The 116,371-nt window shown below is 38.9% G+C and overlaps 1 protein-coding gene across 1 annotated transcript; it reads right to left on the reverse strand.

Annotated features, from left to right (window-relative positions):
* Positions 1–20,636: 20,636 nt before the first annotated feature.
* On the reverse strand, positions 20,637–108,172 carry CTDP1 (CTD phosphatase subunit 1). The gene is made up of 13 exons (XM_082752888.1): positions 107,698–108,172; positions 95,131–95,214; positions 90,613–90,706; positions 89,073–89,201; positions 87,654–87,804; positions 81,314–81,404; positions 80,028–80,194; positions 77,703–78,788; positions 71,334–71,475; positions 68,798–69,028; positions 62,177–62,342; positions 42,763–42,950; positions 20,637–21,710 (listed from the first exon to the last, which is right to left on the reverse strand). The coding sequence occupies exons 1-13, from the start codon at positions 108,063–108,065 to the stop codon at positions 21,569–21,571; spliced, it is 3,039 nt and encodes a 1,012-aa protein (XP_082609014.1). The 5' UTR covers positions 108,066–108,172; the 3' UTR covers positions 20,637–21,568.
* Between the last annotated feature and the right edge of the window lie 8,199 nt (positions 108,173–116,371).

Here is a 116,371-nt window from a genome sequence, read left to right on the forward strand (position 1 = left end):
AAACCCTCCTGGATTCCCTAGTTTAGTTTTCACCCTCACAATTATCCCTCTGCCAGGGCAACCAATACAGTACATTGACTAACTTCTAGAGCTGCTCACTGCCACTCTCACAGAGTTACCAGCAGAGCTCTGGGAGGCATATGCTGGTGGCTGCTTCTGAGCAGCTCCCAGCATTGACCAGAGGAATGAGTGATGGACCAACCAAGAATTTCTGTGCAGAGGAAGACAGTACAATTCTGAGTTATCTACTGCCTTAAAAAAATTTCCCTTTCTGTGGTCATTTGTCTTCTATCTCTGTTTCCAGGTCAGCAGAGCACTTGCACGTACATTGTATGTTGAAGTACACATTGAGGGCCTTTGCACGGTTCTGACTTGGTGTGTGCAGGCTCTGTCATGCAGCTCATTCGGAAAATACCATCCAATTGAATATTAGCCAGCAGTTACACCCTGAATCCAGAAGTGGATTCACAGTTATGATAGAAAAGATGAAGCTGCTGCTTGCTACCAGAGAGCTACTGCAGTAAAGGTAAACAGAGAAATGTCATCCTCCCATGTACAAGACAAAGCATGCCAGCCCCTGGAGCTTTAGTATATACGTCTCCATTTATTTTCTTTCTGACAGCTTAAAATTTGTATTATTTTCAAAAAGGAGAGTATGTGGACAATAAAAATTGTTTGCAAAGGATAACATTTGTGCTCTGGAGGCAGTGTCTGGATGGCTGAGATGGCACCTCAGCGGCAGGTGGGTACAAATTTCCAATCAAATCAGTCATCTGTGCAGAGTGGGAAGTGAAGCTCAGCACATGTTTTTGGCAGGTCTGGGTGCAGTGTGGCTGTTTTTTAAACTAGTGTCAACTCGCTCTGTTGTTTTGTTTCCCAAGCAATGTTTGAGTGGTGTCAGGCTTTGAAGGGGCTCTGCCATCACAATTGGGATTGGAGTTGGATTTGGGAGCCGTGAGGGGCTTGTAGGAAGTACAGATCAAGTGGGAGCTGAAGGCAAGGCTCACCTGCAAGCCAGAGCAGGTGAGGGCTTGGAGAAAAGTCAGACCAGCATTAGCACTGGACTTGCAGCCAGAAGCTCAGCAGTGGGAACAGCCTGCTCCAGCCAGAGCAGAAGCTGGTCAGATTTGGGTGCCCTGGAGGGTGCAGAACTCTCCTCAGGCTGCTCCTCTTCTGGGGCATTGCCATAGTCCTTGGGATAGACTCAAGTCTACAAGGCTGCGAAGAAGCAGAGGACAGACCAAACCACCTGCAATCCCACCTGCATTATATGCTAATGTGCTTTAGTCAAAGTGACATGCAGGGATTAGTTATTTTTTAACCTAGCGAGAACAGCAGTATTCTCTGCCATTCCTTCTATAATGCAATTAAAATTTTGCTTCTGTTTTATGGTAAGGGAAACAGAATAAACAGAAAAAAATGAATAAACCCCAGAAACTCTCCCTAGACAAAAAACATAGATATAGGCTCTTGTGTTTTTGTTATGTATTTTTTCCTGTTACAATGTGGAAACAATTTTAAGGGTTATATGTATTAAAATACAACGTATATAATTTAAAACTATTTTCCAGGCTGAGATGAAGCTTTATTTTATGTTTTGCACTCATACAATATAATCTTATTTATTACTACTACAGTAGACTTATTTGATGCAGTAGTGTTTTTTTTTTTTTTTTTTTCCCAGTTATGCATTATCATTTAGTAATCTCTCTTTGGGAGTAAATACTCACTAAAATGAATTATTATTATTATTATTATTATTTTCAGCCCAGTCCATTTAACCTAAGCTAAAATAAATATGGGTACACTGGCAACAACTCACTGCCCATGGACCACTTTAGTCATATACTGTCAATCACATGTCACTGCAACAATTTTTCAGTGTCATTGTTTATTTTAGATTAAGTTGACATGCTTCTGGCAGTGCATTTTTGCTGTGCCTTTGATTTTGCAGAAACAAATCAATTCTGCTTTGAAAACACTTGATTCTGTTTTAGGGCCTTCAGAGTAACAGATTGTGCAACTGTCTGTACAGGTGAAGATTCTCAGCTTAGACTTTAGGTACTTTAGGTACTTTAATCCATCTTTTGGTTATTGGCTGAGATACTGAATACCAATGTAGGAAAATATTCCATCACAAAGAAAAGCAGGCAAAGGAAATGAGTGGTATACATACACTGCTTACACAAAATGCAGGCATTTTTTCTGAATAAGCAAGCTATGATAATGTGAGAAGTATGGGCTAAGTGGGCAGGGAGGAAAACATGAAAAGGAATATTGATAAGAAATTGATTTGCAAAGACCTAGAGATTTTGAAGAAGTCATCCGGTATCAAGGGTTATATTTTGGGGGTCTGAGAGCGTCCTCCCACTAAACAGCAAGTCAGTGAAACCCCAATACTCTCTATCATTATTAGCCAATAAACTCCCTATATTACTTATGTAAATCTTATAGATTTGGCATAGTGCAAGGCTTTGTGGAAGGTTAGAGATCAGTAAAAGCCATACAGGATTTTCAGAAGAGGTCTGCTTTCTGGTTCTGGCTAAGTTATGGTATGAACAACAATGGAGAAACAGCTGGTGTGCATCCATGAAGGTCCTGAAAGCCTTGGAGAGCAATTCTGATAGCGTGAAAGTTGGGAAAATGAAGGCAGGAAGAAGCACAAAAACACGAGGAGAGAGATTAGAGGTATATAGGATCAACCACTTATCGACCAGTAAGGAAAATATGAAGCTAAATGGGGAAACTTTGGGATAATTTTATCCTTTTGAAGCACTTGGGTTTAAAGACCCTTTTCACAGTTTTGGGACAGTGTACTTGAAGTGCATTGCAACATTTTTTTATTCTTGTATATAGGGTTTGAAACAAAGAAAAACATAGAGAGAACTAATACTTTTCCAAGAAGTTGGTGTAAAAACTGAATTACACTGAAAAAAGAAAGCCCACCAGGATTTTACCTTTCATGAGTGAGATTTCTAGTCATAGTCAGCATTGAGACAGAGTTTTGACTGATTTCACTGGAAATAGATTATTAATGAAAAAGCTTTGCTGAGCTTCTGAAGTCAGAAAAAGTCACTTAAAGTTTCTATGAGTTTGATGTCATTTTGTCACAGAAGAAAGATAATCTATTTTTCCTTTGAAAGTTAAAGTCCTTTCAGAGCCACAGAACTTAAATAAAAATAAAAAGAGTCAGTAATGCAAAGAACAGAAATCTCATGTCTTTTGAGCATCGTTTTTTTTTTTCAATGTTACAAACCAAATTTGCAAAACAATCAGAAACAGTAATACAACTTATGTAATACGGAGACATATGTAATATGAAGACAAAAGAGATGGTCAGATAAATGGTCTTATTCAACCTCCTCCTGTAATATTTGGAAATATTTATAGTTTTTTTTGTTTAGGAGACTCTCATTGATCTCCTTCTCAACATCATTTATAAGGGTTAAGATAAAACTTTTAAAGATAAAAACTTTTAAAGATAAAAGTTAGCATTCTAAACAAATGGTTGAAGTAATATCTTCAAGGGTGGCAGGAACACTATAGAGACCTTTGTTAAATAACTTACAACTTTTTTTTTTTTTTTATACTTTTACAAATGATCTAAAGTAAAGAGTAAAGAACATATTAATGAAAGTTCCAGATATATTAAATTGAAGGAAACTGTGAATATGAAAAAAAAATACAAAAACAAAAACAAAAAAGACATGAAAAATAGGAAAGCACTCAACCGGATAAATATAAGGAGAAAGTGAGAAAATGTGATACCATTTATGGAATAAAACTAAAAACCTAAAAACCTATTCTTATTCACAAGGGGAAAGAACAATCTAAGACACGCACAATCAAATAATCAGATAAACCTGCGAATAAATTATATGGAAAAAATGTTAGGGGATTTTATTTGCAATGTGGAATAGCAACATAAAATAGCCAGAGCAACATATAATGAGACTGGAAGATACAAATAGAATCCTTTCACAGTCACACCTTCAATAATCTGTTCATTTCTGCGTCAGATGAAAAAGATCTGATATTAGGAGACAATTCAGATAAGAGCAGCAAACATACTTATCAAAGTCCAAAGTAAGTCTGATTTATAAGGATGAATGAAAAGACTTCAAAACCTATAATTAGATTAAGAGACAAATACAGCTTGGAAACAAAAGAAGAGTCTTGAAATATACAAAAACTATAAATAGTGTAGATAAAGGGACATAGCTAGCAAACTGAAAGCAAAGTTAAAATAAGAATTAATAGGTGAAATTAAGACAGGAGGAGTTCGGAGTGGGTGTCAACAGTCCCTTCCCTAGCAGAAAATTCTGTGTTTTTGCAGTGATCTTGCAGGAGACATAATGAAAGAAACGTCACTAGGCCCATTTAAAACCCAAGAACAAAATATGCTAGAGAAAATAACACGGAGTGAGCAGATTTGGCTGCTGGGCTAGCAGTGACTGATACCCCACCCTCCCTCAGCACAGTCTCTGTGTTAAACCCAGATATTTTCTTTGCCCCTTTTTGACAGAGATAAGTTAAATTCTAGCACAGACACTGCTTTGGACTATGTACTATGTTTGTTTTGCAGATTTAACTGTGCCCAGGTAAGACAGTCCAGCATACTCTAATGGCATTTCTAAGCGTGGCAAGTACAAGACTTAGTGGAAACTGTGTTAGCTGGGAACAAGAGGCTGTTTCTGGCAACTGCAGGAGTGGTCTTCTTTGGGAAGAGGTACAACATTTTGTCCTCTTTCACAAAGCAGAGGAGACCAGCAGGTAGGATTAGAATTACAAATCTGGGGAGCTAAGAGCAATGTCATGGCTCAGTAACCTGGTAATTCTGAAACTGGAAAATGCTTGTTAAATTTCTTGGCATTGATGTTCTGATGAGCAGTTAAGCTGCACAGCATCAAAAGTGAGTTGCTGGGAGGTAATGTCTTCTCTGCCCACCTCTGTGATCCAAGTGGATATTTCCCTCAAACCCTGTTTTCTCTCTGGGCCAGCATTTCACACCAGCACTGTGATAAAGGAGTCTCATTAGCACAGACAACCCTGCTTCACGTACAATGTGCCCCAGCTCACAGTTTCTGTTTTCCTAAAACAAATTCTCTGTTGCTATTGGAAAGGATATCGTGTTATTCATTAAATCTTTTATTAGCACGCTGCTGGGTTTCATTGTCTAACAGCACCCACTGTGTTAATGATCATACAGTGTAACATTGAATACGTACTGTGGGAAATAATACGCATAATACAGGCAGGAGGGCAATTGATTGGATGGTTTAATCTACTAGTTTATTCCCCCACTGCCATTAAAAAGACAATATCATTGAGTGAAAATGCCAAGACATCATCTTGTGAGGAATCTTGCCTTTGATGAGATTTAAAGAAGCAATGTAAAGTAAAGAGAGCATTAAAAGTAAAGCAATACTTACATAAAACTCTTCCAGACCCAAATTAGTCACACTGTTTGCAGGTAGATATATGTTTCAGGAGATACATTTATACAGTAGCTCTGAATGTCTTTCAGCTTCATTTACTGGATGAAATAAAATGCAGTGACCTTTCAATTTTTATTTTATTTATTTTTTTGTAAGTCTGAATCAGAATCCCAAACCCAAACACCCCCAAATGCTGGGACAATTTGGATTGGATAGACAGATTAGCTAAGTAGTTAGGGATAAGTTTAGATATTTGTGGAGGAGGGAAAATAAGTCTTCCAGCGTGTTCCACTGTATATAATCATAATATCTGCATGGAAAGAGCCTGCATTTGAATAGGGGAGAATGACTAATCAAGGAAGAGAACAATGAAGAGGGAATACATGGAAGAACACTAAAGTTCTCCAGTTACTGGAAAAGGCACAAGCCACCTCACCTACTGCTAGATCCTTACATTCAGCTGAGGTGATACCATAGGAGGAAACCACCATGTAAGCCACAGCCTGACTGAATGGCAGCAGGGCCCACCCAGGGGGCAGCTGCTTGAGCAGGTTTGCAGTGCAGTAAGAAGTTAAAAAGCAACAGCCAAGGCTAGGCCAGGTGCTTGAAAGATCAGCCTACTCATTAAGGGAAAGATGAGAGTCATTTCACCTCACCCTTCACAGTTCTGCCTTTGCAAATTGGCACCATGAGTGTGGCTGTACAAACAGCCACGTTACTTACTTGGAGGAGGAGTTATTGTAGGGGAATTACAAGAGTCCAGTTGTATAGATTTGGGAGTCCCCCTTTCTCTTCTTTTCTTCAGGACCATCTTGTTCCAACCCCCTGCCATGGGCAGGGACACCTCCCACCAGACCAGGTTGCCCAAAGCCCCATCTAGCCTGGCCTTGAGCACCTCCAGGGATGGGGCATCCACAGCTTCTCTGGGCAGCCTGTGCCAGGGCCTCATCACCCTCATATTTTTATGAATGTCTCTACAGCTATCTTCCCCTTTGTGTGCTGTTGGACACAATTTCAAAGTGTAAATGCCCACATGCATTTTGGTAAGGAAAGACACTAGGGCAGTCTTCTTCCTGTCTGGTGGCATTTGCAGGCACCAGGGCAGGAAGGGTGCACTTCTGCCATCCCTACTGTCTGTAATGTGTTTGGAAATATTATGACAAGTAGTTTTTGTGGGGAATTCAGACATCCCATCCACTGTGTAGAAGTCACGACAGGTACTATACACAAGACTGGGTAGCTCACGCTAGAATCCTACCTAGCACTGGGAAAATCTACCTTTGAGGTAGGCATTGCTGTAATGCCCCAGACAAGCACCTTCACCTAGCAGGAACTGCAAATGCCAAATGCCTCTGTGAGTGCAGCTCTGAAAGGAGCTGACGAGGCACTGGGAACTCAGAGCTACACAGGAGGATGGGCTGCAGCCACACTGCTTGGCTGATATTTTTGTAATTATTCTGTTTTATAATTGAAAACCCAAAGCTTTTCATTCTCTCTAGCAGTCCCATGAAGATGAGTCACCAAAATGAAGAGCAGATGCTGCACAAAGGAAGCACTGAGAGTGAACCAGGCAGTGTGTTTGGGGATTCCCATGGAGCACACCCTGCCTCAGGACCCTGGTGAGGCACCTGTAGAGCAGTGGTGATGGTGATGGGGTGGCAGCAGTGGGACGGTCCCTGTGGGAGGTACCTCTGAGCCCTTGGGACCCGCAGAGGGCTGTATGAGCCTTGGTGAGACACCTCCTCATTCCAAGACACTTGGTGGTATTTATCAGCAGATGAAAAAACATCATTTCTAGTGCCTGGCGTTCCTCCCATTGTGAGCTCTACTGCTTGCATTTCTGGTGCCCCTTGTCCCCTGGGCCTTTGTAAGGCCCTTACCATCCAGGTTGGAGAAGTGATGTGCATTACACAGATGCAGGCAGAAAAAAAACAGTGCTGTGAGGGGCAATGCTCCAGCACAGGAGACTTTGAACGGCTCCTGCTGGTCCTTTTTATGCCTGGGATGGGTGCCTGCCTTATGGACTCTGAGCTGACTCATGGCCTTCTCCACAAAGAGGCAGCCACTGTCACAGGGCCATGCCCAACATGGCCATGAGCCTTGCTTTCTCTGCACTTCAGTTTCTCCCCCGTGAGCAGCAGTGACTTCCTCCTCAGCAATGTGGAAGAAGCAAGCCTGTTCAAGACCCCTTCCCAGAGCTGGGGTGCACAGAGCATTGGTGGAGGTACCCCTTGGCAAGGGAGTGCCCCACGGCCAGCGATTTGCCAGGGGAAGGCTTGAGCCCACGCCTGGGCTCATAGGCTTTGCCAAGCTGTGATTTTTTAGTGAAATAAGTGGCTAGAGGAAATGGAATAAAATTCAAATCAATTATGCTGTTCAAAGTCAGTCTCTAAATTAATCCAATTATGCTGCAGCAATCTTTGCTTAATGCCTAGGAGCTAGGAAAAGATTGTTAAAGCGGTGGTTTGGAAAATTAGTTGATAATGGCAATAACCAACAATGGAAGATGCTATACTGAAAGTGAAGTGGCAGAGTGGGGGATAAGAGAGGGGAAGAAAACACTCTATTATTCATACTTCAAGTGAAGTATATTGCTTAGCTATTAAAAGATAATGCACCAAAGCTAACCAAACACAGTGCTGCCCCAGATCTCAGCGAGGAAGAGGATGAAGCTTGCTTATCACTCTTTACTAAGGGAACTTCTCAGCACTGTTATTATTGAAGTACAACTCGTTACAACTGTTCCACAGTGGTCATCTTGCCAACATAATCTCTCTGCCTCTGTCAGGCAGGCTACTAAAAGCCAATTTTTATGTTTTCAAAATTTGGGCTTTGAATCAACTCGGTAACACAGCTCAACTTCAGGACATTGATATTTGTAACATAATCGGCCACTTTGGACTTTCAGTTTGGGTCCTGAACAGACTAAGGGGTTGCAGGTGCAAACAAGAATATACTGCTGCTTGAATTAGTCAGTTTGTGTGCACAACAGCTAAATAGCTGAACTTGGACCTTTTGAAAGAACCAGTGAAGAACTGCATATTAAATCAAACAAGATGGGACATGAAAAATATTTTAAAATATTTGGTCCAAAATGCCTATGTAATGTATAGCAAACAGGCAGTGAGAATTTGGCTAATTGCACAAGTTTTGATCAGAGCCTTTATCTCAGGTAGTCTTTACAGTGGAAAAAAATGACCTAAATCATGAAGAATGCTTATGAATTTTGTAAAAGACCTATATCCATGCCTCTATATCAAAGTCATTAGTATCTGGGGTGGTTTGCATGCCTTTAAACCCAAATGTCTCTGAATCTTGGTCTATTTTTTTGTTATTTTGTAGGATAATACACAGCTAGACTTTATTTCTGAGCCCTAGCTCTACTCTTCAAACTATATTGTTCAGATCCTCTCTGCTGGAAAACAGATGCATCCACCAGTGCCTGATCTCACATATCAGAACATAAAGAATATATTTATAAGACCCTCTGCTAAGAAAATGCTTGAATGTAATTTCCGAGGCAAGATGCTTACTTGTTAACACTTGAAGAACCTGTTTCCAACACTGCATCCCACATGCTGCACATATATATGTTTTTTATTGAGCTGTGCTGAGATTTCACAAAAGACTTGAAGGAGTCTCAGTTCAGCCCAGCTGGGAAATTTGTTTATACCTTTACAACCCCTTGCCTCAAGACTACAATTCATAGCCCCTCACATTCAAAATTGCAAGTAAAACCTCACAAAGGCATTAACTTAGCTTTCAGAATGACCAGGTATATATGTTGCTGCTATGCAGACAAGTCATACTTTCAAACTTTGCTTCACAACCTGAAGGAGACAGAAGAAAAAATGTATTTTCTTAAAGTGCAAATTGAAATTCTTAAAGTTAGTGGACTCCAGAAACCACAGATCTAGCTAGAAAAAGAGTTGGTAACCTGAGGTTTTGTAGCAAAAGCATGTCTTGCAAGAGTTACAGAGCCGCATTTATAGATACAAATATGCTAAATTAGATTGATTAGCTAAGTACCTTCAAGCAAAGCCAAGCAAATATAAAAACACAAGAACTAAAAGCATCGAGCCTTTAATGTCACAACAGGAAAATCTGAGCAATGAAGGTATTTTCTCTGTTGTGCTCTCAAGGTCTCAAGATGCTGTATTCTTCCACAGTGACCCAGCAATCTTTCTTGAGTTGACTTCTGAGTTTCTTCCACTTGTCCAGGCAGCAGTGTGCAACAGCTTCCAGAAATGCCAGAGAGCACCTTCTCAGCCAGCACAACCCTGCTGGAGGGCTTCAGGGCTCATGTCAAGGGAGCCAGGGCAGTTTTCACAGGGCAGGATCTGCCCCTTCGGAAATCTGTAACATCCTGCAGCACTAGAGGTAATCACAAAGACAACAAGCAATAGGAGGAACCTGCAAAAACAAGACATTTTTATAGACCTAATAACAAGGCCTGAGTTTCATATGTGGCCACTGGGAAACTGGATCCAAATCCAAATCCATTGCAAAGACATAAGGATAGGGAGCTTGTAGGTCCTCGGTGAGCACTCTGCACCAGGTTAGGTGCACCAGAGGTGAACAAGCTGTAGCTCAGTAAACCATTCCTTGCCCATATGAGCAGCATTTTTAGTGTTTGCTTACTGAAGGATGCACGAAAACATCAATCGTTTCTGTGCTGCTATTAGTGCCACAGCACATGAAGTGTCACGGCAATGAAACATGGCTAGGTAATGTTCCTTGAACATCTTAAATGTTCATTGTGCAGATGCTGCGCCACGGTTATAGAGTTCTTGGGTTGGCTTTGCACACCACCAGCATCACTGCAGCCTGGACACAGGGGCAAGTTCCTTGTGCCTAAGGTAAGATCTGGCTTGGCTGAGAAGGATGTGGCACCTATTGGATGTGAAACCTGTTAGCTCAGAGTGAGCAAAAAGCAGCTGAAGGCACCAAGCAATGCTGTAGTGACATACATGATACAAGATGGGAAGAACACAAGAATTACTCACAGACTACTCAGCACTGATGCTGTGTCCGCTAGTGCCTTAGCCTCACAGTTGTCAAAGGCAGGCAGTTACAATAAAAGTAATGAAAGGTCACAGCAGACATTAACCCATGCTGTGCACTGGTTTGTACCCATTTTCGGGCAGAGTGTGCACAGATGAGCTGAGCTGCTTTCCAGTGATAAACCAAATCAGGAGGCTCTGCTGGAGGGCCTAATCACAGACTTTGGCTCAAGTGACAATGACAGTAATAGGTGCTGGGCCAATACAGGCTTGCTGAACTGCAGTCATGAGCACATGCTACAGAGGGCAATTTTTAGTCCAATGAACTGCTGTTTTGCCATTCTGCTTTCTCTCATGGATCAACAACCCTCTTGTGTAATGAAACAGTGTGCAGCCTTTGTTCACTGCTTCAGATTTCTCCTCCTCCTGTCCTTAAAAGCATCCCAGGTTTCTGACATGCAGACATTTATCACACCTAGCCTGTTTGTGTGGACAGGCTACTTTAAATCACAATCTTACAATCTTACAGAATAAAACCATTAAACGAAATCCCAATTCTAAATCCAATGCACAGCTCATAGTTATCAGAAATAGTTGTAGATTGTACCTCAAGCTGGAAAAATGACTGACTGATATCTTCCCTTGCCTGGTTTGTACATTCAGATTAAATGCATGCCAAGCACAGCCTCTGTTGCAATAGACAAGTTCTTTTAGACAACGCGTAACTTTCGGACTGTTGAGTTGCTTTTCTCTTCAAGTCATACAGTCCACCTGGGGCCTCTGCTTTCACCTCTTATCTGACTTCTGAAGTGTAAAATGCAAGAGAAATTTTTAAGTGTAATGTAAAAAAAGGAGTGCTGGAAAGTGGTTTGAATTACTGACAGAAGGAGCCAGTGGAGAGGAAAAGGGGGGGGAAGCTCACCGTGTCACACAAACCAGCTGAAATGATATTTCCACCACTGAGAAAAAGACAATGGTCAGTGAAGCAGACAGCAATTGTCTTGGGCAGTGCTTGAAGACACGCAGCCACTGCTCTCAGATGTGCTTGGAGGTGCCACTGTTTTCCTGAGCAGTCCCTCGAGTGAGAGCCAGGGAGGATGCCTCTGGAGCCAGCAGGGAGCTGCTGTGCATGGGGTCCTGTCCCTGCACTGGGGTTTCTGTGTGGTCTGAGGGGCTGGCTAAGGATTTGTATTCAAGGCCAGAAAGGAAGAAATGGGGAAATAAAATGGGACATTTTTCATTTGGTATTCTGTGTCAGGGAAAAGAAAGCTTTTGCTGTAGGTTGCAGCTATAAGATTAGGCGAGACAAAGATGAGTTACTAAAACATTTATTCACCCAAGTGCATGCTGAGTTCTCCAAGGACCAAACATATCCTCTTAATTAAAACAGAGAACTTACCAAGGACCATTTATATAGGCACTAAGTGGCACATCTAATACTTTTGTCCTGAAAGGGTCATACACATCCATAGCAGTAGATCTGAAAATATAAAAAGCTTTTATGGCTTCTTTCTATACTCCCTGCCAAAAAGTACCGGCACTTGGTCTGAAGGCAGCACGATGAGGAGGAGGCTGTTGCCTCCAGGCTTTGCTGCTGACAGTTGATCAATAGCAACAGTGGGCGGTGCTTTGGTGAGAACAGCTTGGCTGTTGTGAAAGAGTGACAACATCCAAAATCTGAGAGACGAGGCAGGCAAACACTCTTGGGGGTGCTGGTCTCTTGTAATGAAGGGACGTGGAAGGGAACTCAGCTCTCTGGGGTGTTCTGGGAATAAGTAGGGCATTTTCTTATTGTTCCTGTGAGGAGCAGAGAGGAGATGCCTGCATTGCTGAAGTCCTGCAGCAAATTCAGAAAAAGATTAATGTTTTGTCACCCCGTGTTAAACCAATGTGACTTTGCAACACACTTGCTGTCTACCAGCTATGGTGAGAGTTTGGCTCTGGAAGATACCAGCGGGAAGGTGGGTAACTAAACAGGGAAGCAGAAAGGATGCACGAGGAGGAAAGCCTCATCCCATTTCCTCTTCCCAGTCCCCCCCTCGTGAGACACACTGACTCACAGCTGGCAGCTCAGTGGAACAGGGCAGCACATAACGAGCCCCAGACATAGATGTCCATCCCATGTATGTGGCCACAAAATGCACTGTCGTGTTAAAGGTTAATATTTAAAGCACCTCCAAACCTATCCGATTGCTAAATCATTCCATCTTCTTCTTGGGGCGGAGATACTTAGAAATGCCATATATGCTTATGTCTACTGGATGAGGTTCCGTGTCTTGTTAGGAAACAGAATTAGGAAAGAGAATGAGAATTCGTCACACAGGAACCATCCTCTGACAAGGGAGCTCTTTCCTGTGGAAATCAGTCACAACTCATTACTGTGACAGCACAGGCACTTTGGGCATGAAAACTACAAGGTAAGAGAACTCCAGTGGGTTTAAACAGTGCCAGAGCATCTCAGCAACGCAGAGTAATGCAAACACATCAAACCTGTCTCCTGCTGCATGAACAAACATGATCTGTGTCAACATCAGCTCCCACCTTGCCAAGTAAATTGTCTTAATATTCTGGGCTTGGGGTATACGAACAAAGCCATTGTGCCCTGAGATCAGGCCACAGGTTCTCTCTGTTCCTCTAGTGAAAAGAGAAAGTGCCACAATACCGTGAAATAGATAATTGGCTGTACCAGAAACAGCGCTTATGCAAAAACACAAGCTTTTAGCTCATTTCTGCTTCTCCACCGTTCTAGCAATTCTGCCCTCCAACCAAATGCTTGGCAACCTTCTCAAAACTTGTTTTCCCATATGGAAATTTCAAGTGGCTCAAAAAATGCCACCACAATTATACTAAAATCTACTTAATAATTCCTCTTTGGAAGAAATACTGGAATGTGTTAAGAGATGCATGTGATATATGCAATAACAATCTTGCTCATTCTTTTTCCCTTGCACATCCCCTCATTAATCACGAAAAAAGAAAATCTTTCTTATTGTGACGGGGGTCTGAGCACTGGAACAGGCTGCACACAAACTGCAGAGTGTCCGTCCTTGGAGTTACTCAAAACCTGCCTGGTTTTGAGTCCTTGGCAACCTACTCCAGCTGATCCTGCTTGAGCAGGGGGCGTGGACTAGATGAACTCCAGAAGTCCTTTCCTAATTCAGCCACGACTACGGTTCAGTGATTTTCTCTGTGTATATGCACATATTGATGACAATAGACAGTTTTTGTCCTTTGAGGAGAAAGATCACAGCAGTACATGTGTTCCCCTTGGAGCTCCAGGAAAGCAGCTGTCCTAGCTTTTGGTGAAAATGACCATGCAGCTGCTGGGAATCAGCCAGATGAAGGATGGGCACGTAGACCAGAAGCAAGGTGAGTTTTTTCATTTGTCATAATGATGTGTATGACACTGAGGAATAAAGACGTTCCTCCCTCCACATGAAAGCATTCACAGAGGGTATTGTCCAAGTGCCTCTTGAACACTGACAGGCACGGGACATCAGCCACCTTTCTAGGAAGCTTGTTCCTGTGTTTGACCACCCTCACAAAAGAGAAATTTTTCCTAATGCCCAGTCTGAACTTCCACTGGCATAGCTTTGTGCCGTTCCTAGTGTGTCCTGTCATTGGTCACCAAGGAGGAGAGACCAGCAGCTCCTTTTCCACTTCCCCTGCTCAGGAATTTGTAGAGAGGCAGTGGTTCCACTAATCTGTAACATTTGGACTGCTGTCGCTGTTGTTCATACATATAAAATAAAGATAGTCTAAGACTCTTCATTAAAAACAACTGTGGGAGGTACTTGCCCACCTGGAAGAAACTGAGACTTACCTAGACCAGCTTTGTGAAGTGACCACGTGTGCAACAGGTGGAGCACTGAGGACTTCATCCTCCTGCTGCTCCCAAGCAGGAGTACCTTACCTGCATGGTCACGAATGAGAATTGCCTTGGTATCTGCTGGGTTCACTGCTGGGGATCACAATGCTGGACCAGGAGCTGGGAGAGCAGCAGTACACCAGGATGAGGAGGATCTTGCTGATGGGGCTGTGCTGAGGGAGGAAACCTTTATGTATAGGCCTGTTTCTGATGTTTCTATGGGGAGAACAGGTAGGTGATGTGATGACAAGAAGAGGCACTACGTGAGCTGTATGTTCTTATACAATGCTTCAGGTGGGGAGCCAGTTTCTAACCCAATGAAGCGTATGCCAGTCCAAGCCACGAGCAGACAGTTTCTTGAGGAGAATGCTGTGGGAAACTGTGTCAAAAGCCTTGCTGAAGTCAAGATAGACCACATTCACAGCCTTTCCCTCATCCACCAGGTGCGTCACTTTGTCATAGAAGGAGATCAGGTTCGTCAAACAGGACCTGACTTTCATAAACCCATGCTGACTGGGCCTGATCACCTGGTGGCCCTGTAAGTGCCGCATGATGACACTCAAGATAATCTGCTCCACGAGCTTCCCTGGCACTGAGGTCTGCCCTCCGTCCCTTCTTGTAGATGGGCGTCACGTTTGCTAGCCGCCAGTCGACTGGGACCTCCCCCGATAGCCAGGACTGTTGATAAATGATGGTAAGTGGCTTGGCCACTCCTCCGCCAGTTCTCTCAGTATCCTCGGGTGGATCCCATCTGGCCCCATCAACTTGAATACATCCAAGTGCCGTAGCAGGTCGCCAACCATTTCCTCATGGATAGTGAGGGCCACATTCTGCTCCCCGTCCCCTTCCACCAGTTCAGGGTACTGGGTATCCAGAGAGCAACTGGTTTTGCCACTAAAGACTGAGGCAAAGAAGACATTAAGCACCTCTGCCTTTTCCTCATCTTTTGTAATTAAGTTCCCTCTCGCATCCAGTAAAGGATGGAGATTCTCCTCAGTCCTCTGTTTTGCGTTGATGTATTTGTAAAAACATTTTTTGTTGTCTTTGATGGCAGTAGCCAGATTGAGCTCCAGATGAGCTTTGGCCTTTCTAATTTTGTCCCTGCACTGCCTCGCAGCATCCTTATAGTCCTCCCAAGTGGCTTGCCCTCTTTTCCAAAGATTGTAAACCCTCTTTTTTTCTCCTAAGCACAAGCCACAATTCTCTGTTCAGCCAGGCCAGTCCTCTTCCCCGCCAGCTCGTCTCTGGGCACGTGGCGACAGACCGCTCCTGCACCATTAAGATTTCCTTCTTGAAGAGCGCCCAGCCTTCCTGGACTCCTCTGCCCTTCAGAACCACCTCCCAAGGGACTCTGCCAACCAGTGTCCTGAACAGTTCAAAGTCGGCCCCCCGCAAGTCCAAGACAGCGGTTTTACTGGTCCCCTTCCTGGCTTCTCCAAGAATGGAGAACTCCACCATTTCATGGTCACTCTGCCCAAGACAGTTTCCAACCACCGCATCTCCCACCAGTCCTTCTCTGTTTGTGAAGAGAAGGTCTAGCGGGGCACCTCCCCTGGTAGGCTCACTAACCAGCTGTGTCAGGAAGCTATCTTCCACACTCTCCAGAAACCTCCTAGACTGCTTTCTCTGGGCTGTGTTGTGCTTCCAGGATATATCTGGGAAGTTGAAGTCCCCCACAAGAACAAGTGCTGACAATTTCGCAACTTTTGTCAGCTGCCTGTAGAACTCCTCATCCGTCTCCTCATCCTGGTTCAGTGGTCCATAACAGACCCTCCTCCAGGATGCTTGCCTTGTTGGCCTTCCCACTGATCCTAACCCAGAAGGACTCAACCTTATCATTCCCAGCCTCAAGTTCCATGACATCAAAACTCTCTTTGATACAGAGAGCCACACCACCACCCCTTCCGTGCTGCCTGTCCCTTCTGAAGAGCCTATAGCCAGACACTGCAGCACTCCAGTCCTGAGAGTGGTCCCACCACGTTTCCATGATGGCAACCAAGTTGTAGCCTGCCTGCCACACGATGGCTTCCAGCTCCTCCTGTTTGTTACCCATGCTGCGTGCATTAGTGTAGATGCACTTCAGTTGGGCCATTGCCTTCTCTCCCAGCCTTGCCATTGTTCCCCCTGGCACAGCTTCAACAAGCCTTGTTTCAGCCCCGTCCCCCTTCTTACCTAGTTTAAAGCCCTCTCAACGAGCCCCTCCAGCTCCTGGCCCAGGATCTGTTTTCCCCTTAGAGATAGGGACCCATCTGCGGCCATCAGGCCGGGTACCAAGTAAAGCGCCCCATGGTCAAAAAAACACAAAATTTCTGTGTTGGCACCAGCCTCTGAGCCACGTGTTTATCAGGTGGGCTTTCCGTGCCCTCTCTGTACCCCTCCCTGCCACTGTAGGGATGGATGAAACCACCACCTGTACTCCCGCTCCATCCACTAACCGTCCCAGTCCCCTAAAGTCCCGTTTGATAGCCTTCAGGCTTCTCTCTTCAATGTCATCGCTGCCAGCCTGGACTATTGAAAGAGGATAACAGTCAGAGGGGTGAATCAGGTCGAGAAGCTTTCTGGCAATGTCCCTGACCCTGGCCCCAGGGAGGCAGCAGACTTCCCTACAGGTAGAGTTGGGTTGACAAATAGGGCCCTCTGTTCCCCTGAGAAGGGAGTCGCCCACAGCAATCACCCTTCTTTCTGTCCTGGTGGAGGCAGTCCTGAGGCGTGGAGTCGACTTCCTTGCCCTAGGCATCCTCCTGGGTAGACTTTCTACCTCTTCCTCACCCACCAGTCTCTCAAGCTCCAGGGCCTCAAACCTGTTGTGTAAGGGCACCTGGGAAGGTGGGGCCGGTAGGGGAGGGCATCCCCTGCGATGTCAAGCAGGGACCTGTCTCCATTCCTCCTCAACTCCCAGGTCCCCTCCCTTTGCCCAACAGCAGCAGGGCAAGGGGTCCACCCCCATTTGGGGTGTCTCACCCCAGTACCTGTCCTTCAGGCCCCGCAGGGAGTTGCTCCACCAGTCTATCTCCCGCTCACACTCCCTGATATCCCCCAACCTCTGGACCTCCTCCTTGAGTTCTGCCACGAGGCGGACCAGGTTGTCCACCTGCTCGCACCTCACGCACACAGTCTCTCTGCCCCCCGCAGGTGGTAGCAGCAGGCTCAGGCACTCCCTGCACCCGGAGACCTGAACTGCCGCAGTTTGGAGCGGGCAGTCGGTCTGGGTGTGTACAGACTTCCTAGAGAGCACTGTGCCTGGTGTACACCACCGTTAGAGGAGGTGTTCGTATGGGCAGGGGGGAGCGCTCTGCCCTGCCTGCTCACCCTGCCGCGCTTCTCCCTCCTGATGTGCCATGCCCATAACCATACCTTTTCATGGCATCAGCTTGACTAGCAGTCTTAGCTACTAGGGAAAATTTCTCCTAAAAAAAAACTGTTTTGAATTTGTGCTTTTGCTTTTTAATTAAAAGTGGTTCACGAATGTTTACATTTTGGATAAGCTTGATTTAATAATTTATGGGAGACTTCTCATGCTGAATTTTCAACTCCATGAAATTATCCACTTCCTTAATAGGACTACTATATATTCATTCTCTGACTTGTCATCTACTGCAGCGTTCGCTGTAGTAAAAATAGGCAGAACTGAGAAATCTTTAGGTACAGCTCCGAGTTTGAGTGTGTGGATTTTCACACTTGTAAGACAGTCACCTATTTTACAAGCAGTAGTGCCAAGAAAGAAACTTGAGACTTTGCACCCTCTGCAGAGGATGTTACTACCTAACACCGAGAAGACTCCAAGGCCCGCTCCACATATGCACAAAACCTGACAGGGGAAGTATTTGCGTACTTGGTTTTTCACATCTCAGTGTCAAGTGACAAGTTCCCTCACCTTCCCCTCCTCCAGCACCTAAGCACAAAGAAAAAAAGCTTAGGCCACTACCCAATGCTTTTTGCTTTCATCACAGGTCCTCAACACATCCCTACACAGAGCTGGGATGCCTTCCCATTCTCTTAAGAACTGCTTAGGGCAAATCTAGAAGGAAAAAGCAAAACTGTCAGCCTTTAAATTGAACTGACTGCTTTTACCTGTTCTTAAACAGCTGTCAGACATCAGAAGCCATCCTTCCTAGTCAGCAGTGCTAGTATGTCTACAGAAAGCTTAATGAAGCATTGTCTGCCTCTTCTATACTCACTTCCATGCCTGGTACCCCTTTAGAAAACAGCAGTGCTCAGTAAATCCAACAGGAGCCCAGGCTTCAGGTCTGCTCTGAGAGAGCCCTTTCTGGCAGCAGGTCCTTGATAGCTAGCTAACACGCAGATACAATGATATGTATGATAGATATATGCAAGTACAATGATCAAGAATGTAAGATAAAACAACTAGTGAGGAGATGTGGGTCATTTAATAAAGAATTAAAAGGTTTTCCACAAGCGCATTTATTGCCTTTCCTAGGATACTCCTGCTTCTCAAGATGTTAGTGGGAGTGGCCACTTCATACATTGAAAGGCTTCTTCTGGGGACTTTGGCCATGGCATTCAGCTTTGTATCTACTCAATTTTCAGTTTCCATTTCTCTCCCCTGTCTGTACAGAGTCTGGTGACCAGTTTACTCAAAGCAGGTACCAAAAGGAGCACAATTCTACTTTTAAACAGCAAGCAAGCTGAATTGCTGGATTAATCTGACAGTGAACAGTGCTAATGCCTCTCAAAAAAAAACCATATTTGGTCCCCCCCCAACACCCTGAGGATTAAAGAGCTGGGGTTATTAGAGCTACCTGAATAATTAATGTCAAAACAAGCATTGTCTGTGATGCAAGAGTCATTAGGGAACTGCTAGGCTGTAATCCTGGCAGTGTGCTGCCTGCTCCCTGTGGCCTCTGGGTATGGTACTCATTGTAGTCTTTTGTAAAATCCATAGAGACAGAAGAGTCTTTGCTGGTACCAGAGCCCTAGATAGATGGGGTCTATCACAGTCTGGAAGAGAGTTCTTGCTTGGTGTTTACACAAGGGTCCCAGACAATACTGGGTCTAGCAGAGGGCTGATCGTTTTTAGGATTCTTGCCCAGACAGACGCAAATAGTAGTTAAAGCAAAAGTGGCAGCCATAAAGTAAAACTGGGAACAGGATACAGCCTTTCACACCAAAAAGCTTTTCAAATTGTGCGTATGGAATTGCTCCACTTAGCACTGAGACAGCTGGCTGCGCAGGAACGTGGTACCCAACGAGCAGCTTAAACCAAGATAAGAACATCATCGAAGTCATAGCAATCTACCGATTTTGTTCCCTAGCTGTGTTTATGTTCATAGCTGTGTCACTGGCAGAGACCATCAGCCAAAATGGTTCCCTGCTGAAATTCATGTTGTGAAATCATTTGCAGCATCACAGTGACCCCCAAAGTTGGTATTACTTCACATTATTTCAGCTAGAAATTTAAGAAAACACAGAAAATACCCACCAGCCCTGACATTTAGTTTAATGGAAGGGAATCATCCTCCGCTATCTGGGGAGGCTGCATTAAAGTTGCTGAAAAAAATGTTTTGACTTCTGTTAGATTTTTTTTTTTTGTGCAGTATTTTTGTTTGTTTTCTGTTATACAGTTTAGCTCACTTGGAAAAGTCCTGCTTGTTTTCATGAAAAGCTTAGGAAACAGGTCAGTGTAGGCTTCAGTTATGTGGTACCTATGTAAATGTCCAGGAAGTTTAATATTTTATTACTGAGAACATTTTTATCTCATGGATGCTGACCTTGCATTCTGAAGTGGAAAAGCAGTATTAACCTGAGAAGATTCTCCTGTTTTCTCTCTCATCCTTTTATCATCATTATGAAGCTTTAGGAACTAGCCTGTTCTTTGTAAACCAGCAGAGTCTACTGAAATGTTCTCTCAGTTGTACCGTTAAAGTGGCAAAACTAAGCATTTCTGCACCAGAAAGTACTTTTAACCATAACATGTGAATTAATGAGCATTCTTTTGCTAACAACTTTTAAAAGAATGTCTCTCCAGTTGCTAACCATTGAGAATACACCACAGTTCTAGCCTCAAAAACCCCACGCCACAGTAGTGACTCTTACAGTATCTTCACAGGTCAACCAAAGAGAGAGGAGAAAGTGTCATAATATAACAGTTCATGTACCAAAGAAAAGGTAATTTTCCGAGGTAGTGTTTCTCTTCTCTGGCTCAGTTAACTCCCTGAATCTACAACTTCACACTCACTTTCAGTGTTTTTCATCATTTTCATGCACAGTACAGGAAAAATGATGTGCAAAGGGGCATTGTAGTTGGCAGAAGCAAATGAACTCTTGTTACTCACTTCTGTGATGCAGGAAAGGGAAACGATCTACAAAATGAATTTTTATTAAATGAAAGAAAATCTGTTTTGTGGGTCAAATATGAAATAGAATATACAAAAACTTTACATCAAATCTCTTTTCAAAGAAATTAAATCCTATCTAGACTGAAGCAGCACTCGTTCTTTCCAAGAACACAAATGGGTGAATATGCTTCTTACGGCAGTACAGGATCACACAGTATGCTGTGCTAAATTTCTGGTTACAGAGAAGACAAGTTAAAAAACTAAAGTGTTTCCCTAATGAACCCAACTATTTCACAAAGTAACTTAAAAACATGACTTCTGATCATTATGTACTCTTTTAGAAGCGAATGACAGGTGGGTCAAGTGCAGAGTTCACAAAGCTTGCATATCACATTCTCTGTTTCTATACAAATATAAATTGTTTTTTCTTTTTTTTTTTCTTTTAAAAATCCTCTTATATTTGATAGCATTTATTCATGGAAAATGACGATCAGTTCATCAGGTTCCTGCTGTATTACTCAGACAATTCCATCTACTTTATCTCCCTCCCCCCCCTTTTTTTTTTTTTTTTGAAGATTGTAACCAATAAACCACAAACTGCAATATTTTGAAAAGTTGTTGCGTTGTTGCATGTTAAATCACAAATTTTTGTATTACTTTTTTGTAACTGTACTGTACATGAAGGTTCTGCAGAGCTCATAACATGTCTTTGGCATAGCACACCAAGTCCCATTTAATACTTTTTTTTTTTTGTCTAAAAAAAGGATATTTTCCTTTAGTAAAACACCTTAAAAACATCTATTTCTGATTTTGTAAAATAATGTGTCAACTCTTGTGTTGCTTTGCAAAATATACACACATATTTTGGAAAAACATTGAGTACTGACATAAGGGACTCATCTGAAGTCTGATCTGCTTATGATAAGTAAAATATAAATACAAACTCCGTCTTCTGCATGAATGTCACATGAAGTCATTCAATTCAGCTTCAAGTGCTGCTGCCATTTCATCTGCTTCAGAACTGCTTCCTTCCTCATCTTCATTGCTAGACTCTTTACTGGATTCACTGGCAGCATCATCTTCATCCAGTTTGCGCTTGTGACCCCTGGAAGGGTAGACGGAGAGAAAGTCTGTGAATTGAGGTATCTGATTGCTCTTTCAGACCATTATTATATGACAGGAGGAAAAAACAAAAAAAAACAGGACGAAAGGACTCCACTTTTTTTTTTTCCAGGGCTAGACAAAAAGGTAAAGCAATTACTTTTAAGAGGTCTAATTACTACCTCCACAATTGATTTTCTAATTGCTGCTAGTTACTGTCTGATGTGGGTGCAAACAAAGTTTTGCTAATTTTATTTCTCCCACTTCTCCAAACAAAGAATGAAAACAAAGTATAATGCTTCAAAAAAAAAAAAACAAAAAAAAACAACAAAAGACCACCCAACACAGTTGATTTACTTTCCTCTCACATACCAAAAGAAAGAAAAATATACCATATGAATGAGAGAATACCAAAATATATATTTCAAAAACATATGACAAAATAACATTTTCCTTTTAAAAAACAAAACAAAACAAAAACAAACCACCAACAACAAAAAAACCTTAACTGATCAACCATTCTCACTGCATTAGCATCTAAACTTGCACGCTTGCAAACCTGGGATCTGATTCTTCTCTTTTATGTCTCTTTGAATTAGCACTGCTGGTCTGAACAACACATTTCTTCGCATCTCCAGAGAACTAACCAGATTAAACAGGAACCTTATGTGCACCACACTCTGCTGAAAGAATCATATTCCTGGTTGTGAAAGATCTCAGAGGAAGATCTAATGCTTCAACTGGGACATAGCCATAAGCAAAAGAATTTGGATTTGTGGAATCCTAAAATCTCTTTTCTTTGCCAAAAGGTAATTTTATATCAGACATATACTTCTGAGGCAAAAATAAAAGTTAAGACTTTCTACAGAATTCATAATGAGATGTAGAAATACCTTCAAAAATCCTTTCTTGGTCATTTGATCAAATTTCAAGCAGAAATATGTGCAAAGCGGGTCTCTCCTAAATAACTGTCCTTTTCAGCAGCAGGTGGGGTTTCATTAAAAACAATGCATTCACTTTCAGTAACAAAGAATTAATAAAGTATCTTTTTGGAAAAAACAACAATTTAGCCATTGTTCCTCTACTTCTAAGAGCATAGAAATGTATCATTACAGCAAGAAAGACCTTTGATAAATACCAAGTTGAACCTCATATACCCAAAGGAAACAAATACAAATATTGTAAGTCAAGTAAGAGTTTCTAAGCAAAACTGAAATACAAAACAATTTCTATTTATACGAAGACATTCTTACTGCCATTTTTCCAGAAATATTAGTTCTCAGAAGCCTGGACTACTTGTCTTGTTGGCTGGCTCAGCCTGACCTTCCCTTTCTTAGCTCTTCAAGGAAACTGACACAATGGGTTGTGAGGCCAGGAGGAAAGTCTGAATCAAAATGGTAAGAGAACAGTACTGTAGCACCCTGATGCTGCACCAGTGGGACCAAAAGATACACAGCTGCTGCTTTACTGATTACCTCATCACAGTGATGTTAGGTTTATTTTTCCTTCGGTACAGGGTGGTAAGAGCAAGTCTGCAGATTACATGAAGCTGGAGGAGTGGCTGAGGCACCAGAGGGCCACGCTGCTATCCAGAGGGATCTGGCCAGGCTGGCCAGCGTGACAAGAACCTCACGCAATTCAACAATGAGAGGTGCAAAGCCCTGCAACCTAGGCACCAACCTGTGCTGGGGGCTGCCCAGATGGAAAGCAGTTTTACATAAATTGACTTGGGGGCCTTGATGGACACCAAGCTGAACATAAGCCAGCAGTGTGCACTTGCCACAAGTAAGACTGCAAGGGTATCCTGGGCAGAAGTAGGCAAAGTATTGCCTGCCAGTCAAGAGAGGTCTGTTTGGCCCTGGTGAGGCCACACCGGGGATACTGTATCCAGCCCTGGGCTCCCAATGGCCCTAATACAACAAAGGGCCATAAAGATGGTAAAGGGACTAGAGGATCTTTCCCATGAGGAAAGGCCGGGAGAGCCTGGATTATTCAGCCCAGAGAAGGGAAGGCTGAGGGGGGTCAATGTATATATCAATGTACGTAAATTCCCGAAGGGAGGATGCAATGAGATGGAGCCAGTGGAGTCCACTGACAGAACAAGGGGCAGTGGGCACAAACTGAAACACGTGAGGTTCCTTCTGAATATGAGGAAGCACTGGCACAGGTATCCCAGAGAGGTTGTGGAGTCTCCATCCTTGGAGATCTCCAAAAAGCCATCCAGGTCCTGGGTAGCTTGCTGTATGTGCCTCTGCTTGACCAGGGGGTTGGACCATTTGACTTCTGGAAAGCCCTTCCACACTCAACTGTTCTGTGATTCAGTTATTTTGTGAGTAATGACCCAGCAAGTTATGGATTCAATCTGGGGTGCAAATTCTTAACAAGGAAAAATGGGGTGAGGTAAAAGCATTTCCCGCAGGTTTTGCTATCTCAACTCAAATGCAACCTGATGAGGGAATCAGAGTGCACAAAAGTCAAGCACAATACAGAATAAAAATCAGCTTCTCAAGCATATTGGTGGCTTTTATGCAGGCTGCATTAGCATACAGTTCAGATGAAGAAGTGCCTAGGCTAAAAATGCCCAGTCAGAAGGAATCTTAGCACATTTCCATTAAAAGTTATATAAACGTATGGAGCTTGAATTTCACTTGCTCACTTCTCAATGATTTCAACCTTCAGAGATATAGCACTATTTTAGTCATCAATGATACTATTAGCTGGAAAAAAGCCGATTGCATATTAAAGAAGAAAAAGAAGGAAAAAGTTGTTTAACAGGTAGTGGATCAGATGCATACATGTAGTGCTAACTAAACAGTAAGATAAATAAAGACATGGGGGGAAACTATAGCACAACATTCACAGTTCAAAATATTCACCTGTTACAATATTATAGCTATGGAAACTGATGGTGTTCTGTCAACCGAAAACCAAAAGGTAGTCTGACAGCATATACTGCAAATGCTGTGAGTTTGTTCATACCTAACTCAATAGCAAAGATTCCATAGAAAAATATCTATGAAGAAACCAGTATTTCATTGCCAGTTGATTATTTCCTAAAAATGTTAGGAACTGTTTACTGAAAAATTAAGGGAAAAGCATTTGAAGTTACTAGTCTTTGCAGCAAACCCTCCTTTTTATTTAAATCCATGCCATAGCAACTACATTTTGTTGAGGACAATCAACAAAATACAGGGACCTGAAATACTCAATTAACTACTTAATTTTAAGAATGATGTACAAGTCTACAGGAAGACTTTCCAGAAAACTTTAAGGGAACGTCCTGACATAGTTCCATCCCTCATTCAGCTGTACTAAACATCACCTTTGGAAATGCAAAAGATGAATGCTATTTTGTCAGTCCTTGTTCTTTTGAAAACATAGAATGACAACTCTATTCAGTCTAGATATGAAAACTTCTTCACTGTCTGGGAGGAGAAAAAAAACAAAAAAAAAGAACAAAAAATAACAGAAAAACAAACAAACAAACACATCTGAGTTAATCCTCTGCTGTAAGAAAGGAAAAATCTCTCCAGAATGATTGCTCTTATTAAGATATACAAACCTTTCACTACTTGTGTACTGTAAACCACAGCTGTACAGTTATTCCAAAAGTATCTAAATACATATTTTGAAATAAAATGCAAAGCTAACTCTGATAAAAAAAATATGGAGTAATAACATCAATAATATAATGCTGCTTTTTTTTTTTTTTGAATTTGGTAAAGAGCAATAACATCATATCAATGATTACTGTCTTCAGAGTAAAGCAGTATATCCCCATGGCAGCATATTTATTAAGAGAACAAACAATATAAAATGTATGTTTTCCTCATTATTTTGTGCCCACTCCTTGTTATTTCAAGCTTCCAAGACATAGTGCATAACACTTTTGTGTGGCAAAAGTTATGCACATAAAGAATTCCTTCTTAATATTTAGGAAGTATGATTCATCTCTACGTTATAGGTTTCCATTAGCCTGATTTGTATTTTTAAATGCAATTTTGCTTGACTTCTATTAGACAACAACAACAAAACTAAGTATTATTAACTTCACAAACAATTAGGTTTTCCAAAAGACTAAACTTGGAACTTTAAATACCTGACAGCTCTGTGAAAAACCTGTACAAGTCATATTTCCATTGCCTATGCATTAAATATTTTTCCATTGTATAATCAGTCCTAGGAAGCCCACAGATATACAATTCTAGACTACAGCTTTCCTTCCTATGGCCCAGTTCATCTCAAACTCTCTGAAGCCAGAATTCTCAAGTCTCACCTCCTTTCTTTAAATCATACCAAAAGAGGCATTATTTTTTTTTTTCTTATCTGGGATGGAGAAATCAGTTTAAAAGAGAACTGCATTTTCAGAAAAGAAGTATTTAAATGAATTAGCAACATATTTAAATAAACATCAAGTAGAATCCGTGATGATATTAAAATATAAAACACTTAATTATAAATGCAAAAAAGTTATTTTTAGGAAAATTTAATCTACAGAATGCTACTGAGCCCTAAATACACTTAGTGGTACTCCAAAAGTAGAGAAAGGAATAGAAGAAACTACATGTATGAAGTTGCAATTGAACATTGTGTACGCATGTGAAAAATAAACCATGAAAAAATGCTTAAAATAAAAATGCATTGTTAGAACTGTTAGAATGATCACTACAATATGATTGCAAAGTACTATAGGTCAAATGAAAATTCCATTCTCTTAGTTTTCACTCAAATTTAGTTCTCTGGAAGAGTCATAAGAAACAAAGCAGTGAAAGGAAGTTCAGTATTTGTTGCTTCTGTCATCCTTAGTTTGTAGTTAGTTGAAAATAAATAGTGTTGGACTTTTTTTCTCTCTGTTAATTGAAAAGCAGATTCTGTCAGGTCTGTTCAACATCTTAATGGAACCCTTTTAAGAAATACAATGCTATATTAAAATAGAAACATCTAATAAGCAAAGCAACTAGAAGAGGAACACAGCACGCTTGCCTGTCTAGCATGAATGTATTTTTATGAACATTCAAATTCAGTAACTCAAGGGCTATTTCCTTGTAACCAGCAAATCAAATACTGTCATCTATTAAATTCAATTTCTCAGTGTATATTTCCTGGGATAGCTGAAGGCACACATAAGCCACACTAGCAGTTTAAAAGTGGCAAAATGAGAAAGGGAGACGCTCCTTTCAATGAAGAAAAAATCCTTCTGTACAATGTGGTTGCAATACTCATGAGGCACATAGCAAAAGACACTTCTGTGGAGTGGGGACTTAAATCATCTACATTTTACTTTTCACATGCTTGGCTGATAACAATGCAAGGACGAGTCCCTGCAATCAGCGTATTTCAGAAGTACATTATGTTAAGCTCAAGTTTTCTGCAAAACCTGACTATGTTTTTCCAAATGGAAAAGCCTAGTAGGAGTTCGTATGATTAAGAAGCCACTCACAAGTTGGTGATCTGTCCATTTTAATTTCTGGTTTTTATCCCCTGCATTAAGAAACAGCACTGCCTTTCTTCTCTCAGTGTTTTCAGAACAGGCTTTAAGTAATCATTTTAGTTGTTGATATATACTGCTGTTTAGCAGCCATTACAGTCTGTCAGGGGTCAAGATTAATGTACATTAATTATTATGTGAAATGTAAAGTACTTTTAGAACTCTTTAGGGAAACTAGAGGGTTGTAACATATTAGCTATTTTTCCTGATTGGAACAACATTGCCTTCACAATATTCATGTTAATGTTCCAAGGTCTTAATAGTGTCATGGAATGAACGATTAAAAACCTTTGCTAATAGTTGTTAATGTACTTCTTGGTTTCCTTATTCTCAAGAGATATTTAAATATCCATATATTTTACTAAGGAAAAACCTTAATTGTTTAATAGCTTATAAATTGCAGTGAAGCATTCATCTTCACTAAAGGGAAAAATGCTGGCTAAATTACTTTATGGCCAGGCAATTCTTCAGAGGCTTCGTGTCAACTTTCTCACTGGTATGTAAATTAAAGCAGTATGTCACCAGTTTTCCTCATCGTGAATTTTATGTCCTCCTTTATCTCTCACCACTCCTTTCAAGTCACAGTTGCACACGAATATTAATATTCGCAGATGGCTGAAATGGGGGTGGTGCTAATAATAAGTGCTTAAATATTTGCCCAGTGCTTGGGGAGCTGTTTCACTGATGAGGGGGAACAGGATACCAGAGACTGGTACAGCTGATTGCTCCTGTGGAGAAACAGAAATAACTCCAACTCCAAAACCATCTGATACTTAGAGGTTTTTACCATCAGCCAGAAGAACTGGAACAGAGCACTATTTGTGGCACAAGTGCTCTGAAGTATAAGATAGAGTGAAATGGTTTTCTTATTGTTCCCCTTGTGTGAAAAGGGACCAGACATTAAGAGCTCAGGGTGGGTTATGAGAACTGGTCAGAAATTAATACTTTTTTTTTTTAATAAAAAAAAAAAAAAGGTAACATATTTTGAGGGTATTACAAGAGATCTTCACTTCCCTTGCCCTCCTCCCCAGCATGTCTAATTGGCTGGCTTTAGCTGTTCACCACCAAGCCAGATGTTTCTTTTTTGCTTTGTTTTTTTCCAAATTAACTCAGATTTCCAGTCCTCCCTCTCTTCCTACGGCAATCTGGCAAGCCAAGGTAGAGCTGTGGATAATACTAGATGGCAGAACAGTAACACGATAAAACCTTAAGCAGACAAAGCTAGGAACGCCCAACTCATTTCCTTGTTTCTTGCAGCCTTCATTTCTTCAAACATAAACAGTACTTTTGGCAAATTTTTGATATAGGTAATATATCAGTAGCACCTCTCCCAGATTGGCTACAGAGCCGGTATCACCTAACTGCTCTTTGTGTATTGTTCTGAAAACTCTCCACTTGTACCTGCAAGATTGTTTTGAACAGTCTCACAGACAGGACTCTCAAGGGGTAGTGTTACATATTAAGGATTCCACCTATGTGGGAGCTGCTCAGTGTCAATAGCCAGATTTCCTTAAGTTAGGGTTACACTGGGATCTCATCAGCACTCGTTCTACTCCTCTTTCACCTCATGCACGCCTGCTGCAGGCTTCTAAGTCCTTGTCGTGGGCTCTTCTGACTCCCAGGTAGCTTATGTGTACCCTTTCCTTCAACTCTGACCCCAAAGATGCTCATTTTACAGTTCATTTAACAGTGATATGCTACTTAAAGTAAACAAAAGACTTGCTCTTGATTCTAAGACAAACTCATCGTTACTGCAGAAGCAAAAGAAAAACTGAGCTAGATAAAAATCAGGCATGTTCACCTGATTTTTTTGTCTCATTAGTCTAAAATGCTCCCTAAGCTCTATGCTGGGGTCCTCTAAGGTGGCTGAGACCCTCCTCTCTGTGCACAGACTCTTCTCCAAACTGAAGAAGTGTTGCTTTCAATGCTTTGCACTTTTTCATCTAGCTCCATAGTTAAAAAAGAATCCTCTGCTGAAAAGCACATCTCTTTTCTCTGTCCTTTTTCTCTGATTTTGTGAATGTCTCTCATCACTTTTCAGGCCTCACTGTTTCTATCTAAAAGGACAATAACAAACACTTGATTTCTATAGTCTACTTCTACAAAATTCAGCTGTTGTGGACTGGTGCTTCTTGCAGATGCATTATAAAAAATTATTTTTCCTCAGGCTCTAGCCACTCCATTGTCCCAGGGTAGAAGCTATTAGTTAATGGCTCTGCTGTGATAAAAGGCACTGACTACAGAAAGACTTCTACTTCAAATGCATTGAAGCATTAATGATAAATCAATTTCATTACTTCACCCAGAACTCAAGTTACACAGATTCACCAAATCATTACAAATGGTTAAGAGTTCGAAAAAAAGAAAACATAAGAATAACAGCAATTCCTGTATACACTTTAGCAGTTATTAGAACATTTCAGGAGAAAAGGAGAAGAAGGTAAATACTCTTAAATCTTGACAACCTACATTACAGTTCCAAACTGCTGCTGCTTTATAAACTAGAAAAAAAGAAATACTTTAGATTCAGTTCATTTTCCAAATACTAGCACACTTCTTACGTGATGTCTAAGTGAAGCCTATTTAGTACTGAAGTAATCAAGAAAATAAGGATCTCTTGTAACAGCTCTTCCCTAATTCTAGTAAGAGATAGAAGACTTCAGATCACCTCGTCTTCCCCTAAGGATTAGGGCAGTTAGTACTTGTGTGTCGTGCAGACTCCCAAGGATAGGACATAGTATTGAAGTAGGAAAACCCATAAAGAAAAAATGGCATCGATGTTTTAGTTCATTTTAATGACTTCTCTATATACTAGTTTTAAAATTTGTTACACACTAGTTTTAAAATTTGTTACTGCAAACACTAAGTATAAGAGAGGTTTATGCTATTTTTCACATTTCCAAAGAAACTTCTCTTCCCAATCTCAACTGTTTAATCATTACCTACTAACAGGTGTAACCTCGGTTATATTATCTGCAGACACAGACATTTGCTGGATAATACTGCATTATTGTATAATACATCTAAACAAGTTTGTATCAACAAAGAACAAAATGTATCTACACGACTTCTAGGCATTACAACAGGGAGTAAAATAAGCCAGAGGCAAATGGTCACTCTAACCTGATTATTTCAAAGGATTTCAGACTTTCTACCTGATGTGACCTAATACAAACACAAAGCAATGACTGATAATTGCCTGCACTGCAAGAAAAGCAGTGCTGTATAGTTGACATGCCTTTTAGCAATTTGCAGTGATGTGAACCCTTCATATTGTAGAAAGAAATGTGAAGATAGCACAGAATCATGTTAAAATGCCTTGCACAAGTTGAAAGTACCAGTGTTCAGCTTTTTACTGAATAATGATAAAATATTTAGGGAACTGTAACAGCATACTTTGTTCTTAATGTAATATTAACCATATTTAGGTTATAGTTAAAGTGAAGAATACCTTGCTTATTAAACCACCAGGTTCTACAGAAACTTGGCAAAAGTGGTATCATACCCATATGGAGAGAGAATTGCTTTGGAAAAGAGTATTCCCAGCAAAATGAGAAAAGTTTTTAAAAAAATCCTGCTGCTATTTAAATTTGATAGATTTGAATTGAAAAAAACAAAAACAAAACAAAACAAACAAACAAACAAACAAAAAAAAAAAAAACAAAAAAAAACACACCATGTTTTAAGGATATGAATTCTACCAAGAAGCAACGTATATACAATTGTTTAAGAATACCATCTAACAGAAATAATTCAGACGTTCTCTCAAAAAAGAATCGTCTTGGGAGAAGCCAGCAAAACCCAGTGACATACTGCCAGTTCGCTTGAAATTCAGCTATGGCACCTGTCATGTTCTTTTTTTTTCCCCCCTGAAATCTTACTAGTGATAATACTGAAGTTTGTAAGGATGAGAACATTGTCACAGACCACACTATAATAATCATCAGCATACTCCCATGCTAATTTCATTCTTTGGCTGCAATTATGAGCAGGCTGCTCCTGGAGGCCAAGGAAGCGTTGACATTGCAGGCTAGGGAGCACAGCCAGCCCTCTGAGGACAAGTGCCAGGGATATATGATGTGTGAACTGCAACACTGGGCACATTTGTCACTTACAGTTGCTGGAGTGGCCCATCTACACTTTATAAAACTGTCTTGAGGCTAACCCAGGCAGTGGGGCAGTCTTCAGTATCACAGAATCACAGAATTTCTAGGTTGGAAGAGACCTCAAGATCATCGAGTCCAACCTCTGACCTAACACTAACAGTCCCCACTAAACCATATCCCTAAGCTCTACATCTAAACATCTTTTGAAGACTTCCAGGGATGGTGACTCCACCACTTCCCTGGGCAGTATAATAAAGCTAGTTGCTTCGTGCATTAATTCTGCACCAAGGCTTGCTTGGAAGGGACAGGGAGTTTTAAGATTGTATAATTAGCCTTTCTAAAAGACTCAAGGATAAGGATATCTATTTTAGAGGAGAAAAAAATTGCAATAGAAACTTAGCAGCTTGACACTTTTAGCAAACATGCATAAGCTGTGCACTTCCTCCTTGTAGGAAACAGAGAAGTAGAAGACCCATTTCAGTCTCATGATCTAAATGTGAACCAGCACCTCAGTTAATTTTAGCTCTACTTAATAGTCTAAATGTGTGAAAGTTTACACTCTCGCTGTTCTCTCCTGTAACTTCTTTTTCTTATCCAGTTAACGATCTGATGCTTTCCAAAATGCATGTTTCTCTTTAACTAACAGATACTGTATCAGGCCTTTGAAATACCTCATTGATTAGCAGCTCAAAGTATTTAGAATCCTAGAATGGTTTTGGTTGGAGGGGACCTTAAAGATCATCTGGTTCCAACCCTCCCCCTGTAATGGATAGGGACACCATCCACTAAGAGCAGGCTGCTCAAAGTCCCATCCAACCTGGCCTTGAACGCTTCCAGGGAGGAGGTGTCCACTTCTCTACGCAACTTATTCCAATGCCTCACCACCCTCATAGTAAAGAATTTCTTCCTTATATCCAATCTAAATCTCTTTTAGTTAAAACCCCTTGTCCTACCACTACACTTGCTGGTACAGTCCCTCTCTAGCTTCCCTGTAGGCCTCTTTTAAATACTGGAATGCCACTGAAAGGTGTTCCCAGAGCCTTCTTTTCTCCAGGCTGAACAACCCCAACTCTCTCAGCCTGACCTCGCTGTAGAGATGCTCCAGGCCTCTGATCGTTCAGAATCTATAGGCAGCAGCGACAAAGTAAATGATGTCCTTCTGTGATTTCTCCTGAGGTGAGAGAGTATCTCTTGTGCTACGTATCAGTGATGTGTGCTTGCAGCCTTAAAAAAAAGGACTTTCAGCTTAAACAGACGAATAAACATGCTTTTGTTTTCCTATTGATTTATGCATCTCTCAACATACAACAAGGTATATTTGCATTTCTCAGTAATCTTTCAGGATAATTTTGAGAGTTTGATTTTGTTGTAAGTGGGAACTAATTCGAGTATTGGAACATCCCCCTGCACAATGGATTTCCATCCTGTTCTCTTGGGCATTGATTAAATTTCTACACAGAACAACTATTTTACAAAGGAGAAAAAAATCAGAATACAGTCCTGACAAACATTATATTATGTATATTACATATACATATGTATATATATATGTGTGTGTGTATATATATACAAGTATATATATATATTTAAAACAAAAGGGGATTTGAGAAAAAAAATACTAAATCTAAGAGCTGTATTACTCCGTGAAAACTAGTTTATTCTGAGCTTAAGCCCTTTCCATCACAGCACAGACAGTGGCATTTTAGAGGACTAATCATGCACACGCATCATTTACAGTACTTCTCCGGCACCCTACTTTCTGGTTAAATAAAAATCCACATCTAAAGAGTTGCCTGCTTTAAACAGCCTTTTCCTCATCCACCGGGCAGGTCACCTGGTCACAGAAGGCAATGAGGTTGGTCAGGCAGGTCTTGCCTTTCATGAACCCATGCTGGCTGGGCCTGATCCCCTGGTTGTCTTGCACACGTTGTGTGATTGCACACAAGATGATTTGTTCCATCACCTTTCCTGGCACCAAGGTCAGGCTGACAGGCCTGTGGTTCCCCAGATCCTCCTTATGACCCTTCTTATAGATGAGCGTCACATTAGCAAGTCTCCAGTCATGCAGGACCTCTCTGGTTGACCATGACTGCTGGTAAATGGCAGAAAGTGGCTCGACAATCACATCCGCCAGCTCCCTCAGCACCCTCATGAAATAATTACCGGAAATCTTATGATCAAGTGAAAAGTCTGATGCTGAACAAGTCTTAGATTAGACCTGCAAAGATATGAAATCATGCACAATTTCCCTGTTATGGGATCCAAGTGGTAAGTACCTTGGGACACATCTGAGAGCCAGCAGATTCTGAGGAGGCAGTATTCACCTGTGGTGCTTCCTTGTCCTTACCTCTTCTCCTCTCAAATACATTTCAAATCATTTGGAAAAAAACCAGCTGTGTGCTGGTCCTGTGTTTACAACAGTACTAGAGCACAACGATGGGCAGACAGTTAAATCACTTGCTAAAATATTTACTCTTCCTATCCTTTTCATCATCCATTGCCTTAAATATCACTCAAAATTATTTGGTGCTTTCTGTTGTTTTCCAGATCTTTCTAGTACCCCTTCATTTTCCTGAGCTACCACAGCCTCCTTCTGGAAGAAGGAAACAGCTTTTATGATATATGGCATTTGTAATATGTTGCTAGTCTGATGCTCATATCCTTCCAGTGACAGCAACCACAGAGAGAAGCAAAACTATCTTTTCAACTAGACATGGAAAAGCACAAGGTAAACCAATTACACGCTTCCCAGATGTTGAGACACCAATCATAATCAATCATCACATAGTTTCTAGTGTTTTACAGACTGATGCATCAGCAATCACAGTACAAAAACAAACAAACAAAAAAAACACAGCTAAACAAACATGGGCTATTAAGAAGATGTGACACTAACAGATAGATCTTTGTAAACCTCCTGAAAATTTGAACCGCTTCTCCCTGCACAACTCTCCATACTAGTAGACCATGGAAAAGGCAGAAAGGCTGATTGAAGTTTCAGATCAAAGTCCTACAGAAATCAAGGAACACAAACATCCACTGGCTTTACTTCTAGGTGAAACATTCCTTTTGTTCATCTGGACTTCTCTAGCATCCTTCTAGTTTCAGGCCCATATTTTTGTATGTGGATAAAACTAAATTTCAAAGAACATACAGCATCGAAAACACTGAGATTATTGTAATAACTGAGTCTGACTATGACACTACAGTAAGAGAAGCTAATAAATGAATCACTATACTTCCAGCTTTCTGTTTTTTTTTTTTTTTTTTTCCCCCCAGCGTAGATGCAGCTCACATACCAAAAACTGAAGATGATTATGAACTGCTTTGTTCTTGGTTCTTATGTGAATGTTCTCATAGTATTCCTGCTGTCCATGAAATCATAAGTCACAGTAACAGTTGCCTGAGAAGTAATAAGAGAGCCAGATAAAAGGCACTCAGCTGTAAATTTATTACTAGCAAAGTATCATCCTTCCAAAAACCAAACCTATAATTTCTTGGAACGATCTATATTCTAGCTGATTCAGAGCTAGAAATAAAATGCAGCTTTGCAGTCAGATAGGTTTTTAAGACTACATTATAATCAAACCTAATATATATGAAATATTGAAGTCAACATTTGACTTACCTACATAAAACAATACTGTATGTAAGAAAATATTAGTAGTTTACAGATTAACTCAGCTTTGTTCAAAATTAAAACTGAAAATGAAAGCATGTCTTTATACATCAAAATTCTACTGGGCTGCTTGTTTTCCCAGACAACCATCCTAAACAAGAACTTAGTTTATTGAGAACTGACTTTTGAATGTGGCATTTTTCTGAATAATTGAGAACTCATTGGGTCACCTTTATGTCTTCCTGAAGGCTGCTACAGGTAGCCACGAGAAAGCTTTTTAACAAACGTTATCTGTTCAGTGTAATTGGATGCTTTGAGGTTAATACTGTCATCGCTTTCTAAGAACAACAGAAAAAGTATTATTTTATCTATGTCAAATCCAAACTTTTTTAAAAAAGACAAGTAACGTGCTCACATGCTTGACAAACATGTCCTGTAAAAAACTAATTTTTGCCTCTCCATCAAAATATTTTTGCCAAGAAGTTTCTATTTTTCATTACTTGAAGAGCTGCTAAAGAAAATACAGTAAATATGCTTTTTATTTAAGAACCTCAAAGCACGTAAGGTCAAGTTCAGTCAACTAAAAGGTTAAAAAAAGAAACTATGGCATATTTTCAAGTACAAAGATCTAGGCTGTCTCTACTTTTTGGTATAATAAAATTCTTACAAACAACATATTATAGGAGTAAAGCTAACTGTAGCACTGCTCAGAAAAAAGCCATGAGGCCAACTGCAACCACTTGTAACTCCAACTTACTGATTATTTCAGATTCACTTTCTGAAATATTTCTCTCACTATTTACTTGATACCCACATGCACACTGTATACCAACAAGACTAATCAGCAGCTGGAAACAACTGTAATTTAACCTGGAAATTAACAGAACTTGCAAGTAGATATATTTTTAGTAACAGCTTGAAAATTTAGGCCATTAAATTCATTAACAAGCTTGCAGATATGAATATCTCATCTACTTAATTGAGTACTCATAAAAAACTAACCCATGTGCATATTTCATTATATAGCTGATTTTACCATTCAGTGATGCTCTCATAATTTAAGTAATTTCCCACTATAAATTTTAAAATTAAGCAATGTACTGCAATGTACCAATGTTTAAATTATCAAAAAAGAAAGACAAAAATGTGGTTACTGTATACTTCTGATAGTAACTATCAGAAATAATAAAACTAGGACACAACTCTGAACACATAGCTAAGTTTAAATGGAGTATCTGAGTTGACTTACTGTTGCCTTATTGACATTGTACGTAGGGAAGAAATACATTTGGCATATTGCTACATATGAACCTTACAGCTGATTAAAGACAGAAAATACAGAAATAGTTTTACTTTGGACTATCATTCAATCCACATTCCCATCTTGTGGATTGAATGTGCATTAGCAGCTGGAGCACAGCAGGTAAGATCTTGCAGCTAAATCCCAGTTTACATTCACCTAAAGGAGCTGATTTGTGCACGGGACAGACCCTTTGAGATACACACCAAAGCATGGTAAGCAGTGACAACCACTTGCTTCAAAGGCACGCTGCTCCTGACCTGAGCTAAAATATCAACGTAGATAAGACCTTTAAGTACCAAGGCACACTGTTGCCACTGCTGTTTGCTCCTCCTGAGAGCTGTGTGCCTACCATATACAAAGAGATTGTTACTTCATTTCTTACTACTTCTTTCACGTGTTTGCTATAGTTTCTTCTCTGATTTATTTTTGAAGAAATTTGAATGAAAGAAATACATCCACACAACTCTGGTATCACCGCTTTAATTCACCAGGAATCCCTACTCCCCACCCAGTCACATCATCATCATTAATCCTTCTCTGGATTACACCAACTTGGAAGAGTGACCATAGAAAAATCACTACATCTGAGACTACCTATGCGTGAAATGAAAAACGACCAACAGCTCCACAGAGATAAGGAACCTACATTTTGTAATGTCCCTTACAAAGAGAAGGCTATTATAATTTTCTGAGCAAAGCAAAATTTTGCTATTATACTTGATTATAATGCTGGCTGGTCATGATGTTAGTACATTTGGAATACAGATTATTATATAAATGAAATCACAGTTGAAAATGTGATTTGATGGCACATAAAAGAGCCTAATTCTGCATAGATCAAGTGATAACTCATCAAGCAGCAGTGGTACAAAATTTTCCTTTTTTTGGAGCTGAATGGCATATAGAAATAAACCAGAAGATTCTTCAAAACCAACTGTGGATTGAGTTATAGCCCCATTACTGACAACTTTATTGTATGCTTTGCTATTTTTTTTCTGAACAGCTGAAATATTTTAAACTATGATTTATTAATTTGTAGACTTGCCCACAAAAAATTTTCCATACAAGTTTATAAAACTTAATTCCTTCAAATTAGGAATAGAATGAAAAACTTTACCACAGCAACGGAAGAAAATTAAATACAAAAGCTAAAAAATAAAGATGGGGGGTGGGGGTAGAAGCACACAAACTAGTTCTGAAGGTTTAAGATATTAATAGCAAGATAGCTTATCTTAAAAAAAAAAACAAAAAAAAAAAAACAAAAAAACAACAAAACAACAAGCAAAATATATGTCTTAATCTCATACTTCAAATATCCTCCTGCAGAACAGTTTTCTCAGACAGTACGTAAGAGCAAACAAAGAAGAAAGGTATTTTTCACTTACAATAAAAAATAAAATTCAAAACTCAGACTTAATTTTTATTATAGTTTTCTACTCAGTCTTCCTGAAAATAAATGTTCAGTGCCAAAAACTTATAACAACACTATTTGTGGCAGGTCTCCAAGATAATTTCTTTCAAATTTTGTTAGCTTTTTCTTTCCTTATTTATTTTTAAAGGAATTTAACACTCCTTAAGCAGGAAGTTTAGTCAGGCATGCCTGACTTTTTCTTGATGGGTAGCTTCGATATCAAATAAAACAGCACTACATATTTATGTTCCTTAGATCACATCTACCACTACGTCTACCTACCAATAATTTTCAGCATCTTTTCATCTACCTGTGGGGTTACAAAGGCATAGAAAACCCAATCCTCTACACCCTCACTTAATACTGGTAAAACAGTGATGCAAAAACCTCAAAAAAAGCAGGTTGTACTTATTTCTCAACCCAGCATTTTTGTATGATTTAGTTAGCCCCCTAGATATAACATGCCATAGCTATACCTCATAGTTCTGAAGAAGGAAAAAACTGTCTAGTTTTATAGCAGATTTGTGACCTAATTTAATATTGAGAAAAATTTGAAAAATCAAATATTTGCCACAGAAGGACCTCCAGAGACTATCACCTTTCTGTTAGCAAAAACTTTCTAGGAAGGTTATGTGGAACACAGCACAGCAAATTTGGTATAATCTGTTCACAGAAATCACTTCTGAATTCTTGTGTGAAAAGAAATTTATGAAGCATTACAACTCCTTCTGCGCATCTAACAAAGAAAAGACAAATAAATGAGTTAGCTAAAAGACATTTCAGGCACAGCAAAGTAGAAAGAATATTGTTATTCTTCAGGGTAAAATTCATGTTGGATCTTCCATATGGTTATGGTACTTAAATAGACACAGACTGAAAGATAAACTGTCTTATAAGAGACAAATGACAAGTAAAACCAAGGAAAAGCTTTAAGTGATGTAAATCATTTCATAAGAGGAAATTCTTGATTTGTTAAGAAGGCTGTACGCTTGCTGTTACAATAACTCAAGTCTACTGAGCAATATATTGCAAAATTGAAATTCAAAAGTCTTTCAGGCAGTTAGTATGATTATTTTTCTGTTTTACACAGGTATAATGTAACCCTTCATATCATCAAAATGGGATTTTAACAGCCATATTTTAGGGCAAACATGCATACAAATTTAGACTTATGACACTTGAACAGTCATTTTTTCTGCACTAGAAGTCTTCAAATAGATCTGCAAAAAGCAGCACTGGGTTAGCCAACTGCAACATTGCTTACACTTGCAAATGAAAAAAATCTATTCTGTATTTTTTTCTAAGAATGGAACACAAGAATGATTTTTTTTTTTTTTTAAGTATGTTTGTGGTCAAATGGCATCCTTAAAATGAAAAAGAAATCTAGTTTAAAGATAGTAAAATGGATGATGAACAGAAGCATGCATGCAGGTGGATGCAATTTTAAGAGTAAGACTTCCAGCTTTCTTTTAAATTTTTCTTCTACTTTTTAAGTTCCCCACCTTGTCTAGACATTTGCAATTATATTCTAATATTGTTGAAACTTTCCTGCTACAAAAGTAATTCATTTTTAAAATAAATGAGTAAAGATACCATTAAAATAACTTGTCAGTATATACTGTACCATAAAGATTGTTCTGGGAAGGAAATCACTTAAGAAGTTTGGAGAGCATTTCACTCTGATCAAATCTATTTTTCATAAAACAAGAGACAAAACAGAGCATGGGCTGTAACTACATTCTTCAAGTATAGCTATCCTATGCACAGTTTTCTCGTAAAAATAACTTTTTGCACCTTGAAGCAAAGAAGTATTAAGGAGTGAGATTTACCCTAGTATATGTAGACACTCAAATTAGGTCAGAATCACTAGAATCCTAGTCCATTCTCAATTAGACTACTTATAAGTTTTTCCAGCAGGAAATACTGGGTATGAAATCCTTTACTAATCATATGAAGTGTTAATAAGGATTGCCTAACATGTGCCTAACAAACTTTTTGGAGAAACACATATACTTGGAACTTGACTGTATTTGGTCAACTTCCATCAGCGACTCAAAAAAGTACGGACTTGATCCATAGGTTACCTGTTACCTGAGATCCAACACTCCAAAATAAAGGGTTAACAAGCCACAAGAAGTTCTTTCCAAATAATGAAAAGCTTTTTTTTTTAATTTATTTTTTTATTTAAAGTTTAAATAGAATTTTCTCTCCTCAATTCAAGAGGCTGAACCATTTTTACTAAATTTTTCCAAAAGCAATGAAGTGTGAAATACAGAAAAAATCTAAATGTGTTTTAGCTCTACCAGTTTATGACTGGCAACGATACAAGCCACTGAAGTGGAGTTATGTAAGAAAAAAGTGTTAGGCAACTGAATGCGACTGATCCCACCTATTAAAATGGCTATCTGAAGACAATTTCTGGAAAGACAAATGTCTTCAATCATAATTATTATTTTCCAAAAATTTCCCTCCTTTCCAGTTTGCTTTTTAGATCTTTAAGCTAAATGCATCTAAGACGGACTGGGAATCTAAGTCATGCTTTTAGGCATGACTGCATTGTGTATTTAATTAGTACAACAGCAAAATGTTTGGGTAGATGAGTATTTTAGATCTTTGCCCCACATGATAAAGAGTTTTTTTTTTTTTTAAAGCAGGTTGCAGTTTCATAATTATACAGCAACTTTTTGCTACTTACCTCCTTACACTACTAGACATGGTTACATGACATAACTGCATGTATATCAGGAAATATTTTGGCAGTTTTATAGCCATATGTTTTTTATTACAAGTCTAAATAGGGACAATTAGGACTGTTATTCTGAGAATACTAGTACAAAAGAACGCAAATAGTTGGGGTGAAGATGGGGATAGGGCATAGATCCTTGAATAGAAAGTTTTCTTTATGAGAAAGTGTGTATTAGAAACACATTTCTGAGCTAAGGAAAAAAAAAAAAAAGGATAACGACAGCTTTCAAGTAAATGTTCTTAAATAGAAATATATACTTAATGTTTACATTGGAAATTTATTCAATAACGGTAGTTCCCTGATAGTCAAGTATATAAATAAATTGTTTTGCATGCCCAGAGGCCTCTTCCTTCTCAGAGCCTTCAAATTCACTTCCAAACAGAAGCGACATTAACGTTCTGCAGAACATCCTGCTCATGTGAGAACAGCAAGTTGTGCTGCCAACAGAAGCACTTGTCGTTAGAAGCTGATCCTGGACTTCAGTCTGGAATGTTTCACCATTATTTCTGGGAAAAAAAAACCTAGCTGAAGCCGCAGTAATTTTTTAGTTGCCTATGTACACTACATACAAAGAATATTTACTTTCTGAGTGTTAGAAATGCAAAGAAATTCATCCATTTAAACATACTCTTAGCTTGTCTGAACTATAGTTATATTCAGATTAAGTTGTACCATCAGGGAACACCAAAATTTTCCAGTTTGGAATACACATACTGAAATGCACACATTTGGCAAAAAGGAAGGTGGTAAAAGCTTCAATTCTTGATGATTTTTGAAAATTTATTTTTCTTTTATAGACTTTGGACACATTAATAGCTAAAATAGGAACGTGAGGAAGATTAAAGTAAGTTGTGAAACAATGATTTAAATCCAAGGCTAGATTTACACAAATAATGGTTGGGGCAGGCCTTTGCAATAGGCCTGTTTTTTCAATGTGGCAAGAGGTGATGGCGTTCATGGTAACAAATAAAATGCAACACCAGACTATACATGTATGACAGAACAGAAATAACTGAAAATTACTAAATATAATTTCAGCCTTGTTATGCTCCTAACACCTCAAGGATGCCAAATTTCACAACAGAAACTTCTGATCTTGCTGTATGGTTGTACAGCCCTTAGTTTTTAGAAACGTGGCCCCCGGAAACTGTAACCATTATTTGTGTTGGAATGGACGAAGCTCCGGGTTATTTCAATCCTGCTGTTTAATGACTGTTCTTACATCATCTCTCTGGTACCATTACCACATCTAACACTGATCGACCATGAAAACATCAATCCAAAACTCAAACTTAAAATGGAATTAGGATGACAGACTCCTTTCTATCGAGCAGAATTTCCTGCCTAGAAAGCATACAACATCAACAACTGTATCAGTACTTTGTGAGCTGATCTCATGTTTAGTTACATCTTACTGTTCAGAAGGCAGTAACTTTTAACTTGGACTGCAGTACTTGCTTTAATCTTTAAGCAGGTGGTTCCAATGTATCACATGAATAGGTCAAAAAAGTCAAAATAACGTAAATAAATCGCTTAAATCCTACCACGTACATTACCCACTATTAAAGAAAAACTATTAGTTCATTTAAGCTCCTGAGCTTAAATTCTTACAACAGAAGACAATATGTTATACAATTAAGCAAGCAGAAAAGCTACAGTGCATGTCTTTTTATTTTTAACACTTGGTGGTACAGGATGATGATCCCAGCAATTCTAAATTAAAACTGATATGATCTTCATCTTATATTGTCTTCTATATATTGTCAGGCTTAAAAACTTAGGGAGTTGCAGACTGAGTACCTTTCCTCAATGTATTTAAAATAGGCATTTATTTCATAAAGTTCTAGTTTACCAGCAAATTGGTTTCATAGCCATTGTTCAAACAATCAACGGTGGGACATCAAAATAATTTTTGCAAAAGGGACTAGTAAGTTTATTTAAATGAGTTTCTAACGTCATTTTTATGAATTTCCCACTAAAAAAATAAATCTCAAAAATTCAGAATTAAAAACAAACAAAAATGCCATAGCTTCCCAAAACCGTACTTAATATTTCATTTAAATTAACTCTACAAAGCACATTGTCCCAAATTTGATTCAAGATCAAGACTACTTTAAAATAAGTATGGGTTAGTGATCTTCAGTTCTTTCAAAACAGATGAGATCCTGGTTCTCAATAGATATTTATTACAACCATTTCTTTAAGAACAATCCCCAAATACTGCAGAAATCAGCAGGGCAACTTCAGCTAGCTACCAAGAAAAGTCACCTACACACTGAGGTTAACAACAACAAAGATCATATTGTCAAAAAACACAATAAATAGTGCAGGATCACAGTGAAACATCATTAACGCTTCTTTTTACACTTGAAAAAACTCATACCTGGGTACGCTGCTTGTTAAGCTTTTTTCACTTGATGATGACGATGATGACGACGATGATCCGGGTCTCTGATCTGTTTTCATTCCTACAGTCTCTGTTGCACTAATCTGAGGTTTTTCACCTTCCTTCTCTGGCTTTTTTTTTTCACTATCACTTTCATCACTGCCTTCTCCTAAGATGTCATCAACCTGCCAAAGAGTAAAGAGTCAATGCATCCTCTAACAGACTAGAATTATTCTTCTGTAATTACTAGATAACTCTTAGGTAATCATTAAGGATATGCTTCAAATTTTTTTTGACTTTCTCTTTGAAAATTCGTATTAAACACAAATAGCTTGAAGTTTCTGTAACAGCTCTATTCAAATTAAATATTTTTTGTCTGCTCAACTTGATAGGTATATATATACACACTCACATACATGATACAGCTACATTTGAAGGCATTTGCAGTTAATTATAGTAATACTGAAGCTGTAAACAATAAACTATATTAATTTCTAAATTGACAATATTTGTAACATAAAGGGATCGATATTTTATAAGATAATTTATAACATATATAAACAACCACTCGTGCAAGGCAAATTCAAGTCTCTAGCTAGTAACTATTCTTACATTTTCAGATATTTCTAGATAGATACGTAACTTTAAGTGTATTCCTAAATACTACAGTACTAATGCAATTGAACATAATGAATCCTGCTGTAACCAATTTGTCTGCTTATGCTAATAAATGCAAGTTTATGAATATGGTTATGTATTTCATTAAGCAATTATTTGGCCTTTGTTTCTAAGAAGTTAGCATTGTTTTTGGAAGAGTATGAAATTCATGTTACTTTGCTCCGTCAGGTCCAGAACTCCTGAAACTAACACTAAAAGCAAATCATACTCATGATCCACCCTGCTGGGCTTCAAAGGTTTGTATCCTTTTAGTTAGCATTCAACCTTCAGAAAAATAAGAAATCATGTGAAAATATAGGTGAAGATCCCACAGGAGGATATGGGAAGAAGCTAACTGTGCGCATTCCATTATTCCTAAAAGCAGTTTTTCTTAGCATAAATTGAAATACATCTCATTAGTCTCAATTCTCACTAATGCCACATCTGCTTTTTGAAGACAAAGAAAACCTCTGTGTATGAACACAGACCAAAAGATTTTACACCGTTTGCAATAGATAAATTCCAAAAGGCAAACAAAAGCCATGAAATAAGAAAGGTCACTTTGTATCTAGTGCTTCATAAATGCACCTCAATTTTTTGTTTGTTTGTTTACCTTGATATGCATGGCAGAAAACTCAGAGCTACTCCGTTTCTCAAACTAAGTGCAAAATTCAACGCCTTTCCAGTATTGCATCGCAAATACGGTAGAGGTAAATGAAATACCATTTTTTAACAAAGAAAACTCAAGGGAGAGTTTGCAAGCAAGATGGGAGAGGAAATAGAAAATACAGTTTTGTTATCACCAAAAGACCTATTTTTATGTTTTTAACGATGTCCTATGAGAGAGGCAAGACACATGATTCATGATAATGAAGGTGCTCTACATGGCAACTTCAAACATGTAGGTGATTCCCACCATACTTCTCCCGTTGACTTCAGAAAGATAAAATATGTAGCATTTGTCTTCAGTCCTCTGCTAAACAAACAGATTTGAGGGATTTATTAATATTCTCATAGCCAGTAGTAGTCAGCTACTCCAGTCTGACTGAACATTTTTCTTCCTTGTGCTACTTTCCACTGAGGATTCTAACCATCTATATAGATGCACGTTAGAAAATAAATGATGCAGAATGATGATTTTGAGACTCACCAGCATAAGAGAAAGCAAAGACATTTTGTTATAAAGTATAGTCATCAAAACATTATATTCAAAACATTTATTTTTTTCAGGGATATGCAGCTCAAGCTTTACAAACTGGTTTTAAAAATCAATGCTATACTATCCTGGGTTGGAATGATTGTTAAACAAAATGAAAAGTAACCTACTAGGTTCTTCGAGCTACGGTATAATCCAGTTCTCCATTGGCCCTTATCTTGATACATTTTTATTAACATGAAACATTGCTAATACCCAGCTCTCTCATTGTGAGGACTGTGGAGAAGACATAATAAAAGAGAACCACCTACCAGCTTAGCACATCTGAACACAGATGACATTTTCAGGCAGAAACTGCAAGAATTGCTGTGTCAAATTAACAGATCTCATTATTGATGAGATACAGCTCATCAGTATTCACGTATTAGACGAGATGCAGCTCATTTAATCCAAACTGCTTTTCCCATGACCAGAAGTTGTCACACATATGGAACCATGGAATGCAAATTGATGGTCAAAGAGACTGGAAAGACTGCTAGAGATAAGTGGACAGTGAATCCTGCCGAAGTGTGTGAAGTGGTGTGTATAGAAAATGCAAAATCTGAAGTGCTCTAGTACTACAGTTTCTGAGATGGGATGGCAGGAACACAATGCTTGTATATCTTCATTAGAATGATACTCATCGTAACTAACATGTCCACAAACTGACAGTCAAATGATAGAAGAAATCTACAGCTATACCAACTCCTTTCCAGCAAGTCTTGTGTTTAAAATTGCATACCCTCATTGCGAAAGCAATACTTCTCCAAGAAGTATTTTACAGATGTCTCTCACAAGCAGATATTCTATTTTTTTTCCTGAATAGTGAGTCCCATCTGTGTAAATCTTTTAAAAAACACAGAGTTCTACATTCAGGTTACAGATTAGAGTAGCAGTTGTAAAAAAAAATGCAAAATTATGCACTAAAAAGAAAAAGAAGCCTTCCTTAGTTTATTTCCTACCACTGTTTAACTGGTTTTAGAATTAAAACAACTGTTTCAAAATAAATTTACAAGTTAATTCACAGCAAGAAACATATTAGATACCAAAGACCAAACAGAACTACATACAAAGTGTAAACATCAAATCACAATAGAAAATTGGGAAAATAAGAACAGGTTAATAAGAACATAGGGGAGAAGGATCAAACAACATCTCGTCCAAAATATTCAACATAAGGAAGGGATTGGGAGAAGGAAGAAAAAGACCAGTGAGGCAGGCTCTAGATGCTAAAGCTATGATTAGTCTTCTGGTAGGCAGCATTCTGCTAGAAAACCCAGAAAGCTGGAAGCTATCTAGAAGTATTGCTTCCCTAAAATACTGAAAGAAAAAAAAAAAAAAAAAAAAGGACAGACTTATACACCTGAATTCTCAAAAATAAGCACATAAAGTCTTTATATAAGAGGTTAAAAAACCTCAAAAGTCTTTAAACTTCCAAGTGAAAACCTGTGGCCCACAGTGGCCCACATATGTTAAGTATTGAACCATGTCTAAAACCAAATAAATGCAAAAGAAAAAAAAAACAAAACACAGGAATAGTTACTGAGTATCAGTGTTGATATTCTGGCTTTTTATACAGAATGGTATAAAATTAAGAAATAGAACTGTGGTGTATTTATACTTTTTTCTTCTTGATATTAATAGTGGTTAATTATTCCTGCTCTTGGTTCTTATATTTACATGTAAATACACTTTTTGTTATGCTTTTCAAATATTTGTCGGGTCACCTTTGTATGCTGAGATTCAGATTCTCTACCTTTAAAAAACAAACAAACAAACAAGCCCACACCACCAAACACAACAAAACCAGCCCCAGAATGAATTTCTTCATCAACAATCATGGTACCATTAAAACAATACAACAATATTAACTGAGTAATCAAGTCTCCATCCATCACCATCTTGTTCTTCAGTAGCAGAAGTCCCTGAATAAATGCAATCTTCTTTCTCAAAACGTATTATATTTACAATACCTTTTTTTTTTTTTTCTTCTGAATATCCTATTGTATATATGGACAGGAGTTGGATGCAATGATCCTTGTGGGTCTCTTCCAACTCAGGATATATGATTCTATAATATTTTTGTGTGGCGGTTGTTGCCTTTTTTCCTCTGTGAAGGAGTATTGTAGATACCCCTAGATAGCTCTCTTAGTTTAAGTAGCAGAGAGATTTCTGAGTTACTTTAAGAGTAAGGCCTTCACAATGAGAGCAAAAGAATCTGTAACATGTGCTTCCCATCCATTGTGGTGTGGAATTCCTTTCATCTAAAGTTATTAAATTGCACACATAGAAACCTGCAGCCTTTAGTAAAAGACATATCAGTTTTAGGATGAAAAGCAACTATGTCAGAAAAGAAGCTTTAAGCCTTTGCTCTACACTGAAAGCAGCTACTGCTATGATTAAATTTGAAAAACAACTTAGAAGCACTATGGAAAAGTTACTTAGAGGAGCTCTCATTGGCAGTCACTGGAGATTATACTTGGATCTTGCTAGGGAATGAACAGTGGCAACAGCAGTCCCAACAGATGTAGCTCACAGTACTGATGCACAGCACTGGCTATAAAGCCTGCATACATTTTAATTGCAACCTTGGGCAATAATGTATACTCCTACAAGGCAGATACCGCTAGGAAAAAAAACTAAGGAAACAAACAGGTTGCATATTTTAACCAGACAACTTAATGTTTGCAAATGAAAAGGTAACATAACTGTGACTAGAACTGTACAATTCACTGCATGGTTTTTACTCCACAATTAACACTTAAACTGGAAAGGAAATAAAATATTACCCAGAGGTTACACAACAATACTGTTAGTAAAATGCAAGGCTAGTAACGATTCTCCATCCTAGTTTATGATAAGCCCTTTAAGGAATGCCATTCAGAAGTCCTGAATGGCTTTGAATTTCCCAGCTGGAAAGTGATGTCTACATTTGAATAGAAAGTTTGTAAAAATTTGAGATCTTAAGGGCAAACACTTGAAACCACTGAAAGAAACACGAGCTTGAGTCTTGCCTTGGTAATTAGGGTGCCTCAAGAGCTGATTTAAGCATTCTGTGCAGTTCTTCTAAACACCAACATTATTATTAGCATAATGAAATTGCTTTGAAGCAGCAACACTTCATGATGTTGGAAAGAAAAAAAACCCTTCCTAACTACCAATTTTTGGAACACAAATTCCCATGGACTATGAGTTACTAATAGTAGAAGTCACAATGATCTTTTAATTCAAAGTCTCCAAAGAAAAAATGTCTCCAGAGAGATAGTGTAATAGCTTCTCCAAAGTCTCCTGAGTCAGCAACACATCTGCAGCCTGGAAACTACTGCTTTATCTGATTACAAGGCCATTCATACCTGTAATCTTCCTTTTCTTTACTCTATTTTCATAAGAAATCCTCTGACAAGAGGTTGTTAAATTGCAATAACCTTGTAAACTACATCATTTATTTTTTTTTTAAATGTTGCAGTCTAAGAATAAAAGTGACTGCAATACTTATGGCCAGAATACAGCTGTTCATCTATCCTAGCAGGATATTGTTGTCAGGAATCACTGATGAACAAGACCAGCATTTCAGTTCAGCTCTGACTGCACATTATCTTATGATTGTGATGGAGAGGAAGAATAGATCGAGTCTACAAGAGGCAGAAAGGATAGAGCCCTCTATTTCTTTCGTCACAGCATTTCCAAAACAACAATACCTTAACAGAGATAAGAGATCCCTGGCTTCTAAATGCAATGACTCTTCAATTTAGACTCCTGAAAACATCCAGGCCGAAATTCCAGAAAGTAATCTTCACCGACATGAATTAAAAGACAATAAATAAAGTGATCTACAACTATACTTCAAAGAAAGAATGTGTTTTTAACCTGTTGCTGACCCTTACTCATTTAAAGTTTTGGCTTTCAGTTAAAAAAAAAAAAAAAAAAAAAAAAAAAAGACTGGTATGAAGAGTGCTGTCCTTGTGTCCTTGGAAAGCAACCATTCCTCACATAAAACACAGGAGGAACGCTGCCTCCTCAGGAGGAAACACACTGTCAGTGTAGTAACATTGTTCGACTCTCCTATACTGTCATGCTTAGTTTTGCAACACCACCTTCATTGCTTCCCCACTACTACTTTACTCAGTCATTAAGCAAAATGAAGTAAGAGTCAAGTAAGACACATTCCTCCTGTCCAAGTTCAGTCAAGTGACCACAGAAAGCACGGCAGAAGAGACTGAGACCTCAGGACTAGAATACTTTGACATACTCTGCACCACTTGTATCACTTAGCCACAAGACATTGAAAAATTTTGACATTGGAACTCGCCCCTCCCCCCCCCCCCCCCCCAAATATGGTAGCTACTCTAGTAAGTAACCCTTGATCTTAAATGTTTTATTTATGAAAATTTTTGATTTTGCACTTTGTCTCAATGAACTGATTAGATTTTTTATATATATATTCTTCTGAACTCTTATGCTTAGGAACAATTATTTGAGCAGGACTTTACATGTATTACCCATATCTTCAATAAAAGATAGGAGTTTAAGATGCTTGTAGAGGTGATATTATAACACTGTGTGAATGATAAAACTTTCCTACAATTTAATGAAAATCTGTATTAAGAGATCTAGACTTACGGTATTTTGAAATAAAATATTTATTTCTATGAAGATGTCACTGGAAGGTTAAATTGTTGGAAGTAGATTTGGACTTGATTTATACAATCATGTATATTTATGCATGTGATTCAACATCCCTTTCTTTTTTCATGTGCAGATTTTCCTGTTGTCCAACACAATTACCATTGGCTCATTCAGAAAATTTCATGTAGACATTTTAAGGAATATCACCAAACCTTATGAAATATCTTATAAGATTTTTTCTAGGTAGTTTATTTAAATATTGACTTTCATGTCTTGGATCACTACATGTAACTTCAACGCACTCTGCTGAAATAGTTGGCAAGAATCAAAACAGGTTAGAGAAAAGGCTAATACATGGTCATGAACTGCATCGTCTTCTCTATTAGCTTCCCTACTGAAAATCACAGGATTTGACTGGTAAACAATCTCAAGAGTTTGAAGGAAAAAAGCTGGAAATGGAAACCATTTGAGTGTTCAGAATTTCTGTGAAGCAAAGTATTAATCTTGCTTTTATTTATTTATTTTAATTTCACTTACCCTACTTAAAACCAAGACCTTACAGGACACATTAGAGTTTGTTAGTTTGGAACCAACTAGAATCACAGAATGATTTAGGTTGGAGGAGAACTCTGCAGGTCACTCTGCTGGAAGCCACTCCAGTTAATATCAGGTTTCTCAGGGGAATTCCAGAATAACGTTGAGTATGTCCAGATATGGAGATCTACAATTGCTCTGAGCAACTTTTTCTGAAGTTTGATCACCCTCATTGCTAGAAAAGTTTTCCCTTATATATAGTCAAAATAACCCATATTGCAATTCATGTCAACACCATCTTGTCCCAGTACCAGGTTCCTTTGGGAAAGATCTGCCTCTGTCCTCTCTAAGCTATGATGTACTTGTACACAGCTCATCTGTGTCATCCTCCTCACCCTCATTAGAAGGGAAAAAAAGATGAGGACTCAAAAATATTTGGAAGATTCAGCCAATCCTTTCTCTCCCTTCCTCTCTGAAGGAACAGATCTGTACCCTCATTGAAGATGTTTTCTGAACCATTCCAAATCCAGAAATTAAGATCTTATGACTTTACTAGATAGCATGTTTCTATGCTTAACAATATTTCCTGTATTTACCTCAAAAGAAAGTGGTTTGGCACCCATAATTTAAAAAGTCTTGGTAGTATTAAATTCATATTCCTCTTCCTTTCATGTTAATATGCTTTTTATTTTTTGCTTATCAGTCTACTGTGTAACACACAAATACCATTTTTTTTTGCATTCAGAAGTTTCTAGTATTTGCCTCATGATGCTACAAAACATTTTACAAATCAGACATGTGGTCTGAAAAGTGGAAGAATCACACTGATTATGTGCCCTGGAAGCAAGCAAGGATGAAGACACACCAGGCTACACTAACAGATGTGTAGCTGGCAAATTAAGGGAAGTGATTAATCATCTTGTCCCTATCCCTCTTCAGCGCTTATTAGATAACAGCTAGAGTGCTCCATTCAGTTTTACAAACTCCCCGATACAGGAAGAACAGTGACTGTACCAGAGCAATTTCAGCTGAAGGCCACCAAGACAGTGGGGGAGCGAGCACTTGCTGAGGGACTGGAGCCTGTTAATCCCGGAGAAGTGAAACCTTGGAGGGGAGAAGAGGGACCAACCTTATGGTACCAACCTTACAGTACCAAAGACAACATTTGTTGAAGACTAAGCCTGGCTCTCCTTAGGGAGGGAAGCACATCACAGCAAGAGCCAACAGTCGCCAGCTGAAACAGGGGTGTTGCAGCATGACAGAACGGAAATGTTTTCATCATGAGATCAGTCAGGCATCTGATCAAGCTACGCACAGAGAAGTAGAGTCTGTCTTTCAAGGCTTTCGAGACCCAGCTGGACAAAGAACTAAGCAACCTGCTCTTAATTTAATGCTGTCTGCACTCTGAGCAGAAGGTTGGACTAGACGATTTCTTGAGATCCCTTCCAATCTTAACAGTACTACACTGGAATCAGTGTGCAAGAAGAAAGGAGCTCAGAAGATGAGAAGATACTTTGCCTTTCGATTTAGAGCACGTTCTCAACAGGACAGAAAATGCATGCCTTTTAAATTAATGACTGGAAGCATTTTTGGAAGTATTTACACCATAAACACCATTTCAGTGTTTGATACAGTGTTTGTGAGAGAGCCAAAGAAAAAAGTACTGAATGAAAACTCTGCATCAAAAGGGAGGAGGAATTTAGTTTGCTTTATCCCCCTTTTTTTTTTTCTGCTCCCCTGTGTAACACTACCTATTATCAAGTGAAATAATCACTACACATTCAGCAACTAGATAATCGGTTTAAATTTAAATACAGATTTTCTGATCTTGTAAGATGACCTCCAGAAGCAATCAGAACTGTCACCTTCAGCTTCCTGCTGCTGGACTAGATTATCTCATTGCTTGATAAGCTACGACTCAATGGTATTAACAGCTTTCAGTGGTATTAACAGCTTAATTACCTCTAAGTACTTTTTTTAAGGTGGGTTATTGCCTACACAAGTTCCCTGTTCCGTTTCACAATTATGTTATGTCTACACAAGCATCCATGCCATGATACATGACACCAGGAACAAACAACTGTTTACAGACTTTGGATAAGCATCTATGTTAAATGCATAGCCAGAACTTGAATAGTGGATATCTGCAACAGGAAGCAGACCAGTATCTTGGAAAACCTACATTAAAAGCATTAGAATCAGACTCAATAAGGTTGGAAAAGACCTTCAAGACCATCTGTTCCAACCATGCCCCAACCACCAATATCACTCATTAAATCATGTCCCTAAGCACCACGTCCAACTGGTACTTAAACTCCTGCAGGGACAGTGACTGAACCACCTCCCTAGGCAACCTGTTCCAATGCCTAACTAAGGAGTGCCTCTTGAGAATAAATTTCTCCTAATTTTCAACCTGAACCTCTCTGGTGCAACTTCAGGCCATTCCCTCTTGCCCTATCACTAGCTATCTGCAAGAAGAAGAGGCCACATGCTCTCTCAAACAACTTAGAATTTGATAAACTGGTGGACCAAACCATCTGCTCTTTTTGCAACTTACTGACATTATCAGCTGATTATGTTATGGATAGCAAAATTTTTGCCATTGGGTAATCTTTCAGACTTTCCCATATCTACAGATCTTAAACAAACCCCCCAAAACCTGCAGAGGAACAGAAGCCTTAGCTGCGTGCCCTTAAGAACCATACTTTACCAAGCTTCCTGACTTTACTTTAGACTAATCCACATCTTAGAGGAGTGAGCTGGTGAGGGAATCTACAGGTGAAGTCTTTGTAGAAAATTCCATTGCACTTTTTTTTTTTTAAATACAAAAAACGTATTATCTAAACATGCAGAGACTAGAAAATCTACAGAGATGTCTGCTGATGCTTCCAAACACCTGTTAATAGTTTTTTCTCAAAGCTACCCTTCCTACTTAAACTGTATTTTGCAGACATACAGTATGAAGCTTTGATGAGACAAACTTGCAAAACTTCAAAACAATCTAGTTATTACCTAAGGCATAGCTCTGCCGTAAGTCTTAATATTTTTCTTGTTCATAAACATTTACCAAGAGACATGCAAAACTAGTCTAGGGTTCATGACTTTTTTATTAACATAAATCAATCTAATTTGCTAATGAAAGAACACTTGCAAAAGGAGTTTAAATACAACCAAAACATGACACAAAGTTGGATATCATAACATACTACTAAAAATGACACATTGCAATTTGAGGGGACACAGCTTCTCAGCTCTGAGTGATCTTTTCTGACATATTTCACTACCAAGGGAGCCACTTGTAGTAAGATGCTAATGAAGTGCTGAAGGCAGTACAGTAACAGGACTTTAGTATTAATGGATCATACTTTTTCTGAGCTCCTATTCTGGTTTTATCTTATAAAAAAAGAACAAATCAGTGTAAAAATTATTTATTCTATTTGTCTTTCTTCCAACCATTCCCTCAAAGCATTTCTTCTTTGGATATAAGCCTCATTGTACAACAATTTTTTGATCAACAAAACATGTTCAAGTGCCTTCTGACAGCGTTTATTCTCCTGAAATTCCACCAAGAAACAAAACAAAGATGACAAAATCCATAGACAATGACTACATTTATTATGGTGCTTACGTCCACAAGCATTTTGTAGAGGACAACATATTGATTACCCAAATTAAAAACAAACAAACAATGGGATTCCTAGATAACAAAGACTAGAATTAAGTATAATCGATTGCTGAAAGTCACAACCATTCTAGTCCAATTGATATTATGTTCCTCAACACAGGCAGTTTTGTAGAGGTGTGGGTAGGTTTCTACCATTAATCCATCTTGTTGTCTGTCCAATTGGTTTTAAAAACAGAACAAGACAGTCTTCTACAGTATTCTCCATGCACTCGTTATTTTGTTTTATATAGCAATATCTGCTGAACTTGTGGAAGAAGGTTTAAAAAAAAAATGTGAAAAGTTGTTTTTGCAGCTTGTACTTCTAAACAAATTCTCAGCTGTTGTGAAAAATGCACCAGGACACTAACCTACGTATTCTCTTTCAATTCATCAGCAAAGGTATTAGTTAATACTGTAAATAAAGCTGTGAGTACACTTATTACCTAGCACATTATCCTTGAAAGCTTCTGAGAGAATCATTTGTGATTTACTCAGTTATTTTAAGATATCAAAGGGTGGGAGGTAACTTGATTTGTACTAATTTACTCTAACATGAACTACAGATTATTTAGATTGCATTTAAGGCTCTAATGTGCTTCAGCACAGGAGACAAACACTTCCTGAAATGTTGCAACCAAAGAAACAGTCCATTATTAAACAGTATAATAACCAGAAAACATTGCTTTTATAGAAGAATAGTCAAAACTGTGGACTTTACTCCAATAGGTATGAGAACCCAAATAATCCATACCTTAAAAATATATTCAGGTATAAATGAAAAATTTCTGGTATATACAATATGTATATGAAAACAGTATATTTTTGCTTCTCATATGTTTTACTTGTTTCTTACAACGAATCCTTGTTACAAGAGGTTTTAAAATCTCTACTAAAACCAGTTCTAGATTTTATTATTCTAAGATATGCTTTCAGTATATCTTTCGTTCAGAAGCTGGAGATGTTCATCACTACATACATATTTTGGCGAAAATAAGCATTATTACATTTCAGAGATTACACACCCCATATTCTTGTTCAGCATCATAAAGAGCTATTCAAAAGTCATGGTCTAAGAAGAGAAGTTCAAAATATTAAGATAAGAAAACAAGACAGGCAAAAATCAGCTTACCTGTATCTGCAAGTGCAGATTTTCTGTATCACAGCTCAAATGAACCTAAATTATCACTTTGTAAATCCCCTAGGACATGGTAGGGCTTATGAGCTCCAAAACTTCATGCTCCATAAACGCAGATATGCTGTGTTCAGTGTAAGTTTTTTTCCCACATACTATGAACCAACCAGTACACCCTCCCTGATCCAAGCTATCTATAAGCATAACCAGCTTGGATGTGTCAGGACTTCATTTTACCTGAGGTTAGCATTACCATTACCAGATATCAGCTGGCTTCATGAAGCATTGTCAGTGAACCTCCCTCTTCGGCATACCTTATTAGATTGGTCTCATTATCGTAATAGCCAACAGACATTTATCATAGAATCATAGAATCATAGAATATCCTGAGTTGGAAGGGACCCTTAAGGATCATCAAGTCCAACTCTTGACACCGCACAGGTCTACCCAAAAGTTCAGACCATGTGCCTAAGTTCACAGTCCAATCTCTTCTTAAATTCAGACAGGCTCGTTGCAGTGACCACTTCCCTGGGGAGCCTGTTCCAGTGTGCAACCACCCTCTCTGTGAAGAACCCCCTCCTGACGTCCAGCCTAAATTTCCCCTGCCTCAGCTTAACCCCGTTCCCGCGGGTCCTGTCACTAGTGTTAATGGAGAAAAGGTCTCCTGCCTCTCGACACCCCCTTACGAGGAAGTTGTAGACTGTGGTGAGGTCCCCCCTCAGCCTCCTCTTCTCCAGGCTGAACAGGCCAAGTGACCTCAGCCGTTCCTCGTACGTCTTCCCCTCAAGGCCTTTCACCATCTTCGTAGCCCTCCTCTGGACACTCTCCAACAGTTTCATGTCCTTTTTATACTGTGGTGCCCAGAACTGCACACAGTACTCGAGGTGAGGCCGCACCAGCGCAGAGTAGAGCGGGACAATCACCTCCCTTGACCTACTAGCGATGCCGTGCTTGATGCACCCCAGGGTACGGTTGGCCCTCCTGGCTGCCAGGGCACATTGCTGGCTCATATTCAACTTGCTGTCTACCACGACCCCCAGATCCCTCTCTTCTAGGCTGCTCTCCAGCGTCTCATCGCCCAGTCTGTACATGCAGCCAGGGTTTCCCCGTCCCAGGTGCAGGACCTGGCACTTGCTCTTATTGAACTTCATGCGGTTGGTGATCGCCCAGCTCTCCAACCTGTCCAGATCCCTCTGCGAGGCCTTTACGCCCTCATTTGAGTCCACAACTCCTCCAAGTTTGGTGTCATCAGCAAACTTGCTCAAAATACCCTCTATTCCTACATCCAGATCGTTTATAAAAATATTGAAAAGTACCGGCCCTAAAATGGAGCCTTGAGGGACCCCACTGGTGACCGCCCACCAGCCTGACGCAGCCCCATTTACCATAACCCTTTGGGCCCTGCCCGTTAGCCAATTGCTCACCCAATTTTTATTACAGCATTCAAGCTAATAAAGCCACTGAAATAATGAATATTGAGGAAAACTATTTCTAAATTAGCTTTAATGGAAGCTTAAAGAAGATAGTGAAGCTAAGTTGTTTTTCAAATGGTTCCTGCTGACCTGTATAATCAAAGCATGGGGTTTTTAAACAAAGCAGTAAAGTGATATGGGCACTGCATCTGCAAAAAGTGCCTTGCATAGCTAGACCACTCATTCCATGCTTAGTTCTGGATATTTATAAAAAAACACCAAACACAAAAAAAATAACCCCACCAAACACAGACACAAAAAAAGATAAGTCCAGGCACTAAGCAGTGGTTGGTTTCAAAAGTGGTGGGCTCAATATGAAGGTGATGCATGCTACACGAGTTTTGAGATGATTGATGTGTCGTGGTATGCCAGCTATATCCAGTTCTCAATACCTCTGATGAAAGAAGTTTGATGTCAGAGCACTAAAATATCTGAGATAGGCAGCTGCCTGTGCTCATCTCAAAGAAAGCAATATTAAACTTGCTATGCGGGGTGACAGAGAACATGGTCTACAGTCGACTATAATCCCTGTTATGAAAAGGTGCAAGCTCATATATGAAAAACAGAACAATACCAATTACATTCTCTCAAAATCTAAAATTAATACCACTATGGTAGACCAAAAACTTAGAGCAACATTGTTATTCTGGTAATTATTGATTTTGTCACTGTCTCACATCATGGAATCTTTTCCATCAGTAGGGAGCTATAGTTCTGCATTTTTTTTTTTATAGTCTGTTAAGGTTGTACACAGAGTGCAAACATTCCTGATAATGTTGACAAAGTAGCTAGAACACTTGCAACTGCAAGACTAGCACACAGAGAGAGAACTGAATGGCTATATTCACTTATAGCCATTATAAGCCAATAAGGGAATATAATTGCTGTCTGATGCCAGCAGCTGATATAAGACTCTACAAAAGCAAAGTAAAGCTATTTTACCTCAAATATGCACATTTCTAAAAGTATTCCACAATACCTAGCATATATTATGCTATACTGCCTAATATTTTTTCTTATGTTGAAATACCAATATCAGAAAATCTTTATAAAGTAATAGGCATGAAAAAAATAGTTCATACTTGGACCAAGAATTCAACAGAAGAGTTTAAATCTTATTCAGAGGAAAAACAACTAAAATTTTAGTGTAGAAACATACTCAGATATGTGATGAGGCTCAGTTAGACCCTATACACAGAATGCTCAGAATTATGTTAGTGATCAGCTTCTAAATTGTTTATATTGCTCAGACCACTCATTTCTAACTAAATCCAAGTAGCGCTGACAGCCTAACTGTGTTTGATTTAGAATATGGAGTTAGATGCATATGTTTCAGTGAAGTTATTGAGCTACATTTAGAGAAGTTTAGCCCCATTTTCAGTGAACAAGCAGACAGTTGAAAAACATTTATGGCTTCTCTTTAAGGCAAAACACAGAAGGCTGCATATACATAAAGTCCTATTCAGCACTGCCCAGAAAAATCAAACACAATGTATGGAAATGCTTTCTTCTCTACAGAATATTCAAGCTTCACTTTGACACTCTGTAAATATATTCTGTAAGTAGATGTTAATAGATCCAGTTTCTATTTCAGATAGAGTAACATTAGAATAAAATATTTGCTACACAGCAGGCAAACTTTAAGGGACAATAGAAGTTGTTTAAATCTAAAAAACGTTAAGAGCTTAGATTTGACCTCATTTGCATAAGAATTTCTACTCTATGCTTAGCAGAAGTGCTAGAATGATAGCGATATATAAGAAGCAGCTACTTTTCTCAGTACTTTAAGTAAACCCTCTGAAATGCTAAGACTCCTTACAAAAACGATTTTGAGAACAGCTTTGAAGAATGGCAAAGGATCTGAACAATATTTTGATTGCATCAGAAAAGTATGAAAAACATACAAGATGGCAGGAATATCTTTTATTTTAAGTAAATCCATTCAATCATTGACTGATTGTCAATAGAATAAACAGGGAAATCCAGACAAAACTCAGGCAAAGTCTTATTACTATACATACAGTTTATCAGATTCCTCAAAGGGGTCAGCTTTGAAGCAAGCACAGCTGCCTCTTCAGTTAATGTTTGTTTAGTACAGCCCATTAATAACTGTTGTTGTAGCATAACCATTTGTACTTATCTCCTGATTAAATTACCTGTTAAGATATCTGAGCATAAGACAAGTGAATCAACCTCAATCATACATTATTTATATTTTCTCTTAACAATGGCCTGACCTGCCAAGAATTTGAGTAATCATATTATACAGAATCTTGTGCAAAATGAGTAGCACCTAATTATCAGCTTTTTCATGAGTGCCATCTAACACTTTCTTACATATAGGTAGATCCAATTTTTAGCTACAAAATTAATATATTAATAGTATGCTGTCTGAATGTGCCAAAAGGTTCCAATATATTTTTTTCATTTTTTAATGAATTTTTATTTGCACGGGGGAATAAGACTAAGATGTCCAAGTACACCAGAGACTGGGAAAGCGAGCTTAAATTATGTTTTCTAAGCAACCTTTGGAAACAAAAGCAGTCCAAAATCAATTGTCTACTTGAGTTAATATGAAAGTAGATAATAATCCTTCTTACTTCAGTAATCAGTTATCTCCATGTAAAACATTACAAAAAAAACCCAAAAAACAGAACTATTTACAAACACTTAAAGCTGCTACATTTAGAACAAGTTCAGACCACGACGTCCTTCTAATAAACATAAAAAGTATCAGGCAGCCAGCTCTATGCAATTAGTGGGCAAACCAAGGCTCTGCAGACAAATAGCAGACTGAAAAAAAGACAAGTAAGTGTTTCGCTTGCTGATAATTTAATTCCACTAGCTTTAGCTACACTACATTTTTAGAGTTCTTTCAACTGCCTGAATAAAAGTCAGTCTCAATATTTCTAATCAGGATGGCATACCTACAACTTGACCACTACCGATGAAGATTTAAAATAAATATTACATCTTTTGAAAATTGAAATAAAGAAAAAAATGCAGAGCTACTTTTTAGAATTGTTTCTGTTTTCAATGGAAATTAAGTTCTTTAAAGCAAGATACAAAATAGCAGAAATAACTGATATCCAGTTTCCTTTGAATGTTTGACTTCCCTTCTTTCTTCTCTCTCTTCCACTGTAGCAAACTGCAGACAACACTCAAAGGAAGATAAGCAAGTTGGAAAGAGTGATACATGGACATGTTTCAGGATTTACCCTATTTGAATCAAGGAAATGGAGGTACAATTGTGGCTGCAAAAATTTGCTCAAGATATGCTTGACAAAGAGATGTCTGAGGTAGCCTAACAAACAAACCATGAGGTGGGATGTGAAAGGAAGAGGAGATGTGGGATAGATACTGATTTAGAAACAAGAAAACGCAGTGGCCCTCAGTCTTCCCTACAACGTTGAGAAAACAGAATGCTGACATTATTTTTCATGATCATTTCATCTAGTAAGGTGATGAGGCTTAGGGGCACAGTAGACTTGTGTCTTTTGCTGCAATAACTTGACCTTTTCTCATCAATGCATATAAATATCTGAAGGGAGGGTGTCAAGAGGATGGAATCAGTTGTGCCCAGTGACAGGATGAGAAGCAATGGGCACAAACTGCATATGAGACAGCAGACAGCACTTCTTTACTGAGAGGGTGACAGAACACTGAACATGTTCTTTACAAAACCAAGTAACTTTACTTGTTGCATCTGCCAGCCACTTCACAGAACAAGTGCTCTACGAGCATAAATAGCACCAGCACAGTGATTCCTAGCATGACAGCATCATCATTTCTCTACAGAAAACTAACCTCAGAGTGAAGAAACCCAGCAAGACTAAAGTTTGTCACTTGCTTTAAGCCACTTGAAAATAAATGCTTCACACTGAAAATGAAAAACTGATTAGATTGGAGAATTAAGTCTCTCCAGCTTCCACACTACCTTGTATAAGCTTTTTTTTTAATTTTATTTTTTTTTTACATTTTACAGACTACATTACCACACATATTCCTCCTTTTTCATAAAAGCATATTCCCACATGACACCATTACATCCTATTTTATTACTTAAATTACATTTCTTCTTCATGAACGCATCTTCAGCGGGATGAAGGTAACAGTCACAAAACTAGTCTGGAAAAATTAGTCTCCCCTGGCTGGCTCTCTAGTCAGCTCTCGGGAGAAGCAAAACTACTACTTCCAGCTCAGCCTCCACGTTATACATCCTCAATGCACTTTTCTCCATCTCAGTGTTAACGTTTGCTCCCTGATCAAACCATGCTGGGGAGGTAAAATACCAGAAACACCCCGCCACCCACCAAACAAACCCAAAACATACAGCCCCAACAACAACAACAAAGTTTCTTCTGATTCAGCTGCCTGGGGATCAGAGAAACACAAAGACATTGTTGGTGGGAACAGAGACCATTGGAAGGAAAACCTTTTGGCAGCAACTATAACCTCAAATCACATTCTTGGAACCCATGCTAAGTCAACTATGAAAACAATGCCCTGGAAAGTAAGCTTAATTTGTTCTGTAGTTCATCTAGTTTAGTTTTCCAAATACGCAAGCTAAATAAAATGAGAACTTGAGATAAATCATAGTTTAAAATGTTTATATTTGTAGGATAGGTTGAAAAACTTTAATTCCTTTGGTCTGTAGCAAAATAAAGAGTAATGAGTTACAAAACAAACAGTAGCAGAAGCTCTGGGTTTTATCAAGATTCGTGAATGGTATCTTAAAAAAATTTTTGCAGCAATTATGAAAAACATGCACACTTTCTTTTGGCTAAGTGCATACACTGCAACAGCAATTCATTAATGTTTTCCAAAAGCCACACCATTACAAAACATTAGTACTCAGACACAAAAACTACCCATAATAACAGGGTGCTTTAGGTGCCACTGAAAACACCGAAAGAAGGAACAGTTGGGTTCAGGAACTGGCACCATGATAAGAAGAAATATTTTTTTCTTGTGAAAGTCTTAGATAAAACAGGCAACAAATAAGCAAGAGAAATCAAAAGTTGTCAACTCCAGGAGTTACTAGGTAGAGTTAACAGCTTTAACAGCATTGATGTGAAATTCATGGTAGATTATTGCAGTAGTTAAAAGTTATTGGACCTTCCCCTAAAATATCAGCTTGAAGTTCCTCCAGGATCTCTCCAACAACAGCATGTCTCAAAATTACAGTATGTTATATACATAAATGCTTTCCTAGACAAAGTGTGCAGTCTTCTCCTCATTTTTTTATTATATTTTCTGAAGATAACTCTGAAGGCCTGTTATTGCCGGAACCTCATAAGCAACTTACTGCCAGAAACCAGCAAGTTATCCACTCCTGTCTCCAGCCCTAGTTAACGATCTAGGTTCACAGATGAATTAAAGTTCCAGGGTCACTAGATTTTATAGTAGAGTCACGTACATTGTAATGAATTCATGAAAACATGGCATGCAATGATAGGATTTTTTTCCCCTTCTATGTATCATTTGGTATTACACAGGAAGGCAGTTCATTTGAAGGAAGTGCACACAAAAATAACTAAAAAAAAAAAAAAGCTGGTAGAGGGCCAAAATAATTTTCAAACAGTGCGGTAGTGTTTAAAAAAAAATAAAATTATTTCTGTAACAGAAAGCTCCCGTCATCTGTAGAACTATGACAACTGTAATTTAACAGCACTGCAATTACAGATTAATGGATAATGAGACCCCATTCTCTTCTCTGGCTCTTTGATACTCCCTACAGCCCGTGCCCTTTATATCCTGACCTCTCTTCTCCCATCCTGCCACTGACTTGGTCCAAATTATTTGAAGATTTATTTTGAAGTGACACCTCACAAAACTTAACACACAGCAACTCTGCTGTTTCTTGGTAAAAAGCCATACTAAAATGAAGTTCTGCTTTCAAGGCCTACTTACACATATGAGTACTCCAGTTCCTGAAGTTACGTTTGCTTTGTAGAACATAGTTTTGTTTTAAACCAAACTGTACTTCTTAGTCAGCTACAGCTTTTGTTTCACGTTACTATAGTGGCAAATAAGGTCTGTTGACATATATGCATAATTCAACAGAAGCTAAACTTATGCATAACTAACAATTATTACATTAGAAACTTGTCACAATTAATTAAGCTCACCTCTTTATCCATACTCTCTAAATCCTCTTTACATAGGGTGTACAGGGGCATCGTCTCAGACATACTTGGCTGGCGTTTCCGCTTAGATGGACCAGGCTGCTCTTCATTTCCACTTGCTGGTAGGTCATCTTCTTCGAAAATCTGCTGCTGGTGTGGTTGAACAACTCTGAAAAATTTCAGGGGTCCCACATAAGAAAGATTTACTTGATTTATAGCTTTCCTAGAAATAAAATCCTACACACATTTTATGACTACTGACTATTGGTGACTTTACTTAACAGGCTTCAGGGTTCTTCAACAGAAGAAGTCTTCCAATGACACTGCTTTTATTTTCACTCTTATAGCTTAAGGTCTTATTCTGCCATTGACAAGGTACTCTCCTGTCTTTCTCATTGTTCTTTTAAGCATCAAACCATTCACGAAGCTAAGAGCTTCATTAGCTGAGGAGGTGTTTCCCATAAAATACTTCAAAGTTTGTCTATCTGACACATTTATTATCTATAAAACAATCCCTATATTCTAATAAGGTTTTCCTGATCTATGTTATGCTTGTACTCTTCAGTCTTAAAGTATATCTTTCTAATTCTCAACCTCTCAAACACGAGGTTTGCAAGTAGAAAGCTCTAATATGCAGCCTCGATCTTCATACGTTTCCTAGATGTCTAGATGAGATACAAAACAGACCATATTTCTTTTTGGCTAGTGTATTTAGACATGGTAGCATTTTCTTTTAATTTGAGTTTTATCATCTCATTAGTTACTGTCTTAAACCATACATTTAAGTATTAAAAAACCTCAAAATATTCATAAGAATAGATAAAATAATCATAACTTCATGTGAATTGCTATATAATTGTAATAAAAAATCTTGACAATATCTATAACAACAGAAGACTTCCACCTTTCTTAGGTAATAATGGTGGGGGCAAAAGTTACCTAACTAATAAAGACTTGCAGAAGCTAAAACTGCTATGCTGTACATTTAACTAAGAATATTGGTATTATCATCACACTAGTATTTTCAAACACATTACAGCAGCTCAGCACCATCCAGGATCCTATTCAAAGATCTCAAGGTCATAAAAAGCTTATGGGTCATTAATTCTTTATGTTAGCTACAAGACCTTGTGCGTGGAAAATGATTAGCACAAGCAAGTATAAGAGTAGGTGCGTATCTGAAATCAGGAACTGTTTCAAGTTGTAGCAGCCAGGTGAGACACCATTATCAAGGTGTTTTTGACAGTGGCAGCAATTCAGAAAGGAGAAGGCATAGTGTCTGCTGGCAAGTCTCAGTGGAGCATGACTGCTTTTTATTGAGCTTGCATTGCCAAGCAGCAGCTTTAGAGCACAAGTACAAGCCCCATCCAAAAACCACCACAACCATGTACTAAAGATTCATTAAGGCTAAATCCAGTCACGTGTAATTTTCTACAGCATCATTTCTTCTGTCATGAACTTAACAGCTTCTTGATGAGGCTAAGTATCCTAAGTATCAAGATTTCTTTCAGATCAGTATTTCAGTCCCAGAATGCATGAAATCTGAAAGCCAGCGGAAGCTGTTAATAGAGTTCATTTTGAGGACTCTTATTTCCTAAATATGAGTCTGATTCCTGTCAGATCCCATGGACAGATACTTGAGATGTGAATTAATTTTTAAAGTTACGGGTAGAGGTAAGAAACTCAAGTCATTTGCTGTATTGCCAAGAATTGCACTGCATGTTACAGAAGGTTCACATCAGCTCAACACTACTTAGCAGCACAGCAGAAATCAGATGCCTCATATTCTGTCAATTTTATATATTAGAATTTTTCAGGAAGCAAAAAAAAAAAAAAAAAAAAAAAGACTTGGATGTTGTGGAAATGAACTATCCAAACCTGTTTTATTCTTAAGGGATTTTAATCACAGCTTAACAGTTCCCTCCCCCCCCAAAAAAAAGAATAAAATATTTGTTTTTACAAGACTACACACTTTTCCCTTGGTATTAAACTCCTCTTGGGCAATACTTTTCATTAGAGAGGAAGAAATACAATACCCCACTGTATTTTCCAAAAGGGTCTTTGATAATATGATTTCCATGTCTTTTTAACAGGTACCCTAGCCAAGAAAAGAAAGGTGGTGATGCTATTTACATTCTTAGTAAAACAGCAAATGACAAAACAAAAAGGTATAAGCATCTTACAGAACTGTATAAAAAAGCTTGACTATGCCAACTATTATACACCTTAATTATATGTAGCAGGCAGGCAGCCAAGCAGATTTTCTTATACTAGAAGAAAAATCTAGTCTATTTTTAAGAAACATAGACTGATGACAGAAAGAGCTTCTCTTCCTGCAGTTTCTGCATCATTGTATTCTTATGTATATACTTCGAGTACTTTAGAGAACATTACCTTCACCTCAAATGTTGGCAAGGCAGGAATTATTTTCCATCATTATTAAATGAAAACTATTTTGGACAGTTTAATAAAGGAGCTACTGCATTCCAGAGAGTTGACATAGCTATGAAGCTCTTCATTCTGAAGTAATAATATGCCAAAATATTACAAGTCTCAGGTTAGTCTTGGAAGACTTCACCATTGGTTAAAAATATTAAATCAAGAATACAGGGTGAGGTCATGCTTGATCAGATCATTTTACACACAAATATTAACTGTAAATAACTAGTAACAGCTTCAAGGCTTGTGACAGATTTTTTCCAGTATTTTCCAACAGCTACAAGGTAAGAAACACTAGGTAAGAGAGCACTCCAAAAAGCAATATAAAACAGACTTCTCTGAGGTTTGTGACAAACTTTTTTTTTTATTATTAAAGACATTTTTCAGGCTTTACATTTTCATTTGTTATATAGACTAAAATTTAAGGACATACAAATGCAGGAATTTACATTTATTTCTTATGAGATGAGATTCAAGAGTACTTTTTCAGAAGTGACACAATATTCAACCCAGTATAGGTTGGTTGATACTTATTAAGTCTTACAGGCACAATTACAAAAATATGTTAGCCCTCTGCATGCTGGCTGGGTTCAACATTTGTGGAAGTAACAAACATTTTAATACTTCCTTTGACAGTGCACCAGGGCCAAAAGCTACAATATTATCATAAGTGTTTTTGAAAAGTTCCATTCATCATTTGAATTTTGTACTTTTTGTATTTTTGCTGTAAAAACTGATAAGAAAATATGTAATACTGAGTATGTAAATTAGACAAGAAATTTCAGAATTGAAGTTTGTATGAATCCCCCCAAAATTACTTCAGCCATCAGTATCTACTTGAGCCACCATTTCAAACCAAACATTTGGTGAATCTTTGCATTTTTTGATATCAGAATGATGATTTTAACTTCTCACATATAAGTTACACTTATTTTTTCTAAGCCTTGCCTTACCTGTGAATGTATTATTAGTGTTCACTAGAATAACTTTGACAAGAATAAAGAAAAGATATTACAAGATGTCAATTGCATTTCTTCTCTAGGACAACACTAAATTATTTATCTCACAAGCTGTTACAACTTCAGTATTTCCTATGTTTTTTGTAGAACACTTTCCATTATGGAAGTGCAAGTTGTTGAGATACATAAGCACCATCAAAGCCCTTTGCCTATTTTTTAAAGAGCTATCCTTACTGTTCTCACACAGGAAGAAAAGCATTGCTAGCTTTCAGGAACAATCAACAAGAGTTCCAATCCTTTCCAGTACAGCCACAAATTCTTTTCTATCCTTCTATTTAGATTGCAACAACTACGACAAAAAGCAGGTGTTCTCGAGTCTCACAGAACCAAGCACAATGTCAAGATCTATACCTATCACTGATGACACTGACTAAAAGAACCACATGAAGTTCACTGTAAATTGCTTGTAGATACTTAAACCAATCATGTCCTACTTCAGATTAGTTTCTTTTCAGAATTAAACTTAAAACAAGAATATTAAAATCCAAATAGAAAAAGCGAGAATTGAAAGATTTATGAAATTGCTTTCAGATAACTCATAGCACTTTTCAGTAAGTAGCCTTGTAACAGGTTATCTTTTAAGCATAAGGAGGTCTATTCTTGAAGAATAGGGAATATGATTAAGTATCACTGCTATACTGTACGCGGCTACTAACTCCTCGGTGGTTTTGTTGCACATCAGAGCAGCCTTGTTACCCATTGTCCAGAATTCAGAATCTGATAAGATCTTTAGAAATTAACAAAAAACATCATTGCAGGCTTTAACTACTCCCTCACAACAGTAGCAGCTGCAAGTGAAAACAATTTTATCTGTGCTTAAATTCAATAGCTTAATTACAAATACTCACATATTTCTGTCGGATGTGAACATACTAACACATTAAGTCTGTAAGGACACAAAACACATTGCCCTTTACCAAGAAATTGCTGCACTACAGTAGTATTTTCTGAAGTCAAGTATTAAATTGCATCTGAAGCTTTCTTTTTTTTTTTTTAAATTAGCATTGATGTATTCAAAAAGAAAGGTGATGATACCGTACTTCTGCTTCAGCTTTCACTCAGTTAAAACACAGTATAGCTGTTCATACAGCCTTCTGTTACTTACAGCCTTGGTGTTTGGCCTGTATTGTACATTCTATACATTAAAAGTACTTAAAGTAGCATTTGGTGATTCTCTCCTCTCAGCTTTTATCAAGGTATTCCTTATAGTCATAATCGAAGATAGATGAACTGCGCTGAGCAACACAGACATGCCCTAATTCAGTGATCAGTGTTTACAAGGCAGTAATTTTATCACTAGAACTAAATCACCAGGACATTATGAAAATACTGTGGTGTTTATTTCTTTTTTTTTTTTTTCCCCCCAGCATACATCTTAACACTAATCTTTCTTATAGCTGCTTAGTTTTGTGGTAAAGTTACAGTAGTGACTAACTTGATCCGCTTCCTTTAATTAAGCCATGTCAGCCTCAAGCACTAGCAGTCAAAAATGCTGAAATGAAATTAAATAAGGGCGTGGGAAGGAGATACAATCTCATTCCACCCCCACAACCTATCTGGGTCTTTGAAAAAACTTGGTTAAGATGACAGCTGATCTTTAAGGTCCCTTCCAAACCAAACCATTATATGATTCTACAATTCTGTTTCTCTCCATTTCCATAAAATGATTAAATGAAAAACCTCTGCATTAAAGAATAAAGGTTTAGTCATGGACACAACTACTCATCAAGTTGTTGATGGACAAATGTAGAACAAGCATCAAGAACTATACTTTTTAAAGCATTGAATGATTAAGATCAACATAAACAATCATGCTGAAGCATCTCAGGTTGTGTGTATACAACCGTCGTGATAGTTGTTCTTGGCAGTATTTCTAGACCCCTCTTTCCACAAGATCTGACAAACAAACAAAAAAAAACAAAAGCTTTTGCTTCTCTGGATACATCTTACATCTTGACTATTTAAAATGTTTCACTATGCCATGTTAAATGAATTGGAAAAAAACAGACTTTAAAGACAGTTAAGAAGAACTGAAAACGACGCCATCACAAACAAGAGACTTAAACTCCTGTGTTGACAGAAACAATGAAGCTGAAATAAGTAAAAATCTACAAAAACTTGAAAACTGAAAAAAAACCACAAGTATGCCAAAATAATTTAGCAACAAGAAAGTGGAAATATAACAAGCTATGACAATACACAAAATATTTTCAAGTGAAACACCTCAAAAGCAGGAGATAGGATAGGAAGTTTGCATTTATGATTACAATTTGTATTTTTGTAGCAGATTGACAAACTGTTTGATAGTAACTGTGTTATTCTGATTACATTGTACAAAAGAATTTTAATCAAGGTTTACAAAAACTGCTTGGCCTACAGCTGGATACTTTGGTACCATTGGATTCCACAAGACTTGCTAAGAACACTGAGTATTCCAGAAAATTGGGTGTCTTAGACAGGTATTTACGAATGAATTTTACATATTTTATGCATCCATTGCCTTTGTGGCTTAACCAAATCCATGAGTTTTGACAAAGTCCAGATGCTAGCCTCACACTTCAAAAAGCAGGCCTCCACATGTTTGATTTAGCGGTCTAAGGATTACTAACTAGTACCCAATAATATGGTCTTTTTAAAATACTATTAGCTACACTCCTCTTCCATCACTACTTACATTCCTCAAAACAAAACAGGACTAATGCCACAACTGAAGAAATTATTAGTCAAGAGGAAAATTTTACAAACGCAAGCCAAATGCTATCAGATATATTTTAGACAAAACACAAACAAATCCAGTATACAAAAACTTGTTAAAAATGAGGATGCCTCACTTTAGATTTGAGTTATTCTAATATTCTTTTTGAGCACACAAGTTACACACTACATTTATTTTATTTTATTTTATTTTATTTTTTATTTTAAGTTTCTACTCACACCTATGTGAAGCACAAAAAGCATCTGGAATTCTATGACCCCAATTTCACTGCAGCTTTCACTCATTCAGTTTCACTCATTTCCTTTTGCTAATTATTTAAACAGTCCACTCTTTTTAGAAAACAAAAAACTTAAGCAAAGATGACAATGATCAAAAGCAAAAATAATGACTTAAATTTACTATATCATCTGAAAATGCAGTTGACGTGACTCTTAGCTATGCTTTATGTACCTGAAGGACGAGTGTTCACCATGGACTGGTAAGGTGATGGGAGGAGCTGGAGACTGGATGTACATAGGCTGGCCAGAGGTTTGAGAGCCTTTCCTGATCAGCTTTCCTGTGTTAGGATCATAAAGTCGAACTTCAGGACCAGGTTGAGACTTGGGATGGATGGGTGTTGGGTGAAACAGAGCTGTCTGAAATGTGCTGTGCGTATCAGGAAACGTGGCAGGGCTATTTTCTCTGTTGGATGAAGTTCAGAAAAAAAATCGCTTTAGAAATTGAAATGGACTATCTAAGCAGAACATAAGAAGTGGGTATTTATTTATTTTGGAGAAAAAGAAAATGCTTTGGAAGATTTCTGAGGAAACATTCCCTTTCTCCCCCCATTAAAGTTTCACTGAGATTAAAACAAAGATGCAAAGACAGACAAAGTCATACTTACATTATTAAAAAAAAATAAAATAGTATATGTACCTTAGAAATGTTTTAAAATCACTGAAATTGCCTCCTGGTAGGAACAACTACACAACCAGAATAGCACAATAACCTGCATATATATCACAAAGAGAAGAGCATGCTATTGTATCATATCTTAATATTTACTCTTCAGCTTGGCCCTGAGACAAAATAAACACATACATTAATTTGCCAGTCATCCAAACTCATTTGTTAAAATACCAAATCACATTTGATCACCCTGTTGCATTTTAGAACAATTTTAGAAGCATTAGTAAAAACATTTCTGGAGACTAAAACAACTACTATGGCAAACTATCCAATTATGATTATGTGCCACAAGAAGCAAATTGAAGCATTAAAGAAAAAAAGTAATCAGATGAAGTAGTATGCTATACACTATGAAACCAATACTATAGAAAAAATTACATTACATAGTAACAAATATTAGCAGTGCCACACAGGACCTTTTAACATAGGCTTTCATGTATAACATCTCTGAAGTAATCTGGATGTAGAATCAATATTTAAGGTCAACCAATTGCAAGTTTAAGAATAGGAGAAAGATGAAGTAAACTCATTTATACTCAAATATTTTCTCAGAGTATATCCCTCACTTAGTTTATAGCTCTTGGTCAGTAATTACTATTTCAGACAGCTTCATCCAAAAAAGTTGCACAATTTGGGTTAATGAAGTACTTGCTTCAAGATAGATGTCTAACTCATTAAAGATTTAGGGAAAAAGTAGGATATTAAAATATATTTAATTTGAAACAAAAGTGGAAAAAATTATCATGTTTCAATAAAATAAAAGACTAAATTTAGATAGGTAGGAAGTCCTACATTCACCTAGACGTCAAGAACAATCCTTGCACGTTCCTGTCCACTGCCAGGCACCAAGTTTTCTAGTAGAATCAGGCCTCTGTGACAAGTTACACATCACGTATCAACATTCCAAAGTCTTATTTAAAGAAAAAAAAGACTGACAGCAATTTTTTTTTTTTTTTTTTTTTTTTAAAAAGTGTTCTAATCAAGCCGCAAGTGAGCTATGTCTTTTTACTAAGTTTTAGGGATCCTGGGTTTCCACCTAATCTCCTGTTTGATAAGTGACCTTACTTTCGATGTTTCTACTTCTGCTGTTTTTTTTGGCATTTGACATTACACAGGCATGTTTTGCCCTCAGAAAACAAATCTCTAGCCTGTTCAGTCATTTGATCACACTAATACTGTTTTAATACAGAAAATATAATATACTATGCCCCTTCCTGCTTAAACCTGGAAGGGAAGGTCCTCCAATAGGCTTGGAAGGTGCTATTAATTAATGCAAGTCTATCTGAACTGACCAAGCCAAGACACAGAGGCTGGCACTATGATATGCTGTTGGAAGTTACTTTAGTCATGGCACTTTCCTAAAGAAGACTGCCCTTAACAGCCTTTTGACTTCCCATGTTAATACAGTTTTTGGCTATTCCTTCCTCCTATTTGCTGACATCCTAATTCACTGATTATTTATAACACCTTCTCCTTCAACACATTTTGTCATCCCCAAAACTTATTCTCTCTTTCTCTCTCTCTTTTATACTCCCTTTCTTCAAGTTTTTCCTTCTACCTTTACACTTTCCACCCAGCACTAGATTCTTCTGTTCTAGCTTTCTGTTCCTCCATTCCTCCTGAACAAGCCTTAGAAAAAAATATGCAACACTTCAATGTGTCATGTTGTGAGAGTGTATTGTATATTTTATTTATATATTTTTTTAATTTGCTGGTATTATTACTCCTGCATCTTGGTGGCATTCTCTTCATTAGCATGTAGATGAACTGACAAAGTCAACTGCTCCAACTGAAGATGGCTAAAAAAACAACTGCTGAAGAAACTAGTAGTACCACAGGATTCTTCTAATTCTGTTAATTGCTGCGTATCAGTCCTTTAACAGTCTTCAGCTTAAGCATAGAAATAAACAAAAAACAGTTTTCATTGGACATTATACTGAGCTTATCAGAATCTAATTTTATAGCTGCATTAACAGGTTCAAGTAAGTGTATGAATAATCTATTTTCATGGTCTCTACTTCCTCAGGCTTCCATTTACCTGTGTGTTTTGATGTAATCATCCTTCAAGGGAAAAAGCTGCTCCTCAACCTTGTCCCAGCGCTCCAGGCAGCTCCACAGCCAGTCAGGGTTTACAACATGGAGGTCTTTGCAGTCCTGAGCTTGTCGTACTTTTTCTGTGCCTATTACGAAGTCAAACAGAACAGTGTTCCCAAATACATACACAAGACAGTTTTAAGCACACACTGTTTTAGGAAAAAGCATTTTTGCCACTAAACTTAAAATACAAAAAAAAACCAAAACAATTCCAACTGATTAAAGTAAGACTATATAACACATGATACTGTCCCATTCAAGCTAGACAAGGAACTGGCATCATAGAAGTATTCCACTAAAATTAATCTGTATGGAAACCTCTACATGTCTACTTTAAATAAGTAACACACAAATTTTGTATTTCAACTCCTTCATTTATATTTGTCAGAGTCTAAGCAGCAATGACTCTTCAATGCTGTTATAGCCTAGGACTGATTTGCCATACTATCTTTCTAATGCACAGTCTGTATACTAGAGTACACTATCACTTGACAGCCAGCCACTCACTCAACCTGTTTGACAGATGCACCTTCAAAGTAGACAAATGAATTAATTATTGCCAAATGGGAACAATGAATGTAAAATTAAACACAGCAGGCTACTACACAGTCCATATGAAGCCATCAGCAACACAGCATATAAGTAACAAACTCCACCCTTTAGAAGTAGAATGTCATCTTATTTAAAATACACAGCAATTCCTTCATTTGTACATATTATCTTAGTGCACGGGCATCTATAAATAAATGATTGCGCTACTTTTAGTTTCTATTTCTAAAACAACAACAACGCAGTCCCTTCCCCACTATAAACTAATTGAGGCCTGCCAATTCTGCATCTTGACAAAATAAAACTTCACACATATGATGTTCTTTGAGCAAGACTTGGTAGAACACTAAGTTTAACTGGATAGGAGAAACAGTACTGCAATGCTGAATATCCTTGCCTTCCCCCTCTCACTGGTGCAGCTTGACCATTCAGAAGCACGCTTACTAAGAAGAAACAATTAGACTAGTAAAAAGGATTTTGATCCATTCAGACAACAGTACTTCCAACACAGGTAGGAATATCTGAATCATCCAGCTAAAAAATCACTAGAGATTTTTTTTTTTTCCCCTTTTTCTGGGCTTCCCTCCTTACCTCCCCCCCCCTCCCAATTCTCCTGTAATCACCTTTCTTTACTTAAAATTCCAGTCTAAAATTGTTTCAAAAAGTTAAGGCATACATGCCCTGCCATATGAAACAGCTAAGTATGAATACAACTGGAAACACACAATATTGGCAGAAGATTATTTTGAAGCAAGGGTTTGACCAACTCTACTACTGAACTTACAAACAGAAGGTAGAAAAAAAACCAGAAGCCTCCTACTAACCTTGACAATTTGTTACTTTAAAAGTATATAAAATCAACAATGTAAAAATAAACTTCTACAGATGTTCTTCAGGAGACAGTTTTACTCTAACAGTTTATCTTCTCTTACCTGAAGTATGAAGGCACTTCTGAAGTATGAAGGCACTTAAGCAACAAAGATAAATGAGATTTAGGCTGTACATTTATGAAGACTAGTAAGTGTTATACTGCATACTTGGATACGTTCTCATTACCAAATAGCCTAGCCCAACATAGAGATCTGCAGCGCTGATCAGGTGCTGAAGGACTGATGTCTGCCTCATAACAATTTCAGGGTGTTTTGCTTTAAATTAACCCTGCCTGGTCCTGTGGACTGAATGCTGGCAAGTGCTCTCTGGCTGCACCTTCCAATTCACTTTGATCCAAAAGGAATCCAGCGTGCATGCTCGAGACTGCTTTGGGATGAGCCAGAACACACTGAAGGGAGTGACCAGATCTGCTCTCATGACCCTCCTGCTTCCAACACCATGAAGGCAATGTAGATTTGTTACAGCTTGTAACCAGATTACTGAACATCACTTGGAAAACCTGACTGCTAGAAGTAGAAGTTTCTCTTCAGATTTTTTTTAAAAAAATATAAACCTTCCTGATTCATGATCAAACCAGAGTGTTCATTTGCAATGACATTGACTTAAGATGTGCCAGACAGACATCAGGGTTTTGCCCTATGAGGATTAACTGACCACAAAGTGCTGATAGATACACTGTTAGGAGAACAGGCCTAGATTTACAGACTGAACACTGCACTGTGCTGTGCCAGTGAGAAGAACAGCTCTTTACTGGTTAGTGCCCACATGTGGAGCAGTGCAATGATTTTAGTTTTATATTATTGGCACAGCATTTGAAAGATTCTTCGGGAAAAAAATCTGCAGATACATTACTGTTATGTTGGGTGAGTTCCTGCACCAGTTCATAAGACAGCGTTCCTGAAGTCTTGTTAGCCTAATAGCTGGCAGCTTTCTCTTCTCTCTCAGCATCTCAGAGCTAGACTCTGGCATAAGCATTAAATACAGAAATAAGGGTGAAGAATGGGAGCTGTAGTTCATAGGGCAATGGCATTTTAAGCAACCTGATATTTAATGAAATTGACATATGCTAAGTCACCAAGAGTAAGGCAGTGATACCCATATAGCTTTCAAAGTATGCAAAAAGACACAGAATGAAATACTTTAAAAAATAATAGAAAAATCGATGGTCTTGACTGAAAACTTTACCCTTCTATCCAAGTAGAAAAATTTTTGAACGACCTGAACAACTTTATCTTTGCTCTCCAAGAGCAAAAATGTAGTAAAAACAAACACACGTACACAAAAACACAACCAACTACAGTATCTTTCATTAGTTTGGGAAGGAATCTAACAAGGTTTATGAAATATTGTGGCAACTGTTTGGTCAAGTGTGTATATGGCTAAAATACATCATCATTCAGCGTGGTTTGCTGTTGCTTAAAGCAAAGTACAGATGTTCCAAAAAATGAAATGTCATATGGGTAGAGCAGGAAGGATTACATGGTAGCCTTTTCTCAGTCACTCATCATTTGAACAGCTTTCTTAAATCTAAGTATTCCAGGGAAATAGTATTTCCCCCCTATACAATGAAAATTAAAATTTTACTTTTCTCTAAGAACAAGGATTTCTTTATTTTAGAATTCCATGCATCTGTATCTGCAGAAAAACTAAGTGCCTGTCTGCATAGAAACAGACAAGTTTCTATGCACACCAACACACTAAAAGAAATTTAAATTATTTATTGCTATAGGCTGCAAAGATGCTGCAAACACAATCCCAAATGGTACTAATTAACTGTCCATTCCATACACCAAGCTATGATGTGTTCACTTGGTGGGGGGGGGGGGGGGGGTGGCGGCAGACCTTCTCCCCCATCCCTCCAAGTCTGAGGGGATGCTCTCTTTTCACATTAGCAAAGGAAATGAAAGGAAGTCAAATTTTCTTTGAAATTCAAAAGCTAGCACTGTTCACCCCCCACAGCTGCTGCACATGAGGAACACGTCATTTTGCTACAGCGCAACTAATGAACAGTAATCTTGTAAGTTAACTTACTTGGTCTGAGTCCTAAGTCTGCCAGTCTTAGTGTTGCCATCCAGAAGCACCCTACTGACAGCTAAGCACCATACTGATGGGGTAGGATTGGCCCCACAACTGTTCTGGTTTCAGTACCTCAGAAATTTATTTGTGAATGAAACCCCAAACTTCCACCCTTTCACAAGCAACTTGACATCAAGCAGTGCATCACGTGTTTACCATGGGAGCCAGAAATTTAACATCCGTGTGGCTTACGTGCAATGACAGACTTGCAGAATTTACCTCCTAACACCACAAGAATCGCTGTCATGTTGACAGTTGAATTATCACAAATCCAGCTGTGACAGGACAATTCACATCCTTAAAATCTCTGATTGAACATCAGAGATTCTCTCATGAAATTAGAATGATACAGCAAAATTATTCCAATCTAACCAAATGTCTCAGAGGTCTTCAGTTGAAACAAAACAAACCACTCCCTTGCAAAACCAAAACCACATGCAATCCATGAAAATCTTACAAGGAAAGTGAATCAAAGAACATAGCTTTTTCACTCTAAATATTCCTATTTCACTGCCATTGTTACAGAAACAATTACAGAGTGCCAATGAAAATTGACAATGGTCTTTCTCATTAGGCAGAAAAAACTGCCCAGTTACTTATTTTGTATTTTCTTACAAAAGACACAGACCAGCTTCTAAATACTGACAATAAAGTTTTTTCACACTCACAACTCAAGAATAGCAGTATTCTGATGATTTTTAGTTTTAATTTAAAAGCTTGCAATATTTGAATGGATTTTCCAGTGTTGAGTTTCAGGTGCAAGACCAATGTTACGTTAATATCCCGAACAAGAGTCTGGGTCTTGGTGAAACAGTTGGAAAAAATATGAGCAATGCCACAACTCATTTATTATTCAAAACAGCACTGAAAATAGTTTTCCACATATTAATGAACTAGATTCAAATACTGTAAAACATGAATACAATCATAATCTAAAGTTAAAACAAATTTTATACTAAGATCTATATCAGTGAACAATTCACTACAAACTTTCAAGGCAGTGAGGAATTTGTTTAAAATTACAAGCTAGGATGTGTTTGTACATACACATGGTGCTCCCCAACCCTAACCTGTCCAGCCAGCATGGGTTCATGAAAGGCAAGTGCTGCCTGACCAACCTCATCTTCTATGACTGGGTGACCCTCCTGGTGGATGAGGGAAAAAGGCTGTTGATGTAGCCTACCTAGATGTCAGCAAAGCCTTTGACATGGTCTCCCACAGTATTCTCCTGGAGAAGCTGGCAGCCCATGGCTTGGACAGATACACTCTTTGCTGGGATAAAAACTGGCTGGATGGCCGGACCCAGAGAGTGGTGGTGAATGGAGTGAAATCCAGCTGGCAACCGTCACCGGTGGTGTTCCCCAAGCATCAGTGTTGGTGCCCATCCTCTTTAATATCTTTATTGATGATTTGGATGAGGGAATTGAATGCACCCTCAGCAAGTTTGCAGATGATACCAAGCTGTGGGGAAGTGTCGCTCTGCTGGAGGGTAGGAAGGCCCTGAAGAGGGACCTGGACAGGTTGGGTCGATGGGCAGGGGCCAATGGGATGAGATTCAACATGGCTGAGTGCTGGGTCCTGCACTTTGGTCACACCAACCCCGTGCAATGCTACAGGCTTGGGGGAGAGTGGCTGGAAAGCTGTGCAGAGAAGAGGGATTTGGGGGTGCTGAATGATGCTTGCCTGAACATGAGCTGGCAGTTTGCCCAGGTGGCCAAGAAGGCCAACAGCATCCTGGCTTGTATCAGAAACAGTGTGGACAGCAGGACCAGGGAGGTGATCGTCCCCCTGTACTCTGCTCTAGTGAGGCCGCACCTCGAGTACTGTGTTCGGCTTTGGGCCCCTCACTACAAGAAGGACATCGAGGCCCTGGAGCATGTCCAGAGAAGGACTATGGAGCTCGTAAAGGGGCTGGAACACAAGTCCTGTGAGGAGCGGCTGAGAGAAATGGGGGTGTTTAGTCTGGAGAAGAGGAGGCTCAGGGGAACAGAGCATTTTGCTCTCTACAACTACCTGAAAGGAAGGTGTGGGCAGCTGGGGATCAACCTCTTCTTACAGATAACCAATGATAGGAGTAGAGGGAATGGCCTCAAGTTGTGCCAGAGAAAGTTCAGGTTGGAAACTAGGAGAAATTTCTTCTCAGAAAGAGCAGTCAGGCATTGGAACAGGTTGCTGAGGGAGGTGGTGGAATCACCGTCCCTGGGGATGTTTAAGGAAAGGTTGGATGTGGTGCTTTGGGACATGGTTTAGTGGGTGACATTGGTAGTAGGGGGGTGGTTGGACCAGATGATCTTGAGGGTGTTTTCCAACCCTAGTGATTCTATGATACAGAGAGTGACACGATATAATCAGATCCCTGACTCAAGATAAATTGTATTCCATACAAAACTGAATCATTAGAGGTGAAATCTGAGAAACTAAGAAAGAAATCACCTCTATAACACTATAGCAAGACCACTAATATTTGTGACAGATAAAAGTTTGTAGCTTTATATAGTGTACATAACAGTCAAGATCCTGATATCAACAATTCTTAACCAGGAATAGAAATGCTACAGAGATAATTTAGATGGTCTGCCCTTCAACAATTAATAGTCACACTTGGTCAAAAAGCAGCAAAAAAAAAAAAAAAAAAAAAAGCCTTTCAATAATTTTTAAGCCAACTTAAGATCTATTCTTTAATTTAAAATTTAATCACTTACATTAAAGTCTGTAGCTTACACAAAAAAGAGCATACAGCATGAATGGATTCTCACAGGAAAAAAGCTGATGGAAAACCTGTGTCTCATTTACTTACCTGTCCTTGCTGCAATGAGATGTGTTGCTTTGTCAGGATCATCAGCACTTAGTACTAGATTCTTCACAATTTTAGCTCCAAGTGCTGTAGCATGGTAGTGTTCCCGTGTTTTCTCAATAGGGAAGTTTGTTGGGTATAGTCCACTAAATATTATGGTCACATCTGCCAAAACTTTACTTTTCAGCTCTGGTACTATTTTTCTGATGTCTGGAATTTCCTCAATCTCTTTTTTCAGGTATTTATCATACTTGGTATAATAATCGGTGTGAACCCGCACAAGGATCTCTTCGAGGTATATTAAATGATCATCATCATCGGTATCATCCTCCTCCTCCTCTTCCTCCATACTCTGGTCTAAGGACTCACCCATTGTAATTCCAGACTGTTCACTATTCTGAGACTCTGTTTCTGCTTCTTTCTTGTCTGCACACCCATTTCCTAAATCAGAAATGCTTTCCTGTTCACTTTCTTCTTGTGCTTCAAGATCAGTTTTGTCATGAATATTTTCACTAGGTAGAGATTGTGTGTCCCCAGAGTGGTTCACCTGACCATCCTTTTTCTCACTTGCATCAGGGCAACTTCCTTGCTGTACATTTTCATCCTGCAGAGGTTGTTTGGATTTCTTCCAACTTCTCTTTTCCTCGTTCTCACTATCTGATACAGAAATGGGCGACTTTCTGGTATCCAATCCACCATCACTTTCACTGTCACTAGAAAGTTCAAAGTCTAAATCACTTGTTGTTTTCTCTTGGGTTTGCTGTTTTTCTAACACTGTCCTATCAACTTCTTCAGAAAAATTTGTAGATTCCTTCGTACTTGACAAATTGTTAGTGACCTCACAGTCTGTTTTGTGATCAGTGCTATCATTTAAGGAGTCCCGGGCATTCACTTTATCACAAGAACTCAAATCTAACACAGATGTTTCACTGCTTACAGAAGTATTTCCATTTGCAGTGCAAGTGTCCTTTGTAGCTTTCTTGAGACCATTGCTTTGTTCTTCTATACATGTAACATTCTTCACTTCTTCAGCATCTTTTGCTGATGTCACTGTTGAATCCTGTGCCTCTGGTTTAGTAGAGTGGTTTACTAAGACAAAAAAAGGACATACATATTTTCTCAGTTTTTTTTTTTTAATCTTGACTAAGCTTTTATTTAAATTTTCCTTCTGCCTTAAACATACAGTTGACACACAAAGTTAAGACTTTGCTACGCTCAGTAATAACAACTGACAACTACTCAAAGCTCTTAAGGTATTTCATGTATCAATTATTACTAGAACCAGCAAGCCTAACAAACTTCACCTTTGTAAGGTAGCTATTTAAGCAGATTATTATTATTATTAATCACAGAGGTCATAAATCATTTTTCAACCTTGCAAACATTGAAGACATGTTCTTGTAGCATGACTTTGGACTACATTTCACGGGAAATCAAACTATTGCAGAGGGGATAAAAACAAACAACAAAAAAAGGGCAGAATTCACTTGAGATGGCCCTGGTCTAGAACCTCAGCTACAAGAACTCCATGGCTTTCATCATTTCCTGTTTTCATAACCAAAATAACTGCATTTTTAGAGCTGAAAAGATGTAATATTTTAGCTAGACAAAGATACTGCTTGCTCAAAGTTCATTTGAGGTTCTGATGGAATGCAAGTAAGGTATAATGAACTCAAAACAGAAAAGTAGTTTTACGATGTCTTCATCAGATGTCTGAAGACAGAGATAATTAAAGAAGCTGCAGACATCCAAACAGTTGCACTCATATATTCATCAGGAATGTTGGATGAAGTCATCCCACTTTGTCCCTCTTTTCTGTGTGTCCCTGCCCTTTAAATAATGATACCCATCAAGGACAGAAGTTCCACGCCTTGATTCAGCTGCATTACATTATTATTATTTCCATACTGGATATTTCTAGTTCAACGATGAAAAATGGTATAATATTAAACAAAAACACACAAAAACTTGGCTAAACTGGTCAAAAAGCAGTTATTTCTTAGACTTCACCTTTCAAATACATTTTCCCCCCAGAACAAATGCTAATTCAACTTTGTCTATGATACTATTGCCAACATCCAAAATAGTACTGCCAAAACTCCACTTTAGCTGCAATGCCCCACCAAGAGGAAAGCTATTAACAATAGTCCAGTTCTACTGAGCTGTTTGCATATGTGCTGCACGAGTACTCAGTCTGTCAACAACAATAAGCCTACAGTTATACACCTGAGTGAAACAGTGACACTATGAAGACCACCACAATGACTTACACTAATCATGTTTGGAAAGTGGAAAAAAAAAAATAAAATTTACAAATTGTTTAATTACTTTTCTTCTTCACTTGAATTTCTCTTGATCCAGGAGGTGCATTAATATCTCCTATCCCCTGAAAGTATACGTATTTCTTCACGGTTATCAAATTGGGTGCAAACTTCCAAACGTCCTCTCTGTCATCAATGATACAAACCATGGAATCCCCACATGGGAAGAGATCTCTAAGAGACAAAATAGTTGATAAAATTAATACAGTTTAGAAATAAATACCATTGCTTAAAATAACTACTGCTGAGATTTTGGTTTATTATGTGCATGTCTGCAGGATGTGCAGATATACGAAGCTATCAAAACAAATCACCTATATTAAAATTAAAGACATCAAAATACAATAGTCAAGCTAATTAAAGTTAATAAAAACAGCTGTTTTTAAACCCTTATCCCAAAGGCCAGAAGCAAGAACCAACAAGCTTGAGCAAGAGCGAAATGTTACATTTCAGTCTAGTTTTCACAGTTTACATTGACAAACAGCCCCAAGCCAACTTTCACACAAATAATACACTATCTATATAAGTAGAAAAAAGACGAGAACAGTTTTAAAAGAGTAGAGCCATTCAATCCATGACAAAAGAAGCAAGAAGTTACTAATATTTATATCAACCACAAGGAGTAATGACCAAGATATATAAATGCATATGAAAAAACATAGCAAGAAAAGAAAGAAGCTTCTCATCTGCTACAGTCTGATGAGGAGCACACAACTGTTTTTAATCTAGCTTCATGAAATAAATATTTGTCTTTTAGAAAAAAGTCTTTATCCTATAATAAAGATAATAACGATCTATGATTAGAACCTGAGTTTAGACTAGAGTATGAATTCAAAGGCTCTGGATGACCTAATTTCAAAGGAAGTAACAAACAAGAAAACACCACTGCAGAACAGAATGTACAGCATATTTTAAAGCCAAAAGACTAGATATGCATGTTTGAACTAACATCAAACTGAGAATTTCGAGGTAATTAAAAACATGCAATATACAAGTAATTACACAAGTCTACAAGCAATAAAATGGCAATATAGTTATTACAAGAATAAAAACTAAGTGAAAAATAACATGCAATTGCTTCACATACTTGTTGTTCCAGTGCCAGAGAATACATTAAATAGATGAAATGCTGCAAAGCATAACATCTTGGTTTTACTGAGGCAGTGTTGATATTTAAGAGGCAGATAAGGAAGCACTATAAACGAGCTAAGTACAGAGGGAGTAAATTTAATTAAACTGACAGTATTCTCTCTTTGTTATGTTATGTTTAAAACATAAGACCCATATACGTACCTAAGATTCCCAGTTTTAGAAAATGGATCAATACATTCATCCCTTGACAATATCCGATGGGAAAATAGTTTCTTTTCAGGGTCCAGAAATCCTTTTGGAAGAAGATGGCACAAGGTCAATACTCAAGACACTTGTTCCTTTGTAACTGTTCTATATAATTCACCTATTTTAATCTGTGCAAAGGCAGTTTAACAATCAGACAATTTTAAGGTAAGAGATTATATAGAGAGTAAAAGGTAAATACAGTGCATCATATATTCCCACTAATGCAGTGGGATTCATTTTAAAAATCTCATTTCATTTTCTTTCAATGTAGCAACAAATTTGATGTGAAAAATAACTAATTTGTGACATCCAAACAGATTAGGCTGAAAGATACAGCAGGTGATAGATACACACTCTTTTTGTAACTTACATTTAGACCAAGAGTAGTTTTTTTGCTCGTCTTTAAAACTAAATGCTCTCCCTAGCTCATTATGCCTAGGGACTGCAGAGAAGTCTCACAAGATTTGGCAGTGTGCTGCAATACTTAAGCACAATGGGCAAGTTAAGGGATGGTTTTAGCTGGAGCTCTAGCATTTGTAGGTTTTAAGTTGTACCTCTAATGCTACTTATATTCATTATATGTGAATGTATTAATCTCAGAATTCTTTGAAATATTTAGGCTTGGTTGCAGTTACTTGTCTGACTATACTCTTAAAAAAAAAAAAAAAAGGAAAAAAGAAACAAGAGAAGCTGTGCTAGCAGACTTTAAAGTAAAGTAAAATACCATTATTTAGGAGAATGGTGACTTAGGTGTACAAACACACATGCACATGCTTCTGAACCTATCCTCAAATAATGAAGTTTATCTTCACGAACAGATGTCACAGCTACATAATTGCATGCTAACTGGGATCTGTAATTTCACCAAATTTACTCTGAAGCAAGCATTAACTTCTCACTATTCTTATGAAAAATACAAGGCAGTCAATACTTACTTAGGAACAATTTTTAAGTTTTTATTTTATTTTATTAAATGGTGGCCATCTTATAGCCAGAAGCAGAGTTCAGAATGACTACTGACTCTAGGGACCCACATTTTCTTTCAGGGAGCTTTGAGATTTTCCACACACATCCAACTCCTTTTTAGAAGTCCAGCTCCCAAGGGGTATGTTAAGTTGGGTCTTCAGAAACAGAAGGTATAAATGAAAAATAATAATAAAAAAAAAAAGTAGTCACTTCTGCAAGGTTGATCCTGTATGTATTTAATATTACTGTGGAATTGGAATAACTTAAAACCCATAAAAGCAAGAAAATTCCGAGTTAAGGACAGAGGTTCAACCTTAACTCACCCGACTATGCTTAAGAATTGCTGCAAACTCGTAGAATCATCCCCTGTAGTGAGACCCTTGCAGTACCTAGGCATAATGAATTGAGAGAATTAGCTACAAAGATTTATTGCCGTAAACACAGATATTTTGACAAACTACATTAGCTGTCATACAAGTTGCTGTTCTCCCCAGCCAGATTCTCTTCTGCTAATTATCTGAATACCGAGAGAGTCCCTACAGTAAAGTGGACTGGAAGGTACTGATTAAATGGCAGAACCAAAATGAGGCATTTAACTGCAGTGTTGTTTAGCAAAAACTGTTTAAAAAAATGGAAATTGAATAAGAAATTCCAAACACAGAAGCCCTTCTTACTGCTACGGATTACAGATGAAATAGTGTTCTAGAGCTATCCAGGTTGGCTTTAGTAAAGACTTGCCAAATGTAGTAATTCCTCTGCCTCCCCTCACCTCCCAATTCACTGAAAATACACTGAGGATATGCGTAACCAGAGACCCACAAACATCTAAGCCCATCTTAAAAGAGGTGGGTCTTTCAAAACTAAGATATTTGAATACCAATATGAACAGATAGTACTGGTCTTGTAAGTAACTTCTTTAAATGTCTTAAATTGTTTTCTTTTGGATGTTACTTAACAAATCAAATCAATAGACACAAATGTTAATGTTTTCATGTTTCATGGAAATGGCAAATAACATTTATCACACTTTTTTTCCCCCCAATAGAATGTTAATATCTGCTTTAAATCTTTAAATGGGCTACACTGGCTATTCTATGCAAGAGCAAATGATGCCTAGTGGCTAGATCATATACTGTCATTTAAAGTATTAACTTCTATTTGCAATCATAAGCCAATTAAAACACAAGTCTGAAGAAATAAAAACTTTAGATTAAAAATAAGTAGATGTGGACATGCCCTCTAAGATAAAGAACTTAAGTCTTAGTTATTGTTTTATTTAGAAAAAAAAGCTATACTGCTTTCAGTAACAAAAAGAACTGGGAAACCCCCATTATGAAAGACTAGCACCCTTAAAATACAAGTCTTTCAACATTTCAGTGTGAAAAGATTTAGAATTTGATGACAGCATACTGGGTGTTAACCTTTATTATTAAAGCTGCAAGTTTCAAATGGATAATACTTTGCAAAGTATTGGTGTTTTTCTTTAAGAAATGTTAATACAGACTGTCAAAAAAGTTTTTAGATGCCACTTTTTTTGTGGGGGCATTTTGCTGCAAATTTCTATGACTTGGGAAAGATAAAACGTTATCAAATACACAGAAATAGCAGAAATGTTTCCAAGATGTGCTATTAACTTCATTTCATTTATTACTATCCTTTTCCCACCACCACATCCTAAAATAAAATTATAGTCACAGCCTGCTGCTTTAGTGTCAGTTCTGAATTTTATTTAATTGGAGAAGCATCAGTTTGCTCGACTCATTCCAGCAGAAGGATAAATGTTAATTAATTTCACAGTTTGTAAGCATGCTTAGAAGAATAAAAACTTTTGTAGAAGTCAAAATGATTGGTCAAAACTTGCTGTTTCAAATCGAAACTGACACCTTCTACTTATTCTGATAAATAGAGGAAGTGTGCTTTTAAATAGTCTCAGGTTTCCTGAAAACAAATTGAAGACCCTGTCATTATCCTGTGACTACCATATTACTTGGGACTATTCAGTAGACTTACCTAGCAAAGACTATTCCTCCCAATTGTTTGTTTTGGAGTACCTCAGACTGTATATACAGACTTATCAAGCTGCATTTTGTATAAACCTCAGAAAACCAGACTTGTAAACAAGTTAAAAATAAACAAATCCCAACATACAAGACAATTTCAAAATTAAGTAGCTCATTCTGGGGAAGTATCAAATCTTAGAGAAAGGTTGAGATGAATAGTAATTCCAAATAGAAGTGATGTAACACTAAGATCCAATATAAATCTGAAGAAGCCTTTTTAAAAAAATCATCTTATTTAGAACTTTTGAAGAAACTAGTCACTTTCCGTTCTGTTTAGGTCCTATGGTAGAACAAGGAAGGAACTGTTGATCTTTCAACAGCATTTAAGATGTTCAGATCATGTAGCACTATGGACTGTCTGCTATTCAGATCTTGCTCCTCTGCGCTACTGGGGGGGAGAGCTAAAAGCAGGTGAGTGGGGGCAAAGGTGTTTTTAATTTGCTTTTAGTTTCTTACTGCTCTAGTCTTTTAGCAATACACAAATTATATTAAATCTCCTTATGTCGAGTGGTATGCCCATGACAGTAATTTGTGAGTCATCTCCCTGTCCTCATCTCAACCCTTGAACCCTCTTTTTCAACAGATTTTCTCCCCCTCTTCCTTTGCTGGAGGTGGCGGGGAGCACTTGTAGTGTAGTTTAGCCACCCATTAGGGCATTGGGGTGAAGTCAACACAGAACCCAAAATTCAATAGCATAAACTTTTACATGCTGCTGATGTCATTATTAAAAGATAATTAACTTCTCATATGCAGAAGAAAAAATTAAATTGGTCAAAATAATCATAGAGAAGAGAAATACTACAGGAACTTCTGGATTTGAAAATCCAGAAGTTTCATGGATGTACAAGATACCACTTTGCAAGTACGTCAAATTAAGAAAGGGCTTACGATAAATGACTTCTTCAGACAAATTGTATTTACAAATATCCGCTAACCCCACTTAACAGCTGACAGGAGTCAATGGGGGTAGTAGAAAAGGACTGATTTGATGTCATCTAGTTTAAAAATGAGGCAAAAGCATTCCAGGACATGGAAGCAGTAGCTCAGTTCACAGATTTCACAGAAAAACAGACTGTATATAGAATTGCTGAGAAAACAAGTATGGACCTCACAAAAAGATTCCTGGCATTTTGTTACAAGTCCTTCCTTTATGTAGCATGGGGATAATGGTAAAATATCAAGCCTACAACTTCCTATGAGAAATCATTTAACCAATACTGCCATCAGGTGGTCTGTATATGTATTAACATATATATATTTCTCTCACTGCATCTTGGTTATGCAGGTGAGCGAGCACATGGACCCAAGGATGTATTAACTGTATCTCCATACCATCATATTTCAGCAGAAAGTATCATTATCACTGCAAAAAAAAAAGTAATCCACTTGTGTTTCAAATGCTTCTGATGAGGTTAGACAACTTCATGAAAGCATGCAGAAGCCTGGAGATGTCAGGAAGCTGCAATAGCCTAGCATGCTCATATTTTAGCTACTTCCTCTATGAAGCAGATGGTGCAGATCAAGTATGATGCCCTCAAAGAGACCTGTCACACAGTTAAGCATGGGGACTGTAGGATAAACAAAACTTTAGCTCAGAGATTAGAATAAGCAAACAGAACCAAATCACACATTCAGAGAACAGCAATCATTAGTTAATAGTAAGTGCTTTCTTATCTCTACACTTCATTCTTTTTCCTGAGTCTGAAGTGTATGTGGTATGCATCTTCAGACTTTAGGCCATAGGCAAATTTTGCCAAGCAAGTCCATTTCAAGAAGATCGGCCATCCGCTTTCTTAATATCAGGTATTTAGATCTATTATAAAAGAAAAACTAAGTCCAATTTTGCTAAAAGAAATAACCACACTCCACATTAAGGAAGACACTAAGGTGCAACAGTGCTGTGCATTAGCAGTACAAAACATATAATCCATCAGTGAGAATGACAAAGCTTTAGGAAGAACTTCAAACAACTCAGTCAATATTGAATAACAGAAACATTCACTTGGATGGGCAGGAGAGGACATGACTCTCCTGAACTTTGTTTTGAGAAGGAGAACTAGTTGGAGACCACAAATAGGAATCACTTTCTGACTATAACAATCTCTTATATTTGTTATTATAAGCATTTTCTTATATTGGCATATTTAACATGCGTGAAGAATTATCTAATTAGACAATTCCTTACTAAGACCTAAGACAAGCTAACTAGGATAGTTAGCTCTATTTTGAAAGTTTGCTTTCTTGCCAAATGGCTATTTTTCATTGTGATAGTATTGCTCACAGCACTCATGGCAAAATGACACACACAAAAAAAAGATGTTAAAGACAACTGAAGTAGATGGGTAGGGTGAGCTAGGTGAAATTGAAGAGCAGCAAGTATAGGTTGACATGCAGAGCCACAACCTAAAAACATTGTTAATCATACTGTCTGAGTTACAGGCTGTTAATAAAGAGAAATCTGAGGTGAAAATGATGTTCTATCAAGAAGACTAAAGATAAAGTTCCTTTTTTTTTTTAAAAAAAAAAAAGTTTAAATGTGGTCACACCCCTAACATTACCTTGATCCATACACTTGTGTAACAGGGTAGATTGCTTTTATGTATGTTGGAAGAGCAAAACATTTCATGCAATGATCCACACCATAGACTATTACTGCTATAAACTTTAGAATTTAAGTGGAAATTTTCAGTTACAAGGAGAAAACGTGAGTTTTTGAGAATACATGAAAATACCTTTAGATCCCTCCCTTAGCCCTCTATTAAGTGCATCACAACTCCAGGACACAAACAAAACTTCTTTAACTTGATACAGAGCAAGCTTCCTCTAGTGAAGGGAAACAGTAGGTTTCTCCCCTGCTCCCCCTCTCCCCTGAAGGAGATAGTTCCATAAAAATCTCAACACAGAACTGTAGTTTTAGATTTCTAAGATAAGTAATGTTGCATATAATTATTAAATTCCATCAACAAAATATCTTACTTAATTCAATAGGAAGACAGTAAGGCAGTAATTGTCGTGCTACAATCTGTCCCTAACTAATCAGGGAAGTAATAAAAAGCATGTCTGGTTAAAAAAAAAAAAGACTATTATTGGCCATACATGCGTAGTGCCTAAATTCCAAGACAAGAATTCTGCTTAGAGACAGACTATTTAGGAAGTGTTTTCACAAAACCAAAGAACAAATACTTGAAAACAAACACTGGAAGACAATGAATTGTATGAGTATAAAAGGCAGACTACTGAGCTACTGATGAACATAATATACTACTCACCTGCAATTGTATGTGCATAAAGTCTGCTGCCAAATGTAAAAACATGCAATTCATACAGCTTGGCAATTTTTTCCAGGAATTCCTTGCAGTGTGGACGCAAACGAGTATGTAACATAGGTTCACCTCGACCTAACTGGAAATGAAATATTCCCTAAAAGAAAAAGCATTTTTAATATAATCAAAATACCAAACAAAAATGCCAACATCACAGAAATGTCCCCCTCTCATGACTTCCACTACTTTTATTCTGTTTGATTAGGCTAAAGCAAGTTTCTACCACAAAGATTATGTGAATAAAAAAAATCCAAACCACATTTTTGCTCTGGACAAAGCAGTCCAATATAAAGTTTTGCAAATTCAGGAAGCTGCACTGTTGAAATGTTTATGATCAAAATAACTTTCATTTATAAGTTTTAGTTATACCACATCAATCTCAAAAATGTACCTTGAAAAATTTCTCAGAAAGTTCACAATCTCACTTTAATTCGTACTACTGCATGGACTTCACTCAGATTAATTAAATTAAATTTAGAGCTCCGGAAAGACTTAGTTGGATGACAAATACTACATCTATGAAATTATACCATTAGGTAGCAAACCACGGAGGAACTTTGCAGAAAAAGTCTCAGATAAAATCTCAACATCTTTTTTAAAATGCTTTTCTTAAAACCAAGCACTTGTATATATAAAGGCCCAACCTTTCAAATACCCAAGGGTTCTGAGCTATCAAACTGAATACTCACTATTCTCTTTCATATCAATTACATTTAAGTACATTTACAGTTTGGTTTTGCTAGCAGGTATGAATACGTGCTGAACTTACTGGACACGAGAGAATGACAGGAGAAAAGAGATGAACGAAGCAACCGCAGGTTGCATAACACTGAATTGGAATTTGGATTGGCATCTTTCTGTACAAGACACTGAAGACACATTCCAACATGCTTCTTGCTTTAAAGTTCCACGTTGGAAATACTATAAACAGTAAGAGCCCCTATCGATTCAATGATAGGTGTTTAATGAAATTAAACAGCAACACCCAAGAAAGCAAGCAAACAAAACACATGGAAGAAAAAAAAGCATTAATACACATTCAGGGAGAACTGACAGACCTACTAAAACACAGAATTACCCAGAAAGGGGCTTCTGATGATAATTCACTATATACATCTCACACTTGGAAGAACAAAAAAAAAAGTCTTATTACTAGGTATTCAGTCTGAGCTGTACAGGAAGGAAAGCTGAGATTAAAAATAGCTACCTTAATTTTTTTTTGCTTTATGCAACTAGAACGGAAAAGTGAAAAGTGACACATTAATGGAAGAAAAAGCTGTCAATTTAAATGGGGGTTGGGGGAAAGGAAAGTATTTCAGAAGATATTTTTAATTTTCTGTTATTCTTCGGATACCAAATACATACCTTATTGGACATTTGTTGACAGTGCTGTTCAGTAGTATGGATCAATGTTTGGTCCAAATCAACCATAAGCACTAATTTTCGATTTCGGTGTAGTCGCTGTTGATCTTCTCTTCCTAATTGTTCAGCTTGCTAAAATGAAATATTCACAGGCTAAGCTTAATTTTGAAGAAATAAAAATGTCTGTACATTGTGAACTTGAGAAGAAGTGTTGCTACAAGCTAACTACAAAAGAAATAATGCTTCAACATAAATGATCGCAGCCATGTCTGCAATTTTTCCTATAAAAATAATATTCCTAAAGGTCTATACTAACCTATATGATACTAACAACTTTTAAAATTGATTAACTCAATAACTAGCTTTCTATATATAATAAGTAATCACCAAATTCATTTAAGGCCAAGATTCTTAAGACTAGCAGCTTTGGGGTAAAACATGTTCATCATTAGTTCTGAAAATTTTTTGTTAAAGAATAGCCAAACATAATATCCATTAAGTATTGTTAAAGAATAGCCAAACATAATATCCATTAAGTATAATGCTGTTGACAACATTAGGTTGAGGTTTAAACTGAAGGTGCTAATGACAGATACCATAACTCTAAACCTAAAGTATATGTATCTTCAAATATTTTAATCATGTAGTTCTAGCAAGGCATTGATTAAAAAGCATTTTCTTGTAAGTTTGATTTTTTTTTTTTTTGAAACTTTCAAAGTAATGCATTAAGCTCTATGTTCACTTTAGACACTTCTAATGGCAAGTCGCAGTACTAGCCACCAGACAACTAAACATAAAAGTGGAGCATTCTAAAGAAGCAGGGGTCAAGCACAAAGTGCCCTTTGAAACACTCCTCTACAATGGGGATGGCTTCTAGCTGCTTGTATCTACATATTTATTCTCATTGGCATGCTTTGAAGAGTTACTAGCTAAAGCCAACAACATAAAAAGTAAAAACACCACAAAAGAGTCCGCATCATGTTGGTAAGAAAGATGAATGGGATGCCCATCGTAAAAATAAACACACTTTTTCCTCTAAATAATTTGACATGAATATTTTGGTAACTCATCTAAATGAAATATTTGAAAAGTAATGAAATAAATTTAAAATAGAGGTAAACTGTAAACAAACTATCTTGACTGTATTCAAGGATTAATTTCAGTTAAACATGTGTTCACCCTGATTAAAGACTTTGCAAACTTTGTTTCCACTATCTGAAATATGTTCAATTTTCTGCCAACTGTCCATTCTTCAACACAGAAATATTAAAGTTATAAGTTTTCTACCTACTATCGCAGAAGTGCCATCTTTTCACTGCACAGCCCTAAAAAAAACACTGTAAAACCTGATACAATCAGTCTACATTAGGGTAAACACACAAAAACCCTGGGCTACGGATGTTCATCACCAAATTTCTCTTCAAAAGGAAGCCAAATATTTTATATAAAGATATACAACATTGAAGAAGCTCCTATAACTAAGCTTCTCAACAGTGGAGCTACAATGAAAGGTATGATTAAAGGAAAGCATGACAGTACTTACCTCAGAGCTCACTTTCAGTTCTGGGACACTATGGACCATAGACACAGTTGCTGTGGATAACGGTACATTCTGTTTTCCGTTCTTGCTTTGTATCCTAATCATAAAGGGAAAACAGACATCAAAAGAGCAAAACTTTGGTGAAGGAAAAGTTCAACACACTAAAACCTGTAGTACCAAACCAGTCACCACCAAAAAAAAAAAAAAAGAGGTTAAAAAGAGCTACTTTGACTAATATGCTCTTTCAAATTCTTGTCAATGTGGGTTATTGGGGAAAAAAAAAAAAAAAAGATGAAAAGACCAAAGAAGCTCTCCATAAAAACCTTGCCAAAAAATTCGTTGTAATTAGTTATGCTTCATATAACCTTGTATAATGACACTAAGGTTAAAGAAAAGGCAGTATGTATTCAGTATTTGAAAAGTTATAAGTTAAGTGTAACTACTAAAGTTAAAATTTATTTTCCTTTTTTTTTTTTTTCATAATCATTCAGCAAACTATTGCCTACTCTTCTCCAAGACAGACTGTGAAATAAATCTATGCAAATGATAGGCAACGTTACTCTTTATGTGTAGCAGAGTGACTTACATGTGACTGGCTGCTTCAAGAAAAGCAGCCAAAAAACCTTATACATATGCCTCCCTTTGGCACAGAATGGTATACTATGTGTGAATTATATATACACACTCATATGAACATCTGAATGATATATAAGTGGATATGTATTCATATACATCATTATGTCTATCTATACACACATGTACATGCAAATATGAAGTTCCTTGAAAATGGACCAAGTAACTCTATATAGCTTCAGTATTACTAGCTTCCAACTAACACAAAAATTTGTAGCAAAGTAATACCCAATTCAAGACATTATTTCTGGTTCATCTACACTAAAAATACTACTGTGCAAGTTTTGCAGCATGTGACAGGCATCGTTTAATTTTTCCATGTACCTGTCCAACCAAGGACAAAATTCTTTTAATCTCTGGCTGTTGATTCAATATAAAAGCCAGTGGAAACAGTTTTCACTTACAGAATCATAGAATCATTATGGTTGGAAAAGACCTTCAAGATCATCTGGTTCAACCATCACCCTACCACTAATGTCACCCACTAAACCATGCCCCTAAGCACCACATCCAACCTTTCCTTAAACATCCCCAGGGACAGTGACTCCACCACCTCCCTGAGGAGCCTGTTCCAATGCCTGACTGCTCTTTCTAAGAAATTTCTCCTCATTTCCAACATAAACCTCCCCTGGCACAACTTGAGGCCATTCCTTCTATTACTACCACTGGTTATCTGCAAGAAGAGGCCGACCCCCAGCTGCCCACACCTTCCTCCTTTCAGGCAGTTGTAGAGATCAATAAGGCCTCCCCTGAACATCCTCTTCTTCAGACTAAACAACCCCAGTTCCCTCAGCTGCTCCTCACAGGACTTGTGCTCCCGGCCCTTCACCAGCTTCGTAGTCCTTCTCTGGAGGACATGCTCCATGGCCTCGATGTCTTCCTTGTAGTGAGGGCCCCAAAGCTGAACACAGTATTCAATGTCAGGCAGGACGTGCCTTTCATAAACCCATGCTGACTGCACCTGATTCCCAGGTTATCCTGCATATGCCTTGTGACTGTATTCAAGATGACCTGTTCCGACACCTTTCCTAGTACTGAGGTCAGGCTGACAGACCTGTAAGCAAGGAGTAGCAGGTCTGTTTCCACCTAAATCGTGGGGGATTTATTCTGCTGCCCGTCCCAGATTTCCAAGTCAGAAGGCTGAGTACCCCAAGGATAAGTGGTCTGACTTAGTAAAGACAGATGTAAAGAAGGCATTGAGAACCTCAGCCTTTTCCTTACCCTCAGTAGTCATGTTCCCCACTGCATCCAGTGAAGGATGGATGGAGGTTGTCCTTGGCCCTCCTCTTACTGTTAATATACTCAGAAAAAACTCTTTTTAACCACAGGTGCTAGGTTGAGCTCATGCTAGGCTTTAGCCTTCCTGATTTTCTCCCTGCAAACGCTGGCAACTTCCTTGTACTCTCCCCAACTTGCCTGTCCCTTCTTCCCAGACATAAACTTTTTCTCCTGAAGACTCAGCAAAAGTTCCCTGTTCAGCCATGCAAGCCTTCTTCCCCACCAGCTCATCTTACGACACACAGAACAGCCTGCTCCTGCACCTTGAAGACTTCCTTCTTGAGGAGCATCCAGCCTTCCTGGACCCCTCTGCCCTTCAGGACCGACTCCCAAGGGACCCTCCCTACCAGTGTCCTGCCCTCTGGAAGTCCAAGGTAGCAGTTTTACTGACCTCCCTCCTGACTTCAGGAGGAAAATAGAATAGTTCAGAATACTTCTACTTCAGAATAGAGAACTCTACCATTGCATGGTCACTCTGCCAAGACAGCTCCAACCACATCTCCCACCAGTCCTTCTCTGTTCATGAACAGCAGGTCTAGCGGGGCACCCCTCCAGTAGGCTCAGTAACCAGCTGAGTCAGGAAGCTATCTTCCACACACTCCAAGAACCTCCTAGACTGCTTCCTCTGGGCTGTATTGTATTTCCAGCATGTATCACTTCATGAAAATAGTGCCACATAGTTTACAAACAAGATCCTGAGGAAGAAAGTATTTTTCAGCCATGTAGGGGCTTGAAAAAGACAGTCAGAGGAAGATATGCTTCTACTGTACTGTAGTGTTTGGAAGCACTACCTGTATCCAGAAATGAGTAGTATTTCACTTGGCCCATACAAATGAACCTAAGAATTGTGTAATGGAAAGGATGCCCCATTGGTTAACACCTGGCATGCTGGGAGTGAACTATCTACACTCACTTTTCTTCAAGCAAGAAAAGCATTGATGCTTTTCCACTGCCTTCTGATGTGTAGGTTCAGCAGACCTAATACATTATACCAAATATGTAAGCCATTTTGTATAAAATGAGGATGCTCTCTGAAGCAAAGTAGTATTTAACTGAGAAACACACCGAATACACTGCAAACCCTGAATTCATGTAGATTTTTATGAAATAATAACAGTACACCAATATTTAGATATGACAATATCCATTCAGGACAGGCAAAGCCCTATTTTGCAATTATTGCAATTTCTACCTTTTTGTTAGGGTTGTTGTTTTGACAAATCCTCATCTATAAAGTATTAACAATCAACTTTTCATTAGAAGTTACACCCTTCCATTAACTGGGCTATGCAAAGCATAAAAATTTAAATATTTGGTCCACTTTATCTCGTTTATGGTATGCTGTTCACAAAATAATTCCTAATAATGACTATGAATTAAAAAGACACCAAAGTACTTCCTTCCAAATTGAATGATCATGCACCATTAATTTTTAAAATCCATTCTATCATTCAGTCTATTTTAGAAAACAGATATTGAATTAGTAATTTGACATGCACAAGAAAATTCTCTTTACCAACTGTACTAATGAGAGCAAAAGAAAAATAAAATCATCCTTCAAATTTGCTTTTTTGGCTTAAGGCTTAAATTCCTTCAGATTCATGGCAGAATATTTTACAAAAAATGAAAACAGTTCTGAAGCCTTAAACTGAAAATAGTAGAGACAAACTAGCTCCCACTCAGACATCTAAATGAGGAAAGGTCACATGAATGATACTGATACTTCCTCACAGCTATTTACACCTGCACAGATAAAACACTCACAGCTTCCAACTCTCAACCTCAGTTATAAACACATAAAAAGCAAATTTGACTATAGTGTGATGAGAATTCATGTCTGTATGCACGCTCTTTACTTTTTCTGAGATAGTAAGTTATCCTAAGGTTATCTCCACAGAAAGAGTACGCAGTTAATAGAGTTGTAAATTTGTAATGTGAACTGCAATCCAAGGGCCCTCATGGCATTTTATTCACCCATATTCCTAGTTATTAATCTCTGTAATAGCTAAAAGTAAATATAGTACTAAACAATGCGTCTGCAAACACAGTGACATATAAGGAGAAAGAGGTCACATTTGAAAGTCTGTTTCAGGATAACAGAATAAGTGCCTTGTGTAAACAGTAAATTACAGCAGCTTGCAACAATGGCATATATCTTGCCAATTTCTTTTTACATTGGTTTTATCCACAAGGAACACCAATTCTCACTTACATATATCAATTTTCCCATTAGAAATATATGATTATACTATTAATAACGTGATCATGACTTAATATATTCAGGACACTCTACTTTAAGCAAGAATTTCATAACATATTCTCAACAGATTTTTTAAAATCAAATGAGGAAGAATGCTTTGTGCTAAAATTTAACTTCTAGAGCAAACTCCTTCTCAGCTTTACAGGAGTACTCTGAGTAGACCTGCTTATGTTAGGCAGTATGAATACTGTCCTCCCTCCCTACTATTACCTATACCTCCACAATTCCACTTACAGATATGATTCACAACTACTAAGTCTCAGAACAGAGAAGCGAAGTAAAGGAGAAAAGGAAGAGCTTGAAGCCCTAATCACAATGATAATCTGGAAAAAAAAATCTGGAACACTTACTGAGTCAAGTCCTGGCCACATTCTGCACACAAGCCTTTCATAACAACTGGATGGCTACATCCTTCCAGTTTCACCAAGACACCCCTGGGGAGAAAAAAAAAACACAAGCATATTAATTCTACTGTTGATTTCAGACACTTAGATTACCGACTGGAAACTGAGAGTTCAAATAATTTTGGTTATGATTCAAATGCTGTCCCCCTAACATATGTGCTCTTGCCCCCTACAGAGAGGGGGGGAAAAAAAAAAATACAACACTAAATATTTGGTTTGAATTACTCAATTTACTACCTTTAAAAGTCACTAAAATATTTAGCGGTCAGTCTCTAACCTTAATTTAGCAAAGAAATTCAGTGCATTAACAAAACAAGCATTGCTTAAACAGCACAGAAACAGATTACATTCGGTTAGCCTCAGTTCCCATTAACATGTTACTGACTATCAAATATGGAAACTCTTCTGTTCTACACCAATTTTGTTGTAGTTTATCTTTTTGTGTCATGGCAGAAACATATTTCTTTAGACTTCTCAACAAAATATTTTAATTTTGTTATGCTTAAGCCTCAGGTTGTCACATTTTATGCAGACAGGCAAAATTACATTTTATTTTCTTCCAATGTCTAAAACAAACCAGAAATTAGAACTCAAAATGCTTCAGGTAAGTGTGATATTTACTATTCTAAACTGCTTAGAAAATAATAAATCTGCTTGTCAGTAAAATGATCCAACTGAAGTACTCTTTTGTTCAAATTTAGTTCTCAAAATTCAGTCTTGAAAACACCCATCATCTCTTCTCTCTCAAGTACCCGAATAGTCATTGAGAGAGACTCCTCCCATTTTCTTCAATACAGTTAAAGGAATTAATCTTTCAGACAGACTTTTAAGAAGAAAATAAAAAAAAACAGGCAGATATAGTTCAGCCACCACAAAGTTTCCCCAACTCCAACACCATAGGCTGCAACGTCTAATTTTTCAGAAATACAAAAAAATAGTAGAAAAAAAATTAAGTTCTTTCATTCATAAGTTAGTTGTAGTGTTCTCTTAGATTTCAAATCTACACTACAATAAAAAGAACGCCGGGAAAGAAACTTCCACATTTGTTCAAGTCTCTCATTTATTGATTTGACTACTAGGCATTTGAGGATTCCAAGAAGAAATCCACTCTTCAGATGACGCATGTAGCTGCTTGCTTCCAGTACTTCACAAATTTCTTAGTGACCAAAAGTTTGATGAGATTACTTACTAACAGCAGTGCAGTTAATGCATACGCTGGGATTATTTTTGTCTTTGAAAGCGAAAGATAGATTCTGATCAGGCGTATTTAAATAAACATTTTCATAAATTACCATACTGCTAGTACTCTCATTTACAAAAGGGCAGCTTCAGTCCCTTTGCAATGGCAGTCATCAACTTCTTGCCAATTACACCTTCTCTTCCTCTGTAAGCATTTTACATTTTTTTTAAATAGAGTACGTATAGTATATCTAAATATTTATAAAACATAAAAGTATTATAGAAATCAAATATATAAACAAGCATAAATAAGGTCTATGTATTCTTAGATCTCAAACAGTAATGGACAGTTGATCTGCATAGGAACAGCACAAGAGACAAGCAATTTTTGTGGTCCTTAACTACTGGCAATTTGTTGTTTGTTTACTTAGATCCCCTCTCATCCCCCCAAGTTTACATTACTTCATCATTTGACTCATCCTTCTTTCTCCCCATTTTACAAACATCCCTGCCTTGCTCTCCTTTGCCTTGGTTCATCCCTAAGCTCCTTCTTCACCTACCCTCAGCTACCAGGTCACACTAATGAGCATGCCGGAATTGCTCATCTTTAACCTGCGTTCAGTGCATGAACCTGAAATTATACAGACACGTCAACAGCCAAAAACCACAAACTGAACCAAACCAAAACACAACAGAAGCCATGGGAATACGTGTAAAAACCTTACAATGACTGGAGTATTGGTGCTTACCCCAACTTCATTGGTTTTCAATAACTCAGGAAAAAAACCAAAAACTCTTGATGACACCTCAGAAAGCAAAAATGTCTTCAGATATTCTCTACCTGGCACATGAGGTAACATCACACTCCAAGCCTACTACCAGAGGGGCTGGTGTAACCCTCAACTGAGGTAAGAGTTAAATTAGGATATGCAAGAAATTCTGATCACAAGCTCGTGAACTTTTGATCTCAACAGAGCAGAGATTCTTATAAGAAAATGAGAGTTCTAAATTATTCATTGATATTTTTTCTAACTAGCATCTCTATAAATCGTCACATACTCAAACACACTGCTAAATAACAGTTCTGACCCTGCACATTTAAACGTGAGCAGAACACCTAATTTGCTGATGCTTGCTAGAGCCAAGAAGTCAGATAGCAAACCCTCCCTAATTCCATTTCCACTATAATGTTTAAGTCAAAGGACAGAGGAAGAACTCTGCCCTTGTGAACTTGTGAGCACTGTACAACTGAGATTGTCATGTTTCAAAGACAACTGCCAGGCCTCCACGTTCTTCTAAGGCTTAAGCACATCCAAATATTTTACCCATATAAACTTTAGCACATATGTTTTAAGTGTATTCTAAAAAAGCAGATTTAGTAAAAGTATACTGCATAAAAATAGCCACAGAACTCAAGAAAAATGGCTTTTGTGAATTTCAGAACTGAAAACATTCCCTTCACCATTGAAGTGATGGATTTTCAAAATATAATGACCAAGATCAAAGATGATTAACAGATAAAACTGGGGGGATGAATATGGAGGGGGGTAGATCATTGCAATATCCAAGTTGAAATAGGAAGGACTGCAACAGGACAGCAGTATGCACTGCTCACACTGATTCTTTTAAGTGAAAAAAATAAACCGTGAGTGAAGTAAAACTTGAATAAGTAAATAAGGAAACCTGCTTTAAGATCTTATTCACATTCTTTCCATTTATGCTTGTAAATAAGAAACAGACACTAGGTGTGCCATTATAGCAAAATTTTATTTTTGTTGCAACAATCACGATCAGGGACAACCATTAGTAAATGGCCTCAGGATGCACTGGATGACCTCAAGCCCATCACTGCTCTCCCAGCACTTCCACACTACTACATTTTGTCTGTTTCTAAAACAACCCTTTTAAGTGTATCTGCTTTTAATCAGAAGCATGAGGAAGAAAAACAAAAAAGCTTTCATGAAATCTGATATGAGCATTTGTTTTCATTAACAGCGGAAGTCAATGCCTTTGCTAATTGTAAAGCCTGGTCACTAGCATTGACTCAAAAACACAGCAGTCTGTAACAAACGCAATGGGAGCTACAGTTCCAGGTAGGTTAATTTCAATGGGAGAGTTAGCACATACGGTTCTTGCATCTGTTCTTTCATCAATTTGCTACTCCTCAGTTCAAACAGTTCACTAGATCACTGAAGCAAGCCCACTACAAAGAAAAAGCAACCCCCAAAGGTTTTATTTGCTTTGTGCTTTGTTGTTGTTTTACTTTTTTTTTTTCCCTTTTTCTTTTTTTCCCCCCAGCATGATCTTACACTTCCAGCAATGAAAACTGAAGGCAGTAATGTGGGGTGTGGAGGTGCCATCCAACACCAGCACAGGAAGGCTATGGCCATGACAGCTTTCCTAAGAAAAACTTACGAAGACCCGTACTTTAAGGGTCTGTCCACTTAGCATGATGTGGTAACAGATGGGTTATCCTAAGTTATTCAAAACCCCTCCAACTTGAGGGTAAGTTAGCCACGGCCTTTCATTGTACCAGGGTACCCTTTTCACAGGCAACTGATCTAACAGCTTTCTGCCAAAGAAAGGTGATGCTTTGCTTCCCCACACCCTTAAGTTTCCTCTTGAAAGCACATCCAGAAATGGCTACTTCACTAACCTGGGAGCTGGGAGACCAGCCAACCCTGTCCAGGTTTGCTGCTGGGTTTAGCATCAAAGCAGCCAACAGAGTAATCCAGCAAGGGCTGCTGATGGGGAAAAGATGCAAATATTTGTAAACAAACCAAAACACATGGGTAAAATGCAGGCAGATTCAGCACCTCACTTCCTGGAACTGTCCCCCGACAGTGACCAGGCCACTGCTGTTAGCATTTACCTCCCCTGTTTGTTCAGGACTAGCTGGAACACCTTCATGCTCTGGAGACTGTGCTGTGCCTTTCACAAAGTCTTTTTTAAATGAACAAAGCACTGGCATAAAAAAAAGAGGGCAATTTGTCAAGTGTGTAAGTGGGAAAACTGACAATTACAGGTCCTAAAGCTATCACCTTATACTTGCTTGTACTTCACTACCATCTATCAAAAGCCAAGGAATTTCTGAGTTTCCTTGGATCACTACAGTATGAAGAAATACCACAGGTGTCCCATACTCCTCGGTTGTCGCTATGTTGTCACTTCAAGCTGTTGTCCTCCATCTGATGCCATATGATTTTGCAATTAGTATCAGACGTAAAACTGTACTAACACATCAAAAGAAGACTCCAATGAACAACTAATCAAACTCTTCCCCCACCCCACACACCATCCTGCAGCATGCTCAAGAAGTTATCAACAAATTGTGAGCAGGTAAAAATAGCAAATACACACCAGGCTTGTGATTATTAATACCAGGTATTACTCAATCGTCCAACTGATCTAGACCACATAGTAATACACAGTATTTTAGCTGTCATAAGACTAGAGTGGCAGATAACTGAAATCTCATTCAGCTTAAAGCCTGTTTCTACATTTTAATCGACTGAAATTTGTGAAAAACTGATGTTCTTGTTAGCTTACATCAGAATAGTGTTGAGTGGCGTGTGGCTGTAGCACCTCAAAGAGCCCTCAAGCCCAACTCACTGTAACTTCCAACCACAGCTTCTATTATATAGGACTCTAGTTTCATAGCAAGGATTTTTCAAGCATTTAATCATCCTGAAACAACCACAAAATATTAATTCCATAGATATTTAACCATCAGATTTTATTTTTTTAAACTCTTGAAAATATCTGCCAAGAAGCAAAGTCCTTGAACAATCAATTAAAAATACCTTGGATGACAAGTACAGGGTTTTCTTGAACCACACATCGATTAACTTTCATGTAAGTTACAAGACAATGGTAAGTCACAGCTAAACTGCTGCAAAGCCAAGTGGCAACCATCCCAGACTTATCCCACCTCCAGTGCACAGGATGATCCCAGATTTTTTTCTGACACCTCTCCCCCTACTTTAGAAAGCTGCATCTATTAAAAGGAAACATTACATCATCCCCAAACTTTTGACTACTTTCTCCCTTCTCAAGAAGGCCACACTTAAGCTATCATGGTCCTTTCATCCATTATTCCCAAACAACAAACAAAATAGGAGAAAGCTTATTACGGGACGCAGAATCCTCAAGTCTATAAGCTTCCTCCTTTCCTTTTTTTTTTGGATACTCTTTTATCTTGATACATCCTTCTGCACACACACACACCTATACAGGAAAATTTAATTACTCTTAACACCCTTAAAAAAGGTTTACAAACAAAACTGTCATGGGTTACATAGCACTGTTCAAGGCAAGGAGCAGCAGTTCCAAAGCTGGGAACACCCGTGTGCCTTACTATGCTGTAGGGATAACCAACAGCATCATGGAAGTGCCAAATTCTGACAAATACTCCAAAACCAGAGTGCAACAGTTTAAAAGGGTATTCAGCATAAAAAGGGAAAAATACTATATATATCTACAGATATGTTACCTAGAAGGTTAAGTTCCCTTCCTGTTTTAAAAATGCCTTCTTTGTCTAGGACCACTCATCCACTCCCTCTCCTGAGAACGGTAATTCATGTAGTTTACTTCGCTAACCTCGGACCAAGAAGTTTTGCCTTACACACCAGCTGAATGCTACAAGTTTTTGGATGCAACTTTTAAACACGGAAGCACTACAATGCAAACACGTGCATTATTCAGTTCTACTCTGCATGTCTGATGCCACTATTGTATTCGACTGCATTTCTCAAAGCACTTGCAGGAAGGCAAGAAAAAACAGTTTGTTTTTTTAAGATTAGGAGCAAAATAATACCTTGGCAGTATCCCATCTGTCCTTTAACTTTAAAAAGCATACTAAGAAAAACATTTTCACACATCTATAAGAAGAAATCTATGTGGTATACTGCAAGCTTTTTACACAGTGTGTGTAAAGAGAAAGAGTCCTTCTGGATGCAGACAATGCTGATGAATGACATCTTGTACAAGTCAACCAACATCAGCCAAGTTATCCTAGACTTGTTATTTCAATAACATCAGATGACTAAAGTAAAAGCCCCTTCCCATTGCACTTGTATTACGTTAAAGATTAGTCATTGGGAGCAATGCCCAATTAACCAAGTGTTTGAATCCTACCCAAAGGTGGTCTGATGGGGGGGAGGAGAGGCTCAGCCCATTGACTGATCCCAAAGTCAGAAGGTATCTTTCGCAATGGTATTTTCCCTTACACAATAGTATCTTCCCTAACATCCTCTCTCCCTTAAGAGATGAAAAAATGATATAAATTCTATCAGGTGGAGCTTGAATGACTCTAGCCATACATACCCTTGTTATGAATGGTGTGAAATTTTCTCGCTTTGCTTTTAAAGGTATAGACTAGAAAAACTTAAAGCACAAGCTCAGTGAGGCGTAGTTACACCTTGGAGGCGGGTAGCCTTTGGGATAGAGGTATGTTTTGGTACTATAATGGGCAAAGTTCACCAAAAGGACAGCATTTTGTCAAAAACATGACAGGCCGTTGGCCCAAGATAGCAAGTATGCAGCTTATCAGTTCTGATGGACCTTCAAGTTCCCATCTTATCACAGAGCCTGGCTGTGGTGTCTCCACTCCACTCCACCCTCTGTATAGTTCCTCTGAGAGTCAGCACACCAAGCACCCCCGGTGTGGGCAACATCTAAGGTTGGAAACCTAGGGAGCTTCCAAGAAATGCAGCTACACTCCACCCCAAAAACTTCTTGAATGCTGTAGCTTTTCTTTAGAAATTAAATTTACATTCACATTTTAAGTCACCTCTGGCAATTATTCCACAACTGGAAAGATCACAAAAGCCTTCACTCTTGGTTTTGAAGGTATGTTGGTTTTATTTCTTTAATGTTTTCTTCTCACCCTCTGTCTTTCTTTCCTTCCCCACCCACCCCCCCCTTCTTTTTAATAGGGCCAGTGATGAAGAAAGCATCAGAAAAGATACAGTGTGTTCTCACGCATTTCACTCAGGCTAATTCCTTCTCACCAAAAGGCTACTCTAAGGTCAACAGAAGTAGTTTCTACTAACTGGAAAGAGTTCATCTTTTTGGATAACAAGCACTTCTTCATTAGATACGTGAATATAGGTTCTGGATAAAACACATCATTGTTGAGTATCATTTCACCATACTAGGCGATACAGCAAGACATTCTCACCCCAAGTTTCATAGTAGAAGTTACACACACAGTACTTAACTGCTCCACACCAACAAAGTGATCACCTTTCTACTTTCCAACAAACTTTGCAGACCAGAAAATGTCTCCTGTTAGCAAGAATATCCTTTCACTACTGTCCAATGGTGAGACTTCCAATTCCGTAGGTCTGGGATCAGCAAAACAATACCTGAACAGAATGTGCAATCAAGATCCTTCAACTGTAACCTGTAACACAATACCACTTGCTTTTCAGGAAGTTCTACTATGCTCCCCTATACGTTAAGGCATCCTCTTCATATTTAAACTACTCACATGTGCTAGAAGACATTAAAAACTAACATTTTTAACTACACAAAACAAAGAACACTTCTCATAAAAATATTTTATTGACAACTTGCTATGAATTATCTTTCATTCTTCTGAAAAAGAGACCCCATAATGAAAGGCTGGTAGTTCTTTTCCTGAACTTTCAGGCTATGAAGTCCCAGCTGGAAATATTTATGTACCCTTTCGGTAGTGTTTAAGAATTTGCAATACCATCAACCCATATTTATTTTTATTTATGGACTTCAAATCTTGGTTTATCAAATTAGCTAAGAAGAGTCTTCCACTGGGTAATACTGACTTAAAAAGATCTGAAAGGCTAGGATCCCTGCTAGGGTCAGACCTTAGGTTAACACCAAACGCACAGTCATCGTTTTATCTTCAGGACACTATTTGTCTTGTAATTAAGAAAGAAACAACATGTAGGCTTGCCTTTGAAAAGACCCTGGTTTTCTGAACAAATATGGTATTGAAGCAAAGCTCAAAAATACAGCTAAGAAACTACCTAGACAGCAGTTGAACAGAAATCCACTGCAGCCCAGGAAAAAGCAAAACAGATTTCCAGCACAGACACCTACAAACACATAGTATTTAAAAGAAAAGAGCTACATTCATCTTATAGATCTACACTGAAATGCATAAAATAGTCCAATGAGCTATGTCACTCTGCTGACCCACAGGATTCTGCCTGTGCTCACACACACTGGCAAAGTCCTTGCGCCCAACGAAGATGACCAACTTGTAGTGAGAACTCTGAGAACAGACATTTCCCTGGTCTGGGAGAAACCCTATAAGCATAAAAGCAACGTGTTACTAAAGACCATCATATGAAATGCAGTATGGGACATATACAACCTCAATAACATTATTTCTTGATTTCAAAGTATTATTAAACCCCTTAAGGACTGCAATGGCTTTTACAAAACCAGTTTGATGTGACCCAAATGCTGGTTACTGCTTGAAAAGCTAATTCTGCCCTCCCTTTCCCCACACTACACTCCTACAGCAGTTACTGAGCTAAATGAGGGTACTGATGAGTACAGATCATTTAGGAGGCTGGGTTGGAAGGCTGAAAAGCAAGAAGGGAGGGCAAGCCAGCTTCAGCTACATGATTTCCAACACACAATTCGGTGCAAACTGGAGGCACACAGAAATGTGAGCATGCCTACCAGCCACCTCCCCCATCAGCCAGAAGAAATCCTGAAACTACGGCCGAAGAAAGCCATGCTGAGGAGAACTACACGCACAACACCGCTATAACCACACGGTGCATTGTCCTGCCTCTCTCCTGGTGACTTCTGCGCCTGAGGTCCAATTCCAACCAAACATCATTGAGCAGGTCGATTCGCTGAGATAACAAAGGTCCTACAAATTTTGTGAAAATAGATGGTAACAAAACAATAAGAAAAAACCTCAACCTTCCTGCAGGACCCTCCCATGGCATTCGCTATAACATGAGCTCCCATCTTGTTGGATACCAGAGAACTAGGAATAGAAGAAAGTAAGGAAGCCCCTGGCTTTGAGCTTGGACCTTTTTCAATATCAGTTTCAGCCAAACACCAGACGGATGCATTAAAAGCAGCTTCCATAGTATCAGCACTCACAGTATAAGAGAGAAAGAAAGGATACACAGAACACAGGTTGCAAAGAATGCATACCATAACTTACTATAAAAAATTGAATGAATCCAAATATAGAAAGGAACTAAGTAAATATAGTAAATAAGTTAAGTATTATTCAACTGTACTGAGTAACGAGATTTTCTTCAGGCTCTAATAAGCTCATTAGATGTTTGACAGGATATTGTGAAAAAATTTGCATCTGACCGAAACAGCAAATTGTTTTTCTTATGGTTTGTTACAAGTCCCATAACTTCAAAAAGTATAATTCATCTGTATTTTCCTCCTCTTGACGGCTGCAAAATGAAAGGTATTGAGGTCCAGGGTTACAAGTCCTTCTCATCTTGTGTGGTAAATGAAGCCCTGAGGCTTTGTAACATTAGATAACCAAAGGAAGATTTTCTTAGATTAAAAACTATAGATTATTGTGCTGTTACTTAGCTTTTTTTTTTTTTTTTTTTTTTTTTTAAAAAATAAGAGAACACATTCCCACCTCTTTCCTACTATCTTCTCCAAAAAGATAAAACCTTGGCTTGATCAGAATCCAGATACATTTAACCATGACTTTGATACTCTCATATACTTATTTGTAAAAGAACACATTTTACCTACTAGGGGTATACAGCAAGACAGAAGAATGTCCAATTTAAATGTACTGGTAATAAATCTTTTGGAAGATTCTGTTAATATAAACCACGCAAGAGAATTTCAGCAGTCCATCCCATCATTAGGGTCTGAAAGGGGTCAAGTGTTTCACATTACAAACATTTACACAAATACATAAAATATTGACCCAGCCCAGAATTGTGACGTGCCAGTGGCAGCTCCAAACTGGTTAACTTTGACGGGTAACTAGCACTAACTATACACAGAGCAGTGCAACACTTTTTGGCATTTTATTTGTTGCTTCTGCCACTGGTGGAAATTATGCTTTGTTAACATCAAAGACCTTCCATTAACTGCTTGCTGTCATGTTATTTACAGTCCTCCAACAGGTCATACTTGGTCTCTCAAGCCCTGCCTTGGCGTTTGATGCACACCTAGCTATGCTTGTATAAGCACCAGCCACCTCCTGCCTGCCTCAGGCTGTCGGTGTCACCCTGCACCATCCCCTTTCTCTGTGATGACACCTCTTTGCACGCCAATATATTAGACTGGATCAAGGACTAGAGCCTGCTGAAAAACTGATGAAGAAGCTTCCTCTTAAGTTCAAGAGATCAGTCATTTTAACTATTTTTTCCAACACAGTGCACACTAGGAACACTCAGAGAGGATGATACAGACTGAAGAGGACTGCTAAAGCCACGACCTATTCCAACAAGTAGCAAACCAAGTAACAAAAAAAAATAAGTGCTATACGTGGTGTGCTCTTTTCACATGCCTAAAGATTTTATCTTGTGCCTGACAGGTTAAAAAAACACAAACCAAACATTAGAAATGCATCTTCTTAAGAGAACTGTGCTATAAAACAATTATTTTCATAAATAAAGATGGCTAAACCGACATGGTAAGAACTTAGTCATGTTATTTATCCTCAAATAAAAAAAGATTTAATCAATTTACATTTTCATGCTCTAAATAAAAGTAAAAACATTTGGACTAGAAAGAGTCCTACAGCATTTAAGTGTCCTACAGCATTTAAGTGACTGGCAAATATTTGCACATATGGTTTGCAGAGAATTCAGGGCTAAAGTGGCCAGACCCAATTGTTTGAAAGCAGCAAACAGCACCTGCGAAGCCAGAGAGCTTGGATTGGAAAGGACAAAAAAGCGTATCCTCTGGAAATAACAAAAAAGTTTCAGCTATGTTGCCTACCTTAATCACTATAGTACTTTAATAACAAACAACCTTAATATACATCTAAATATTGCTGATAGTTTTATGTTATCATTTCCATTCCACAAAATGACAAGTCACAGGCAAGAAATCAAATATGCACCAAACAAAACCTTTTAAGTTACTGAACAAAAGCAGTGATGTCTCCAATTGTTGACCAGCTCTACTCCCTTCAGGTCACGCTTTTTCCACCTCTTCAATTGAAGTTTTATTTTATATTTACTCAGTAGCTAACATTACAGCATGTAATAAAGAAATAATGCTGAAAGCTCAGACTTCCAGAAGAGTAAAGGCTGACAATAGCCAATACTAAAACCTAACTTTTATCGGTTTCAGAAACAAGCAATTTTGGAAACCTGGAACGACAGTACTAAAGAACAGTAATTTATTATCTAACTGTTTCAAAAGGAAGCACTTGCTAATTACAGTCAAGTGAATCAAGAGCGAACAAACCAACATAAGCAGCGCACAAAAATCAGTGCATTCAAGTCCTGAAGTTTACATTGCACAAAGCTAAACCTAAAGAGCTGCTGTATCAGACCCACGTTTTTTAAATCATTCATATTAACCATCTTCTTGGTCCAATTTTCCCCCCTCAAGCGCTTAGCTAACGTAACAAACACACAAGACAACTTTATCTCCCCCTCCACTCAGCATTATCAAGACGAATTTCATCACACATGCACTGCTTGAAAATCCTGGTCTGCATTTTTCCAGATGCTTTTATTCTGACCTAGCATTTACGGCACCTTTGTGCTAAACTGAAGGTTGAAAGATCATCCATCTCACGGCAGATGTGGTAGCTGAGCACTGATGCAGCAAAACGGGAAAGCCACAGCCTTACCTCAGAAAGAATAAAGCTCTCTGTAGCAAGCAAAATGCAGCCTACCACAACATTGTAGGGGTTGGAAGGGACCTCAAGAGATCACCGGGTCCAAACCCGTTGCTAAAGCAGCTTCCCTAGAGCAGGCTGCCCAGGTAAGCGTCCACATGGGTGTTGAATATCTCCAGAGAAGGAGACTCCACAACCTCTGATAAGAAAACAATTGCTTTTTCCTGGCCCTTTGAAAAAGCACAGAGGTTTAGCATGGAGGAATTATTTTTCAATTGGTAGAGTTTGGGTTTGGGTGCAGCCACCCACCAACCAGAGACCTGCAGTAAAACAAAACAGCTTGCTGCCATAAAACAGAGGAAGTGCAGGCTTCCGATGGCTTCCTGTTGAGGAAAAACATAAATAAACGTGCTTGAAGCGCGGGGCAGCAACCCACCAGCCCGATTCCACCTAGAGGTGCGCTAACAGCGGTGCCCGGCAGCCCTGCCCGCCCCCTTCCCCCCTGCCCCGTCCCCCGTCCCCCAGGGGCCGCCGGCACTCACCCGGGCGCGACGACCTGCCCGGGCCTGGCGCACAGCTCCCTCACCACGCCGGGCCGCTCGGCTTTCAGCTTGCGCTCGGCCGCGGCCCGCTGCGGCCTGGGGCTGCCGGCGGCGGTGGCGGTGGCTGTGGCGGCACCGGCACCGGGCGGGGCAGCGGGCCGCGGGGCGGGCGGCAGCGGGGCGCAGAGCGCCAGCACCGAGCCGATCTGCACTGCCGCCCCCACCGACACCTTCCACTCCAGCAGCCGCAGCGGCCGCGGGCCCGGGGCGCGGATCTCCGTCACCAGCCCCGCCGGGCCCTCCGCGCCTCCGCCACCGCCGCCGCCGCCGCCACCGGCCGCGGCCTCCTCCCCGCCGCCGCCCTCCATCCTCGCGGTTGCTATGGCAACGCCGCGCCCGGCGGGGGAGCCGCGGCCGCCCCGACACACACCGGCGGCGCCGACACGCAGCGAGGTCGCGGCCGCCGTGCGCAGGCGCGGGGTGAACCCCGCCGGGCTTAAAGGCACCGCCGCGCCGCGCTGCCCGCGCCCGCCCCTTCCTGCCACGGCCCCCCCCCCTCCCCGCCTCGTTTGCAACACGCTTCCGGCCTACATGTCCCAGCGTGCACCTGTGGGCTGCGGGGTTTTTGTTGAGGGGCGGGGTGCGCGGGGCATGATGGGGGTTATAGTCCTCCTGCCTCAGGGCGAGGGGGAATATGGCGTCCCAGCCGTGCAGTGCTCAGTGTTCTAGGGAGTTACAAGAAAACTTGAGCACAGGGAACTCAGCGCAGAATAAGGCCACACACTGAACACTGGAGTTAAAACTGAACGCTGGATATCACAGAATCACAGAATTTCTAGGTTGGAAGAGACCTCAAGATCATTGAGTCCAACCTCTGACCTAACACTAACAGTCCCCACTAAACCATATCCCTAAGCTCTACATCTAAACGTCTTTTGAAGACTTCCAGGGATGGTGACTCCACCACTTCCCCGGGCAGCCTGTTCCAATGCCTCTCAGTAAAGAAGTTCTTCCTAACATCCAACCTAAAACTCCCCTGGCACAACTTAAGCCCATTCCCCCTCGTCCTTTTTGCTTGGACTAGTAGCCTTAGAGCCTTAGTTCTGCTGTTTCCTAATTCCTCAACTTCTAAATAATACTATTTTAATGTTGTCACGTGCATGCAGTAAAGCTACCTCATAAAAGATGAGCTGCTTCCTTTTTGCCTACCACTCCTTCCTCTACAAGACCAAACAATTCTTACTGGGGAGTCTGGTAGTCTCTACAACCTATGTTGTTTCTATTTTCTACTTCTTAATCTAAAATAAAAATAATCAGCCCTGAAGAAACGTATCATTGTCCTTTTGCACATGAAAACTGGCATCTATACCACCACCGGTGACCGCTGATGAGGCCAGTGGCAGCCACTAGAGCTCACCTGGGAGCTCCACCTGGAAGTGCTGCCTTGCAGCATTTCTCCTTGGCTCTCACCTGGCCAATGTTTTAGCTTGCATCCAGGCTTTTTCCTTTTGGGGGGTGGATTGTTAATGTCCTGCTCAGGGGCAGCAGGCTGAGGTCTGCTGCCATGTTAAAAGTGATGCCCAATTCATCGTTAAAAGTCTGGTCGCGTTCAGGGTACTGAACTATCACAATTATGGGTGCACAAATAACAATACAACCTCAGTCTTGTCACGTTCCATGAATTAGCACGGCCACACATAAAGAGTTTGGTCATGTTCAATGAGAACTACCATGGCTAGATTAACGAGTAGTGCAATTTATTGAAGAAACAGCTACACAGGTGCTTTGGATTGCCGGTGATAAATTCACCATTTGCAAAGCACGTGAAAATACCTAGAGTATGAGTAACACAGCCTGGCTACAAACGCATTAAAAAATACGAAGTGAGTCTATAGAGATTTCTAAGTTTGTAGGGGAGGTCCTTGGCATAACCAAGTGCTCAAATCTTACCCAAAGGTCTCCTGATAGGGGTGGGGAAGAGAGGCTCAACCCATCAACTGATCCCAGAAGTCAGAAGGTATCTTTCACAAGGGTATCTTCCCTAACATCCTCTCTCCCTTAAGCTAATTTATATCACTTTTCATCTGTCAGGTGGAGCTTGAGTGACTCTAGTCATGCATACCTTTGTTATGATTGGTGTGAAATTTTCTCACTTTGCTTTTAAAGGTATAGACAAAAAAATTAAAGCTCAAGCACAGTGAGGTGTGGTTACGCCTTGGAGGTGGGTAGCCTTTGTGACAGAGGTGTGTTTTGGTATTATAATGGGCAAAGTTCACCAAAAGGACAGCATTTGGTCAAAAATGTGACAGGCTGTTGGCCCAGGGTAATAAATACAGAGCTTACTGGTTTCAGTGTGCACAAGAACAACCAAGTTCCCATCTTATCACAGAGCCTGGCTCCACTCCTCACTCCACTCCACCCTCCATATAGTTCTTCTCAGAGTCAGCACACCAAGTTCCTCTGGGGTGGTCAACATCTAGGGTTGGCGGCCTAGCAAACTTCTATGGAATGCAACTACACTCCACCCTGGAAGCTTCCTGAATCCTGTCCCTTTTCTTTAAAATGTGAATATAAGTTTAATTTCTAAGTCACCTCTGGCAATTATTCCATGCCTGCCTTATGGGACTGCTCCTATTAAGGAGTGCAAAGGAAGAGGGGGAGTCTCAAGGAGTAGGAGAATTGATCAGGTATTTCCCTATTCTTAAAGCCTTTGTAGACTTCCAAGTCTAGCAAAAAAACCTGTTCCATCAAGATTGGTAGGCATGATAGTCAAAGAAAGACTGGAACAGTATCTGAGGTGGGACGGGACCTCTGGAGATCAATAGCCTCATCCCTCAGCTCAAAGTAGGATAACTAGCAGGTTGCTCACGGGTGTCCAGTTGGATTTTCAGTATCTCCAAGGATGGTAATCTCTGCAGCCTCTCTGAGCAACCTGTTCTGGTGTTGAAACACCCTCATAGCGAAAAAAGCTGGAATGTCTCGTATTTCATTTTGTGTTCATTGCGTCTTTTCCTGTTGGTGGACAACACTGAGAAGAGTCTGACTCTGTTCTCTTTATCAACCTTCCTTTCCACCCCAAACACAATCTCAATGTGTTTTTACACATTGATCCCTCAAGTCTTCTCCATGCTGAACAGTCCCAGCTCTCTCAGCTGCTTCTCATGTGACAGATGCTCCAAGTCTTTTAATGTTTGTGGCCCTTTGCTGCACTCGCTCTAGTATTCCCATGCCTCTTTTGTACTGCACACAGTACAGCCCTTGTGGTGTCACCAGTGCTGAGGGGAATGATCACCTCCCTTGTCCTGCTGCAAGCACTCTTTCTAATGCAGCCCAGGATACTGTTGCTTTCTTTGCTGGAAGGGCACATTTGCTGGTTCATGGTCAGATTGGTGTCCATCAGGGTCCTCAGGGCCTTTACTGTAGATCTGCTTTCCAGAGCTGGTCCCCAACCTGTCCTGGTACATGGGGTTGTTCTGCCCCAAGTGCAGGACTTGGCATTTCCTTGGCTTGAACTTGATGAGGTTCCTATTTGCTGATTTCTGCAGCCCAACAAAGTCCTTCTGGACTGTCACCCACTCTTCCCAGCTTTGTATCATCTGGAAAGTTGCTGAATGTGCACTCTGTCCCATCGTTGACATCAATACTGGCCGTAGTGTCGACCCTTGGACAAACCACCAGTGAATGAGTAACTATTGGCAGGACCCTCCTAAAATACTATAAAGCATCAAGGACCAGCTTCATGTTCATGCAATACATATATTTATTTTTCTATTTCTGCCAGAGGAAATAACCTCTTTAGAGAAACCAGAAAAGACAGCAGATTATCTCCAGATTCCCTGAGCATAATCATCTTTGCCCTTTGTTTGAAGATGACCTCAGTTAAAAACAAACAAAACAAAACAAACAAACAAACAAAAACAACAACTGTATTTGTCGGTACTGAATGTCCCCTTATTGTATGTTGTGATGTGAGTCTTGGCAGCAGAGAAGAGCCATGTCATAAAAATGATGTCACTTTGCCCTACAAATATCTCAGACCTATGGTTAGTCTGCTTCCATTTTGCCTGCTAATCTCCCTCACCCAATACTCACATTTAATCTCATGCAGCTTTCTGAACACCTGTGCTTTTTTGAAAGGTGGCCTACCACAGAGCTTCTTTGTATTTCAGCATCATATCTATCCAATCAGACCTCCTTGGTTGCATAGGGATAGAAAATATTCGATCCCTTACTGACAGGCTTGATGTATGTAAGAATTCAGTGACTTTGAAGTCTAACAGTGCATAGCCACACAGGGCTAGAATAGGTGATATTATAGGCAAGGAATGAAGTAAGAAGAACTTACTTTGCCTTACCAACACTGATCCATTAACTTATCTCTGGAACAAAGCAAGGGGGTACTGCAGCTTCTACAGCAATGTTAATCTCAGAAAGCCTCTGCAGCCTCTCATTCCACAGAAACTATTTTGTGATTTTCTCTTCACCTGTAGTTGTGTAGACAAAAATCTCAGCTGGGAGAGTAACAAATGAAATCTACGTAATAATTATTGTTTCTGGTTACTTTGAATGCACTGAGGCAAAGCTTTACAAAATAATTGCACTGATCAATCCTAGGTAGGTGCAAGGGAAAGTTTCTGAGATGGTGTATAATGAGAACATTAGGGGAAGAATCTGTAATTCCCTTAAGTATAATGCTAAGGAATACACTGTGTTAAAATGCTTGACTTCATGTCTGGTAATACTAGATGACTTCCATCAAGAGGCAGATGTTTTTCCCAGACTTCCGTTCAAAAAGAACATCAGAATTCTAACACGCCTATGCATTTGAATACATTGTGTGAACAAAAGCATATGCTGTAGATATCAGCTTCATATAACTGCCAAGTGAAAGCACTGGGGTTTTAGATAAAGCCTTGTAGGGAAGCATTTCTTGAAAGTGATAGATGGGCAATTTAAAAAGTACATGCACTCAGTACAGCTGACTTCTAAGGAGGTAAAGGAGATATTTGGTAGTTTGTTTACTTAAGTATCTACCTGGACCTGTGAAAAGCATTTGACACTGCCCCATGTGATATCCTTGTCTCTACATCGGAGAGACATCAATTTGATGGACGGACCGCTTGGTGGGTAAGGAATTGGCTGCATGGTCACACTGAAAGAGTTGCAGATAACAGCTCAATGTCCGAGTAGAGATCAGTGACGAGTGGTGTTCCTCAGGGGTTGCTATTGAGACCTGTGCTATTTGACATCTTTATCAGTGACATGGACAGTGGGATTGAGTGCATCCTCAGCGTATTTGCCAATGACAACAAGCGATATGGTGTGGCTCATGTGCTAGAGGGAAGGGATGCCATCAAGAGGGACCTGGACAGGCCTGAGAGCTAGACCTGTGTGAACCTCATGAAGTTCAACAAGACCGAGTGCAAGGTCCTTCATCTGGGTCAGGGCAGTCCCAAACACAAAATAGAGGCTGGATGGAGAATGGTTAGAGTGCAGCCCTGATGAGAAGGACCTGGGAGGTGTTGCTTTATAGGAAGCTCAACATGAGCTGGCAATGTGTGCTTGCAGCCCAGAAGGCCAACCGTATCCTGGGCTCCATCAAAAGAAGCATGGCCAGCAGGTCAAGGGATGTGATTCTCCCCCTCTGCTCTGCTTTTGTGAGAACCCACCTGGACCACTGCATTGAGCTCTGTGGCCCCCAGCAAAAGAAGGACATTGACCTATTAGAGTGAGTCCAGAGGAGGGCCATGAGCATGATCGGAAGGCTGGAGCACCTCTCCTCTGAAGATAGGCCGAGGGACTTGGGGCTGTTCAGCCTGGAGAAGAGAAGGCTCCAGGGAGACTTTATAGCAGTCTTTCAGTGCCTAAAGGGGGCCTACAGGAAACAGCTGAGGGACTCTTTACCAGACAGTGTAGTGACCTATCACAAAGGGTAATGGTTTTAAACTAAAAGAGGGGAGATTTAGATTAGAGGTTAGAAGGAAATTCTTCACTCAGAGGGTGGTGAGGCACTTACAGATTGCCCAGAGGAGCTGTGGATACCCCATCCCTGGAGGTATTCAAGACCAGGTTAGATGAGCCCCTGAGCAACCCTGTCTAGTGAATGGCATCTGTGCCCGTGGCAGGGGGGTTGGAACTGGGTGATCTTTAAGGTCCTTTCCAACCCAAACCATTCTGTGATTCTATGTTTGAAACATGCTTAGCGAAATTTCTCTTAAAAAACGTTACCTTACTTTGGGTGTTCTTGCTATAATAAATATTCAAAATGCATTATATAATGACTCTTAAAGATGACTTGGCTGAATATTTTCATACTCAGATTTTGATGCTGTAATCCTGTCACAGCATCTTTAAACCACACTAATATCTGTTATGTAGTAACTTTGGGAGGATGTAAAGTACAAGTTGGCCAACCTCCTGGAGTCTACAAGCAACATGCAGCAATTTTCAAGAAATGCAAGAAAGAAGACGCTGACAACTACAGGCCTGTCAGTCTCACATCAGTGCCTGGTAGAAATATGGAGAAGATTGTCCTGGGAGTTACTGAAGCACACCTGGGGACAATGCAGTCATTGGTCCCAGCCAACATGGGTTCACGAGGGATAGGTCCTGTTTGACAAATTTGATATCATTTTATGATAAGATCACCAATCCAGTCGATCAAGGGAAACCAGCTGATGTGATCTTTTTGGATTTCGGTAAAGCTTTTGACACAGTATCCCATAGGATCCTACTGGACAAAATGTCCAGCATTCAGCTAGACAAAAACATCATCTGATGGATGAGCAATTGGCTGATGGGCAGGGCTCAAAGGCTTGTGGTAAATGGGGCAACATCAGGTTGGCGGCTGGTCACCAGTGGGGTCCCCCAAGGCTCCATTTTAGGGCCAGTGCTCTTCAGTGTTTTCATAAACGATTTGGATGTAGGACTAGAAGGTATTTTGAGTAAGTTTGCTGATGATACTAACCTGGGAGGAGTTGCTGACTCTGTTGAGGGTGGAAAGGTCTTGCAGAGAGATCTGGACAGATTGGAGAGCTGGGCGACCAACAACCTCATGAAGAGCAAGGTCCTGCACCTGGGATGGGGCAACCCTGTCTTTAGGTACAGACTGGGGGATGAGACGCTGGAGAGCAGCCCTGCAGAGAGGAATCTGGGGGTTGTGGTTGACAGGAAGCTGAACGTGAGCCAGCAATGTGCCCTGGCAGCCAGGAGGGCCAACCGTACCCTGGGGTGCATCAAGCACAGCATTGTTAGTTTTTTGAGGGAAGTGATTGTCCCGCTCTACTCTACACTGGTGCGGCCTCACCTCGAGTACTGTGTGCAGTTCTGGGCACCATAGTACAAAAAGGACATGAAACTGTTGGAGAGTGTCCAGAGAAGGGCTGCAAAGATGGTGAAGGGCCTAGACAGGAAGACGTATGAGGAGTGGCTGAGCTCACTGGGCCTGTTCAGCCTGGAAAAGAGGAGGCTGAGGGGAGACCTCATTGCAGCCTACAGCTTCCTCACCAGGGGGAGTGGAGGGGCAGGCACCGACTTATTCTCTTTAGTGACCAGTGATAGGACCCATGGGAATGGTGTCAAGCTGAGGCAGGGAAGGTTCAGGCTGGATATCAGAAAGAGGTTCTTCACTGAGAGGGTTGTTGCACACTGGAACAGGCTCCCCAGGAATGTAGTCACGGCACCGAGCCTGTCAGAGTTTGAGAAGCGTTTGGACCGTGCTCTTAGTCATATGGTCTGAATTTCTGGGTAGACCTTTGTGGTGCCAGGAGTTGGACTTGGTGATCTGTATGGGTCCCTTAAACTTGGGATATTCTATGATTCTATGTACTTACTGAAATCTGCAAATGGATAAGAGCCACAAAGCACACAGTGTGTACCTCACTGTTCCCAGGAGAGCTGTGGCTTGCTTTGCAGAAGGATGTGACAGCAGCTTGACAGCAATCTGAGGACCCCACTCCATCCCAAAGCCGGGGTATGCAGCTGCAATGCAGGGTGTCTGAGCAAAGTCACTCTCCTCATTTGCCTGTAGGTGAGGATTTGCATGAACCAGCTACCCTGGTGCTAGACAATCCCATTGCCAATTACATGATTGGACTAACTCCTGGACTACTCAGGAGTTACACAGAGGTTGTTCAAGAGTCCCAGATCAGCCAGTCGCTATGGCAGGGAGTTAATAGTCATTTACATCCTAAGTGCAAGAAGTTTGTAAGGTGGTATTGCATTTTGATATATTCCAAGAAATTATGGAGATATTTAAAAGCTCTCACAGCTCTTCTGTGCTATATACATCCAGACACCTCATTGCACCCACTGTGATAACCAGTGGCAGATTTCACTTGGGGAAGTGAAATAACGTCATCCTGTTTTTTGAGAGTTTCCAGTAGAAAGTTAAGCTTTAACCTCCTGAAAAGCCTGGAGGACTTATCATCAGAAGCCATAGCAGCTTTTGCTCCATGTGAACACCCTGTGTAAAAGAGGTTTGGGTTGCTTCCATTGTGGCAATCCTTTCCTGTTTCTAGTTTCTTGACTGCTCAGCCAAGGACCTTTTGCCAGGTTTTCTGCTGGCTTTTGCAGATGCAACTAAAGGAATGAATTTAACACAAAGAATACAATAAAATGCACATCTGGGGCTTGATCTCACTCACACTGAACTATTACGAATATTGTTAATTGC

The sequence above is a fragment of the Aythya marila genome, assembly GCF_965140915.1.
Source record: "Aythya marila genome assembly, chromosome: 2".
Lineage (NCBI taxonomy): Eukaryota > Metazoa > Chordata > Aves > Anseriformes > Anatidae > Aythya > Aythya marila.

Coding starts and splice junctions, on each gene's coding strand:
- CTDP1 (XM_082752888.1), bottom strand. CDS start 108,065: ATGGAGGGCGGCGGCGGGGAGGAGGCCGCGGCCGGTGGCGGCGGCGGC. Junction 80,195..81,313: donor TCTAAAACTGGGAATCTTAG/GTACGTATATGG, acceptor TTTGTCTCTTAG/AGATCTCTTCCCATGTGGGG. Junction 69,029..71,333: donor GATTACATCAAAACACACAG/GTAAATGGAAGC, acceptor TTCATCCAACAG/AGAAAATAGCCCTGCCACGT.